This window comes from Coffea arabica, chromosome 7e (genome assembly GCF_036785885.1).
Source record: "Coffea arabica cultivar ET-39 chromosome 7e, Coffea Arabica ET-39 HiFi, whole genome shotgun sequence".
Classification (NCBI taxonomy): Eukaryota; Viridiplantae; Streptophyta; class Magnoliopsida; order Gentianales; family Rubiaceae; genus Coffea; species Coffea arabica.
The window spans coordinates 12,543,547-12,687,725 of record NC_092323.1 but is presented as its reverse complement, the minus strand read 5'-3'; the positions used below and the strand labels follow the sequence as shown (position 1 = coordinate 12,687,725).

The 144,179-nt window shown below is 34.8% G+C and overlaps 9 protein-coding genes, 2 long non-coding RNA genes and 1 pseudogene across 17 annotated transcripts in view; 6 read left to right on the top strand and 6 right to left on the bottom strand.

Moving 5' to 3' along the window:
• Positions 1 to 2,215, top strand: part of LOC113700489 (uncharacterized) — a 4,909-nt gene extending 2,694 nt beyond the window's left edge. For 2 of the 3 annotated variants that reach the window (XR_011818528.1, XR_011818530.1), the window contains 4 exons: positions 326 to 421; positions 1,498 to 1,619; positions 1,765 to 1,828; positions 1,914 to 2,215. This is a non-coding gene — a long non-coding RNA (uncharacterized lncRNA). Of the gene's footprint in view, positions 1 to 325; positions 453 to 1,497; positions 1,620 to 1,764; positions 1,829 to 1,913 lie in introns of all 3 variants that reach the window. The other variant, XR_011818527.1, reaches the window with a different exon arrangement.
• A 22,660-nt stretch (positions 2,216 to 24,875) lies between these two features.
• LOC113701200 (protein MIZU-KUSSEI 1-like) lies at positions 24,876 to 25,878 on the bottom strand. The gene has a single exon (XM_027221731.2). It carries the CDS (start codon positions 25,859 to 25,861, stop codon positions 25,151 to 25,153), a length of 711 nt encoding a protein of 236 aa, XP_027077532.1. The 5' UTR covers positions 25,862 to 25,878; the 3' UTR covers positions 24,876 to 25,150.
• A 12,741-nt stretch (positions 25,879 to 38,619) lies between these two features.
• LOC113701633 (putative clathrin assembly protein At4g40080) lies at positions 38,620 to 39,990 on the top strand. Its single transcript, XM_027222382.2, has one exon. The coding sequence runs from the start codon at positions 38,716 to 38,718 to the stop codon at positions 39,784 to 39,786; it is 1,071 nt and encodes a 356-aa protein (XP_027078183.1). The 5' UTR covers positions 38,620 to 38,715; the 3' UTR covers positions 39,787 to 39,990.
• Positions 39,991 to 42,438: 2,448 nt separating this feature from the next.
• LOC113701438 (protein DETOXIFICATION 27) lies at positions 42,439 to 49,785 on the bottom strand. 2 transcript variants are annotated; one of them, XM_027222094.2, is made up of 8 exons: positions 48,503 to 49,785; positions 47,829 to 48,370; positions 47,354 to 47,440; positions 45,271 to 45,327; positions 43,858 to 44,096; positions 43,406 to 43,524; positions 43,036 to 43,125; positions 42,439 to 42,865 (listed from the first exon to the last, which is right to left on the bottom strand). In XM_027222094.2, exons 1-8 carry the CDS (start codon positions 48,806 to 48,808, stop codon positions 42,818 to 42,820), a joined length of 1,488 nt encoding a protein of 495 aa, XP_027077895.1. In that variant the 5' UTR covers positions 48,809 to 49,785; the 3' UTR covers positions 42,439 to 42,817. The 2 variants fall into 2 exon arrangements, with proteins under 2 accessions (XP_027077895.1, XP_027077896.1); XM_027222095.2 differs by lacking the exon at positions 47,354 to 47,440.
• Positions 49,786 to 55,231: 5,446 nt separating this feature from the next.
• Positions 55,232 to 59,254, bottom strand: LOC113701436 (protein DETOXIFICATION 27-like). The gene is made up of 8 exons (XM_027222092.2): positions 58,819 to 59,254; positions 57,841 to 58,382; positions 57,547 to 57,633; positions 57,035 to 57,091; positions 56,120 to 56,358; positions 55,886 to 56,004; positions 55,696 to 55,785; positions 55,232 to 55,587 (listed from the first exon to the last, which is right to left on the bottom strand). Exons 1-8 carry the CDS (start codon positions 59,125 to 59,127, stop codon positions 55,534 to 55,536), a joined length of 1,497 nt encoding a protein of 498 aa, XP_027077893.1. The 5' UTR covers positions 59,128 to 59,254; the 3' UTR covers positions 55,232 to 55,533.
• A 4,848-nt stretch (positions 59,255 to 64,102) lies between these two features.
• On the bottom strand, positions 64,103 to 68,285 carry LOC113701584 (protein DETOXIFICATION 27-like). Its single transcript, XM_027222314.2, has 8 exons — positions 67,917 to 68,285; positions 66,987 to 67,528; positions 66,612 to 66,698; positions 65,777 to 65,833; positions 64,981 to 65,219; positions 64,709 to 64,827; positions 64,438 to 64,527; positions 64,103 to 64,342 (listed from the first exon to the last, which is right to left on the bottom strand). Exons 1-8 carry the CDS (start codon positions 68,211 to 68,213, stop codon positions 64,289 to 64,291), a joined length of 1,485 nt encoding a protein of 494 aa, XP_027078115.1. The 5' UTR covers positions 68,214 to 68,285; the 3' UTR covers positions 64,103 to 64,288.
• An 8,824-nt stretch (positions 68,286 to 77,109) lies between these two features.
• On the bottom strand, positions 77,110 to 80,207 carry LOC113700531 (protein DETOXIFICATION 27-like; annotated as a pseudogene).
• Positions 80,208 to 93,379: 13,172 nt separating this feature from the next.
• LOC113702370 (uncharacterized) lies at positions 93,380 to 95,028 on the top strand. The gene is made up of 5 exons (XM_027223548.2): positions 93,380 to 93,700; positions 93,793 to 93,891; positions 94,044 to 94,233; positions 94,321 to 94,422; positions 94,721 to 95,028. The coding sequence occupies exons 1-5, from the start codon at positions 93,449 to 93,451 to the stop codon at positions 94,777 to 94,779; spliced, it is 702 nt and encodes a 233-aa protein (XP_027079349.1). The 5' UTR covers positions 93,380 to 93,448; the 3' UTR covers positions 94,780 to 95,028.
• A 7,927-nt stretch (positions 95,029 to 102,955) lies between these two features.
• LOC113700477 (GLABRA2 expression modulator) lies at positions 102,956 to 107,940 on the top strand. The gene is made up of 4 exons (XM_027220954.2): positions 102,956 to 103,496; positions 103,764 to 103,865; positions 105,275 to 105,546; positions 107,523 to 107,940. Exons 1-4 carry the CDS (start codon positions 103,043 to 103,045, stop codon positions 107,709 to 107,711), a joined length of 1,017 nt encoding a protein of 338 aa, XP_027076755.1. The 5' UTR covers positions 102,956 to 103,042; the 3' UTR covers positions 107,712 to 107,940.
• Positions 107,941 to 118,392: 10,452 nt separating this feature from the next.
• Positions 118,393 to 119,677, top strand: LOC113701623 (zinc-finger homeodomain protein 2-like). The gene has a single exon (XM_027222371.2). It carries the CDS (start codon positions 118,618 to 118,620, stop codon positions 119,374 to 119,376), a length of 759 nt encoding a protein of 252 aa, XP_027078172.1. The 5' UTR covers positions 118,393 to 118,617; the 3' UTR covers positions 119,377 to 119,677.
• Positions 119,678 to 122,756: 3,079 nt separating this feature from the next.
• LOC140010997 (uncharacterized) lies at positions 122,757 to 127,018 on the bottom strand. Of its 3 annotated transcripts, none has more exons than XR_011818200.1 (5): positions 126,667 to 127,018; positions 126,369 to 126,426; positions 125,760 to 126,214; positions 125,373 to 125,568; positions 122,757 to 123,147 (listed from the first exon to the last, which is right to left on the bottom strand). It is a non-coding gene; the product is annotated as an uncharacterized lncRNA (long non-coding RNA). The 3 variants fall into 3 exon arrangements; XR_011818199.1 differs by having other exon boundaries at positions 126,369 to 126,406; XR_011818201.1 differs by having other exon boundaries at positions 125,373 to 125,563; positions 126,369 to 126,406.
• A 7,111-nt stretch (positions 127,019 to 134,129) lies between these two features.
• Positions 134,130 to 142,966, top strand: LOC113701232 (ATP-dependent 6-phosphofructokinase 5, chloroplastic). 2 transcript variants are annotated; one of them, XM_027221783.2, is made up of 13 exons: positions 134,130 to 134,581; positions 135,228 to 135,318; positions 136,473 to 136,546; positions 137,739 to 137,850; positions 138,228 to 138,323; positions 139,016 to 139,117; positions 139,228 to 139,302; positions 140,228 to 140,368; positions 140,533 to 140,649; positions 140,728 to 140,832; positions 141,237 to 141,317; positions 141,764 to 141,892; positions 142,447 to 142,966. In XM_027221783.2, the coding sequence occupies exons 1-13, from the start codon at positions 134,268 to 134,270 to the stop codon at positions 142,612 to 142,614; spliced, it is 1,605 nt and encodes a 534-aa protein (XP_027077584.1). In that variant the 5' UTR covers positions 134,130 to 134,267; the 3' UTR covers positions 142,615 to 142,966. The 2 variants fall into 2 exon arrangements, with proteins under 2 accessions (XP_027077584.1, XP_071915967.1); XM_072059866.1 differs by lacking the exon at positions 140,728 to 140,832.
• The last annotated feature ends 1,213 nt before the right edge of the window (positions 142,967 to 144,179 follow it).

Here is a 144,179-nt window from a genome sequence, read left to right as displayed (position 1 = left end):
CAACATTTTTAAAGTGTGATCGCTTGCTATTCTATTTATTAATTTCTAATATTTTGTGAAGATTGACAACAGCCAACTGTAACCATTTGCACCTTTTTTTCCCTGCGTACTTTAACATTTTAAATTGAACATGTTAATAGTATCAAACATAATTTTTCCCTCATTCATTTTAGATCTTAGCCTCTCAACTCAGTCATTATTAGTGATTCTTATAATTCCATGTTTTCGAGAAGTTGTGAATCTATATGATTGTTATAAATTTTTAAATTGTCCTATGCACTGATCTTATGATCATTATTTATTATTATTTTTTATTTCAAATCAGGTTTCAAAAGAGTGGAAACCAATTACTGCAAATGGATAATGAAAGCAGCTATGCTAATCGGCAAGTACTCCTTCCACCGGTCAGTAATAGCCAATTGTAAGGCTCTTTAATCCTTTCATCATTAAAGGTATGCAGATTACACATAGCTACTGCATTACAGTTTGTAAGACTCATTAATCCTTTCATCATTAAAGCTACTTTCTCTATGTATACTCTGCATATGTTTTCATTCTGCTTCTTTCTTTTTTCTGTTTAATGAAAAACTGGCACAGCATGGATCACAACTTGTGTTGGAATGAGTTTTAAGGATGACGAGATTTCTATTTGGCTTGTCCAAACTATGAACGCCCAAATAACTTTCAATACACATGGAAAGTTTTATTCTGATATTGTCACTCTGTTGTTCACCATTTACCTAGGTACATATGCAGATATTGACATTTCATCTATTTTCATAGACCTTTTCTTACCTTTTTTTTTAATTATTGTATAAATTTTAAATCATGGTTCTTTACTGAATATTTTCAACAACTTGCAAATAATTGTCGTTTGCTTGTGTTGCTCTGTTATTTGTATGCATGTTCAGTTACATTCAACTTAAAAAAGGAATCAGACAGAACCACTATATGCCTTATATTTTGATCCATGTTTAGTTCTCATAACCTCCTCTTCTTATTATTATCATTTTTGAGCTCTTTGGCCAAAAAAATTTCCTAATCATCGACCACCTGTGCCTTCCATGCATGAGTAACTACTTGCACTATTTGTTTATGGTTGTTCAATGGCACTTTTCATACTAGAATATAGATGTTTGTTATCCAGAAAAGTAATGATGTTATTAAGAGTTTTTTTTCTTTTTTTTTTTATAATACTGCATGTTATAATAATCTTCTCTGTAGTCTGAAGGAATTATGTCATTGCATGTGTTAGAGTTTGCTAGGTTTTTACAAGCAGAAGACTCAAAATTTTACATAAATTTAATTGTAGTACTTGTTACTCACATAGAATGGTAATTTTTGCCATACTATAAAAAGTACTGTTCTAAGAGTGTGTGACCTTTTTAGAAAGTTGGAAAGAGAGAACTGCAATTGGAGTTTTGGTGTTTAAATTCGATTTAAATATGAATTGCAAACTACTTTCACTGCTAAAAACTAACTCTTGTTTGTGTGCAGCTTCTCTCTCTAGGACCGATAGTCCATCACAGAAGAGTGAAAAGCTTTACCTTCTAGCTGTTGGTTGTTATTGAAGTGGTAAGTATTTAAGGAGCCTGCAGCTTGTATAGACATGTTTGGAGGTTAGTTCTCTGCTCCCATTAATGAAATTGCTCATAGTTTAACATGCTTACCAATATTACTTGTCAAAAGAAAGAAACTATAGAACATTTTGGTTGTATTCAAGAGTGGTGCTTTTATCCCATTGGTTTTGCTTTTGTTTGCTAGATTAAACCTGATTGGAGGCGGGCTTCGTACCTTGAGAAGACAATAAAAGAACAAATTACAGAAGGTGATAACCATATTGCTTTGAATCCTCGGGATTTTTTTGTTTGGGTATGGCAATGCATGAAATAAATGTTTAACTTATGGTGCAGATGGCGTCATTGGAATTGGCATTTCAGTTACTACTGTGGTACTTATAGCTGGTGGAATTATAACTGCATTAGCTAGAAGAAAATCATGATGACGGATTGTTATTTTAAGAGTAATTTCCCTGATTTGCGGTTTCCAATCTTGGAAGATGATGCATTTTAACCCTATTAACTATGAACTGATGTCCTTTCTGTTACTTTTAGTTCAAGTCAAGACTGTAAATATATATTTCAATGGATTTCATATAGCACCTCCGGAAACAAAGCATATTATCTCAATTAAGATGTGTGGGCATTCTGGGCAAGCTGTAGAGTCGCACCGCGCATCGCGCGGTGTTCACCTCCTAGTTTGTTATGAAGCACCATCGAGACTTCTATTGGGAAACCAACTGTTGGAGATTTTAATAAAATAGTTATATTCTCGATTAAATGTGTAAGTTATAAGGAGAATAAATTGGTAAATGTTTTTGAAATGTATTGGTCTTTGAATGTTTTTGACGAAAGACTTATTATATGAAATTATGGCTTTTCAATTACAATAAGTTTTTGTAATTGAAAACACATTATAATGTTTTTGTAAACTTACAATACAAATTTCAATGTGTTTTGACTGGCTAATAATTTCAGCATTTACTTAGTGTCTTATTAGTAGTATAGGTTATGTTTGTCTAATTTTTCTTCATCTATAAATATGTATAGTTAAGATGGAAAAATACTACTACTACAACTTATATCTTGTGAGTTTAAATTCACTATTTTCTATCTCATAGTTAGGTAAGAAAAAAAGTGTTTGTAGAGCTATACTCTCTTAGTTGTGCAGTCTAGAGAAAATGTCAACAAGTGTGACTGGGCTGTTATATCCTGGGGGTGACAAGTTGGAGATTCTACTGCACCGGAATTGATTCTTCCGCAGAGGTTTGAATCACCTTAAAGAAAGCGAGATATCCGTGTCTCAACCCTCCACATTTGTGCATTATTATATTATTATTTTAACTATTTTATTATAGTTAATTTTATTATTGTTATAATAATAATTATTATTATTGTTGTTAATATTTCTATTTAACATTTGTATTTTTATTCTAGCGGAACAACGCCAACTAATTTTTCAACAATTCTTTTTTATCTTTTATATCCATTAAATATTGTTTACTTTTCACCTTCCATTCGAAGAGAAGTAACAAATTCAAGCAAAGACCAACCAATACAATTGGAATTGAGTTCAAATACAACTCCCCAAATACGATTATCATTAGTCAACTTAGTGTAATCACCATCTCAATAGGGGAAAGGACTTAGTGCAGTCAAGGTTACCTCTGCAATTCGACCCGATTGTTATACTTTTTGTATTACTTAATGTACAATTACATTGCATTGTTGTATTCAGAGTAAAGGTGATGTACAAGAATAAAATGCTTGACATAAATTCAATACAACATTTTCATGTATTTATATATCAAAAAATTTGAATATGTATAATAATTAGACGGCATCACACAAAATATAACTGTACTGAATCCTTGTCCATCTCAAAGCACAAGAATTGCAACCATCATACCACATATCATACCTCATAGACAGACTGGTGATTGATCATAATTTCTAAAATAGAGTTTGACAACTTAGACAAAGGGGCAAACAAACTGCTTCCAATCCTCAGCCCCTGTGGAGACCCTATCAAGTCTCATTTTAAAAACTTGGCGTAGGTAACAACGGATCATGTGAAGTCACTTACTAACTCGAGACGTATTCCTACTCAATACAACTTGTCTAGGCTATTTTGACTTCCCAACCAATCATACGATCACTACACATCAATTAAAAAAAATATAAAACTAAAAACTTCACCTGGCAGCCTAAAACCTGGTTCCAAACTTCTAATAACCCTAAATCTTTTCTTTTCCATTAACCTATTATAATACAATTGGCATTTAGTAGTTTGTTTAGAGGGCAAAATACAATTGACTTCGTGTGATTTGTTACATGTGTCATTTTTTTGGGGTGGAACTTAGTGAGGGATTCCGTAAGGGACTTAAGGATCGGAAACACAAACAAACACATCGAAATACTGATAAATAAACAACAATTCATGCCACATAAAAACTTGTGGGGCGGCTTTTCCTGTTATTTAACAATCCCTCCAACTTTGTGTGTGGGATATTTTGGATAGGTGAGGGTGGGTGTTTCTGTGAAAGATTGAGAGGGAGGATTTTAGCTGATTATGGGGGCAGAGTGCGGAGAAGGTTAGTCACTTGGCAACCGTGAGACTCATTTGGCATTGAAATTCCCAACCAACCCTAGCAAACAAGGACTATTTTGGATCAGCCTGAATTTGACCTGTTTGATCCTAAGAAAAAGAGACCTAGCTTCATATAATGTTAGGTTGGGTTGAGCTTGAACTTTAATATGAAGTACAATTTTATTGCGTATTGAGTTTGGGCGTCTGTAGTTCATAGAATAAAGCTCCGATGTAATTATAATTATACATAAGGCAGATATTTCTATGTACCGAGAATGGATTGAATTCGGGCTGTAAGATGATTTCTGTATGAGTTGAGTATGGACTTATTAAAATTCGACTCACAAAATGAGTGTATAAACACTCACATTAATTTTAAGGGAAAAATATTACTTAAAAGCCAATTTTGGCACATTAAACAAAATTTCCTTGTCAATCAAACGAAACAATACCCGACAGAAAGACAATTCTGTCCCAAGAAGCTCAGAAAATCATGTGTCTATGTCCCCTAGGAAATGCTTAACCATGAATTGTCATGGTCGTGGGCTTTATAATTTTGTTGCCGTGGATTTGTTAATATCGATAAAAGATGATCTGGGATTGGAGATGACATCTGGGCTCTTTTGGATGGTGCTAACTGCAATGGTATCCGTAATAGAGAACTTTCTTGTTGGATAGTTGTCAATTTGAAATAGACGTGTACAAAATGATAGATGTTCGCTGAAGTGGAAACTTTCCACATCAATGAGTGATTGCTGCATAGTACTTAACTGGCAAGTTTTACTATATATTCATTGAACAATGTATGGATTATCACGTACAGGTTGCTCAATAATTAATAAAAGCTTATCAACTAGATGATTAATTGATTAGTGGGCAAAGTGATGCAAAGGCAAAGTTTGATTTTTATGCACCACCCTTCTTATCCAACAAAAAGAAAAATGAATAATACGCCCCTTATTCTACTCTATCCTTCCACTTTTGGGAACTTGATATCATGATAGTTGCATTGTTTGGGCTTACAAGACTAATCTTTTTCTTTCAGTATGACATGTTCTTAATGGGCAAAAAGCTTTCACAAGTGAGGTGGATACCCATACAATCTGTCAAAGAAACAGAAATTATGAACTCGACTCAAACATAAGCAGCAATATTGACAATGCATGTCAAATCATGGAATTAGAAAAATCCAATTCTGTACAAAGATTTAGAGCTTTGTGTTGCTTAAGTCCCTTCTTGCCCAACCAGCCACAATATCCAGAATCCCAGATATCTTTCACTATCTGTTTCATCAGTGTACTCCACAAACATTTCTCCACGCGTGATAAACTATTGCTGCAAAGGCAAGTCTTCTAATAGCACATTAGCACCAACAAAGGAGTGCTGAGAACCAATGCATGTTGAACCATCCATTGCAGCTTAGAATCCCAATGTCCAACTACACGATAGATCAATCACAACTTCCGCACTGATTACCATACGTAAGCAAGAAAAGGCCAACCAAAAACTACAAAAAAAAGAAAGAAAAGAAAAAGAACGTGTGATATAGATTCAGAAGCTAGCTGCTGCACGCATGAAGGATCCACACTCGAACCCCAAGCTAACAACCTATCTTTAGTTGCTAGCCTCCCACCACACGCCAGCCACGGGTTTAATGCATCCCTCAACACATGTACTTTGAACCATGCAACATTGGCCTGGTCTGGAACATGATGGCCATTGCAGGCTTAGCAGCGAAAACGCCTGTTTTGCTTGGAACCTAATGTAAATTGTCTTCCTCATTCAGCCTAGGCAAGATACACGGCCTTTAATATTGTTCCTTGGATCAATTGTTACAGGGCCTTTAATCTGATATATCTCTGTCAGATGTCATTTATAGAAACAGTCCATAGTCAATTTCTACAGATAACTATCTGATTGGTTAAAGTTCTTCCATCTTGACACGTCTTTGTCATGGTCAAACTTTTGAACTTGTTAATGTTGTCATAGCCAAGGACGGATCCGGGAGCAGCCGCCCCAAAATTTTTTAAAAATCTTTAATTTGTACCTATGTTTTGAAAGTCATACCCAGTGGTGGCTCAGCTGAACTCAAGAATCAAAAGTTAATGGATTCAATCAGGATCGGATTGGCCTAAGAACCGGGTGCTATCATAGTATTGTCATAAATATATTAATTAAAAATTAAATAGATCATACACACAAATATGTGTAAGTGTATTATTAATATGAATAAAAATGTTCCTTTATCTCTCTATTTGTATTTTGATACATCCTAAATTTTAACATCCTCGAATCCTAACTCTAATTGAATGTTTTTAAGCTTTACATGTAAATTGAGGTGCCTAAGACTCATTTATGAGACTTATTTGAACAAAAAAAGAAATTTATGGAAGCATTTACGGTTTTGCAAAACTTTAGAGGTCAAAGCAGAATAATAGAAAAGTTGCAGACCAATGTCTAATTCTTTGCTTCTTTCTTATAACTAGTTTGGGAGTTTAGAGTAGAAAATAAAAGAAGAGAAAGGAGAAGTTAGAAAAGAAAATAAGGATGGGAAAGGATCCAAGTTTCTATCTAAATTATTTGGGAGTTTTAAGAAACAAAAGAAGGTAAGTGATTTTCTTTTGTTTGGGAGTTAAAAACAAATGAAATTACTTTACAAGTTTGTCTTTTCTGTAAACAAATATGAATTAAGTAAGGGGGGTTTTATAAAAATGTGAATAATTAAACAAATCAAATAAAAAGGCCTAACTGATAATTTAACTAAAAATGAAACAATAATAAATAAACTCTAGCCAAAAAATAACTTTGGGAATGATTCACTCAATTGATCATGGATGGAATAATAATTTCATTCACTCGCTGATAAACAAATTATAACTACCAAACACGTGATGATAATCAACTTCTCCTTACTGTATGTATCGGTGATCAAGATACGACCGTTAATTACTTTCCTAATCAAGAAATAATCTTAGATATGATCTTAGAGTTTGATTTTTCAATTGCCTGAAGAATTTGAGAAACCCTGTTCTAACCAAATAACACGTTACGAGAGTTATTATAAGTTAACACATATGTTCCCCTGACACAAATTCAATCATGCCAGCCACTACTAATTTAAAGTAATTAAACTAATTTAAAGTAATTAAACAATTACAGATTTAACTATTTTAACTGGTTTAGATTATTAGATTAAATTAAATATCGGGCGCTCTTGATAGTTAAATAAAATAATAACCATAAGAATTTAAATCAAAGAACATACAAATACCAGCAAAATAAAGGAAATAACTATAATCAATTCGATCTCACAATTTTGGATGAATCAAATTCTCCGTTGTTCCTTGACTAAATTAAAAGCTTAGCTCATCTCCATGAAATAAGCCACGCACAAAATATTGAAATTTATTGCTGTGGCCATTCTCCAAGTGAGATGAATTCCCCAAGAAAAGAAAAATGAATTCGGTTCTCTTGTTTCTTCGTAAAAAGAGACGAGACCTCCCTACTGACTAGTCCCCCCTTGGAGAAAAGAAAGGATAAAGAAACCGTAGTCCTCCCCATCTTCGTTCCTAGCACTAATCAACTACTACTACTTAGTGGAATCAAATTGTAACAAATCAAACCTTATCCCAACAAAACGAAACGTCTTAGTAGACAAAATAGACTAGCATCCTAGCAGGAATAAAACACTATCCATCTAGTGAGACGTCTGACCCTTGTGACTTCAATTCAAATTTTGGAGATCACGTGCCAAATTTCGAACTTTTCAAACATGCGTGCAGGATTAGACTTTGATGCGCCCACGCCAAATTGCATAGAAATTAGTTAAAATTCATGTACTTAACTCTTTTTCACTCTAAATCCCTACAATAAACACAATTATCAAATATAAATAGAATACACCAATTAACGCAATATTTGGTAAAGTAAAAGGAAAAACAATCATGAATTTTATGACAAAAATACAACCTATTAATTTTTCCTACACCTAAACTGTGCTTGTCCTCAAGTACTAGAGTAGCTAATCAAGCACTACTAAATAATTAAATTCAAACAATGGTTATTACTCAAATTATCTATTGTTAAGTTACACTTAAAACACATGTCAAGTATTAGTGGTTAATTTCTAAGAAATATCTCTCTAATTAGCTTTTAAAATCAGAGACTTTTGCAATTTCTGACTAATTAATCTAAAAACATAAAATATTCAACCAATATTTTTCAGCAAATTATTCAACTATTAAGCAAAATCTCAACATTAAAACTCATGGATCAGCAAACTAATATAACCATCCACATTCTCGTATATTTTTTCATTTTTTCACTCTTAGCACAACTTTTCTTCTTTTTTTTTCTTTTTTGAGGAAAATATTTAGATTTTAACCATTCAAATCTTTTGACGCGAACTTCGACATCTACCAAATGAAGGAGTCCGGTTACTCAACTCTTGTCGCTTAAGAACCACATACTTATAGCTATAGTCACTTTTTGACACAAAAATCGATACTTTCGATGAAAATTCCCGGTTACTAGGTAACGATAACTAGCAGAGTATAGCCAAATACTATTCATAAATAAGCACCAAATTAAAATTAAAAATCATACAAACCTGCTTTATTTTTTAAACATGGAGAACTAAAATTAATAATTGAACCAATTTGTACAAAAAATATTAGACAAATATTTACAATACACAGAAATTAATCAAAAAGTGCAAAAGTCACAAAATTTCAAATTTCACTAAATAGACATCATTAAATTTAACCATGTCATACTTAACACCTTAAAATATAAAATATTAACAATAGAAAATTTTGAGAATCTAAGATAACCATTAATATGCACAAAGATAGGTAAAAAGTAGATAAAATTTTAAAAATTGAATAAAAAATTTCAACAAAAAATGCATACACTTGCACTTTTCTAATATACTACTCCCCCCACACCTAAATCTTACATTGTCCCCAATGTAAGCAATAAAGTATTAAAAGAGAAGGAAAAAGGGACAACAAAACTTCTCTGATTAACGAGGGGTCACGGATGACTACAGGTCAGGAGCAAAATGTGGGTTGAATCCTACGTGATGAAAGAAGGTGACCAAGTTCTGCGTCATCTTGAAAATATAAAGTTCGAGGCGAGTAAGACGTCCGGTCATCCGCTTCATCTCTACTTGAAGAGTCTAAAACTGCTCATCTTGAGAAGATGGTGGAGGCAGGATGGAAGCAGAAACCCTAAGGGTTTGATCATACGACTGGGAGAGAAAAAAGAAAGAATGAAGAAAAAAAGAGAAAGAAAGAAAGAGAAAAAAAAAAGAAAGGGAAAAAATGTTTTGATTTTTTTTCAACCCCACTTACTGGAACAAGATGTGGGCACGTCATAAAGTGGAAGAGTTTTCTGATCATGATTTTAAGAAATTTATTCCTAACATGTAATCTGAAGGCACGGGCACATCATAAAAATTGAAAGTCTTTTGACGTTGCATCGTGAAAATTTTTTTCCTAGCGTGCGATTAGAAGGCGCGGCCATGCCAAATTCATAAAGAGTCTTCTGAAAAATTATGATGGATATAGAAATATTCAACATTCAATTCTGACTTGAGCATGTCTTCTAGCGAACTACTTTCTGACACAAAAAATAAAATAAAATCACTTAAATTGCACCTAAAAATTAAACAATAAATATGAAATGACTAAAATTAAAATTAAAAATCATTGGATTGCCTCCCAAGCAGTGCTTTTCTTTAAAGTTTTTGGCTGGACATTATCATGTTTGTTCAAGGAGAATAAAATCGTGTTGTTCGTTTCTATGTTTTATCCTCTATATAACCTTGGTAACCTTCATCAGTAGAGTGATCTTTAAGTACATGAGTTACGTTTTTTCATTGACTAGTAGATGGTGTCAAACAATTAAACAATATCCTAAATTCTTCACTTACTCCTCCATCACAAACAATTATCAATTCAAGATATTTGGCCATCACAACTTTTAATTTATTCCTGCAATGAGATTCAAAAACTTTTGATATAATAAAATCAATCTCACTAACAGAAATCACAGAATAAGAGTTAGAAAAATATTGGTTAGAGAATGAAAGAAATGTCACCACATTTGAGAATTGCTCACTAGATTCATTCACTTGAATGATTTAAGATTGAGGTTTTATTTCTTTATTCTTAATTTCTTTTTCAATTGCATCTTTTAATCCTTCTCCTTGAGACTGTTGCAGTTTCTTATCACTTGTCAGGATAATTACACTCTTATTTTTCTTAAGGTCGATAATGGTCTGTAAGGCAATTCTTCACAAATTAGAGAAAGCAATTGGTTCATTGTAGATGCAAATAGATGCCTTTGATCCTCCATCCTTCTAATTCTCATTTGTATCTCCTGTTGAAAATAATTAATCATTTATTCAAGAGACATACTTGACGTGGATAATGATTGTTGACGCATTCTATCCTTCATCCTTCTAATTTTCATTTATGTCTCTAGTTGAAATAGATACGTATTAGCAATTAGTATTTCATTATTTTTTCAAGAGACATACTTGACATGGATAATAGTTGTTGATACATTCTATCCTCTGTCTGTAAGGATCGAAGACAATCTAAGAAGGGGGTGAATTAGGTTGATTATAAAACTAATCAAATTATGGGTACTTTTTGCTCAATATGAAATTTACCCTCTTTTCTTAAATGATCACACAATGAAGGAACAATATCACTTGAGAGAAGTAGAAAATATAAGCAATTTAAAGATCACACGGTAACAATAAGTAACTAAGAAGGGAAGAATTACAAACCAATTGACTACCAAACTCCTCTTGAGCTTGTAGGTCAATTCAAATAAGGTTCTTCAAATTGATGAAATACAACCAATCTTGTGTACAAAGGAAGACCCACTTCCTCCTTACCCCAAATCTCACTCGATCAAGTTAGAAAGTTTTACTATCTCTCAGGACAACCTTCTCAGAGCTACACTATTGAAGTATTCACTCACAAATGAAAAGTTTACAATGAACTTCACACCACCAAAACTACAAATCTTCTTTGGTGAGTGTTTTTTCGCTAAAACTACTCTAGATCTTTTGTATTTTCATTGTGCAAAAGTTGTTTGAAGTTTCTGATCATGCACTATTTATACAAGATCAAGAAAGTGTTTCATTAATGTTTCTAACGGATAGAAAGTAGCTGAACAGTCAACTAGCTGTTGGGGTATCGGACGTTCGGTAGTCTGGTTTGTTGCATCCGACAGCAGACAGTGAGTTTAAGAGATTTTCTATAATTTTATTGAACGTCCGATACTTGCGTCCGAAAGCAGACAATGAGTTAGAAAGAATATTTCAATTCTTTCAGACGTCCGGTATTGTCTTTGTGAGCGTCTGACAGCTTTCGTCGAGTTCGAAAGATTCTATCGGACGTTCGATGCTTGTATTTGATCGAGATCAGTGAGTTAGGAAAAATGTCTTATTTCCTTCGGACGTCCGGTGATGGAGTTCTCCATGCATCCGAAGTTGCGCAACGATTATCGGACGTCCGATCCTATCTTTACAAGCGTCCGATAGCTTTCAGCAACCTTTGTTTCTTTCAATTGCGTTAGATTTTTGAATCTGATTTGTTTCATAATTGAAAGTATATCTTGAAGAGATATTAGTATCATTCATATATTTTATAAATATCAAAAGATAGGGACTATGATTTATAATCTCCCCCTTTTTGATGATGACAAAATAATAGATGGAAGAAAAAAAGATTGAGCATAAACTCCCCCTTACTCATTGCATCCAAAATTTCAAATTTATAATAACTTTTCCTTACACATAGCATCTATTTCTCCCCCTTTTTGTCATCATAAGATAAGGGTAAAAATTAGCAATCATAATCCATCAGCAATAACAGAGAATCCAATATTTCAAACAAAAACAGAAAAATGATACCAGAATTCAGCAATCATCAACATACCAACATTCAGTAATCATCAGCCAAAAAACAGAAAATTGATACCAAACAGAAAAATAACAGTCAAAGTAATTATCAAAGTAAACCATCATTAGATCAGCATTATTCTTTTCTCCCCTTTTTTTGTCATCGTAAAAATTCAATAATATTCAAAAACATCAAGAAAAACTCAGTTCAAATCATTAGAAACATCAAAAGAAAATTACAAAAGAATATTATGAACAAGAATCTCACCAATCTTACCAATATCTCCTATTCCAATTATTTTACTTTTCACGTTATCTCCAAATATCACTTGCCACAAGACTTTGGTTTGAGTTTTAATGAATTGTGATGGATCACCGGTCATGTGTCTTGATCATTCACTGTCTACAACCACTTTATTTCCTTAATAATGTTCACCAAATTCACCTACTCAAGAGATCAAGAACTAATATATGGTACCCAAAAATTTTTGGGTCCTTGAGAATTAACTTCATGTCTAACTATCCACATGCATTTCATGTCATTTCTCATATTTTTCCTTACATAGCAATTATTTTTCATGTGACCAACTTGACAACAGAAACTACACATAGTCAGGTAATTGCTTACATAAACAGGTTTAACAAATCTGACTTGTCTTCTTTTATAAATGATAAATTCATTTGCATTAGAATTCAACCTTTCTTATGAATGTCAAAGTGAGGTTTTGGTTCATTCTTTTGAAAACGGACTTGTTTCTTGTGTTTAAGCAATTCATTTAGATCATCCATTCTTCTTTTCAAACTACTTTGTTTCTTTTTGAACAATTCACAAACCTTTATTTTTCTATGAAGTTCAACATGTAGATCAGTCTCAACTTTTCTTAAGTTATCATTTTCAGCTTTCAGATTCTTGTTCAGTCGAAAAAGATTTGCATTATCTTGAATAAGAAAATTAATTTTCTGTTTTAATTCCTTGTTCCTAGCACAAGAGTCTTTCAAGCTGCTATGCAATCTTTCAATAAAAGAATTAACATCATCATCAGATTCCTCATCACTGTCAAATTGAGAGTTGCAAGTAGTTACCTCAGTATCACCAATGATCATGAAAGTCATTTGAGCAGATTCTTCTCCTTCTTCAACATCACCATCCGAGTTGCAATTGATAGGATGTTAATTGTCAGTTATTTTATTATCAATTTTCCCCATGTCCCTGCCAAATACTGTTTTAATTGTGGACATTTACTTATATTTGGTATTTGGATCCAATTTCAGGGAGTGGACTAGAAAAGTACAAAAAGGAGGGACTCTCTGAAATAAAATGGAAGACTTCTAAACACTTCACAAGCCTAGCCCACGTTACTGAGAAGAAACGGATTCCCATCTCCCTTTTGGCTGACTTGAAGTCCTGCTACCAATAGAAAAAAGAAATACAAGGAATCTGGCAAAGTTTTCTCTTTGTACCTGGACTCCCAATTCGTGGGGGACCACGGGAGCATTAGACTTTGTTTTGGCTTTAAAAGTAGAAAAAAACGGACAGAGGCTGGAGAGTTAGTTTTTTAGCATAGTTTAGTTTTTCTTTCTTTTCGCTTCCTGGCCGTCTCTTCTAGGGGGATGAAGACATTGCTTGTTTTCAATAATTACTTCTGCACTTTTGCATGAGATTTCCTCGATGAAGATGAACTAATTCATTTTTTTCTAATCAAGAACAACGGAGAATTTGGTTTGACTTAAATTGTGAGATCTAATCGATTTTAGCTTTTCAATTATTTTCTGGTATTCGTCTATCTTCTGCTTTATGTTCATATGATTGTTTTATTATTCGATTATTCAGGGTCCGGATTCTACATTAATTCAATAACCTGAAACCAATTAGGGTAGTTAAATCCGTAATTGTTTAATTGTTCTAAATTGATGGCAACTGGCATGATTGGGTTTGTGTCAGGGAGATAGACAAGCTAACTTAAAGAGACCTTCGTAGCGTGTTGATTGGTTAGAATTAGGCTCTTCTAATTATTCATGCAATTAGGGAATTGAGCTTCTATGGTCGTACCTAGGGTTGTTTCCTGATTAGAGAAATAGTCAACGGTCGTATCTTGACTATCGACAAATTGAGGAAGAGTTGGTTGTTTATCGCGTGTATTACAACTATAACTAATTTATCAGATAGTAACTGGAATAATCCTTGCATCTGTGATCGAATTAAGTGAACCATCTCCGAAATTGTCTCTTGGCTAGAGTTCGTCCATTATTATTTTTATTGTGATAATTAGTTATTTAAGTTGTAGTTATTTTATTTTATTTTAATTTATTCCAAGTAATTTTGTTACTCTCATTTTCAAAAATCCCCCATACTTCGAACTCTAAAAGAAATAAATTATCCCCAATCCCTGTGGATTCGACCCTACTTATCACTATCTACATAAATTATATTTTATTTAAGCAGGTATTTATTATTGCACAGGTTTGATACCCTGTCAGCAATCATCCCATGTGATTTGAAAGTTGTTAAACTTTGGTTTTCGTTCAACTTTTTCTTTTTTCCTTTTCTTCATTGGGCACTCATTCATGTAGTGTCCCAGCTGACCGCACTCAAAACATTTTCCAGATTGCTTTTTGTTGGCCTCTTGCTGTCCTTTGTTTCTTGTATTGTTGAATTAATTTGGAAATGTATTGATGGATTCTCCTCTTTTAAATTTTCTATTGTTGAGAATTCTTTTGAAACTCATTGTGATGAGAGCAAGGTTATTGTCATCAACTTCAACATCTTTCCCATCTAAAGAAGCCGAATCATCTTCATCTTGAGAAACTTTTAGAGTTATGCTTCTCCTCACCTTAGCATCCTTTTTCTCTTGCACTTTAGACTTAAGTTTCAACTCATAAGATGTTAGAGAATTTATAAAAGATTCAATAGACATAGAATTCAGATCTCTTGCCTCTTGAATAGCAGTCACTTTACTTTCTCAATCTTTAGACAGAGTATTCAAGATTTTTCTATTTTTCTCTCCTAAGGTATATTTCTTTTCCAGAACCTCTAGATCTTTAATAAAATCATTGAATCTACAATACATTTGATCAATATTTTCATGAGATTCCATATTAAACGACTCATATTTAGTAATCAAGATAGATTTTTTCTGTTATCTAACATTCTCACTACCTTAATGAATTTTTTGTAGTTTGTCCCAAATTTCTTTAGTTGACTTACATCTCTTGACTCTAATAGATTCATTCGAGTCGAAAGTACAATATAACACATTTATACCTTTTGCATTTAAGGTGAGATGAGCTCTATCAACTGCAGTTAATTCATTTCTAGTTTTTGATCTTGATCTATGAGTAATATCATCTACTATAGAAGTATCATATGGACATTCATTAACAATAAACTACAATTCAATATCAATCGATTGCAAGAAAATAATCATTCTTTCTTTCCAACTCACATAATTCGATCTATTAAACATAGGTGGTCTAATCACAGATTGTGTTTCAAAAAATATGGCATTGTTGTTTGTCATCTTTACTCCAAAACTGCTTGAGGTTAATCTCTAAAAGACCAAACTCTGATACCAATTGTAAGGATCGAAAACAACCTAAGAGGGGGGTGAATTAGATTGATTATAAAACAAATCAAGTTATGGGCACTTTTTGCTCAATATGAAATTTATTCTCTTTTCTTAAGTGATCACACAATGAATCAATAAATGAAGAAACAATATTACCTGAGAGAAGTAGAAGATATAAGTAATTCAAAGATCACACGATAACAATAAGTAACTAAGAAGGGAAGAATTACAAACCAATTGACTATCAAGCTTCTCTTGAGCTTGTAGGTCAATTTAAACAAGTTTTTTCAAATTGATGAAATACAACCAATCTTATGTACAAAGAAAGACTCACTTCCTCCTTACCCCAAGTTTTACTCGGTCAAACTAGAAAGTTTTACTATCCCTCAGGACAACCCTCTCAGAGTTACACTATTGAAGTATTCACTCACAAATGAAAAATTTACAATGAACTTCACACCATCAAGACTACAAATCTTCTTTGGTGAGTGTTTTCTCACTAGAACTACTCTAGATCTTTTGCATTTTCAGTGTACAAAAGTTGTTTGAAGTTTCTGATCATGCACTATTTATACAAGACAAAGAAAGTGTTTCATTAATACTTCCAACAGATAGAAAGTAGCTGAACAGTCAACTAGTCGTTGGGGTATCGGATGTCCGGTAGTCTGGTTTCTTGCGTCCGACTGCAGGCAGTGAGTTTAAGAGATTTTCTTCAATTTTATCAAACGTCCGATGCTTGCGTCCAAAAGCAGACAATGAGTTAGAAAGAATATCTCAATTCTATCGGATGTCCAGTATTGTCTTTGTGAGCGTCCGACAGCTTTCGTCGAGTTCGAAAGATCCTATCAGACGTCTGATACTTGCGTTCGATCGAGGTCAATGAGTTAGGGAGAATGTCTTATTTCCTTCGGACGTCCGGTGATGGAGTTCTTCATGCGTCTGAAGTTGCGTAATGATTATCGGACGTCCGATCTTGTTTTCACAAGCGTCCGATAGCTTTCAGCAACTTTTGTTTCTTTCAATTGCGTTTGATCTTTGAATCTGATTTACTTCATAACTGAAAGTATATCTTGAAGAGATATTAGTATCATCCATTTGATTTGTAAATATCAAAAGATAGGGACTAAGATCAACACAGTCCTTTTAATTTTTAGATCAACACTGTCCCTTTAATTTTTATTTGTGTCTCCTGTTGAAATCGATATGTATTAACAGTTAATAATTTCAACATTTTTTCAAGAGACATACCTGACATAAATGATGATTCTTGAAACTCTGTTGATATTGATGTTGAAAATCGATTTGCTCTGTTGCATAATTAAAGTTAAAATTATCCCACCATTCTTGATCATACCTGTTTGAATAAGGGTCATACTACCTTCGAAATTAGAATGAAAAATCTCCAAAAGTATTGAGTGAGGTATTCAGGTTATTTTGAAATACGGGGCATATGTCGATTAAATGATATGAGACATAACAAATTTCACAAGTTGCAACGGTCAAATTTTCTACATGAAAGGTTAATGTATCTAAATATTGATTATTAGAAAAAACACAAGTTTCATTATCCTCTTAGGAATAAAATCCGGTCGATCACTAAAATAAAGAATGTTAGCAGGCATAAACTAGCAAAATAGAAATAAGAGAAAAATATAAATAAAAATAAGATGAACTCAAAAAAAGAGACAAATTAATTAGATACCAGTCCCTGACAACGGTATTAAAAATTGACAGGTGTCAAGTCTGTACACTCAATTAAAATACAAATTTTGTATATAGTAGTGAATAGGATCGAATCCACAAGGAATGAAAAATAATTATTTCTTTTCGAGTCCAGAATAAGGGGGGTTTTGTAAAAATATGAATAATTAAACAAATCAAATAAAAAGGCCTAACTGATAATTTAACTAAAAATAAAATAATAATAAATAAACTCTAGTCAAGAAATAACTTTGAAAATTGTTCACTCAATTGGTCATGGATGCAATAATAATTTCATTCACTCACTGATAAAGAAACATGCGATTACAATCAATTTCTCCTTACTGTATTGATGATCAAAATACGACCGTTAATCACTTTTCTAATCAAAAAATAACCCAAGGTATGACCTTAGAGTTTAATTTTTCAATTGTTTTAAAAATTAGAGAAACCCTGTTCTAACCAAATAATATGCTACGAAGGTTATTTTAAGTTAGGTTATATATTCCCCTAACATAAATCCAATCATACCAGTCACTACTAATTTAAAATAATCAAACAATTACGGATTTAACTGCTTTAACTGGTTTTAGATTATTGATTAAATTAAATATCGGACGCCCTTGATATTCAAATAAAATAATAACCATAAGAAATTAAATCAAAGAACATACGAATACCAGTAAATTAAAGAAATAAATATAATCAATTCGATCTAACAATTTTAGATGAACCAAATCCTCCGTTGTTCCTTGACTAGAATGAAAAGTTTAGTTCATTTCCATAGAAAAAGCCAAGCACGAAATATTGAAATTTATTGCTGCAGCCATTCTTCAATTGAGATGAATTCCCCAGGAAAAGAAAAATGAATTCAGTTCTCTTATTTCTTCCTAGAAGAAATGAGACCTCCCTGCAGGATTAGACTTTGATGTACTCATGCCAAATTGCACAGAAATTAGTTAATATTCACGTGCTTAACTCTTTTTCGCTTTGAATCCCTACAATCAACACAATTACCAAATATAAATAGAATCCACTAATTAATACAATATTTAGTAAAGTAAAAGGGAAAACAATCATGAATTTTATGACAAAAATACAATCTATCATACATGTTGTGTGTGGAGTCATCTAAAAACGGGTAGAAAGTGTAAATAGCTAATGTTTTTATCTCCAAAGCAGATTGCTGTAGAATTTGAATAAATTCAAAGGAAACAGATGCTAATGTTTGCAATCCATCGGGACAAGGGGAACATAGAAGCGAATAAATATATAGTAATTGCTTCAGTTTCAAGTGTTCAAACCTGTCAACAGGTATCTTGGGAGGAAAACATCTAGTCACCGTATTATGAGTGACCAACTAGTATTTATAGGAGTACAAACCTAACCGACTATTTACAAGAATACCCTTACTAATATATTATCTACAAGAATACTAATATTCTCCTAACACTCCCCCTCAAGTTGGAGCATATATATCATAAGCACCCAACTTGTTACAAAGGTATTTCACCCTAGAGCCCCCTAAACTCTTGGTAAACAAATCAGCCAATTGATCTGCAGACGGTACATGAGATGTCTTGATGACTCCATCAAGTAATTTCTCTCGAATGAAATGACAATCAACTTCAATATGTTTTGTCCTTTCATGAAACACTGGATTAGACGCAATATGGACAGCCGCCTGATTATCACACACTAAATTCATAGGCTGTTTATACTCAAACCCAATTTCAAGTAACATGCTTTTCAACCAAACCAACTCACACACAGTGTGAGCCATAGCACAGTATTCAGATTCTGCACTTGATCGGGAGACAACTATTTGCTTCTTACTCTTCCACGACACTAAATTACCATCAACAAATACACAATATCCTGTGGTCGATCTTCGATCTGAGGCAGAACCGACCCAATCTGCATCACTATATCCTTCAATATCAGTGTGTCCATGATTTTGATACAGCAACCCTTTTCCAGGAGCACCCTTAAGATACCTGAGAATCCGTATAACAGCATCCCAATGACTAGTACGAGGGGTATCAAGAAATTGACTCACAACACTCACTGCAAACGAAATGTCAGGTCTCGTTACAGTGAGATAATTTAACTTACCCACAAGTCTTCGATATTGCTTAGGATCATCAAGTAATGTTCCTTGATCTCTTGCTAATTTCACATTGGGATCCATAGGAGTATCCACAGGTCGGCAACCTAACATCCCAACTTCACTCAACATATCAAGTACATATTTCCTTTGACATAAATAAATTTCATATTTAGACCGAACTACCTCAATACCCAGAAAATACTGTAAATGACCTAAATCCTTTGTCTGAAAGTTTGCCTGCAGATTGGATTTAAGTTTCTGGATCCCCACAACATCATCACCTGTAATCACAATATCATCCACATAAACAACTAATAAAATTTTACCAGCATTAGAATGCCCATAAAATACAGAGTGATCTACTCCACATCTCGTCAGACCGAACTCCATGACCACACTACTAAACCGGCCAAACCAAGCCCTTGGAGACTGTTTCAATCTATATAAGGATTTTTTCAAACAACAAACCAACTGCGAATTCTCCCCCTGAACAACAAATCTAGGATGCTGTTCCATATATACCTCTTCTTCCAAATCTCCATGCAGAAATGCATTTTTCACATCCAACTGATGCAATGGCCAATTGTAAGTTGCTGCCAAAGAGATAAGAAGGCGAACCGAGGTAGTCTTTGCAACAGGAGAAAATGTTTCTAAGTAATCTACTCCATACACCTGAGTAAATCCTCGAGCTACCAGACGAGCCTTCAATCTATCAGACGAGATAATCGAGTTATGGAATCTGGTGGACTAGATAACTCAGGTAATAAAGGGGAAGGGACTGGTAAAACAGGAGAAGAAAAAGAGGGACACTGGTCTAACTCACAAGGCATACTGTGTTTGATAAAATATGGAGTAGATTCAAAGAAAGTAACATCAGCACAAGTAAAAAATCGATTTAAAACTGGACTGTAACATCTATACCCTTTTTGCGCTCGTGCGTATCCTAAGAAAATACACTTAATAGCACGAGAATCTAATTTATCCACCCCGGGAGTAAGCTGATGAACAAAGCACACACATTCAAAAATACGAGGAGGTAATTTAAACACAGGTTCATGAGGAAAAAGAATGGAGTGAGGTAATTGACCTCCAAGAATATTAGATGGCATGCGATTAATTAAATAACATGCAGTTAGAACTGCATCACTCCAAAATTGTTTGGACACATTCATGTGCAACAACAGTGTTCGAGCAATTTCGATTAAATGTCCAATTTTTCTTTCAGCAACTCCATTCTGTTGTGGAGTGTGAGGACAAGAGAACTGATGAATAATATTAGACTTACTCATAAAGGTATTAAAAGGAGTGAAAAAATATTCTTTCGCATTATCACTGCGAAGTATACGTACCGGCACACCAAATTGATTCTTTATTTCTGCAACAAATGCACAAAAAATGGAATATAGTTCTGAACGATCTTTCATTAAATAAAGCCAGGTAACTCTTGAAAAATCATCAACAAAGATTACAAAATATTTAAAACCTAACTTTGAAGTGACTCGACTAGGACCCCAAACATCAGAATGAACTAACAAAAACGGTTCAGAAACCCGTTTATTGACTCTAGGAGCAAAAGAAACACGATGATGCTTTCCTAACTGACAAGACTCACATTCTAACGAAGATAATTGACTCAAAGTAGGAACCAACTTTTTCAAATTTTGTAAAGATGGATGACCTAAACGACAGTGAATTTCAAGAGGAGAAACAGTAGCAGGACATGCTATCGGACCATTGAAGTTGAGAAAGTAAAGACTATTATGCTCATGCCCTCCACCAATCGTCCTCTTTGTCTTCAAATCCTGAATGATAACAGAATCAGGAGAGAAAGTAACTGTACACTGTAGAAATTTAGTGAGCTTACTAACAGACATTAGATTAAAGGGTAAATTGGATACGTAAAGAACAGAAGACAGCGGAAGTGATTGATTAATTTCTACAGTGCCTAGTCCTTTAACTTTAGTGGTAGATCCATCAGCTAAAGTAACATGAGGAAAGGGAGTAGATTCTTGAAAATTAGAAAAAATTTTAGAGGTACCTGACATATGATCAGTAGCCCCGGAGTCAATAATCCATGTGTCATTACCTTTTTGTGCTAAAGAAGCAGAGGGAAGAGATGCGTGATTTGCAGCTTGGTACTGTAGGAATTTAACATAATCTTCCTCAGATATAGTAACAGTCTTCTGGGACCCATGTGCTGAAAAACTCGATTCAATGTGGTCATTGGTAACCGCATTAACAAACCTTTCAACCATGGCGAATGGCACGTCAAACCAAAGAAAAGGTCAAAACTCGAGATGAACAGCGCGTGAACAGTGAACAGCGCCGCGTGAACAGTGCCGTGAACAGTGAACAGTGTCGCATGAACAGTATGCAATGAACAGTGAATAGTCGCGATGAACAGTATCGCGTGAACAGTCGCGATGACCAAAACTTTGCTAGATGTTTAACCCTAACCCTAGGACTTTTGCTCTGATACCATATCAACAGGTATCTTGGGAGGAAAACATCTAGTCACCGTATTATGAGTGACCAACTAGTATTTATAGGAGTACAAACCTAACCGACTATTTACAAGAATACCCTTACTAATATATTATCTACAAGAATACTAATATTCTCCTAACAAAACCTTTTCATATTTTCCAATGTGTTGTTGTTTGTCCTGGACGGTTTGTTGTTTTGAAATAGTTTCCTATCATCAAAATAGCTTAAACTGATCCTTTATTTCTTCCCGCAAATTAATACTCATTATTAATACTTTAAAAAATCATACTTCCTCTGTCCCATATATTTAATCATGTTTGGGGATATATGCTTTTTGTACACAGTACACTCCACCAAAAAATGTTTCCTTTTATTTAATTTTTGCTCTTAATTATATGTTGGTCAAAGTAAGAAGTAGAAAACAATCCTACCACATTTGAAATGATATAAAATAGTTAAAAATATCAAACATGACAAATATTTTGGAACAGCCAAAAAATAAAGTATGACATCTTGAATGGAATGGGGGAGTAATACGACAAAAAACAAGTAATGCCTTTTCCAAGGTTGAATTAGTAAGGAGATGCTTTATAATATTGTGAATCCACGTGGTGTTCTGTACAGCTCAAAGTGGCACTTGATAGGCAAATTCCGTTTCTCAAAGAAAATACTCCTACTATCGTTATAGTTTGTTTGCTTTCTACTGTTTCTTATCTAATTCATTCCTGTGCAGCAACAGCATCAAAAAAAAAATGATGAAGTTCTTTCCCATTACCAAAAATCCGTAAAGTATGTATTTATACATACCGAAAGAATAAATAAAATAAGAAGCACGTAAAGGATCGATGCAAGCATAGACTTTATATGCAACTATTATGATTTCCTTGGTTCTCTTTGCTTTCCCTTATACCTTATGTCTCGATATTTCTCTAATTTTTATGATTTGCAGATGCTCTGATCAAGTTATATCTATTAGAGCTAACATCCCTTGTTCTTTAATTATCATGTGTACTTATAATTAGTGGTGAAGTCAGAAATAATTGTTAGTGGGGCAAAAATAATATCAAATTTTCTTCTTTGTCTTTCCTAAAAATAATACATAACAACAATATTCACATAAAATGTATTGCATTTATTTATCGAGACCCTTGTATATTCATGTGAAACTTTTTCATTGGTCTTGGAGCAACTACTAGGCCTACCAAGTAGTTGCTCGAACCAACATAAAACTTTTTATTTAATGGGTAATATAACACAAAATCATATAATAACACAATAATTTTCTTTAAAAAGTTTTAAAAAATCTTTTAAAGTAACCATAGACCTGTAGATTTGTAAGGCACAAGGATATAAAATTTCTTATTCTATTAAAAAAGTCACCTACACTGTATTGGAAAAAATTAAATTTACTTTATTTTAACTAAGGAACATGTACAATTACTCTATATCTTTACTTTTGTTTTAAAAAATTCATAAAATTTATTTTATTGATGTAAAAGGGCCATTGTTTTGAATTTTGTAACATTTCAATTCCATTAAGTTACAAACTAATTATATTTACATTTACTGCTAAACAACATAATGGGGCATAATTAAAAATTTCTCAAAATTGCATGGGTCATAATAGGGGCACAACTGAAAAATTCTCAAAATTACTTAGATCACAGTAGAATTATTTGGGGGCAGTGAGGGCATGTGCCTCCAGTGCCCCCATTGTAGATCCGCCTCTGCTTATGATCATGGTTTGATATTATATCTGTTATTCATTCTATAAGTAGATTTAAAATTAATATATTTTTTTGGGGAACTTCTAATCAGTTAGTTGCTTGATTTGTTTGTGCTAGCCATAAATTGTATTTAAGAAGAAGTTCCTCAAATCTGACAAATCATTTCAGTGCTTATGGCCGGCTTAGGAGCACAGAATCAAGTAGTCAGCAGGCAACTATTATTGCGCCAAAAAGAAAAAGCTCAATAAAGAAAAAGGCAACTCCCAATAATTTCATATATTGATTTCTTGTATAAGCTCTAGATATATGTTTATAATTTCATTTATTCGAGTTTTGTCTACCTCTAACAATCCGTACACTAGTTATATTTTGTATCTGTGGCGGATTTACACTGGGGCACTGGGCCCTTAAATTCCTATGATACCTATAAAAATTTGATGTAATTTCAACTGTACTCCCTGGAGTTTTGTGTATCTATTGGTTTATAGGCCTCCACTGTCCCCTTAAATTTCTATAATACCTATAAAAATTTGATGTAATTTGAAGTGTGCCCATTGGAGTTGTGTATCTATTGGTTTATATGCTTTTAAAGTTGTCTTTGATTTTACTTGTTGTTACAACTACTGTAGAAAGGATTTTTTCAATGATGAATATAGTGAAGAATCGGTTACAAAATAAAATGGAAGACACTTGGATGAATAATTGTTTAGTTACTTATATTAAGAAAAATATACTTCGTGAAGTTCAAAATGAAAAGGTTGTAAACCGTTATCAAAATATGAAAACTCGTCATAAGCAATTATAAATAGTTTAGTTTGCTTTTGAAATAAAATTATTATTACACTAATAATTTTGAGTTTGTTTTTTGATATTTTTTATGAAATATATGCATCATTTGTACTTGTTGGTGAATATTGTTTTCCTTAAAAAACTAAACAAAGAGTAGGTAAAAAATTTTAGAGTTGCTTTTACTCCCACTGAAAATTTTTTCTGACTCCGCCCCTATTTTGTATGTTGTCTTGGTTGAGAGAGAGAGAGAGGGAGAGAGACAAAAGGAAGAGCAAGAGGAAAAGACAAAAGAAGCATTGAAGGAGTTTCGGTTTAAATTACCAATATCCAAATTTTGGCAATACTATAATACAGAAATCATAAGATGCTAACATTAACTACAAAAACAGGATCAATAAAAATACAAATAAAAAGGAAAATCTAACTGCACAAAAGGCCTCACATAATTATATTATAACATTTTCTACAAGCGGATCACCAGGATTTGGGTTGCTTGGACACCCAAAACTAATAGTACAGACAAGAAAGTAATGCCAACAAGAAGGCACAACTCGAAAGAAAGCGCCTGGGGGGTGGCAAGACAAGTAAAAGGAAAAAATGAATATAAAGAAAGCAAAAAAGTGATACAAAGTTGTTGACCACTACCAAGTACGCTACTAAATTAAGAAGCAATATGCATGGATGAATTGGATTTCCATCTTTAGTGAGACCTAAGGAAGAAAAAGCTGAATTCCTGTCCAACATTACCATCTGGATCAATCAAATGAAATGATTCTGAATTTGATGACGCTTGAACTCTTTGGAATTTTCCTCTAAGGTACATAATATCATCTTCACTCTTGAGTTCTCCTCTACGTAGAGTACCAGCACCTACAACAACTGATTCCATAAGCTGCAAAACCTCCATATCGACTTTTGAGGGATTTTTTTTGACAGCAAACCCTACTTCCCTTCCGTTGCAAAACATACTCCAAACGGGCATTGAAAGAAGATCAGAGGAGCCTGTGCCATTTCCACACGTATTGCATTCGAGGGCAATTCTGACGAACCCTCCTCTCATTTTCCTAGCAAGTGTGCTTGTGGATATAGCAAGTTCAAGAAGAAGCATCGGGATGGTGGATTTAGGGTTTTCCTGGATACAAAAGCTAACTTTTCCACGTCGATGACCAAATATGGTGCCACTGATGGTGGTGTTAGAGAAGAAACTAGGTTGTCGATAATAGCAATAGCTGTAGTCACAGCATTTTTTGTCTTGCAACTCATTTTCTTTAACAAAGACGCAATTGCAACTAGGAATAAGTAGCTCTAAGATAGAACGGAGAAGCCGCCACGATCGGACTTGTTTCTGGCAGTCGACTGTGGTGACACTGCTTGTAAGAGTGGTGGTAGAGCTTATTTTTGTGTATGGCATGATCACTGTGCGGCTATAAAGTCTGAGGTTGATACTGGTTTGCAGCATTCTTGGGAGTTTATATAGAAACTATGTGGACTAAAGTTTAGGATTTTTTTAGGAGTGGTAGAGAAAAAGTATAGGATATATGCATTTACAATGTGTAAGGGCTATGCTTGTTTGTTTGTTTGTTATTGTTCTTGTCCGTTCCACTTTGCATAAAGTTGCAAATCATCAAGTAGATCTTGTCGTGGCAGTTTTTACGAAGCAATTTTTTTTTTTTCTTTTCGAAATATTTCTAAGTGATCAGACCGTGAAAGGAAGAATATTCTATGAGCAAATCGTGCAAAATATCACTGAACTATACACTTGTTCTAGTTTTTTTTTTTTTTTTTGACGAAAGTTAGATTAATAAACCTAATCCCAGAAGAAATCTCAAAAGTCGGTAACTTTTGAGGTCCTCCCAGTGACTTATAAACCCAACCCCAAACCCCCCCAAGAACCGATGTGGGATGGCAACCCCACAAGGGCAAGCTAGTAGGCCCGCTGCTACTAAGAAGTGACGACCCCCTACGAAACCCAGTATAACTATCCTATGCAGGACACTTGTTCTAGTTCATGTCACTAAAATATTTTCTTCGCCAAAAATATCATTAAACTAATTAAAATGCATGTTTTGTATCATTTCGTCTAATTTAATTATCAAGGCAAATGGAATTGCTGTCAGGTGAGTTGCAAACTTGATTTTTTAGGGGTAAATTCGTTAGTTCAATTTTTTGATTGAAGTTTGTCTTCATAAACGACCCCTAAACAATATAGGCAGCTCCTTCTCCCTTTCAAACCATAGATCTGATATGGGTTTACCAACCATTTAGGAATCTCTGATTTGGTGGATAGGTTGAAATTTCATGATTTCAAGACATAAGGAAGTATCTCCGATTTGTCTTTGTGGAACAAAAACCATTAGAAACCCAGCAAGGCGATACTTTGCATGTGCTTGTGATGAGGTGGGTTTGGAGATGCTAAAATATTGATTAGTTGTAGTAGAAGGCAATCGAGTTAAAGTTTAAAAAGGTGGAAAATTAAGGCCCCATCAGAACAGCCTTTTTTTGCCCAAAAATTACGTCGTTTTCTGTGATCACATTTTCCTATTATCTTTTTTTCCTTACATGCATCAAATCAAATCGGTACAGTAATTTTTCTACAAAAAAATCCAAGAAAATGCGATCCAAACAAGGCTAGCTCAAATCAAACTGCATTCGAACTATACCATTGAAATGGATCCATAAATTCTTCATAAAAAATCAACAACACAGCAACCAACAAATCAAACAGCAATATAATACCTTAAACGACCTGTTCAATTTTGAATCGCTCAACTACTCAAGCCCCAAATTCTGACTCGAGGTCTAATAAGCAGCCCTGAACACATCATCGCCATAAACCCTACGCGAAATTGCAAGATCCCACGAATTGTTGGCAAAATCGAACCTGGGTTTGAAGATGGTCAGAGGCCGCCATGGACATAATTGTACTTCAATTTACAATTCCCCGACCCCAACACGTGACTAGCCGATACCTTATTGGCAGAATCAAACACCAAAGTCCCATCCAAACTTGTCCGATTATCACCCCTGCTGTGAATGTACGTCAAGCTCAATGGCTTCTCCGATACCCCAATTGTGTTCATAAATTGAGCTTCTGAATTGAAGGGTCGGCTATTGTGGCTTCTTTAGCGTGTTTAAAATTTTTAAACCATTTTGCCCTTCAAGCCCTACATGTGATGTTCATTCCATTTGTCTTGACAGTCAACATTTACTGAATGATATAAAACATGCATTTTGGTTAGGTCGGTGACATTTTTTATTAAAAAAATAGTTTAGTGACCTGAACTAGTACAAGTATATAGTTTAATGACATTTTTCCCGATTTGCTCATATTCTATAGTTAGCCAGTAGATACAGAAGCCCGATGATCTTTTAGTTTGAAGTTTTATGTTTCATGGAAATTCCACCAAATCAAACGCCATAAGTAAGAAATATATATAGGTTGTGGTCAAATTCAATGAAATATAATTATTTGGTTTCATACATGAAGTGGTAATTCAAGGTCATATCCCACCACAAGGGCCACTTTTGTATAATTAAAAAAATTGAGCAGAATTAAGCATTATCTTTGTCCATCCTTCAATGGTCGGTAATATAATAATTTCTTTTCATCGAAGGCTATATTCGATTAAGAAGCAATACATATATTTGAGAAAGAACACAATATGATGTCACATATAACCTTAATTAATCACTAGTAAACGGCATTGCCACTACACAATAATCACTAGATCGTCTTGATATGCCAATTGGAGACTTCCACTGATCTAAAAAATATACGACAAAAGTATTTTCACCTGATGCAATCTAATGTGAAACCTTTTATACGTCTAATCAGTTGAAGTAGAGCTTTTTTGGGTTCCACTTTTTTGGTGTGATCGATCATAAAAACGTAGGACGACCAGCATTCTGGGCTAATCAATCAAGATCCGCCATGTTATTATCAGCAATTTTCACTGAAATTTTCAGTGAAATAGATTGGACGTGTTAACATGAGGTTTATTCCAAGACACACTACGTGGCATGATTGGGACGATATAGTTTCCGTGTAACATCAGGTTTCATTGTTTAATTTGGACCGACGCTGAGAAAAGATTTCTAAACCGCGAACAGACAAAAGTTAAACAGTAAGACAAAACCATATGCATCGTTTTCTAGCCTGGTTTCTCCACTCATCCATGTCCTTTAGTTTTTTTTTTTTTTTTTTTGCCCTTTTTTCTGGATGTTTACTTTTGAAGTACAGGACAAGAGGAAAAGCTTTTTGGCAGATGTAATATAATGAAAATTTCGTGCAAAGTAATATAAGCTTTTCAAAAGTCATTACAGGTTTAAAAGGTTAACAATTCAGAGTTGCTTGGAAAATCATCTCATAAACTTGCTCAAAGAAAAATCCGTCTCATCAAATTTGCTTCAAATGTTTAACTCCAAATGACTACGTACCAATCTTTTTAGTCGCAGGAATGGTACAAATGATGGAGACAGATTCATAGAATTTTTTAACAAACACACACACATATATGTGTATATATATATATATATGTATATATGGCTTTGACATGTAAAGGTTTTCTTTATTTTACGAATGAACATTCAAACATGAACCTTGAAGGTTGAAGCATGCAACGCCCCTTTATAGTGTCGGACAGCAATATCTGGCACATGCTTGGTTGGCAGAAAGACGTAGATAAAAATGACTTGCCTGTAGATAAAAATGATACGTGGAAATTTGGCACTTTTTCCTCCTTTGGTCTTTTTACAGGTTAGAGCCTCAGATCTGGAGACAAGACATAGTGTGGCATCTCAATGTTTGGGTCCTCAAGTGAAACAATGCCAAGTATCACGAAGGGGTTTGTTTGCTCAATTTGGGCCGTTCAAGTGCTTGAGGAAATGTACTTTTCAAAAAAAAGTACTTGAGGAAAAGGTATTGGTGATGCGTGTTCATTGAGACCGCAAAGTTCAAGGAGGGTTTGTTTGCTCAATTTGGGCCGTTCAAGTACTTGAGGAAATGGCCCCCCGTGACGGCATCTTTCTTAAGAGCCTATATCCAGTCTCCCGTGAGGGTTCGAGTCCTATGATTAACGTGTTCGGGGGATGGGGCCTCTCCTCTCGGACTGGTGGGGGATTAGTCGGATCTGATTTATCCGATGGCCCGGATACCCCCTCCGTCAGGAAAAAAAAAAAAAAAAAGTACTTGAGGAAATGTACTTTTAAAAAAAAAGTACTTGAGGAAAAGCGCTTGGTGATGCGTGTTCATTTAGACCGCAAAGTTCAAGGAAGATTCAGGATGCCAATTTGTTATTCCAGCACCATCAAGATTTATTAAGGTTCCTTTTGGATCGCTACATTTAAAAATTTTCGTAGAAAAATATATTGTAATAAATTTATATATATATATATATATATATATATATATATATATATATATATATATGAGTTTAAAAAATAATTAAAAATATGCTCATAAAAGAACGTAAAAAGTTTTCTGTAGAATACTGCAATTCAAACATGGTCTAAGCTATTGAAAACCAACTAATTCTTTATCGTTTTGAACACTTCACAAGCTTTAAGTTTTTCAGTTCTTCATCTTGCATTTGAAGAGAACTGAAAATTTCAGGCAAAGGCCAATGAGTACGAATGGTGAGATTTCTATATTAAATCCGAATATGAGTTTGATTCTCATCTATCTCTTGCCTCCCGAACAATCTCAGCATATTTGGCGCAGGACCGAATTTTAAAGGAAAATGCATAAGCATTCAATTGTAGAATGTAGATTGGAGGTTCATATCAATCAGTTTTGTTTGTTGTTTGTGTCTACAGTTATGCTTAAATATATATGAGGAAACTCGTGTATAAGCTCCTTTGATGATCTTAATTAAATTTTACATTTGCTCAAAAGAAAATTTGAGTTTGTATGTTCGCATCGTAAACATGTTTTCTAAGTATTTTTTTATTACATTTATATCACGTCAGAAAAAATATTATGGCACTGCTCCAAATATTTTACCAAACATTCTTTACATCGAAATGCAAGCAAATTTGTCGTGCTGTTTGGGCTTCCGTGGCTTGTATTGATGTCGTCCCTTGGGTCAAATTGATACGGGCCTTTCCTTTGAAACATCCACATCAAAGATGTAGTTTAATTACAAGCCCATAGTAAGGTCTTCCATTTTAGCCCGTCTTTTTCATGGCCAACCTTTGAAATGAGGTTTGGGACTCAAGGGAGTATCTAGGGCACAAAAAGTTAGTAATATATTTCTGCAAGTGAAAAAGATTGGATACGAACTATTGATGTCGGCATTACCATTAGTTAAAAACTTTTGATAGGTTTCTTTGGATACTTTCAAGATCAGTTAGTGATTTTCTATATTTATTATTTTTGTCAGAAAAGAAGTGTAATGAGTTGTTGCTGCATAATAATTTAAGAGTGTTTGTAACGGATGCACAATGGACGCTTGTTAGTTCATTTAAATCACACCTAATCTATTATGCGAATGCATATACTACTAATTATTACTCTTTCTTGTATGTATACATTTTTTCTAATTAACTTTACTTTTAAAAAATTTAATACCTAAACTACATTTTAACGAGTACCAATGAGAGCTCATACATTTTTTCTAATTGACTTTATTTTTTCGAAAAAAATTTAATAACTAAACTACATCTTAGCCAGTACCAGTTGGGGGTCGTTAGGCAGACCCAGTTGGAGGTAGTTAGGCATATGGGTTGGGCTTCCATGGCTAATCTAATATCATTCGTTGGGTTGGGTCAATTGATATAGGGCCTTTTAATTTGATATACCTATGTCAAATATGCCGTTTACAAGCCCATGATCAGCGTGTACAGTGACATCCTAGATTAGTTTAAATTATTCCATCTTATCATGGTCAATTTTCCAAACCTTTGAAACCAGACCACTATGTCTGCAAGTCAACAAAATTTGATCCTAACTCAGCTAATGTTGCAGTTAAAGATTTTGGTTAAAGATTTTGGTAGCTCATGTATCTTTGTAGAGAAAAATTAATTTCTTTTGTGACTATTGGTATAATAGATTTATAGCAAATCAGTATTAGACACATTCTCATAGGAATCTGCAGAAAAATAAGAACAAAATAAGGTTCTGCATCTTTTGGATTTGCACTACAAATAATTTCCCTGGACTTGGAGGAAATTACAAAGAGATTACTGGACCAAAAAAATGAAGGGCATTAGCTGCAAAAGCATTCTCTGATTTCTATTTCTTCCAATAACCATAAGTAGTAGCATTTATTTTTACCATATGTTATACTACCATTTTTATCCAAGAATATATGCAAGTCTAAAAGGCCTCCGATGACCCTTGGCGGCATTTTCGTAAAGATGAGGAAAAGAGCAACACCAAATTCCATTTTCTCTATCCCAAAAAAAATTAAAAGAATCTTTAATCTTTAAGATGATGAAAAGAAAAATCCTTGAAGATGGACAAATGCCTTGTGGCTATGATTTCTTTCTTAGTTTTCTCGTCATCCGATTTGTTGATAAATCGGCTCATTTGTTGGCTTGGAGGAAACTAAAGTATTGTATACACAATTATTTGTTTGTTACAAAACCTTTGCTGTATGAACCATACAAAAGTTGGAGATCCAGCAAAATACATGTTTATGTGCATGTCAGCAAGAAAATTAGAGAAAGTCAACAAGTCTATACAATATACATCCAGTGCTTTATCTTTAATTGTTGAACACGAGTTTCTGTTTTCGTGTTGTTTTCTGCCTTACTATAGCATATGTAGGAAAAACCCATGGCTGACTGCTTCCTAAGATCCTTTGTAAAACAGTAAACACAATTATAATTTAGAATAAATTTTGTATACACTGTCACCCTTATATTCATGACACATGTGCAAAAGTAGAACTTCAAATTCAGATTTTGCATAGTTGTCATTCATTCAAAGTCAGTGTAGGAAAAATTAATTCTATAATTTAACCCCATCTTTTATATTGAAACTGTTATAGAGTAGCTATTTATGTTTACAGTATCTCTAGCTACTAAATAACTTTTTCTCTTAAGATTTTGGCCACTAAATAACTTTCTTTATTTGACTCTCTAATAGTTGTAGGATGGGAAAATTGTTCAAAACGTCCATCACATTTTGTAAAATAACTTTTTTCGTCCCTCACTTTTAAAAATGTAATTTTACGTTTCTTACAAATTCACATTGATCAAATTTGGTTCCTACTTAGGTTTCCGACTAGTTTTTGGTCGGAATTCACCACGTGCCTTGCACGTGATCATATTTTAAGGGCAAAATTGTCAAATCAAATTTTATATAATTCGATTCATAATCCCTCACATTTCATAAAATAAATTTTTTCGTCCCTTACATTTCACAAAATGAATATTTTCATTCTTCACATTTTTCAAAATGAATTTTTTTATCTTTTATTGATCATGTGTGTGATTAATTTTTTTTTAAATCCATGTATATATCTATTTAATTTCACTTGAACAGTACGAATAGCATGTGAAATCAAATAAAGATATATTACATACTATTCGTACTGCTCAAATGAAATCAAATAGATATATACATGGGTTTAAAAAAATTGTTAACTTTTCACTTATATTCATTTTTTTTACTTGAAATTTGAAAGTAAAAATGACATTTAATCCTAAATATTATCGAGTGTTTATATTGAATTAAATTTGGATAGAAAAAGTAAACAAAAGAAAAGTATGACAAAAAGAAATAAGTGATTGGCACTTTCAAATTTTAAGACAATCACAAGGCAAGTAATTCAACTGTTGGTCTTAAAAGTGTCGAGTAGAAATTTCAGATTTAAACTAAAATTTATTAGCACAATTATAGAATTCAAGTTAGGACCAATTAATTAGATGACCTTATTATACAACTCAATAAATAAATTATTATCAAAAGAGAAAGGTCACAACTATTGAATAGGTTCAAATGATGAAATCATATAAATATATACATAGGTTTCAAACAAAATTATTAGTTTTAAACCCTTATATATATCTATTGAATAGCATGTGTATAACTACGATTAGCATGTTTAGATGAAATCCAATAGAGATAAATTACATGTTATTCACACTATTCAGGTAAAATCAAATAAACATTTACATGGGTTTGTAGAAAAAAAGCTATTCGTACACATGATCAATGAGAGATGAAAAAATTCATTTTGAAAAATGTGAGGGATGAAAAAATTCATTTTTTGAAATGTGAGAAACGAAACAATTTATTTTGTAAATTGTTAGGGATGAAAAAATTTGTTTTATGAAATGTGAGGGACTATGAATCAAATTATGTAAGAATTTTATTTGACAATTTTGCCCTTAAAAAATGATCACATGCAAGTCACGTGATAGATTCCGACCAAAAACTAGTCGGAAACCTAAGTAGGGACCAAATTTGGTCAATGTGAATTTGTAAGGAATGTAAAATTACACTTTTAAAAGTGAGGGACGAAAAAAGTCATTTTGTAAAATATGAGGGATATTTTGAACGATTTTCCCTTGTAGAATTGGGTAGTATTTGTACATATGGTAGAACTGTTCTTTTGGAAATGATTTTTTTTTAAAACGTAATTGCAGCATAATTAGTACCAAGTTCCTGTGGATGTCTTTGACTTGGAATTAGGCAAGAAACAAATTCCTTCGCCATTTTCGCATGTTGATGCAATATGGCCCAAGATGCGGAAATCATCATGACAAACAAATAACGTGCATTTGATCTTTTCATTCTACTTTTCGTGTTTCTATGTCCCTTTCATACGAGGATAGCTTAGGACAAATCTCCAAGGAAGCTATAGCATAGCAGGGTTAACCCTAAAGCATTTGTTCTTTTCGAAACAGTGATTTCTGCGATTTTTGTCCATAATTGCTCAGTTATTTCAACTATAAGCACCTGGACCTCTTTCAGAGAAACTCCCCGCCCTACACTTAAACCCCCCCCCCCCCCCGGGGGCGCCTCTCTCTCTCTCTCCCCAGAAAAAGGGAAAGTAAGATTATAATGGACTATCCAAAGATTTTTTTTGGCATGTGCATGTATGCCAAATAATCCAGGATTCCGTCAAAAATATGAATATATTATATATGAAAATTTTCATGAAGAGTAGTTTTTTTTGCTTTGAGCATCCAGTATCCCCAACCTAAGTAAGACTAATTCGGATTCGATTAGGGAGTGCCTGCAGAATCCGACTCTTATTCAGGGGTAAAGGTTTGGTCCATAACTTTTCAGGTGTCATATGTAGGAGTCGAACTTGTAACCTCCCGTTAGCATTAGCAACCCGCTTATCAACTGCTCCAATCTCATGGGTTTATAAAGAGTAGTTTATTGCTAGTACACAATCATATAGACTCGATTGCTTTCCCCCCCCTTCTTTTAAAGCACTAACGTCCCACTTTTATCCTAAATTCGTGAAGGAAAAGAAAATGTCAAGGAAAATAATCTGTTTTCATATATTCTTCCATACATTATTGAAAAATCAAATGAGGACTTGTTTTGCAATTATAGTATTTGAAAGTCATGAATAGCTAAAATGCATTGTTCACAATCTATTCTTTTCAAATAATTCATCCATTGTTTTCTCACCAACAAAGACAATGAAGAATTTTCCAAGTATTGACAAATCATGATTAATTAAGGTTGGACTCATTAAAATAAGTTTATATTACCCTTTTCTGTTTTTGGTTTGCACGTGTTTTTGTTTCATATGGAACATGTCTTCTGTTGTTTATCTTATACTGGAGTATGGAAGACTCTTCAAAGTTCCAGATTAGTTATATTGTTCAGTAAGATTGACTAGTTTACATGTGAAGTTGCACAACATTGCTTCTGGAAAACGGTCTATTTCTTCAAACGAACAAACACTTTTTCTGTTCTATAGCTTATTTGCTTCCTTTTTACTCCGTACTACTTTTCTCCCTTCAATTTCTTTATGTTGTATTAGTCTTTCAAAAATTTGAAGACACGCGGAGGGCTTGCTTGTATGTCAATTTGGAATTCACTATAATTTAGTTTTTCTTAATTAGACGCTTAGGCAATGAAATTAAAGATGGATTACAGGCGTCTGTCCTCTATACAGTAACCCTATCCATGCACATATTCCAGCATCTTCAAGCTCTTAGACTAGAAAATAGTTGTTTGTCCGCATGCTGTAAGTTTTTTATGGCTTTGATCGGTTTTCTGAATCTTGAACCCTGATTCGTTAACAATACGTCCAAAAAGAATCCATAAACTTGAAGATAATGATTGCATGGGGTCTATAAATCAACTTTTGGCTTGTTCTTCATGGCCTGGTCATTGGCTTGAAGGAGTCTTTATTACACAAACTCATTTGTCCACTACACAAATTTGGTACAAAGGTTAGTGCTCCACCACCAAGGTTTATGTTCAAAGAAAGCAATCAAGTAGCTTCGCATTATAGTAAAAGGAAGTAATTGAGACGGTAACATCACTTATTTGAACGTTGAAATTAATCCAAGAAACTTTTGGCTTTCCGGTTATCTTTATCCACCCCCCTTTGGGCATAGTCTATAGAGCGTCTAAATACTGCAACTTGCTTCTATTTGCCAAAAATCACCACTCTATTGTTTTACTATTCGGATGTTCGTTCGGGTTGTATTGATTTATTTCCATAAGCATAACGATGAAAAATTATTAGAGAAGTTAACAAGTTTATCCAATGCTTTATATCTAAATAATTTCGTATACATTATTGTTTTCTGTTTTGATGCTGTTTTCGGCTTTATTAACGTAGGTTGTGTAGCAAAATCCCCATGGCTGAGTACTGATGACTGCTTTCTACATAAAACAAATGTGTAAACACAAACTTTTAATCCCTCCTTTGTCTTGAAACCTTTGCTGAATAGCAAATTGTATTCGCAATATCAGTAGCCGCTAATTAACTTTTTATCTTGTGATCACTTTGCCCGCTGATGAACTACTCTTTTTCTGTTTTGTGATAGTTGCAGAATTAGGCCCTTTTTAAGACGTTTTTCTCTTATTCAAATAATTCATTGTTTTCTTCCCCTTCCTCCCCCCCCCCCCCCCCCCCCCACTCCACACCAAACCCAAAAGAATTGACATTTAAAAAACCCAATGGAGCTGGCACAGTCTATCGGTTGCAAACTTGTTGCAGGTGTGCACAGGATCCTCTTTCTAAGGGGCAATGCTTTGTTCGGGTCCGTATTACAATTCTTGATACTCTACACTACACATCTACACGCCCTTTCCTCGGAGAGGTGGGCCAAAACAAAATGATAGTCTACAATTTAATTAATGACAAACAACAAGAGTTAACATCAATTAAGGCTGAAAGGTCTAAAAGGAGACAACAAATCATAATTTTGTGGGTCGTAGAGAAGTTGTAGAAAAAGAAATGTCAGTCAATGCAGCAGCGTTCACAACTCATTGAGCAACGGGTGGTTGCGAATTTTATTCCCACTTGCTTGTTTGGATAAACACACCCGTTTTTTTTTTTTTTTTTATTAACACGCCTGTCTGTGTAAGATGATTTCTGCATGTCAATTGCCTTTGCTCAAGTCATCTCTTAGTATTTGCAATTTGAATTAGAGCATTTCTTCATGAGAAAATATTTGTATGGAGGATGAGTCATGGCTGTGAAAATATAATTGAAAGTAAATGTCAACAATAAAGTCTCCGTTATTATTGATTTTTTAAGGAAAGAAAAAGACAATCATCCATGTTCTATGACGTATGCAGGAGTTTTTTTTTTTTTATGTAAAAAGCAAATTTCATAATCAATTATTGGAGATCGTCCAACTCGATTTGATTTATATTGCTACCCTAATGATATGTTAAACATGCATTAGAAATAACATATCATATTTGCAATTCAACAGATACAATATATCTAAAAAATTTTGAATATAACTGAAATATACAAGAAATTTTTAAATTGTCTTTTAATTAATGAAATAAATCGCTATCACTCCCTTTTGTGCATAGTGCAAACGTCAGTCAGTCAGATCGGTTGATCAACGACTTGTAGGTCACAAACATCGATGGCTAACCTAAAAATAAATTGAATAATTCTCCACGCACTGTTCTAACTTTTGCAAAATTTAGTTTCATCTCTCACTGGGTTTAGATTGGTTTCAACACGCCGTCCTCCATTTTCCGTACTTTCCTTTTCAACTTTTCTAGGATAGTTGTTATTTAAGGAACATCTTACTAAGTCCAAGATAGAGCAAATCGATGAAATATTAGGAGATCATAATTTAAGCAATCTTGATTATAGCTTTCTATAGACATCGTTGAATTAATCATTAGGGGCTGATGATTTTTTTTTAAAAAAAAAAAAAGGTGAGGGCACATTTTTCACATATTTTGTTGGATCATTAGAATTTTGGCCAGTAGCCAAATTGTGTATTTCTGTTCTGAAAACCTCATTGTACCATATGTTCATCCAGTTCTAAAAGGGCAAAAAAGAAATAAAAAAAGAAGGTATCCATCCCATTTAAGTTCGGGTATGTTATTGCAGAAGTACTAAAACGTAGTTGACAAAAGGGGGCCAAAAAAAAAAAAAAAAAAGCTTTTTGAACTTTACCAAACAACTAATAAACTCTTGCATAGCTTGGTTGAGAAATCCCAAATTTTTTTTGAATCAATTGGGTCTTCATTTATTTAACCATTCGGTGAGCTCGGCAATTCATACACCCTGTCTTAGCGTCTTCATTCTTCAATAATGGAAGGTCGGTTGTTGCTGCCATTTCACTCTCACCTGCTTATCCTCATCTCCTCAGCTCCAATTACTTATTTTCATCATTTAAAAGCTAAAAAATAAAAACAAGTTCCAACTTGATTACTTTGTTTTTGTACTTTGGAACCTAAAAAAAAAAAAAATCAACCTAACCTACAACAAAAGGGAAAGTCCCAATTTCCCTGGCCAAAAGAAGATACCTTCAATTCCTTCCCTAAGGACCCTATCCAAAAAAAAAAAACAAGAGATATCCCCTACCATATCTGCCCATTACTACTACAATAAAATATCTTGCTTTTAGACTTTTACCATCGGTCAAATCACGCCTATAATCAGAGATCCAAGACCCTTTCAACCCCAAAATTAGCCAGCAAAAAGTCTCCCCTACTTCCCTGGTTAACGTCTTAAAATTGTTAAACCCCCCCCCCCCCCCCACCACCATAAAACCCCACATTCCTTAACTCACTCCTTACTTCTCTTTTCTTTTCTTTTCTGTCTCTCCAAACTCCTTTCACTTTCTAGTTTCTAACCGCTATCCATGGGGAGAATAACGACGTTGAGAGATCTCATAGGAGTTATCAAAGACAAGGCTTCAGCATCCAAAGCCGCTTTTGTTTCCACCCCTGAAACAATCTCCCTCCGCCTCGCCGTCCTCCGTGTCACCGCCCACATGCCCTCCACGCCACCAAACGACAACCACATCTCCGCCCTACTCGCCCTTGGAGACAGCTCACGCACCACTGCCTCCGCCCTCATCTCCTCCCTCATGGACCGCCTCCACCGCACCAGCAACTCCACTGTAGCGCTGAAGTGCCTCCTAACCCTCCACCACATCATTAAGCGTGGACCCTTTATTCTTCAAGACCAGCTTTCTATTTTTCCTGCCGCCGGTGGATACAACTACCTCAAACTCTCCTCCTTCCGCGACGGTGCGACCGCTTTCACGTGGGTTTTGTCTGCATGGGTGAGATGGTACGCGCGTTACATTGAATCCCTGCTCTCAACTTCTAGGGTTTTGGGTTACTTCTTGGGATCAACTTCATGCAGCATGGAAAGAGATAAGCAAGAAGAAAGAATTTCATCTTTCTTGAGTCAAGATTTAGTCAGAGACATTGATTCATTGGTTGGAATGATTGAAGAAATATGCAAAGGACCTGATCCCAGCTTTGTCGAAGGGAACAAGTTATTGTACGAGGTGATCAATTTATTGAGCAATGATTATTTGTCGGCGGTTAACGAAATTCTGTCACGGCTCAGTGAGTTCAATCTGCGACTCAGCGGTCTGAGTTTCGCTGAGTCGGTCGAGTTAGTATGTGCCCTAAAGAGATTAGAAGACTGTAAGGAGAAATTATCATTGCTATTTCCAGTCAAGAAGCCTTCCACGGAGAATTTATGGGTCTTGGTTAGTGAATTGAGAGAAAAGACTGATAAATTGAAGGTGTACAAGGAGGAAAAGAAGTTGTTAACATGGGGAAAATGTGACAAGGGGAGTGAGTCAGCTCGGTTTGTGATGAAGCGGGATGACTCGGTTCAATTTTCTTCGGGGAGACTCGGTGGAAATAAATTGGCTTTGTTCGTGGTGGAATCCGGTGAGGCCACCACTTTATGATCCGTATTTGTTGATTGAGATTGAAAGATGTTGTAATTTTGGAGTTAGATACCTCCACGTTTTGTCCATATTAAACCAGTCAACTAGGTTTGTGATGACTGATGTGTACATATACATGTAGCCAAATCATATGGAACTCGTCTTCTTCATTATAGGGTGAGATTGAATTTTGATGTATACATGCAACCTAGATTCACGATTTTAGCAGAAGTTTTGGTTAAATAGGCTCTCAAATGAAGCTTCTTGAATTCCACAAAGAACATTTGAGTATTACAGTTTAATGAAGCATAACTTTTGAAGGTCTTGAAACCTTGAATGATGAACTAATTTTGGTAAATATGCTTTATTTTCTTTATTCGATTGAATACTTTGTTTTCCTGTGTTGTGTCAAAGAACTCTCTTTAATTTTCATCAAGGACAATGAATTGTTTTTTTTTTTTCCTAGTAGAAACTTTAGTATAAAGCTAAATCGAAACGTTGAAGATTCAAATAAAAGGCAGGAATAGTTACTAGAGGGAAAAAGGGTATCCAACAAAGAAATATCTACATATCTTGCCTTCGAAACAGAATCCAACTGGGACGTGAGTTCAGGACCTTTCTGATCAATTGGGGCATTAAATTCATTCACTACAAATGTTGAAATCGAGCAGAAAATTAGGTGCATGTAACACTGCTGTCATGTTGGCATCTAAGTTATCTATCTGGACCATGTCAAGATGAGCTATTTATATTTCTCGATGACTTGGTTCTCTGCACACTATTGTGTGCACGTTTTCCACACTGTCTATGTCCATTCTTATTAGTATTTTCTAGATCCAAAAAGGCAATTCCTGATATTACTATTTGTGCATATTATAAAAATTTAAAATAATAATAATAGATAGTAATTAAATATCTAGGGGACACCATTTTTTATGCATTAAGATTCAATTTAGTTGGTATAGAGATTAGTATAGTAATCACGAGATTTTTTTTTTTGACTTTCAAACCCTTCCCTTTCCCCTACCACTTATAAGATTTGAAATCTCTTTTGAAGAAAATGTTACATGTTGATTCTTAATTCTGTCAGTAGTTATACTTCCTATCTAATATAAGGGACAAGGTAAGGTAGTTATAGTGATCTATCTTTCTCTTATAAGAAATAATAATATCCTATTAAAAAAAGGATTAAGTAATCTTGATTTTGATTTTATTATATTATTGCTGTATTGTTGTAGTTTTTTTAGAATTGAATTGTCGTAGTTTGTCAATTTCTGCCTCAACTTGCTATGAATTTTCAATATTGCTTTTGTTTCCAAGTGACAACGATTGTTAGAATAAATATGCCCCGCCCCACTAGTAATGATGACCTTTCGTGAAGAAAACTCATTCTCTAAGAAGTATTTAATTTCTAGTTGCTCGAACAACTACATAGATAGCATAGTACTTAAATAATTTTAGGAATCATGTTGGATGTTTACAATTAACTCAAACAATTAATATATTCATTTGCTAATCATGTATTTCAGCAATTAGTTGAAGGAACTTAATTCAGCGCTAATAGCATATAATAAGATCATAAATAGGAAAAGTAGGTAACATGTCGTCCCCAATCTACCTGTATTACATTCTTGAAAATTGGACTGCCATAAAAAAAAAAAAGGAAAGGATAACCTTCTTTTCCCTGCTATAAAATTGGACCACCATGAATAAATTGATGTGCCTTAATTTTTTTCACTTGCTCTCTCTTCTTTTTTGTTTTTTTTTTTTCAATTAGTCGTCGTTAGATGTGAATTTGACATTTATATGTAGAATTATGGATGACCCATTGTCGGCAGCAAGCAGTATTCTTCAAGTTAAAAAAAAAAAAAAACCAGAAAGAATGTAGGTTGATCACTTCTCATCCGGTAGCTTAGGTCAATATTCAATATCAAAATTGAAACAAGGGACCAAGGGCAGGTTAGGAGAATTCTCAAACTGTCAGATGTCAGAATTGGCTCAAGAAAATTTGGAGCAAAACATGCTTTCAAACAACTTGAGTTGCAACTTTGTACCCTCTCTTGCATAAGCATGTAAGCCTTTGTTACACTGTGCACCTAAAATAACACTTTTTCTTTTCTTTTTAGAAAAAGGAAAGAGATTAAGGTTTTTCACACTAACATTGTATGAATTTTATTATACTAGCATGTCTGGAAGTGTGCCACTTGATCTTTATTTACATTTGAAGTTTAAGCTTGCAAATTTGGCATGTATCTGCACCCGCTAATTTAAAAACTGTTAACGTAAGAAAAGCTTGTTTTAGTTTTATTTTTATTTTTATTTTTTTTTTTTAAAAAAAAGAGCCACAAGATCGTTAGTCTGGGGCTGTTGCGCGGAACTTAAGGTCCAAAACTAGTAATTGTTAGGAACTTAAGGTCCAAAACTTAAGGTCCAAAACTAGCACTCCTCAGAGTGATGGATGATTTGTTTTCTATTACAAAATAGTAGTAATATTTTGGCTTGTATTTTCAGCTTTTCTTGTTACAAAGATCCATGTTTTTCCCCTTTCTTTCCAATGATTGAGTGGAAGTAATTCTTTCACTTGTGACTCCAACAGTTGGCCAATGCTCATTATACATCGATATAATCTTCAAAGGCTGGATTGCCCCAAAAAGGGCAAAAAAAAAAAATTCATAAATTCAACTTATAAGTCATTATCACTCACTTGTTACAAGTAATGCACAAATTTTCTTTTCAAAGGACTTGGTTATGATACATTCACCAAAAGATACAAGTAAACTTTTTGACCACTCCCTACCAAAATCGGATATCAAAGGAACAAACAAATCCACTGGTCATGTTTCTAAAATCTCTCTTCCCTCTCTCCGCTTCTTAAATCCCGCCCCTCCTCTACTGGAAAAAATTAAAAAGAAAAATCATTCCTCACCTTCATGAAGGATGAGCTTCCCTATACAGTGGTTTTGCGCCTTTGATCCTAAACTAGTTTGAAGTTTCGGCTTCATTACACAGTGAGATAGCCCCTTGAATTCATATTAGGATGCATAAGAGCTTATTAAGCCAAGACAGTCCACTTCTTTATGTGATTGCTTGCTTTCTGGGCCTGCAAATCCAAAAAGGAATGAAATTAGAATGCATGGTTATGGTAGCCTAGCAGGCAATTTTGGTATACACTTTGCAGAATTGAGAAGGAAAAAAGCTCTAGCATTTAACCAAATATTTAGTGGCAGAAACAAATGGCAACAGAAAATTTGGGCAATTGCTTTAATTTACCTCTTTTTCCCAGTCACATCGAGCAGTAATGATGACTAATATTAGTGTCTGAAGTACCGTTCCTCCGAATATCATTCCAGCCCAGATGCCCTGTTCATGTTATCATTAATCACAGCTAACTCAAAAGTGATTAAGGTAAAAATTGGTTTGTCTTGGTTTGAGATTAATTACTTAAATATTTAATGACTTCTCAAGTTAGTTTCTTTAGCACAGGTTCAGAGGATAGGTTTCAACATTTATTGGATCCATCAATTATTGTAGGGCCAAACATAGTTAGTATTAAGTGCAAGAGAAATTTATTGTCAAGAATTTGGCAACTGCAAAAATTTGGTGGCCATCATGATTGTTCAGTTCCATCATGGCTACGTACCATAACTCCTTGGTGAAAAACCCATTCCATTGTGAGTCCAAGTGGAAATCCAACCAAGTAGTAGCAGGCAACATTTACACAAGCCACTTGTGATTGCCATCCGGATCCAACTGCTACCCCTGCAATAGAAAACAAAATCAGACGGTATCCAATCAGAATAAATTCTAAAACTGTTGAAAAACAAATTATTATTAGCAATAAAGAAGGATTCATTTTTTTGTGTGCTAACAATATAAAGATTTTTTTATTGTTAGCTACCAGGTGTAAATGCACGTCACATATGTAAGGAGTAAATTTCAAATTTAAATAGAGATTACGAGATATTCAACTAAACCTGATAGTATAATGAAATTCAACACTGACAATATATAAAAAAGTTAATCAAACAAAACATTTAGTATATAAATAGCAACTAATATAAATAAAAATTAACTTCCAATTAATTGACATACCAGATAGAACTGGTTGAATACTGTTGAGGAGAATAGTGACGGCTAAGAGGACAGTGAGTTGATTCACTGCATCCAGCACGGGTTTGCTTGAGGAGAAAATTAAACCAATTTCATTGTGGAAAATAATTATTATGAGGCAGAAGAAAAGCCCAATTATGGTAGAAGTCGCCACAGAAACAATAGTAGCAAATCTTGCTCCTTTCCCATTTCCTGCTCCCAACTCGTTAGCTACTCTTACTCTGCACCATAAGCATTCACAATACGGTTACGACTGAAATTCATAAGAGTGTGCAAAATTAAAAAATTCCGATTTACTAATTAAATTCAAATTGAATTCGAAATTTTTGAAATTGGTAATTCAAAATTCATAACTGAAATCAGGTTTTCCAATTTCGAATTATGCGAACTTGGTTCGAATTTGATAATGGGGTTTTTCAAATCGAAAATTCCGATTTCGAATTCACAATTCGAAATTGAAATCGAAATCGGAATTCGGAATTCCTATTTCGATTTCAAATTCATTTTTCATATATATATAAAATTTTTATATATATGTGTAATATAACATTTATATTATAATAATAATTTTTATATTCTTGAATTTGGTGATTCGGAATTCCTATTTCGATTTCAAATTCATTTTCATATATATATATATAATATTTTTTTTATATACATGTAGTATAACATTTATATAATAATAATAATTTTTATATTCCTAAATTTGGTGAAATTGAAATTTCCGAATTGAATTCGAAACGAATTCAAATTTGGACTTGGTGAATTTGAAATCGAATTCGGTCGGAAATTTTGATACCAAAATTCCGAAAAATTTCGATTTCAAAGTTCCGAATTACCGATTTCGATTCTGATTCACACCCCTAGAAATTCATGCAAAACAGTTTTTTTTTTTAAACAAATTCCTTTGCATGTGTTCAACAAAATTAATATCCCACACCAATAGCTATGGTGCCCCATTGTTGTAATTGCAAGCTTGTACGTTTGCAGGGAGTAGACGTGAAAACTTTGTTTGTCGACCAATGAATAATTCTGGTCTGCTTTTACCAAGAAAAGTTCTGATATCCTTCTCATAGGTAAAAGATGAACAGCCCATATTAACAGTTTTAATGTACCATTGCTGTTGTAATTTATTTGTGATCACAAGCATGTGCATTTGTTAGAGTGGAACGTGATAAAATTTTTCAGTCCACGAATGAGTGATTGTCAAGTGCAAAATAAGGCCAATTCAGATAGAATGAAGAGAAATTTTGCCTACTGGATTCTTTTCTTTTCTATGGCACAGAAATGAATTCGTCATGGAATGAAATGTAATCAGAAATCTCAAAACACAAACAGGAGTTAAGACTAATTTGCAATGAAACGAGAAAGAACGTATGATATGATGGATCTTACCCAGTTGCTGCAAAGAAGCCTAATGGAATCATCATCTCCCATCCATTTATTGTCATGCTGCAAAGGAAAATAAATTCACATTTATTAGAAAAAAGAAAAAAGACAAAGAGCTCGTCATAGATAGAGAGATTGTAGTCAAAAGATGTTCTGCTTTGACAAACCTTGTAGGCCAGTTTAATTCATTTCTTCTAGATGTGTTATTATATCACATTTGCTGGATTACGTTTCCCAAATTAATTGATTGATTGTACTAATGGTGAAATTAATTGATTGATTGTACTAATGGTGAAATTAATTGAATCACTATCCTTTTCGAGTGAGTGATTGTACTGAAAGGCCTGCGATTGTTTACACAGGTGAATTATGGAATAATCAAAAAAAAAAAAATTTTTTGAGATAGATTGGAATAATCAATTGAAGGATGATCATCAATATTTTCGCTCTATCTTAAAGGTATATAACACTATAAAGCCGAAGTAATTCTTGCTGAAAGAACAATTTTTAAGAGCTCAAGATCCTATTTTTGGAGACTAATATGATGAGATATATATTACTGATGAAAATTTTCCAAATCCCACAGTTTTAAGTTTAAATTTGGAAGATGCTTTCTTTTTACTCTGCTTATACTTCAAGTCAAGTTTCTTAGTTTTTTTTTTAATTTTTAATCAAAACAATAGGCTCGAAAGCATAGTTATTAAACCCGGCCCGGAGGGGAACCCGGCGAAAGAGGTGGGTGAACGGGTTACTGGTTCAACCAGTGGGTGAGTGGTTCAACCGGTGGGTCACGAAATATATTTAAATATTATGTTTCATAATTTTTGATATGGTTAAAACTATAATAAATTATGTCATAGTAAATGCTCAATTAGTCTAATTTATTATAGAATCATTAATTCTTATAAGAATTAACAAAACCTAAATGCAATTAGTAATCCATCAAATTTCAAGAATAAAATTTTATCTAAGTATAATTATCTAGTTTATTTATGAATTTTAAATGCAAAGAATTATTAGGAACGATATTTGCCTTTAGAATGAATTATGTGATATGTTATTTTTTAAATTCATTTCATAATTTATAGAGTCTGGGGAGTAATAAAATTTATTAAAAGATTCCAAATAAATTATGTTTTGGAAAATTAAAATAAGAATAAGTCTAATATATAATATAAAAAAAGACTAAATATTAAACAAGTGAGCTGTTGGTGCAGCGTTTGTTGCATTTCCTTCAATACAAGAGGTCGTTGGTTCGAAGCTTCACTCTAGCATCTTCCAAACATTTTTAACATGCAAACCCGGTTTCCTATAAAACCGAAGCTTCACTCTAGCATCTTCCAAACATTTTTAACATGCAAACCCGGTTTCCTATAAAACCGGACTGTTCTCTGGGTTTGACCGGTTGAACCGCCGGTCCGTTGAAAAGTCAACGGTTTAGTTGTCAAAACGATCCAATTAGCTAACCGGCCCGGCTCAATGGCCGGTTCACCGGGTTGACCGGTCGAACCGCCGGACCGGGCCGAGTTTAATAACTATGCTCGAAAGGATGACTCCCACTATGTCAAGATGACACTTTGCTAGTTTGCTATTGAATTATATCATTTTCTTGCCCGCATCAAGAAACAGAGTAGACTAATTTGACTAATCTTAAATCAAAGAGTCGGAGGTGGATGGGTTGGGTGATTTGAAAAAAACAGTGTAAATAAGAGATTTCGAACTCAAATTTCTCATTCATATTATATAAAAAATTGTTTTAAAAAAAATCAAAGGGTCGAAAAAGTCAACGGACAGTTCAAACTTCGAGGGGACCTAAGTTTGACTAATAATATAAACGTGCACATGCTCTGTGCTTGTCAATTTTGAAAAATTCCAGCCAATCTTGAGTACTACAATGGATCTACTGCGTCCCAACTCTAATTTACAAAGTACCGAGAAACAATGAGAGTATAGTTTAGGGAGCTAATGTACATTAATTTCCTAAGCAACCAAGAAAGTATCAAATCACATGTTTTTGATAGTTTTCAAGGCGAGATATTTAAATATTTGTAATTGTTGACAAGAATCAAAGACGTGGAGAATCACTTACCATACAGATAAAGCATCCACTGCAATTTCTGCATTCTTGAGATTTCCGGTCATCAATATGAGTATTCTATAATACCAGTTCTCCAAACTATTGACAGGGTTGTGTTTGGATTGCATTTTCCGTCATTTTTCATGGAAAAATTACTGTAGCGATTTGATATATGTGAGGGAAAAAGGTGATAGGGAAATGTGATCACGGAAAACGATAATATTTTCCGACGAAAACCTTCAATCCAAGCAAGGCAAGGTTTTGTTTAACACACACACACATATACATACATATATATATATACATATATATATATATATATATATTACTCGTTAACAGAGCTGAAAGTGATTTTGTTGTGGTGAAGAGAAAAAAGGTTAAACTGAGAAAGTAACAAAAAGTAAAGAAGTCACTCAAGATGGCAAAACATTCATATTAATATGAGAGCAGTTAGGGAATAGAAAACCATTGGCAAGAAAAAGCCTACCAAAGCATGACTCCAGATGATGCAGAGAGCTTTAGGAACTCCCAAAGACCCGAAAACGCTTCCATCGAGAAACCAGGCCAAGTATGGGGACAGCCACCGCAAGCGGTGTAGATAAACAAACCAAACACCAAAACCCACCACGCAAAGTTCAAGGTCACGACGGTTCCCACCACTCCAAGCTGGAATCCATAAACAAACAGCCAACTGGTGCAAATATGTACAAGCAGGGCTACCAATGAAACCCAAGCAATCACTGAATTCTTCAGCTGACTTTGCAGAAACCTCTGCAATGGGAATTGGAAGGCAAAGCTGAAATGCAAAGGAATCATCCACAAGGCAACACTACCCGAGAGCTCAGCCACGTTTGCGGGCTGACCTAATAGTTTCAAGATTGGTGTAGCGAAGATGTAAATTGACAGAAGTAGTATACAGCAAGCAAATAGCACAATCCACGAACGTTGCATGTATATCCCTAGCATGTGGTATTTCTTGGCTCCAAATGCTTGTCCACATAGCGTCTCCAAAGCACTTGCCATGCCCAACTAATTTCCATAACCCCAAAAAAAAAAAAAAACAGAGAGAGAGAGAGAGAGAGCCTGTCAGAGAAATAAATTTAAAAAAATCTGCGAATATAATAAGTAAAAGTTAGAATTCTTCAGAGAAATAAAATGTACCAAGAGGCCGAAATCGAACCCAACGACGACGTTATTGATGATTGAAATTGCTGCAAGCTCAGTATCGCCAAGATGGCCAGCAAAAGCTTGGGTAATCACGTTCATGGAGTAGGAGGTAATTCGACTGAAGATGGCTGGGCCAACAATATGCCATAGCTTCTTCGATTCAACAAAGACCCTTCGCCTGAGATTTTGGTCGTCATCATCAATTTCATATTTGGATGACTCTGAATGCAGCAGTAGAGGAACTTGATTTTCTTCAACGTTGACCAAATTCTCGAATTTTTCCTTGTTATTACTAGCCATTTCCCCCCCTTTTCTTCCTTTGCTGAAAATTTCTCGTGGATCTTCAACAAGAAGAGAAAGATTTGAACTTGGCAATTGATGACATTCCGCCCTTGCGGTGGCTTACATATATATGTGTGTATATATAATGCCCATTTGGATTGGTAGGCAAATCAATTGGATATCAGTGTACACGTCACAAGAAAATTGTGGAGGCAGTCTAAAGTTTTACACTAGTACTGAAATCAATTGGCTGGTCTATCAGCGTTACGTCGGCAAGTCCACGATGGTCTCCCGCCTGGAAACTCGTGTCCAAACGAGTAAAAGAAGTGAACAGGGAAGCAGGCACATTTTGTCAGCCAATTCATACGCGCTTAATTGCACTAATTAATTAATTCAGGTGTGTATCTATTAGGGACTTAAGTGCCAACTGCTAAAATCCACCTTCGTTGGGAGTTGTGGACAGGAACTTAAGGACTGTAATCTACTCTTTGAAAGTTTATCTTTTGAGTAAAGGCTCTTGGTCTGAGATGGACAAATATGCCAGCATCGTCACATGTAGGTGTGGTTAAATAAACTATTGTGACTTTTAGGAAGAAATAGCTCCATTTCTTGCCAAATATTCAGTCATTTTTAGGGTCTTGTATCTTCTTCTTTTTCTTCTCCTCCTCCTGTTTTTCTCCTTCTCCTTCTCTTGCTGCTTCTTCTTTATACCTCATTTTTGGTATGGAATCTTTTTCTCGTACCGTATTCCTTGCCAAATATTTTGTCATTTTTTGAGATGTTTTTTTTATGACATGATAGCAATCCATTCATAGGATCAAATTTATAACTTAACAATATTGCAAACTGACCAACAATTCACCATACGATGCTAACATATAGTTGGACTAACTCACTCTTATGTCGCAACGGATCTTCTGTCCCACACCCTGTGACACTCTCTGTCCCATTTTTATTATATTATTATTTCTCTTTCATAAATATCATGTTTTAATTTTTTTTGTTTCCTTAAGATTCAATAACTATTAATTGAGTAAAAAATAAATACAACAGTTTCAAAAAAGCAATATATGATAGAAAATTAAAAAATAAAGCAGAAAATTCATAAAAAATCTCATTTTTTTTGTGCATTTTGATTTTTTGAGGTTGTTAAATTTTGTGTATTACTCAATTAATAGTTATTGGATCTTAAGGAAACAAAAAAGAATTAAAACATAATATTTATGATTGAGAAATAATAATATAATAAAAAGTGGAATAGAGAGTGTCACAGGGTGTGGGACAGAAGATCCGTTGTGTATTAAATATAGAAAAAAAATTTCCCAAATAATTTTCAATCCAATAGATCTTTCTATCGAATGCATGGATTGTGCAACTTCATGAAGGCCCTAGTTATAAAGATTCTAATTACTGTAATAACTAATAAATAGAAAAGCTTTAATAGGGTTGCACAATCATTCAGATTGAAAAAGTCAATTTAATTAACCCAATAAAATTTTTTATTCTTTTGCAGAAAACCTTTTGCAGAAAGTTTCATAGATGATTCTGCTCCAGCTACCCTCCGCCCACGATGATCTGTATAAGGGTCTATGAGTCTTATGATCTTACCAAACAAATATTTAAAGAAATAAAATAAATAATAAAGGTATGAAATTGCACTAAAAAATAAGATAATATTTCCTCATAAATCTTACTAAATCTTGTTCTCAAACTAAAGTTCACCTCTTCACTTGGATCGAGTTCTATCCAGAAGTGTTACTCCTTTCTGCCAACTTCTCTACATGCATATTTGCCTTCTTTGCCTGTTTTCCACAAGTAGCCAGTTTAGGTATCAAGTGGAATTGTTTATTCCAGCAGAAATAAAATTAAAGGTGGAAGAAAAAAACAAAGATTAAATGATTAATCTGGGAAATTCATGTCATATGATATTTTCAACCACCTCTTTCTCCCAATCATACCTAGCCAATATCGTCGTTTGAATTGCAGTTCCAACAAAAATCATTCCAGCCCACATACCCAAAATTGTCAAAAATCAATATATTAGTTTAATTAGTGTACCCATTGCATCATGTCAACTTTTCCATTGTTTAAGTTTGGTTTTTAAAGTTTCATGTTTCTAGAAAAGCTTGCCCAAAAGAATACACAAAAACATTTGGAGGTCCCATACCATTACTCAGAAATGAAAAAACAATCCCAGAAAAATAGTATAACAGCTCAAATTTATGTGTGCAGCATATGCTAGCCATCCAGATCCAATAGCAACACCTAATTGAATCAAAAGAGTAAATTCAAAAAATAAAAAAGTATGAAATTATGTACAACGAACGCTGAATAGTTACCAGATAGAATGGGTTGCACGCTATTGAGGAGAATGGTGAAAGCTAAAAGAATTGAGAGTCTGTTTATTGCTTCTAAGATAACCTTACTTGATGTGAATATGAAGGCAATTTGATTGTGGAAAAATATAATCAGCACCCGAAATAATAGACCAAATGCTATAGATTGTGTTACTGATACCATGGTTGCAAGCTTGGCTGCTTTCCCATTTGCAGCTCTCAATTCATTCGCAAGCCTTACTCTGTATCATATCATTAAAAAAAAAAAAAAAAAAAAGAAGAGAGAACCATATTAATTACCTTGTGAAGGCATCTATTTTCCTAGAAAATACATAATAAATGAACCAGGAAACACATCCATTTGGATAGGAGATCAGTTGGGAAAATTGTCTGAAATAATATTGCAGCACTTTTTATAATATGATATATATGAGATGAAAAGAAGGTTGGAATTTGAATTATAGCATCTAAAATAATTGTGATTGAATTATAATTAGAATACAGTTGTTCTTTTCAAACTCTGACTGGGTATTCAAATGTTAGGCATATATATATATATATATATATATATCCCTAATTTTTTAAATCTCATATGGTATGTGGTGATTCAATTACTAATGCATGGGAGTCACAATTGGAGTCTTTGCAATCCACTGAATTTTACAATTCTTATAATTAGCGTACATGTTGAGATATAATTAGCATTAATCTAATTTGACCAGCAACCTTGGTCATACTTTCTATGTGTGTATAATGATCAAATACAGATCATGTCGAGCGTAAAATGACTGACATATATGTCAAAACACAACAAAGAGTACATAAGAATTTATTTTGGAGCATTTTATCAAATTTAAAATTTTATCACGACAATATACAATGTGAACAAGAAATAAAGTCTCATGAGGAGGAGTAGTATTTAAAAGAAAAGCTGACCCTATTCCGCGGCTAAGAAGGCCAGAGAAGTCATCGATCATCTCCCACCCATTGATGTTCATGCTGTCAAGATCCAGTCGTGTGAAATATGAGTAAATGGAAGGCATTTTGATTTATTAAACCAAGCGATGAAATAGATGAAGTTTGACTTTGGTGGAGTTTATAATTAAAAAGTGAATTGAACAACAAATAATATCAAAACACAATAGATAATACTAAAATTATGTGTAAAAAAGCAATAGACAATAGCAACCACAAATAGCATATAAAAAGCAGAATAAGCCCCCAAGACATATTCATTATTATTTCAATTCCAACCAATCCAAGCTGAAGCTTAGACACCAGTTTAAGAGTATACGTGTGTATGTACCCAAGCAGCTATATAGTTCTTCAATTGGCTTTGCAGTAAAGGAAGCAGTAATGCATAGGTGAAATGAATTGGTATGCAAGGTGGAGCCATTGTCCCAGCAAGCTCAGCAACATCTGACTATTGTCCGACCAGCTTCAAAAATGGAGTATAGCAAATATGTAAAAATGGACACGTTCAAATGTAGTAAATGAAGAGAAGAAACCACAAACGCGGCATATATACACCCAACCAGTGGTGTTTTCTCGCCTCGAATGCTTGCACACATAGAGTTTCTAATGCACTTGCCATGCCTGGCTGGAGACGATCCACCAAATTTATTTACATGAGATCTTAAAGAGAATTTTTGGAAGCAAAATTTAAGGGAAAGTTTTCAGTGGGTGGCGGAAGTTTGTAATTCATACAGAGGGTAGCACTTTTTGTTCCACAAGTTTAACTAGCATCCACCCCAATTGTGTTGCATACCAAAGGTCAATGGGAATTGGTGACAAAATTGGCAAATAATTTCTAAGTTGCCTACTAAAACATAATTCAAATAGTGGGATCTGATCAATTTAAGATGTAGTTTCCTTAAAAATTTAATTTTGATTATGGAATAGTCTATTTGCAATTTATGAGCGATCTATGTTTTAGTATTAGAAGAAAGAAAGTAGTTACAGGAGAAAATTTAAGAGGTGGGAGGGCTTGTGGGTCATGATTGATGATACAAGACGTAAGAGGGCTTCATGGTCAAAGAGTTTAATCTCCTAAAACTACCCCATGAATGTATGAAGCTAGCATTTTAAATTTTCTTTTTAACAGAAAAAGGGTGAGATTTAAGTAGCAGAGAAAAATTAAAAAAAAAAAATTGAAGTCAAAACCTCTAATTCTTGTGACTTTAATGGGATTGGCCTTTCGTTTAGCATGGTAGATTGATAAGGAAACTTATGCAGGTGTTCTTCTCGAATGTAAATCATTTTCTATTTACAAGCACCGTAGAAATGTATAGAATTGCATTATACTAAACAAAAGTATCACGCTCTTGTATGACTTCTGAAACTTCCGCCACCCTAATGAAAGATTTTCCAAAATTTAACGAGCACCGGACATCCCATCTAGTGGCAGAATGGCTGGACTTTTGGTCCAAGTGATGAAAATAAATATGTGGCTTCAACATAAAAAAAAATTTGATAATGACAAATTCAAATGATGAACGAACGCTTGGAAGTTTGATACCATGAGGCCGAGGTCGAATTCAACGATGACATTAACAGCAATGGACAGAGCAGCAAGCTGAAGATCACCAAGATGGCCAGCGAAGGCTTGGGAAACAATGAACACGGTGCATGAAGCGATGCGGCTGAAGATTGCTGGACCAACCATTCGCCACATCTTCTTGGTCTCCGTCCAAATTCTACGTGCTAGACTTTGCTTCTCAGTTATGATCATCTTGCATTGGATAAATGGTCGAGTAATGGAAGATTTCCATCCTCCAATATGCTTTCGCTTGACATTTTCCTTGGTAGTGACCTCTCTTAAATAGGTGGTAAAGGGAGACGTTTCTTTATTAGATGAGTTAAAATTGGACTTTGCGGCTTTCAAGTATTTAATTGACCCAATTGATAGTACTATGAAGGCGCAGTGTTAGTAACAACTAATGAGAGGAGTTTTCCAATACCCAGTTTAGCTGGTAAGGAGCCGTAATCTTCAGGACTTGACTTCCAAACCCTCCTTCAATTTCTCTCTAAGCTTATAAAGACTGAAATTCATATTTAACAAAAAAATGAGATGAGGGTAGAGGTTTATAACCCCTAATCAAGTCTGAACATCTTTATGGATTTTGAGCATAAGGGGCCATGAGTCACAAGCTTCTTGAGTCTCATTTTTTTTTTATATAAAAAATTTGGATAGATTTAACACTGATCACTGTCACGGATCAGAACATGACCCCAAAATCATAAATTGCTTATAGTGATATTACAGATCGCTCATCAAAAGCTTATTAAATCTTGACATATTGGGAGGATTGTTAGATTCGATGGTAAGATGTAAGGGATTGTAGGTAGGAGATTCTAAATTCAAAACCTCCCACTTAAAAAAAAAAAGGGAAAAAAAGAGAGGGTCTTGACATACTGAATCAGTGTACAACCATAAAAGAGAATGACATGATAAAATATGATCGGTTTGGTCGATTACCAATGAAGAAAACACCAAACATGTTGCGTGACATGATAGAAATTAAGTTTAATTAATTGCAAGTTTACATCTGAGCTCATATCGACTTCAAATCGAGTGTATCTTCAAGAAGAAAAAAACAAAAACAAAACAAAACAAAACAAAAAAACTTCTAATTAAATTGAGTGTTATTAGTAAAACACAAGTGGCAATGAGAATCACTGTAATAGCACAATTTTTTTTTTGGGAGGAATGTAATAGGACGATCATAACCCATGTTTCTAACGCATGATACCAAGAAATGGCTTCTACATATCTCCACCAAAAAATAAAAACACGTAACGGAGCGCCTATTGCGTCTAAGTCACGTCTTTTTTAAAAAAAAAATTTTCCACACAAACTTGGGCAAGATTAGTTGATTGTTCTAAGGCTTGAAGGCCGGAATTTCGCAATCACAAGAACTACTGTTACAATCAGGTCCAGCTTTACCGAGGAAAGTAACATGTTCTACATCTTGACTTATGGAGAGAGAGAGAGAGAGATAATTACGGCCTTTTAATTTTGGTCCCAATGTTTTTTATTCTGATCGGACAAAATGTTTAACTTAGGTCTAAAATGATCAGAAATTCTTAAACTATGCACTTGTAATTGTTTAGGGGATGCGTCGGAGACAAAATTCAGATTAAATGGCAAAACTTGACAATGGTGATAGTGTTGGGACTTCCTAAGTTTTTCACTCTTCACAAATACATATATTGCAAGCTAATTAACCCAAAGCGTAGAGTTAACTGTCAACCATGACTCACCTTAACAAAGCTTTCTGATATTTTCATACTAAAATTGGAAGCCTTTTCCACAATAGCTAGAATTGTGCAGAGATGGTGAAGCAGATTAAAACAATTTTGCAGCCAAAATCAAGACTGTTACTCCACATGCACATCAATGTGAGTTCAGATACGAGTCCTTTTCGACCACTTGTCTACATGCATGCCTGCCTTCTCTGCCTGCATTTTCAGATGTAATTGACTCGCAACAATTTCAGAAAAGCATATTACTTTGATTAAAAAAAAAAAAAAGAAAAGCAATGAGATTCTGTTTCTACTTTCTATTACCTCTTTATCCCAATCACACCGAGCTGTGATGACGGCCAATACCACAGTTTGTACTGCAGTTCCACCAACAATCATTCCAGCCCACAAACCCTGTCATGCCAAACAAGTTATGAAATATCAATATCAATATTTTCCCTTCAATTTTGATGGATCAGCCTTGAGATTTTGCAACCGTGAGGGGTTTACGTACCAGTACTCCGAAATGAAAAACCCATCCCATTACAATTCCCATTGGGACTCCAAGTAGATAGTAACAACCCAAGTTTATGTATGCTACGTATGATTGCCAACCAGAACCAACAGCAACCCCTTACACAAGATTTGTGAAAAAAAAAAATCATAAGTCCACCCAAAAATAAAAAAAAAAAAAAAAAAAAATTAGTAGAAAGAGAAACTATGTGTTGATTAATTTATGGTGAAATACCAGAAAGAATGGGTTGCACGCTATTGAGGAGAATGGTGAAAGCTAAGAGAATTGAGAGGTGGTGTACAGCTTCTAGCACAGGTTGGCTGGTTGTGAATATATAGGATATTTCATTGTGGAAGAACAGAATAAGCAGCCAGAAGAATAGACCAATCACTGTTGAATGTATTACTGACACAATTGTTGCAAATTTGGCTCCTTTCCCATTACCAGCTCCCAATTCATTTGCAACCCTTACTCTGTTGTCAAACATGAGAAAAAAAAGAAATATTAGCAATTTTTTCTTGAACTATGAAAAATGAAAAAACAAAAAAAAAAAATGCACGGTGAGTCTACTTTCTTTGTTCCGTAATGAACTTAGTATTTGAAATTTTTCTTTCCTGCAACAATTGTGGTGATTGAAAGGCAAAAATATGCATCAATATCCATGTCCGATCCTTCTTGCAATAAATTTTTTTTTTTTTTTTTTTTTTCGGTGTAACAACCACAATAATGAGATTAGACACAAGTATATTAGGTACAGGCAGATGGGTTATACTGGGCCCAAGACGTATGGTTTTGGTCCAAGCTCTTCACAAACAAGTAGATATCAGAAAGAGACAACAACAATCGAAAGAATCTCAAGAAAAGGGGACAATGCTAAACATCAAAGTCAGCAGGACCATTTCTTTCACATCCAATCTTTTTTTTTTTTTTTTTTGAAGGACTTTTACATTCAATATTTAGACGCATTTGCCCAAACACACCGTGAAGTTATTTTCATGAGCGTTTACTATATAGACAAATTAAACAAAGCTTGCAACTCAAATGACCTACGTCTCTTCTACAATATCAATGAACAAACAAACTGCACCAATCAAGTCATGTGTGTGTGTGTGTGTTGGGGGGGGTTTAATAAAAAAGAGAGAAGATTACCCTGTTCCTGCAAAGAAGGCTAGAGGAATCATCAACTCCCATGCATTGATGTTCATGCTGCAAACCAGGGACAGATGGACAAAATTCATCACAATAGCTTGTGATGGAAATAAATTCTTTTTTTTTTCTCTTGGTGACTATTGAGTATTCGTTTTTAAGTACTACAATAAATACAATTTTGGTAAAACAAAATTATCAATTTTTTTTTTTTGTGAAAACAATGGTACGCTTTAATTGTGAATGATCATGACCCAATAAAGAGTAATTACTTGTGATTTGTCAAACTGCTGTATAAATTTAATTGCAGATGCAAATAATTCACAGTATATTGTATTAGACGTGGCAACAATAGACGAGGAGTTTTTGATCTAATAGCTTAAGGCGAGATCCCAAAAATTAGAAGTTCAGGGTTCAAATCTCCGTGCTCCTTCTTTGCTTCTTAAGTCTCACCTTTTCCTTACAGAAAAACAATTTTTAAAATGTGGCAACTATAGAAATATGAAGCAGCTCACCAGATGGACAATGCATCCACCGCTATTTTGGCATTGGGCAAATTTCCAGTCATCACTACCAATATCTTGTAGTACCAATTCTCCAAGCTGTTCCATTTTAGAAGAAACAAAGATTAGGGAAAACTGAAATTAAACACTGTAAAGTAATAGTACTAATCAAGGAAACAAATTTTAAACCTCTAAGATCTTCTAGCTCCATGAATAAGTACTTTTAGTACACATGATGCAAGTTACATGCCCCTTGACGAAAAATAAATTTGCCACACATATTTGCTGTGAGTGGAGATTGATTACCATAACATGACGCCAGAAGACATGGAGAGTTTCAGAAATTCCCAAAGACCAGAAAATGCTTCAAAGGTAAAACCAGTCCATGTTTCAGGACAACCACCAAACAAAGTATAAGCAAGCAAGCCAAAAACAATAAGCCACCAAGATATATTTAGTGTGACAGAAATGGCAATCAATCCCATCTGAAGCTTCGACACAAAGAGCCAGGTCAATGTCATGTGTATCACGAAAGCACCCAAATTCACCCAAGCATTCACATTATTTTTCAGCTGGCTCTGCAAGAATCTCTGCAGAGGAAACTGAAAAACAAAGCTGAAGTGAACTGGTATAAGTGATATGGCCAAATCTCCAGCTAGCTCAGCAATATCGGCTGGTTGTCCTAGCAATTTCAATACTGGTGTGGCCAAAATGTATACAGGTAAGGTCAGGATACAGAAGAGAAAAAGAACAATCCAGGATCTTTGCAAGTATACTCCCAACATGTTATATTTCTTTGCCCCGTAAGCCTGCCCACATAGAGTTTCCAATGCACTAGCCATTCCCAGCTGAAAAAAAAAAATCACCAGAAAATTATAGCTCACTAAAATCACGCTCATCGAATAAAAACACAAATTTTCTAGGCACAAAATCGCCCGCTAAAAATTTAACCATGTGGCCGGCAAGGGACAGACAGAACCAGAAAATCTACTTTGATAGGGCAAATTTTAAGATATCTAAATTTAAGTATATAACATAATATATTTTCAAGATTTTAAGGGGCAAGAGTTCAAACGGATTAAAAAACCTTGTTCAAATTTTCAATTTGTGAAGGAGAAAAATTAATTTTCTAAGACTCGGAATCGTTTAATTTACTACCAGGAAATCCCAAGTGGTAATTACTAAAGGAAACATGAAGGGTGGAAGCACTGAACAGAACCTACGTTTTAACATCAGGGGTAGAAGAACTGAACAGAACATAAGTTCGTCGACAAGAAAAAGTACCATGAGGCCAAAAACGAAGCCGTTAATGACAGTGCCAGCAATGGATAAAGCAGCGAGCTCAAGATCACCAAGGTGGCCGGCAAAAGCTTGGGAAAAAAAGAACATGGAGAAGTTTGCTATGCGGGTTAAGATGGCCGGACCAACAATTCGCCATAGTTTCTTGGATTCAATCCAAGTCCTTCGTGCAAGACTTTGATCTTGATGTACTTCTTCTTCTACTCTGCTTCTTGTTTGGATAATGGAAGATGAACGGTCTAGTATTAATGGGACTTTTGTTTCATCATCTGCTGTGGTTTTAATAATTGACATTTCTCTGGTGTTTACGGTGGCTGCTTACTGCCTAGGCATTTCTAGGCATTCCATAAAAGACCAAATGAAAAGAGGGATGTTAACTTGTTAACAGCCAATTAGACGGAGTTGGGGCCTTAGTGCCTTACAAGTTCAGTTCAACCTGATTTTGTAGTGTCAGATGCAAATTCGTACGATATCATTGCAGTGGTCCCAAGTTTACACAAAAGGCGTACAAATTTACACGAAATGCTGTAAGAAATAAACGACCTATTTAAACCAGGCAACAAGTAAATTTGTGAGGCCTCAGATCCCAATTAGACATATTCTATTCGTAGAAAGGGTGAATATTCAATTCTAAAATGTTAATGTACATAATTCACTTTCTTAGACATTTTGAATGATATTAATTATTTGTTTAAATTTCCTAGGATTTTTCTAATGGGGTCTAGTGGGCACTTTAAACTATATCTAATGAACCATCTAAATGCTCAAATCCACGTTTATTATATCCCTTGTATTTAGATGCCTCCTCATTGATATTTAATGTTTTAGAAGTTGACACCTCCTCAATCGGATCACGGCCTCTCAGGTTGAGTTCCATACAATTCAATTGAATTGATATACTTACAATTTTTTTACATAAACTTGTATTGATGTAATAGTGATTTTCACATTGTACGAGTTGACGAATTTACATTTACTTCAAAACTGTACCTGTTGCCGATGCTAATATTTAACCTTTTCCCTTTTTTCATCATAATGTCCATCTGAGAAGTATGGATTAGAAGCACAGGTACAGTACTTCGACACACATTTGGACATGGATCGGAAGTTGATGGATTTGCATAATTAAGATTAACTGTTTGAATTAGGAAACATCATAAATTTTGAGGACAAAATGTTTTGTAGTAACTAGGGCTGCAAACGAGCCGAGCCGAGTCGAGCTTTGAGTTAATCGAGCCGAGTCTCGACTAAATTTTACTAAGCTCGAGCTCAACGAGCCGGCAAATTTCGAGCTCGAGCTCGAAAAAAAATAAAAAATAATTATTTTATTTTAAAAAAAATAAATAAAATAATATTTTTTTCTTAATAAATAATAAAATATTAAGGATATATACGTAATTTTACTATAAAAATAAAAAATAAAAAAAATATATATATAATATACATAATTTTATTATTAAATAAAAATAAAAATAAAAAATATATATATATATATACCCAAGCTCGCGAGCCGGCTCGCGAGCTAACGAGCTTAATATTCTGAGCTCGAACTCGAGCTCGAGTTTGACTCGAGCCGGCTCGAGCTCGACTCGAGCTCGATTAATAACGAGCTCGACTCGAGCTTGACTCGAGCCGCTCGCGAGCGGATCGCGAGCAGCTCGATTCGTTTGCAGCCCTAGTAGTAACATACGGAGTTTTAAATTATAGGGCAAATTACATTTTACCTCTCTATGGTTTAGTATTTTTTACGTAACCCCTTATAGTTTCAAAAGCTATACATAACCCCCTCATGATTTGAATTAAAGTGTCAAAGTGACGGAAATAGTCACTCATAACGGAACTTCTAAAAATGTCGAAATTATCCTTATAAATACATGACACATTAACCCCGTATGATTTTTATATTTTACCATATAACCCCCTTATGGTTTAATACTTTACCATATAACCCTCTTATAGTTTTCAAAATATACACATAACCCCCCTTGATTAATAAATAATTTTCAACTTTACATAAGGGTATTTTTGACATATTAGATTACTCCGTTACGAATGATCATTCCCGTCACTTTGACACTTTAATCCAAACCATAATGGAGTTATGTATAGTTTTTGAAACTATAGGGAGTTATGTAAAAAATACTAAACTACAGGGGGTAAAGTGAAATTTGCCCTAAATTATAACCCTTGTTCGCCTTTATGCCCGAAACAAATTTCAACTATGGGCATGAGAAGAACGGAGCTCGTCGGCATCTCGTTGATGGCTTTTCTCCAGTCTGCAGTACGTAGTTTTATTATGAGGATAGTTATATAAGACAATGATGGCCATCTCTTTGACCCGTCACAGCAACTTGCCTGCACAATTAATTGGTGGTCCAGGTCAACTCGTCCAATTCTTCTTCTTCATTTTGAGGCGAATTTCTCTACATGTAGTCCATACAAGAAAACATCATAAAACTAGTGGTGTTTGTTGACATGAGTTGCTAATATAAGGGTCGTCTCAATTGACAATTGAGGCGTCATCCAAAAATTGAATTAAATTTCTTTTTGTTCTAGTTGTTGGAGGAACTAAAAATAATGATTTTTTTTTAGGCTTCACCGCATGCCAAATAACATGCAGCGAAGCTTTTGAAAAAAATGTCATTGCCACATCCGAGCTAGATGTGGCGACCTTTTTTTATTTTAAATATAAATTTTTAATTTTTGTATCCCTAATCTCTAAACCATAACCCTAAATCCTAAACTTAAACTATAAATCCTAAACCCTAAACACTAAAATATGATATTACGTAAAACAAAAATTATGTAAAAAATTGTGCTATTTTTCTTTCATAACCGGTGATTAATTATTGATGAATGGCAAGAAGCAAGCTTTAGGTTCCATTTAAAATATAAAATTAAATTAAATTGAAATATGCCCAAATCATTCTTTTTTGAATTTTTTGGTTTTAAGATTAATTTAAACTATGATAAATAATGCAGCATCTAACTATAAATGTGTAAAATAACAAAATAAAAAGTTTTGTGATAATTAAACAAGAGCTTTGATAAGAAAAAATCTTGAAGTTTGAATATCACCTATCAACGTATCTCTTACCCTTATCGCGCGAAATGGTAGAACAACCACATTTCTAATATATCCTCCTGTGTGGTAGATCTTGCTGCACCTGTAGCCGTTCAGACCTTCGAGGTAGTGCCTGCACTCCTTCAAGCATTTGGTCCTCCTCATTACAATAACTGTTACTATTTACCATTACGATTAACTATTACTATTTTCTATTTACTATTCACTCTTACTATTTACTATTTAGCAGTCAAGGTTTTGAAACCCAAACCGTTCATTGACTCGAAAAAAATGATTGGGTCATGGACGAACCGTTATTAAATTGTGACGTCATAAATATATCATAAATATTATTAACAAATATTAAATATATAAAAATATGCAAATATTTGTAGAAACTTCAATAATAATGTTAAAAATAATCATTTCAATCCTTATTCTAATCTTGTATGTATTACATGTTTGAAATTCAAGAATAACTTTTATAAGTAAAAGGTAAAAGAAATATAGAATAGCATTTTATTATTTACATCTTTAATTATTTACATTTTTAATTTTCCTAAATTATATGATAAGTAGTTTATAAGATAGGAATAAAAATAAATAGAAGGCAATGACAAACAATTGAAATGCACTAAAGAGTTAATGTAATTAATATACTATATGCAATAAATTTTAGACAAAAGTTGAGATATCATTATGAGAGAGAAAGAGAGAGAGAGAGAGAGAATGAGGAGTAGAAAAATAAGGTAATAATTGTTATTGCCTAACTAATTAGAGACAATTACTTATGGGTAATTGGTAAGGTTTATCTTTGGAATGTTGAATTGGATTAGTTACCAAATTAAATTTTTTTTGGGTTAATTAAAGTTAGTCAAGGAACCAGCCGATTTAATGAAAATCGTTTCAATTCAATGGTCCGGCGGTCAAACCATCCAGGTCAACTGATTTTCACAAAAAAAGGCGGTATCTTAACCCCTCTGGGTTTAAGGCATAACCCGATTCACCCAACAGCCCGATCGACAGTTCAATCGGTCCAACCAGACAATCCGATTTAGGTTTCAAAACCTTGTTAGTAATAATTACACAGTAATTCACATAAAAATATTAATTAAATGCTATTAATTACTCAACTTCAACCACCAACGTACAGCATGCAATTCATTATATAAAACAATTACTAACTGAAAGTACCTTAATTGGACAATACATGTTTGCTTTCTCCAGTTGCGCACTTCTTCAAGGCTTCAAAATGTTGACAATAGGATTGCAACCCATTTCTTCAAAGTTTGGAAGACAGGCGAGGTGAAGCCATTGCTTTGACTGCTTGAAATTTTGGACAACAGGTGAGAGTAATTAAGCCACTAATTTAGTCTGCCTCTACTTTAGTAAGACAATGTTAGCAACACTCTATTTTCTCAAAAACACTGGAGGAGAAAGGTTTTGGGAAGACACTACTTCTGACTCTGCTTTCAGGAAGAAACTTGCGGAACTACTCATTTTGGAAGATATTGGAGGAGAAGTGGGGATTTAGGGATGGAAAACAGAGAAAACTAGGGCTGGTGTGAGAGAAAGTGATTAACTTGGGGTATTTTTATAGCAAAACTTCCTTTTTTGTATTGATGCTAAGCTTATATCATGTGTATTGAAAAAACTAGACCGTTGATCTCATTACATTCAACGGTTAAATTTTATCATTTAAATAATTTTTTTGTACGCCAATTTTGTTATTTATGATGACATAGTTTATAAAGAATATTCGCAAATTTAAAACCTGATCGTTGATCACATTTGATCAACGGTCAATTATGTTTGCAATGCCTGATAGAAAAAAGTTTTATTATGCTAATTTTGATATTTGTGGCGACATAATTAAAAAAAAATAATTTCCGCAAGTTTAAAACCTGACTGTTGATCAAATGTGATCAACGGTCAATCATGTTTCATCGCATCCATTTTTGGATACGGCAATCTCTAACACAAGAATTTTTTGTATGCTGCATTTTTAATTTGCAGCTACACAATTTAAAAACATTCCGCTACTTTAAACTAGACCGTGATCCCATTTGATCAACAATCAACGAGGTTTTGCCGCATCCTTTTTATTTTTTTTTTTTTTTTGAGGAATAGTCATTTGATCTTCATAAATTTGAAGTCAGTTGGCAGTATTAAAAGAAAAGATTAGCAAAGAGACAAAGGAACAAGTTGAGAGCTAGTTATATTTACGCATCAATTTTATTCCTAAAAGAATTAACAAAGTATTTATTTTCAGGATATATAGTTCAAATTCATAATAAACTATACTCTTTTTCTGCGTTAATTGGAAAATAATATTACAAATATAAGAATCAAAACGTCAAAATTTCGTCATCATCGCCCAAGTTCACAGCTTCAAGTGTGACTTGGTTTGGACCACTTGTCTACACGATTATTTGCCTTTTCTGCCTGCAATTTCAACATTTAATTGATTAGATATGAAATTACACGTTGAAAATAAAATTTCACACGAATAATTGCAGAAGTTTTTATGCAGTTAATACCTCTTTCTCCCAGTCACACCGAGCTGTTATGATGGCCAAAATCGCAGTTTGAATTGCAGTTCCACCAAAAATCATTCCAGCCCATATACCCTAAAATGCACATCAAATTTTATATGAAATGTTTCCCTTTCATTTCGGATCTTTTTTTTTTTTTTACTTTCTTGGATCATTCTTGAGATTTAGTAAAAAAAAAAAAAAAAAAAAAAACTTGAAAATACAGAATTAGCCATCAATGAGTTGACACAACACAAGCATTAAGAGGTGTACGTACCATTACTCCAAAATGGAAAACCCATCCCATCACAGATCCCATCGGCACGCCAATTAAATAGTAGCAACCCAAGTTTATGTATGCCACGTATGATTGCCATCCGGAGCCCACAGCAACCCCTAAAACAGGAATTAACCAAAAAGAAAAAAGAAAAATCATAATTCCTTTAAAAAAAGTAGTCATAATTTATTAAAAAAGAAAGGATAAAAATAGCCAAAAAATAATAGAAGAAGAAAAAAAAAAAAGAAGCTATGTTGATTAAAAGTGGATACCTGAAAGAATGGGCTGCACGCTATTGAGGAGAACAGTGAAAGCTAAGAGAATTGAGAGCTGGTGTACTGCTTCTAACACAGGCGGGCTGGTAGTGAATACATAGGCGATTTCACTGTGGAAGAATATAAGCAGTAGCCAGAAGAATAGACCAATCACTATTGATTGTGTTACTGCTACAATTGTTGCAAACTTGGCTCCTTTCCCATTACCAGCTCCCAATTCATTTGCAACCCTTACTCTGTTAGCAAACATCACAAAAAAACCCATATTAGCTTAGTTATAAAGATGAATTTATTTGGTCTCAGACTAATGTTTGCAACATTTGCTTCTTGCACAATCAAGAATAAGTATCGCCAATGCAAAGCTTTCGTTTGTTCTCTCACATTATCCAGTTTTCTTGCCCTTTTCCCCCCTTCCTACAAATTGTGCTGATTGGGTACCATCTTTCTGGTCACAAGTTATTTTTGTTCCTACCAGATAAACCTAGCTTAATGTGATTGATATTGAAGTCCAATAATCGAAGGCACCAGAGAGGACCATGTAAAACATGACCTAATAAGCAGGACCAGAAGAGACTGTAATTGATGGTGAAGTCCAATAATCGAAGGGACCAGAAAAGACCGTAAAATATGAACTAATAAGCAGGACCACCCTCCAGATATCAGCACCAATCACCAGTATAAAATGAAGTCATGAATATTACAAAATTTTGTCGTATCTATTATAATTTATGCACAAACAAAATGCATAAATGAAGTCATGTATTTTTGTGGTTTATGGGAAAAATATGGTTACCCTGTTCCTGCAAAGAATCCCAGAGGAATCATCATCTCCCATCCATTGACGTTCATGCTGCCAGCAGGAGACAAAGGGACAAAAATAATCAGGACCAGAAAAAAAAAGAAGACAAATGTGATGAAAAATGCACGGAGCTTGGCTTGGATAAAACTTTTTCGTTATATTAGTTCTTTTATCCTCATCTGGAAATTACTGGAATGGGGTTAGATGATAGACAAAAATACAATGCTGATTAGCTAGGTTGTTAATCCACAAGAAGTATCGAATGCCCTAATATTATTCATGGACTTATTGTCTAAGTACGTATGAATTATTTATGTTGACTACAATAAACTTTTAAAACAACTGAGATTGGCTTGATTGCATAGAGATTTTTTTTTTTTTTTTTTGGTCAAAGATTCCTATCAAGGTAGGTTTGCTTTGGTTTAATTGTTTGTGAATTTTCTTTCAAGTCTATTTTGGAGGTATCCCTCAAATCCTCCAAGACCTTTTGACTGGCAACACAAATGCTGAAGCTTGTCACATTCTAGTACAGACAGGAAACCAGGGCAAGAAAATGATTGATGACCAATTCAATTATTAAAAAAACAAGAAAGTTGAAACCACGGGAATCATCAGTTCACCAAGAATTGGTATATCAATAGAAGACGGAACCAGGGATGCTTTTTCTTTTTCTTTTTTTTTAATAATTCAAAAGTGATAATGAAGCTTTGGCAATTGGATGGAAGATATGAGCAGATTCTGGTAATCATAAAAACTACAATTACCTAATATAATAATGCAACTAGTCCTACTCGTGGGGACAAAGTGCATATAAAATTAAAAGGGTTACCAAATAGACAGTGCATCAACTGCAATCTCTGCGTTCTGCAAATTTCCAGTCATCACGATGAGTATCCTGTAGTACCAATTCTCCAAACTGTTCCAATTGAGAAGAGGCAACAATTAACCAAAATTGAAATTTACCAAAAAGCAACTCTGATGACCCTTAATTACATATGAAAACAGCTGGTTGTAGGCCTTAATTAACAATTGTAAAAGCATATGTTTTTGAAACAAATATGCAGCAATTGGAACAGGCTTCTTGGCTGAAAACAGTTATACTTTTTAATCAGAAATTAGAATAGAATCAAAAGGGTTTTAATTAATGGTTAAAAATTTGAAATCAACATGCTTAATTGGAGGAGAAGAAGGACTGGAGACTCACCATAGCATGACCCCAGAAGAAGCAGAGAGTTTTAGAAATTCCCAAAGACCAGAAAATGCTTCAAAGGAAAAGCCAGACCATGTTTGAGGACAACCACCACAGAAAACGTAAGCAAGCAAACCAATTACAATAAGCCACCAAGAAAGATTCAAAATAACGCAAGCCCCCATCAATCCGAAATGGAGCTTGTAAACAAACAGCCAGCTCAAGACCACATGAATACAAAAGGCGCCTAAATTCACCCAGGCAATCACATTATTCTTCAGCTGACTCTGCAAGAATCTCTGCAGAGGGAACTGAAGAGTAAAGCTGAAGTGGAGTGGTATAAAAGCTAAAGCCACAGTCCCAGAAAGCTCAGCAACATCATCAGGTTGTCCCAGCAGCTTCAAAACTGGAGTTGCAAATATGTACAAAGGTAACGTGAAAACTCCACATAAGAGAAGAACTATCCACGATCGTTGTAAATATACGCCCAACATGTAGTATTTCTTTGCTCCAAAAGCTTGCCCACATAGAGTTTCCAATGCACTTGCCATCCCTAGCTGAAAAAAAAATTCACCAAATCTTTATACAAAGGGCTGAATATTTAGAAAGAAAAAGTATAAAAAACGTATACTAGTACATAAAAAATTTTAGTAGTAACATGTTAGTTTATTAAACTAATTTCTAGGGAGGATTCAAACCTAGTATGAATCTCCAATACCAACAAGAATTTGAGCAACAGTTTATACAACTTTTCATCGCCCTGCTTGAACTGAATACGATGTGAGCAAACTTATGGTTAAAGGCGAAATGGAAGAGAGTAGTAATAGCAAGTATATATTTGATGTCCCTGCGATTGTAAATAGGGATCATTTAGCTATTCGTTTATTCAGCTTTCAAGCAACGCAAGGCTTAGAAGGGAGCTCAAGATGGTCACAGAAAAAGTACCAAGAGGCCAAAATCGAAGCCACAAATGACACTGCTAGCAATGGATAAGCCAGCGAGCTCAAGATCACCAAGGTGGCCGGCGAAGGCTTGGGAAATAACGAACATGGAGTAGGAAGCGATGCGGCTGAAGATGGCGGGACCAACAATTCGCCATAGTTTCTTGGATTCAATCCAAGTTCTGCGTGCAAGACTTTGATCTTCATTTGCTTCTTCTCCTACTATACTTTTTGATGAATAGTCCAGTAATGGGACTTTTGTTTCATTCTCTGCTTCTGCTGTAGTTTTGTTGTTTGACATTTTCTTTGGTATGAACGCCGCTGCCCAGGTCTCTTTAGGCAGTCCAAAGACAAGAAGAGCAAGAGACAAGGGCCAGCCTTAGATATGCTATTAATAGAGTCTATGAACTATTGCAATTAGCCATAAACTAACCTTCTTAGAAATTTCCCATTATTTCAAACATGTTTGACCACCTCCCTTGGCATTTTTTTTGTGTTATTTTGTTAGCTTTTTTCTCCTTTCTTTTACTTTACATTTTTTTTTCCCCACAATGATAGACCCTACATGTATTCTATTCTATTCTATACTATGAAAGAGGGGAAACCTAAAGGGGTCCAGAAAGAAATCGGAGAGGACTAAATTACCTACCGATCCAAACGAGTGTACTGCACAGTTGTCCGATAGCCACTTGAAGTGGCCTGCCACATTTAGTGACAAACGATGTGAAGCAAGATTTAAACCTGAGCTCCCACCTCACTGAGCCCTAAGGCTTTGGTGATGGATTAGCTCAATGGTTCTTTTTTATTTTCCATTGACCTCTCTATTTTTTCATTTTTTTCATTCAAATTATTTTTTAAAAATGACAGAAAATCTTTCACACTAGGAGAAATTTGAGTAACTAAACTTAAAAGAAAAAAAAGATTAGAAAATGAAAACCTAGAAATCAGGCGCTCAAACTCATGGTTGAAAAAACTTTAGGAGGTCATCCTTCGTTTTGTTTAGAGTTTAGACACGCCTCTATTCCCGACAAATAAGGGGACCTTTTAATTTTGGAATCAAGGAAAAATGTTCGCCAATCTTACCGGGTTGTATTCCAATTTTTCCTAACAAATTGATGAAATTTCTAAAGTTGGATTAGCTTACGTAGGATTAATTTGTTTGGGTGGCCATAAATTTTTTTTTTTTTTGGGAGGAATGCCACAATAAAATTTTAAGAGTAAAGAATTGTTTGAGTGACACGTGGGTTTAAAATCATACCAGCATCTATGTGAGAAATAATAATTATGACCATAAGAAGACGAAAGCTTCTTGGCAACTGGCAAATTTCTGCAACTAGCAATAAATTAGTAACACAATAAATTAGTAACACAATAAATTGCCACTCTTTTGACCAAAATCACCAGGAATGCTTCATCCTAAACAGAAGAAATTTCTGTCAGTCAAAGTAGTACTTCTATTTCTTTGGAAGGCTTGGCCTAGCTTTTTCCACGAAACCAAATTCTATTATGAAATTGTGGCCCATATGTAATACGTTGCATGCGCCTAACAAGAACCCTCCGTCTTATTAGTTGAATTAAATCTGAAAGCACGCGAATGGAATTGATTTTATCAGAGATCGCAAAGCATTGGCTACTTGTTCCAATTTTTGGGTTGAAAGAATACAGCCGGGAATGACTACTAGTATTAGATTTTCCAATTACATCTTGAATGTTGAATCCATACTCATAATGGAGTTAATAAGCATCCAATTCTCTCAATTTCAATTTCGAGACAATCCAAACAGCTGTCGTAGGATCTGCCATCCATTTATTTCCAATGACAACACAAGTTTGTAAGCATTTAGTGGCATTAATGAGTCATGGAGACGGGTGGAAATGGAAAGATGAAATGTACACGTGATTTCCTCGAGTTGTAGCGCCCACCTCAATCCAGCTTTCCTTGTTCTACAAGAAGTAAATACCTCTCTTTTTTTTTTTTTCCTTTCTGTATCCATCAGGAGAAAAACAACCACTACCAACTTTTGCTTGGTCTGCACGAAGTCAATTATGCCGTGCCATTTGTCTTCTGTTTCTCAGTCCAATTACGTTGGCTGATTTTATCTTCTCTATACAATCTATTATCAAAAAAAAAAAAAAAAGGAGTAAAATGAATCATCGCATAAATCAAGAAAAATAGGAATGGCAACGCGGTGGACGTAGGGCCGGGACCCTTCCCTCGCCTCGTTGTCCAAACATTTTCCCCACTCCCACTTCACCGCTCGTCACGCACACCCCTTCCTCAGTCACTCGCGGGGGCTAATAGAAATTTTGTTAATATGAATAATATCCACAGCAAGTGCAGTTAGAATAAAATTTGGAAGAAAATCCCTTCACATACAATCATCAGAAATAGAACAAGCATGTTTAGCAAAATAATGAGCAACATTGTTCAATTTTCTAGACATTCATGATGCTTCTCAGGTTGCAAAGTTTTGTATACCTATGAGAATATCATCCATAAGCATTCCATAATCTGATGCATCCGAGTCCATACTTTGAATCATTTTAATAACTTTCTAACAATAGAAATTTATCAAATGTAAAAGACTAAAAGTGTAATTAGTATAAGTATGTTAACATAACTAATCAGTAATTTGTAGTATTAGTATAAATGTATAATTAGTAGTATAACTAATAATATTAATTACATTACTTATACATAATTTGATATTAATAAATATATATATATATATATATATATAAGGCAGGTGATGGGTATACGCGGTTGTTGCCATCTCTAAAGGGGAAAAGTAAACCAATTTTTTGGATGCTTCCAAAAACTTCCTTAAATTAAATGCCTTATAGTCTTCTTTTTTTTTTTTTTTTTGTTTTGTTTTTAAACCTTGGGTTACACTTACACATGTGTAGTTTACAATAAGAAGTCATACTGAAACGTGCCCGCAGTTGGATTGACTAAATTCAATGTATAAAAAGAAACTTGATGCAAGTACTAAAAGAAAATTGGAATACGATATCTTTTTTCTTAATTTCGTATTGTGCAGGAAAAACTTACTAATTAGTTTATGAAAAAGAAGATGCGAGCTTGTTCTTTTTACACGACAAGTATTTGAAGAAGTAAAAGAAACACCTCTATTTGAAATTTAAAAGAAAAAAAAATTGTGTGGAGTAAGATGTTCTTCAATCTGATAACCAAAAAGAGATTGAACATCTGGTACCATTATGAACATGGCATCTAATGAAAAAAAAAAAAAGCATTCTATGGTTAATTAAATGGTTTTTTTTTTGTTATCGATACCGGATCAATTCTTGCGAGACCGACTATAAGCTGCCGTTCTTTCTCCCTGTCCCCTTTTCAATTGGACTCAAAAGGTTAAATGAATCAATCATTGGGGCCACGAATTTAAAGATTTGTCATTTGTTCATTTTACGTAAGCGATTACGAAAGCAATTCCGTCAAAGCGTCGCAGTCCTACTGTACCAGCCGGAACTGCATGCATGAGCCAAAAACACAGCAACGTACGGGGTACAATTTCCTCCGTCAAACTTTGAGTTGCAAGATGAGAAGATTATGATGGAAATTTGCCACGTCAGATTGTGGAAAAGTAGTATAGCAGTAAATTGCTGCCAAGACGGCATAATAAATCATCAGAAAGTGCATGTCAACCTCTTGTCATTGTGCTTTCAAGTCCAGATTTTTATTTCCAAGTCCATCATTCTTAAAGGTTAATCCCAAACAGTCCCCTAGTAGCTTGGACCCCTAGCTAAATACAAGACGATGATCATGATTAGAATTATTCAATCGCTCACGGGCTCATTTATGTTTGTCAAAATTTGGTCGATTTGTGTGGTGGTCCTCGTGTTTGTGGTTTTCAAATTATTTGATTGCTCATGAAGAAAAAATGAAGAAGAAAGGACATGATCATTAAATATTGCATGCCCATTTTTAATAAATGCTCTCAAAGTCCCACTTTCTAAATTTTTTAATACACTTATTTATTAGAAAAAGAAAAAAAAAACAATCTCTATGAAAGGAAGATGAGGGAAAGAGGGATCAACACAAACTTTTGAGCAGTTGAGTGTTTGTATAAACAAAGAGTTGCTTCTGTTCCTAGTGTTAGTGATAGAGATGATGATAGTTGATAAACTGATTCAGTTGCGCTCGTATGAGTTGAGCAGATTGCTTCTGCTGGTGACTGTTTTTTCTGCCATATTATATTAATAAAAGTTGCGGTTTACCCCCAAAAAGGAGAGATGGAATTGAAATGATACGGGAATAATTGAACACTCATTACAAAACTAATAAAGAGGACTCTTCATCTCCACCTCATAATTCCACTCAAAAAGTTTATATCATCAAAAAAAGGAGAGTACTTCCATAATCTACCTAATGTGTATAGTGTGTGTGTGTGCAACCAAAAGAAGACAATTAGACAAAGGTAGTTGCTAGCATCATATCACTTGGATTGATTGACTGATTAGGGAATTTGAGTGGCTAAATGGCTTCAATTAGTGGAGGAAATATGAGGCGTTTATTTATGTTATGGTGTTGAAATTGCTATTTATCCAGATATTCAATTACAAACTGCAAATTGTTGGAATAAAAAATCCCATATCTTCCTTATGCTGCCTTCTAAACATTCAAAAAGGATCTTGACTCTGCTAAAAACTGGCTGTGTTTCTTCCACGGTTTCAATTTTTTTGTTCATACTACTCTGTATATATATTTTTTAAAAATTGACTAACCATTTATTGATCAAATTCGTACCAAACTGGTAGGAAAACAGGTCAAACCGTGAGAAAGTGCTTCATGTGGCATGAAATTGCATCAGGTGCATTCTTTAGGGTATGAATTCTTTAATCCCAAAAATTAAAAAAAATGAGGAATTATTTATTTATTTATTTTTTTTATTAACATCAAAATAAATAAACAAATGGAGGGGGACCAAACCAAAACCTCTAATACATTAAAAAAAATCCATATACAAGTAGTACTTACTCCCTTGCAGAAATTGATCTAAAGTTTAAAAATCCATGAGCACAAGTTTGTTTGGATAGTGGGTTATTTTCTCAAATATATTTATTTACATCATCATTATAATTTTCAATACAGTTTTTTATTTTCTTAATTATCTTTTTATCTCACATACATCACATCATAAAAAATATTTCAGTAAAAATATTTTAAATAATTTATAATGCAAACAATTTTTAGCCAGTGACATAAAAAACTGCTGAGAAGCCATGCCCAAAAAAGTCAGCTAGTCAGTTGCAACATTTGCCTTCCTAAACACGTGCACTGTCACAGTTGACATGACATGTAAGACATATTGCAGAATCAAACATAAAGGCTACGTAGTTGAAAAGCATCGCTCAAAGATTCGGCCGAATCCTAGACTACTCAGTCCAGTTGTCGTTGGAGAGATGATCTCGAAATAACTGATCATCAAAAACTCGACCGAATCATAAAAAATTTGGCCGAGACAGCTTCGAGACCAATAATAACGATCGAATCATCTCTAGTCAACTCGAATTTTTATTATTTTTTATTATTATATTTTTTATATTACCGGAACGGAACTCTTCGAAACGATATCGGGACGAGATGATTTCGAAATAATGGATCATCAAGAACTCGGCCGAATCACCAAAAAACTTGACCGAGACAGCTCCGAGACGGATAGAAACGATTGAATCATCTCGAGTCAACTCGAATTATTATTAATTTTTTTTTTAATTTTTATTTATTATATTTATTATATTATTTATAATTTTTAAAATATTAAATGTTTTAAAATTTGCGTATTGACAAAACTGCGATCAATATGTCGAGATCGATGTGGAACAGCTCAAAATACGACCGCGACTTTGAACCATACAAAAAAGATGAATTGCTGAGATGGACCAAAGTTTGTGAATCCACCTCAACTGATTAAATGGAGAAGTCTCGAACAGAGCATTGAATCAAGCCAAACAATGGGGCCTTTGCTTTTGCTGATAACATATCTATGTCCCCTGAATTTTTTGTAGAATGCAAAAATAAACTCTTAATACAGTCCCCGCACTAAACCAGCACCCGTTGTCATTCTATCTTTGACACTTGCATCCGTGTTCAATTTGAACCCATTGGATGGCGGAATCCAACGAACAGGAAGAACCTGTGTAGGAGCGACAGAACGAACTGTAAACCAGCATGCTATTGCTGAATTTTGATCACCTTTTAACTGAACAGCACTGATGGTAGAAGCCAACCCCAATAAACATAGGATGCGATCAATTTTGAAGGTGATCTTATCCGGAGAAAAGGCAATAATAGCAATACAAAACAAAAACAGTTAAAAGCGACAGTCATTTTCAACTTTTTAAGCACAGACAGCACAGAAATTTTGTTGAGTAAGGAGAAGTTGCACTCAATGAGGCCAAAGAGGGGGCTGCAACTGGGAGATCCTCTTTTTCCATATCTTGTCATACTGTGAAAGGAAAAACCGAGTCAGTTGATAACTGAGACAAGGAGTTATCGGAGAATCAAAGAGAACAAAAAGAGCAGGACCCCAAAAAAAAAAAAAAGAAAATTATTTATGCAATGTTTCTGAATTCGAGGCAAAAGGTACAAACTGAGTAATAGAGAGAACGTTTTGCTTGCAAATGTTAATGGGCTCTCTGTTTTTCTCCTTTTTTTGTTTTTTCATTTTTTTTGTGCGTGTCTTGAATGTAAAGAAGTAGGAATGGAAGTAATCAGAATCGACCTAAAAATAAAAAGATATTCACATTTCAAGAACATAATAATATCTCTTAATTTTGTACCAAAAGTCCAAAACCAATTGCATAATGGTCGATGCTGTTTATTTTGACTGTTTGTATGTGTTTATGTGTTTGAGGGAGTTTCTCTCCAGTTGGGGGTGAAAATGGCGTTCTGTTAATTTTTTTTTCCCCATCTTTTTGCCCGCTTAGAAACATTCTTTCTTCTGCGGCTTTCGATTTACCAAATGGCAAAGAGATCATTTTTCAATTCATCTGCAGTTCCAATTCATTTGCAGTAGCTGATTAGCAATGTGTTGAGTCAACAGAAATGAGAAAGAACGTCAACCAAACAGAAATAGAAGTTTTGTTTACGAGTTTCTTGAAAAATGCTCCAAGCCTCGAAGTATCCATGAAAGATATAGAAATGCATACACCAACAGATTCTGCCCTTTTTTTTTCCTTGTACAATTAAATTTTGATACATTAATATGGCCAACCAATTGTTAAATGAACAGCTTCTACAGATTGTTTTGTCTATGTGCTAGTTTAATTCGATTAACAGTGTTTCAAAGTATCATTTGCATGGTGCGAGTACTAGTGCTTGTATTCTATTGAAGAATATTTTTTCTACAATTCAATCATTTGAGATATTTTGCCTCCTTTTTTTTTCGGATAAAGAAGTTATTTTTATTATTTAATATACTGAAAATCATTCAGTACAATTTGCTTGACAAATGTGACAGGGAAGTTAAAAGTTTGAGTGAATGGCCCAAAAGGTCACTAAACTATTAAAAATGGCACCTTCTAGTCACCAAACTTTTTTTGTGATCGAAAAGGTCACTAAACTCGCAAAAACTCTCCAGCGGAGTCATTTTACCGAATTTCAACGGTTCCTCATCCGGTGGCATGGGCAATGTGGAGCGGAGGAATATAGTAAAGGGGCAAAAATGGCCGAAAGGTACTATCCTGAGAATTGCAAAACCCAAAAAAGCACATTGAACGAATTCAAAAGTTTTGGAATTGAGAGGCTTGGGATAGAATCATAGAAGAGATCAACAGTGAAAGATTGCATAGCCAAACCGAAACTTTCTTGACTGGCCTAATATTTGTTAAAGGAACATCTATATCATCCAACTGAAGCTGCTCATTGATATTGAACAATACTTCAACAATGGCCTCTGCAAATGGTATGCTATTGATTACTGTTTCTTGGGCTCTCCGCACTTTTGCAGTTGCAACTAGCTTCATTGCTTCTGTCACTTTTTGGGTGTTTTTTACTGTTTCCATCCGCTCCCTGAGCTCACGGTGGCCATTTGAAAAAGGGGCACTCTCGAAATATGATAAACATCAAACCTTTTTGTATCTGTAATTGTTTGATAATTTGATATGCGATGGGGGTTGAGCTGAGATGAGGAAGAAATTGAAGAGGGGTCACAAATTGAAGGTTTTAAGGAGACCGTTGTCGATATATTGGAGCAAGACATCATAGTTTGCACATTACAGGTTTCAAACAACAAGATGCAGCAAAAGAAATCGAGGGTTTAAGGTTAGAAAGATCGAGCTTTTGGCGATTCTGGAGAAAGGGTTTTTGGAATTTGAAGTTGGATTTCGACCTGTTTTGCTTGGGAGAGGGAATGGTAAAAGAAGATCCAAATAATGAAATAGTTGAACGCCCGCAGGAGATGAAATTCCGGCCGGCGGCTATCAAATTGGTTTTAGATCTTCTTTTAACAGTTCAGGTGAAACCGTCTAGATTCTCAGGATAGTACCTTCTAGATTCCAACTCATCCCTGGTCGCTTTACCCAGTCCATTGAAATCACCAGCTTCACAATTTCCTCGGCTGCTCTTATTTTTGAGATGGGTTTAGGCTGTAAATACTCGTTATTTGCTGTTTTGATTTGGTTTACAGGCGGACAAAGTCACTATTTTTTACCGCAGAGAAGACTATTTCAATCTATGGGTTCAAACTTGGTTTGTGAATGAGACAATCCATGGCTTCACCTATTCCAATAACCTTTCAGACATTTTTGCCCCTTGACTATATTTCTCCAATCCACATTGCCCATTCCACCGGACGAGGAACCGCTGAAATTCGGTAAAATAACTCTGATGGAGAGTTTTTGCGAGTTTAGTCACCTTTTTGGCCACAAAAAAGGTTTGATGATCAGATGATGCCATTTTTAATATTTTAGTGACCTTTTGGACCATTCACTCTAAAAGTTTCAAAGAGATTCAACAGAGTCTGAGATTTTGGCGTAATGCCACTATACTTCTTCGCTTCCCAAGGCATTGTCTTATTGTATATTATTATTTTCCCAAGGCATTGCCTTATTGTTAAGGGCCTTCTGTCAAGAAACCAAGACTGCCATTTCTGCTATTGCCCTCGTGCCCTGGGATCACTCTCTCCGATGATATCTTTCTTTTCCCATAAATTTCTGCCCTAATTTAACCTATATGCTTAGGGACCAATATGTGCCCATTTCTCCACATGCAAACTTGCCCTGATCGCCTGCGTTTGAATCAACAGAAAAGCTAATGAAATTGTTCATTTCTACTATTAGGATTTTAGGGGAAAAGAATTACACAAAAATATAGCAGCATTTGTACCTCTTTCTCCCAGTTGCATCTAATGGTAATGATGGCCAATATGAATGTTTGAACTGCAGTTCCACCAAAAATCATTCCAGCCCAGATTCCCTTCATATATCAGTGTGGCAAAAACTAGTTATTCGCCTAAAACGAATCCAATCAAATCAATTTCAAAGAAAAAACAAAGAAATGTTATAAATTATGATTTAAAAAAATGGATATCTGAAATTAGATTTTAGGTAGTAAGGTTTTAAGCTAAATTACACTGAGTGAGCATAAGTAATTCTTTCTAATTTCCTTTTATCTCACCATCTCTCTGATGGACACGTGCATTAGTACACAATGAATCCCTTTCTTATTTTTCTTTACTAAAATAGATAGAAAACGATAATATTGTTACGAATAAACCTTATATACGCTGAACTGTTAGTATAACAATATTATACTGCAAAAGGAAAAGAACTTTGGGAAATTAAGTAGCACAATTTCTTTAAAGAAAGGTATGCAAATTGGAGACTAACCATTACTCCTTGCTTGAAAACCCAACCCATCAATACTCCAAGTGGTACTCCAATCAGATAATAGCAGCCCAAATTTATGCATGCCACATATGACTGCCATCCAGATCCAACAGCAACCCCTGCATGTTAAAAGAAAAATAAAAATGAAGAGAGTGATGAAATGTTGCAATTAATTAGTGCTAATTAATTACCTGAAAGAATTGGTTGAACACTATTGAGGAGAACAGTGAAGGCCAAAAGTATTGAGAGTGTGCTGACTTCTTCCAGCACTGGTTTGCTGGTTGTGAATACAAGTGCAATTTCATTGTGGAAAAACACCCAAAAGAATAGGCCTAGCAATTTTGATTCTGTCACTGCTACTATGGTTGCTAACTGGGCTTTTCTTCCATTTCCTGCTCCCAACTCATTTGCAACCCTAACTCTGTAACACCCCTTTGAAAAAACAATTTGTCACTTTTAATTGGCAGACACTATTATGATTGACAGAAATTCAATTCAGGTGAATCCAAAAAAACCCCCAAAAAAAAGTAACAGAATTTACCCTATTCCAAAGAAGAATCCAATAGGAATCATATTTTCCCAGCCGTTGATGCTCATGCTAAGGAATCCAACAACCAAACTGATGAAAAAAAACTGAGCGTGGTGAATAGTAAAAGTAAGATTGAGGTAGAAGCTTAGCACAACTTGCTTACCATATGGATAAAGCATCAAAAGCAAATTCTGAATTGGCAAGATTTCCAGTAATCACTACCAGGATCTGGTAGTACCAGTTCTCCAAGCTGTTCCAAGAAAATTGGAGTCAACGGAGTAATTACTTAACAAGCAAAACGTTGTCCTGTTTACTTCCTTTCACAAATTTGGGCTCATATCAAATGGGAACAGAATCGGGCAACAACTGTCCTAGTTATGCGTCATTTGATCGTGACAAACATTTGTTCAAGAAAAAGTCATGCATTTTTGTTTCAAAAATGAAACATAAATAGAAAATACTAAAATGTAGATCGTCAGGAACGTTCCCAAACCCAAAGAAACAAGAAAAATTAGAGAAATAAAGTTCTTACCATATCATGACACCAGAAGATACAGATAGTTGAAGAAATTGCCTTAGACCAGAAAATGCTTCAAATGAGAATCCAGTCCACGACTGAGGACATGCAGCACATAGTGTATAACCAAGCAAACCAAACACCACAATCCACCAAGAAAAGCCCAAGACAAGGGAAACGGCGGCCAATCCAAGCCTTAGCTTAAACACCACCAACCAACTCAATGCCAAATGCAAAATCAGAGCCACGAAATTCACCCAAGCGATCACATTATTCTTCAGCTGACTCTGCAGAAACCTCTGAAGGGGAAATTGAAATGCAAAGCCGAAATGAAGTGGAATGAAACTCAAGCATACAATCCCAGAAAGCTCAGCTACTTGTTGGGGCTGCCCCAAAAGCTTCAAGATTGGCGTAGCGAAAATGTATACGGGCAACATTAGAACGGAGCACAAGAAGAGAACAATCCAAGAACGCTGCAGGTATACGCCTAAAATAGGATAGTTCTTTGCCCCGAATGCTTGTCCGCATAGAGTTTCCAAAGCACTTGCCATTCCCAACTGAAAATCCATAATTACATGGACGAATTCAAAAAATTTCAGGGATACAAAAGATAATCCTCATAGAGTTCAAGAATTTGTCTATATTTAACACGTTTATTAAGGTACATGTGACATGCTAAACTGGCTCAATTTTGTCAGACAGGCGTGTATCAAGAACCCTTATGAAACAACATTTCCATAAAATTTTGTGTTCTAGTTAATTGCACCTTGTATTTATTACAATTATGATGTCAAATTATCCTAAAAGAGAGAAATTTAGTGGAGGGAAGCAGTTTTTATGTACCATGAAGCTGAAGTTAAATCCAAGAATGACATTACTGGCAAGAGACATAGCAGCCAGCTCAAGTTCACCTAGGTGGCCTGCAGATGCTTGGGTGATGACGACTGACGAGCATGGAGTATGAAGCAAGAAGACTGAAGACTGCAGGGCCAACTATTCGCCAAAGCTTCTTTGTTTCATGCCAAACTTTATCTGGAAAGTTTTCATCTCCACCATTTTCTTGACTCTTTGACTTAATAAGGGAGCATGAATTTTCTAACAATGGTGTTGTTGTATCCTCCATTACTATGACTAAGTACTTCTACAGCAATATGAATAAGCTGGAGACAAGATAGCACTTGTGCGGCGATAATATGGTAAGAGTACTTCATTACCTTCTGCCACTGGCCATTTGGTCCGGTGGTCATCACCATTAAAGGTGATGCTGGAGGTCAGGGGTTCAATCCCTGCCTGCCACAATTTGTGGCGGTCTTAATTGACCTTTATCGATGGAGTTTGTACTCATATCGAACCCCCTCCCCTTCCCCTTAGACTAGACTAGATTAGGTTATAGGACATCTATCGTTTCGACAAAAAAAAAAAAGTACTTCATTACCTTCTGATTCGATAGGCTTATATACACATAAATCTATCAAGACTAAAATGGAAAAAAAATTAAAAATTTCTTGATATTGGATGCTTGCACTTTGCCTCGTCTCTTTGAGTCAATTGATTCCAGTCATATCATTTGAGTTAGCAAAAAGGTCAGTGCCATCCACCACATCCATATATCTTTCTTTAGGAGTCAAGGAGCTTGCGGTCCACTTGTAACAAATTGTAGGCCATGATTTTGTTGATCAGCACGTACTCGAAGTTTGATCATATTTCTTTGATGTATGATATTGATTTAATGTTTAGTGCGGAGAATTGGTATTTGCCATATTAGACAGTTGAATAATTAAGACTTTTTTTCCTGTTTTTCTCTTTATTTATTTAGATTTTTAGATGCCATGTGAGGTTAAGAATCATAAAATATTTGTAGTACATCACTAGAATGCCATAAGAGCTTATTAGGTGATCATGAAACTTGCTGGATTTTTTTAAGTGGCAAGTTTTGATTCAGGTATCTTATTTATAATTTCTCTCAACTTATCACAAAATTCAACCCTCCCCCAACTTGCTCGACATAAATTTGGGCAAGTTAATTCTTTTCATTATCAAAAAATAACATAATAATGAAAAACCGTGGTACAAAATCAATTATGGGATAGAATAATAAAATGATAAAATCAGGTCAGAGTGGACGATTTAATTTAGAGACCACCTTCGAAAGTCCAATTTTGTCAATCTCTTAAGCCTTGAATCAGCTACACGAGGGTTTCTTTGTCCCCGAGCATCGATCAAGCATCAAATCTCTGCCAAGCACAATTCTTATTTTTGTCGACTTGATTGACTGGTCATCATCCACTGTTCTCTCCATTATACATTATTATTATTATTATTATTATTATTATTATTATTATTATTATTATTATTATTATTATTATTATTATTATTATTATTATTATTATTATTATTATTATTATTATTATTATTATTATTATTATTATTATTATTATTATTATTATTATTATTATTATTATTATTATTATTATTATTATTATTATTATTATTATTATTATTATTATTATTATTATTGTAATATCCACCTCTTCAACATGACAAAGACATGCTTTATTCGATATTTCTCTTGAATGTTGATTAATAATTAAAGTATTCTGATACGCATTTCTCTGCTATAGATCATTTTTATTGATTTCTTTGCTTTGTATTTTATAGACAAAACAAAAGATTGGTTAAATTATGTCTTTGAATTGGTAGTTTTTGCAGTTTTGGTTGGAGTTGCTAGTTGTATGACCTTTGTAAGCTCTTTCCTGCTTATCAATAAAAGTTACAGTCAAAATTAAAAAAAAAAAAAAAACAATAGAAGTTTTTGTTGGAAGTCTTTGATAGTGCCCAAACACTACCTTCATGAGTTTTGCCGCAATCAAATTAACTAAGCCCCATGTCCATTTCGTCCGCCCAAAAGATTTGGAGTCACTAGTCAGTATTACAAACATCCAAAATGGACAAACATCAGCCAACCCAAAGAGAAGCTCAGAGTCGCACAAGTGCCTCAAGCCCCTTACCATCCAATACTTCAAAAGCTATCCATAACACACCTAACTCAGCAGTAGAAAAATTAATAATTTATTTTCTATAAACTAACATTGTACATAGTATTATTGTTAAATGCACGATAACTGATTTAAATTTAGGTTAAAATCTAAATTTTGTATATATGTATGTCATACATTTAACTATGATAATGTATATATACCGTCAATGTAAATAAAATTAATCGTAAGATTTTCTAACTTGTTGCTAAAACCCTTATCTTTTCCTTTTCCATTTGTAAAGGTTGGAATTTCCTTTCAAAAAAAAAAAAGGTACAATACTTCAAGAATTAAACGTTATTTCAATGAAATAATACAATTTATTTCCTCTTTTCTTTTTCTATGCTATCATTGTCCATCTGCACTTTTTTTTTTTTTTTGTCAAACTTCAACTGCATTATATATTGTTCATCTGCACTTGGTTTGCCTCTTTCATTTAAAGGAATATAATCAAAACGTTATTCACTCATCAGATAAATTAATGGCAATGCATCTAACTGAACTTATCATATCCTGAAATTCTATGCTAGACAACTCGCATTTGAAAAGGTGCTAATGACAAACTAGATCCAGTGTCTTACCTTCAATTTGATGACCTAAATGAAGATAGTAAGAAACACGGCACATATGCTGTGAAGGTTGTACATGATATTGAATGGGAAAATGATTTCCCAATATGGCTGACTGAATTAGCTAGGACAAGAGATGAGGGTAGTATCCCCTTTTTGTAACTAATCCTTGTAAGGTCAAGTGTTAATATCTATAACATGATATCGTTTGTTGGAAAAAAAAAAAAAAGAAACACGGCACATAAGACTCCACACCAAGAGCAAAGAAAAAGAAAAAGAAAAAGAAAGAAAGCAAGATAGAGTCAAAGAATTTTAATGAAAGAACACTATCAAGAAGTTGATCAATTTGCATTTAAGGAAGTTTTTTTTTTTGTTAGGCAAGGATAGTTTTTTTTTTATAATAATCTTTTGTGATCAAGAGATTGAATTCAAAATTTCTTATTTATCATTTCTTTCATTTTACTATTCAACCCGACCCTCTTCAGAAAGGGGGTGGGGTGGGGTGGTTTGAAAGTTTGATTTCTATGAGAGGTTTTTCAACCACCATATTTTGGAGTGTCGAGCCAGTAGGCCAGATATCGTTCTAGAATGCAATCAATTACTATCCCTCAAAAGAGAATTCTTTTTGCTAGGTTACTGAATTCAAGGCAAGAGAAATGCTTGCTGAAATTAAATGTTCCTCGGTAAAGAGTGTAGGAAGTAGGGATGCAATCACTAATTACAGTCGTCCTCCATGAGTAAAAAGATTTCTTTTCACTGTTTTAAGAAACATTTATATCAAAACAAGAAGCATTAAAATATCTTTAATTTTGGACCAAAAACCAATCGCACATGTGATGCTATTGGAAAAAAAATATTTTTTTGTGTGTGTTTGTGTATATATGTGTGTGTGAGAGAGAGAGAGAGCCTTTGTGGGGAAGAAAGGGTTTTTTTTTTTTTTAATCTTTTGGGCAGCTGGTAAATGTTATCATATCACCCTTACATGTTAATTTTAATCCAAGGCAAGTGTCATTATAAAGAGATCATTTTTCGCTTGAAATAGAAAAGGGACAAGAGAGAAAATTCATACACAATGCCTTCACAAGATCAGTCAGCTGACTAGCGCTTGATTTGATCTTTTTGACCCATTAATCGCAATTTAAAAAAAAAAAAAACTGAACTATAAATTCCATTGAAAGATGGAAAAAACATTGAATATGCTCAGAGCAATTTTTTTTTTAATACCCTACCACACCCAATTGTCACAGCGAAAAAGACCCTAAGAGTTTTCACCTGATCTGACCACTGAACTGACCTAGTGATTTACACTTGAAAGATTATAGTTTGTCTAAACGTGGTGAAAATGTAACTACCAAAAGATTGTAAAGACTTAAATTTTGATAAAGATTATATCACAACCATCCAAAAAAAAAATCACAAAAACTAATATTAGTTGGTTTTTGTCTTCAACATTGACACTTTTTCTGATATTATGAAGTAGCTTAAGCTAAATGCACCAAAAAATGGACAAGTTTTTGACCCACCTGCTTTGATCAATTGGAACATTTTTTTTTTTTTTGGGTTAAAAACACTGATAAAATACACCCAAGGAGAAGATGTGCGATTGAATTAAACCTGCAGCTTGGCAGAAAATTTAAAGCTCTAATAATTCACCAGGTTCATATTGTCAGCATTGCACCTTTCTTCTAAAGATTTAATGGCCAATATTCTAATCCACTACTCCTTTTCAAAATCTTTTGCATTCTGGAGAAAGTTTAGATGTCCAAATCGACCAGAAAGCTATGCCCAATATTTTAAGGTACCACTTGCCACTAAAAGCACCAAAAACCATTATTCATTTCTGAAAAAATAAACCCAGCCTTCAAAAATTTCCACCTTTTCCAGCAAAGGCACCGTCGGTGGGTCATGTGGCCGCAGGCCTCAATCGCTGGCAACTAACTACTACTATACGTTAAATAACAAAGCACAATATTCACTTAAATTTTAGTATGAAAATGAAAGAATAAAATTGAGCACTCGATTTTAAGCAAGGAGATTTGGTATTAGTATGGACTACAATATACTGCAAACTAATAAATTAGAAACCCTTATTCCTTTAACCAAAGTAATTGCCAAGTTCAATTTAAGACAATACTGACATTTTTGCAACACTTACAATGTCAAAGGTACTGCATTTCCAAAACCATATGTTTGACGTTTAAAAAGGTTAACCATATCATATATTGCAAACAGTAAATAATTAGCATCTAACTTAGGATTCCTTCTGCTCTTCCTTTTTGCTATATTCTTTCTTGCAAATAACTTTGGCCCTTTTCTATCAAGTGGGCATCTTTGCATTGTGCACCAGCCGAAGATGCCCATCTCTGGCTAGGCAAAGTTAGCAATATGATAAAGAATCCTCAACACCCTGCTAGTGAATAATAATAATGATCCTACACTCCCATTATTTTGGTCCGGCCAATATGCTAGAACCAGCACATATTCAACAATTTGGTCACATTCTACAGCCATTCTTTTTTTTTTTTTTTTTTTCAACACAGGGGTGTCCGGGTCAATTCTTACGGAGCCCGACTAATTTTCTGCGCCTGAAGTACCCGCCCCCAAGAGCACCCAGGCGGTATGTGAGGCCAGACTCGAACCTGTGCCACCATGAGGATTACCCCATGGCCTCACCGGCTGAGCTGACCCCGAGGGGCTTCTACAGCCATTCATTTCCCTTGAAAATGGTAGCATTACAACCAATAGGGCACTGCATTACTTAATTATGTCTTCCTTTGAATACAGAAAATTAGAAGCTTTTACATGGCATTGATTGACTAGTAAACGACTTTTTGGTTTAGCATTTCAGTTTTTCCAGTCGAGTGGGATAAAAGGTAGGATGTGGAAAAAGAGACCAAAACCGATGAATTATTGAAAAGAATAGGAACTCCATTGAATAAAAATTATTTCATGTACACGGGACTCATCTAGAAATATGAAAGTATCAACACAAGAGTCATGTATCACCCGAATAATCAACACAAATGATCGGGCCTAATAAGTCAAATCCCCGAATGTGAGAACAAATGGAAAAAAATAATAATAACAAGACAAATATATCCCAAAATAACAAAAAAAAAAGGAAAAGAAAAATACTACTCAATGCAACAAAGGTGAAAATAAATAAATCTCAACCGTCCATAAGAATCGAAGTGCAGATCTAAACGTCAATGAGCCTCCACGTGTCCCCCCAGTGGCTCTTACATCAAAGCCACGGCGATGAGTGTTCCAATGACCGCAGTTCCACCAATAACGGCCCTGCTGGCCCAACCCTGAAGGGAGGAGCCACTTGGTGAAGGTGGTGCCTCAGCCGAGGGCCCGGCTGCCCCAGGAGTGCTGGCTTCCGGAGAAGTGCCGGCTTCTGGGGTAGGTGCTGGGGGTGAAACCACAGAGGGTGCAGGGGAGGGGGTTTTAGTGGTAGAAGGGGCAGGTGCTGGGGTTGGTGTGGTGATGGGAGTTGGAGCCGGAGCCGGAGCATGAGGCGCCGGAGCTGGTACAGGAGTTTTGGAGGGTGCTGGAGTAGGTGTAGCTGTGGGTGAGACTTTTGGGGTGGCTGCAGGGGCTTGTGCCATGCATGAGGTGGTGAAAAGAGCCAAGAGCAAGAAAAGCTTAAACCCTGATGGAGTATTCATTGTTGGTGCCTAATTATGCTTTGAGAGAACAAAGCAAGCTTCTTTTTTGTGCTGAAAAAGAGAGAGCGAGAGAGAGAAGGTAATAAGAGTCTAAGCTTGAATAGAGAGGACTGTGAAGAGTATATATATACAAAAAGATGCTGGATTGGTGGGGTTTTGGTGTTTTTTTTGTGGGGAGAGGGGGGAGTGGTGGTTCGAAGAGACTTGAGCGAGGCTCTTTATCAATAATGCTAAGATTCCTTTTAACTTCTTTTAATTATTTACAGTCAAAATCCAAAATCCTTTACCATATGGGATAAATTTTTTAGAGCGGTGAAAACAATTGATGATATTATAATTTTTGTAATATCAATTGACATTCATATTTGTGTTAGACTATGTATTGGGATGACACATGTTCCCTAGTAAGTATAATATTCATTGATAGTTGGTAAATCACATCTTATTTTTATCAAAGTTGTACCGGATAGTGCAACATTAATTCGTGTAACAAGAAATTAAAAGCATAGTTTTGGATATGCATACACCTTCAAATGTACATTTAAATTTTGTTATTAACAGTTTGTTAAGTTGTTGGACCTTAAGTATAAATATTTTCTTCGATGAGAGGATGAATATTTGAATAAGGTAAAATTATACGCAATGTATTTTCTTGGTACGTATAACCCGATGAACTTGCACAACTTTTTTGTATTTTGTCATACAAAAATACTTAATTATTATACTCCATAAATAACAAAAATTAAGCTTTAATAGAAAATGATGTGTTTGTTCCTCTGTAGCATTCTCTTTTAATATTGCATAGTCATAGGTGGAGAGGTCATTATTCATGAAATGGACAAGCTTTTAAAAGGGTTTAAGGAAAGGATAAATCTCAAACACTACTTCTTGAAGCTTCATGGAAATGGAGATTAGATTGAGTACAAAATCGTCATTAGACAGCTGTTTCATAGAGCGTGTTTAGATGCTATGATTGGCTTTTGGTAGACTCAGTCAAGTAATCTTTTTTGTCTTGTTCCAATTTCATACGCAGCATGCAATTGTGCACCAGCTCTTAAGCCCTGACCAACTTCAAGAAATTGTGATGTGGATCTGGTCATTTTCTCATGGTAAGTAAAATGTCATTATCTGCTCATGGACAAATGCTAAAATAATTGATGTTCGCATTCTATTTTCCGTAGTGTACAGGGCATTTACTAAGAGAATCGGCTCACGGTCAAATTACTGTATTTATCCAGAATGCTTAATTTCCATATCAATAGAGGCTATCAGTTCCAACTAAACGCTGAGAATTACAGCCAAGATTTCAACTGAATTGAGAAGTATATACACAACCAAGGTTTCAATGATTAGTGCCATTTTAATCTGCAGACAAGTGGCATGGACGTATTTGATCATTTTGAGCCAAAATGATTATTAGGTGTTAATTCGAATAGGGGTCCCATTACACGTGAAGAGATATTGGGATTGGAGGCATGATGAAGCCATGAAGAGAAATACTAATTAACAAAGATTGATCACTATTGTTTATGGTTCTGGTCAGGATTAGCTGTATTGTAGCCGTTTAAGAGATGGATTATTGGGGGGGTAGAGAAATTATTAAACAACCCCATGTGAATCAGAAACAACCAACACGTTCCATCTCAGAAAGTTGTCCAAAATCCTTACCTCTTTGTACTTCATGCATCGTGCTTTGTACATGATGATTTAAAAAAATTGAAAGCCTTAAACTCACCAACTACTGTGAACTTCCCAGTAACATACACCCTTAAACAATCATAAGAAAATTGTCAAGAAGGGTTTTTGTCGGACTATTTGTGTGGTAGGCAACCAGGTATCATGGACCTTATAAATCCAGTCAGTCAAGGGGACTTAACTGGCTAGGCCAATCATAGGTTATCTTGATTTCAGTTTATTATTACTGGTGATCCAAAATAGTAGTATGATTTAAGCTAGAAGCTGGCAAAAGCTGTCAGGCACCTAGTAATTATAATACTATCTGATAACAGCAACTCAAACCTTGCTTTATGAGCATCCTAATATATCAAGAAGTGCACTGCCTGATGAGAAGTGTGTTAGGTTCACAGGTACCATTTGATTCCTTACAGCCAGAAATACTGTAATGTGTTGCAAAGGGCATGTATCTCACCAAGAAGATACATCAGACTATAGCATATAATTAAGATGTTTGCTAACTAGGCAAGTGCTCAGCCAAATGTTGTTATATACCCCCATAGGAATTTCAAATAATGTAGCTGGAAATTCTTGATTGCAACTAGAGAATGTTACTAAAAATTGGAGATGCATTTGGGCCATTAGTTGCAGTTTTTGTAATGTGATTTGATTTTGGTAATTCCTCTTTGGAGAATTACGTTTTAGGGGAAAAAGAAAACTAAAAATAAGCTTCTTGTAATAAACCTTGGTTTCGGGTGCAAGAAGTTAAGGTAACCTTAAAGCCTTTCGTTACCCCTTCTGATAAATCAAACTTCTATATGATTAGGGCTTGTGCCCATTCAAAAAGACAAAAAAGCTTTCTTGATCTGGATACAGAAAAGGATGTATTGCAAATTTTGGAAAGTTAAACGATCGAGTATTTTTGTACTTCAGTTTTATTTCATCAACCAACTGGATCCGTGGTGAGTTCCAGTCGACATCAAAGCTCGACCAGATCAATTGAAACTTTAACTCAACCAAGAATTCGGCTCATGATCGCTTCCAATTTACCAATTGAAATACAAAATGGCCCGTGATGCCACCGCAAAGAAGTAGCAATACAGGATTCCTTACCAACCAATTGGAAAAGTGACCAACTTTTGACTACAATTATATATGTGCTTTGCCTGTACTATGAACTTCCGGAATTCTTTTCCCCTTCATTGAAAATTATGGTACCAACACATCAAGTTAGCAAAAATGGAAGTTCAGCACTGATTCAATGTATATGCATCTTTGTCATCTTTCTTGCCGTAAAGGCTGGTAACCGTATTTGGAAAAGAAACTTGTATATTGTTACTCTTTTGCTCTTGCACATAACAAGTAAAATTAAAATTTTTTTTTCTTGCTAAACACGATTTTGGCTTTGTTCTCGGTTGTTTTAAATTTTACAAAATTTGATTATAAAAAATAAATAGAATCGACAAAATCTACTTTTTAGTTAATTATGGATTTTTAACTTTTTTAGTGATTAAAAAAATATATAATCAGCAATCGAAAACATCACAAAAACGAATTATCTAAAATCAAAATTTATAATCAATTAAAATAATCAACTGAAAATAAGCCCTTTGAGTTATATAGCTTAATCTTTACTAAAGTTTAAACCAACATCATTATTTCAATTGTGGTGATTGTTGTGTTGACCTCTACCACTTAATGCAAAATTTTTCAATGAAAATGTTTACATCATATATTAAGTTAACATGGGAGGGTCAGCAATGACATCATGAAAGAAGCTTACAATTTTTTGCTTTCAGTACCGTTAGGATCTCGAGACCAGTACTACTGAGCGCTGATGGCACCCTTCCTAGATTTCTGTGGAAGAAGGTCTTAAAGTAAAGGCACATGTAGCCACGTAAATTGGACAAATATTGTACAATCAGTCAGTCTTCTATTGTCTCACCAGTGAATCTTGAGGTCACAAGTTCGAGTCTCCGCTCCGCTGGATTCCTCCGCACACTTAACGCGTTCAGGCCGGGTTGGGGCGCCGGATCCAGGCCGCAGGGGATTAGTCGGGCCCCGTAAGGATTGACCCGGACACCCCTGTGTCGAAAAAAAAAAAGAAAAGAAAACAAAAGTCAGTCCTCTATTGCCTAGTTTACCTGGTCCTCCCCAAAAAAAAAAAAAAAAAAAAAAAATCTGCGATTTCACTTCAGCCATGATGACTCAGGATATCCAGACCAACCTTAGAATTCCAGAAACACGTATTACAAAGTCTTTAGATTCAGACTGTCAATTTCTAAAGCTGACGAGTGTAGAACACCTTGACTCAATTTAGTTTAAAACTAGAATTTAAAGTGACAAAGTAGCTAGAAATGAGAACTGTTATAAAAATTGTGCATTTTGAATATGTGAACGTGCGAGAAGTGGGATAAAAGATCCCTTGCGAAACACGACACTATCGTAAAAGTGAATGAGAAAAAAAGTACGAAGCCTCGTATGTAAGGAATCAAATTGCATTATTTTAAAAATAAAGAGCTCAAAAATTTGCAAAAATCAAATTGAAACTTTTTACATCATGTATGAAGTTAACATGCAAGAATCAGCAATGACATCATAAATGAAGCATCCTTTTTTTTTTTGTTACTTTCAGTTGGCCGTTAGGATCTCAACACAGTACTACGATTCAGTACTGATAGAACCCTTCCTAGAATTCTGTGGAAGACGATCACAAAGATAAAGGCACACGTAGCAACGTAAATTGGACAATCAATCTTCAAGTTATTGCCTATGTATTTTTACCTGGTCCTCCCCAGTCCCCAAAAACAAGTCCTCAGTTAAAATCCCAGAAACACTTTATTTTCATTGGACAAAGTCTTTAGATTTAGAAGGTCGATTTGCTAAAGCTGACGAGTGAAAAACACCTTACCATAATAACGTCCACCCCACAGGCCTACTCAGCTTGCAGATTTACCTACCCCGGAAAGAATTGGCAAGACTTTCTCAAACACAGAATTAGGGTACGCCTGCATTAAGGTCTACGCAAGAAAACAAGATGGACGGCTTATCTTTTACTATTTTTATCTTTGGATCTCGATTTAATAACCAGAAAAAGAGGATAAGACCAATAATCTGTGGCTAATTAATGGAGTTTTAAAACCAAACATGCTTTGCTTAGTTGCTTCAAATCCAGCTGGGACACCGTGTTTTCCTTTTCCTAACTACACGTCACATGATTACGAGATTAAAATCCCAGTCAACCAAACAGATTTTAACACCCCAGATCCTCACCTCCCATAATAATACCTGAAAAAAGAATGTTTTTGTGCATATTTCCTAAACAACTGCAGTTATGCGTTGAGGAAGTCTTGGTCTAGTGATTAAAATTAAGACCTCTCATATCCTCACGTCCCATAATAATACCTGGAAAAAGAATGTTTTTGAACATATTTCCTAAACAACTGCAGTTATGCGCTGAGGAAGTCTTGGTCTAATGATTAAAATTAAGACCTCATCTAAATTTTAATTCTTCTATATCTCTCTCCACTTTTTAAATCTTACCCTTCTCCTACTCGAAAAAATTTAACAAAAAATCAGATATGATTTTTTTTTTTTGAACAAATGCAGGTATATATGTTTGGAAGGTCAAGTTCTCATGTATTCTATTGAAACTCCCTCCTCCTCCCAACCACCGCAGCCCTTCAGAAAAGGGAAAAAAAAACTTTTTTTTCTAGGTTTTTCAGAAAAGTAAACTATTCCCTTGGTTGTAAGCCTTATCATTAAAGAGATTTTCTAAGTTTTATCTGAGATCAAACGTCACTACTCATCCTAATTAGTGGCTTGGTCATGGACGTGACAACCTGTTGGAATCAGCCGCACTAATCATCAATGTACATCCATCCATTGCAATTATGAGAGGAAGGAAGCAAGTTAGACTATGTCAATGATATTCCTGTTTTTGACTGAATCGCCTGATATTGCAAACAAAAAGTAGAGAATGCTGTAAATAAAGCATTTATTGAGAGATGAAATAAATGCTTAATCCTGTAAATTTCAACAGAGTGTTAACAAATATTGTAATTTAAGACGGTTTTCTTAGGAAAAAGATAGATTTGTTGTCGCATCTTTTATAGCACTGTTTAAAAGTAACTTAAATAGGCAAGAGATAATACGTAAAACTCTCCAAAATGAATAAAAAGGCTTCCTATGGCAACTTAGAAATAATTTTTTACACATTAATAATGTATATACTATCATCAATAATAGATGCATAACAACTAATTTAAATTATATATATATGTATTATAAATAATATATACAATATCAATATATACAAGATTAATTCAAATTCTTATTATTGCTTTCGGAGTGTCAAATATGGGTTAAGTGGAGGACCCCGGCTGAAAGCTTTCCTCTCTTTTGGGTCAAGAAGTCCAAAAGAAATTCAGAATTAGATGGCCTAATGATGTAGACGGGCAAGAAGCAATGATTTAAATAGTCAGATGTTGGGCCATTTTGTTATCTATTACTTATGGGCCTTTTGCCCTGTCATCTATTAACGGAAATAGGAAGAAATTTATTAAAGTCCCCAAAAAGGTTCGAAACATAAGCTTCTTTTTTTTTTTTTAAATATGATTACAAGAGTCCAAAACAGTGGAATCAATACACCAAAAATGGTGTAATTCAATAACGTTACGACTATTAACCCACATATTGTAGGATGAAGATTAATATCTATAAAAATAATTCCACCTGTAGTCATATTTGAACCTAAAACCTCTAATTGATCATACATGATCAAAATTCATCAGCTAAAACATACTTGGATAGTGGGATTGAAGCAAATAGACAAAATTGACTCTTTTCTTTAGAAAGAAGGCCAATGTTAATCTTGAAATCAATTTCTACATCCTAACAAAAACGGAAAACCTGATTTACTAGTTCAAAGTATGTGCCAAAGAAAAAATAAGTACACATGTGGGGGTTGTTTGGGAAATTAGAAAAAATAAGTACACATGTGGGGGTTGTTTGGGAAATGATTATGAGGAGCAAAAATGGGCATCACCCTATTATTCGGCATACCACTATCATGAGAGTAATTGTAAGGGAATGGAAGTGCTAGTTTTTATCCATCATCATTCTCTACTTATAATTTAGGATTCAAATTGATTAACTCTTTAATAGAATGAATCTCATCCCGCTTTCAAATCGAATGCGCAAGGGAAAATGATCAATACCCATATGCATGATGGGATTTACGATTCTAATTCCGATTGCAGGATACAAACCAAACACCTACTTAATTTGAGTAGCTCGTTAATTTGCTCTCAAGTCTTAATACTACAATGACAACAAATTATTATTATTTTTTGGTTATTGCACTATTTTCTGTTACAGTCAACGAAAAGTTATTTGCAAGTTGCTTTTCAACCAAAAACTGCTTTAACTCGTATTCATACGTTTGTTTTCAAAGGCTGGAAACTTTTTTACTGTTGGTCCAACCCTAATATCCTATCATCTTCCATTGTTTTGGTCCCACTGTTACAAGTACGGTCAATCTTAAAATAATGTTCCATTTACTGCGAAATATAAGTAGTAGCAGAACAATTACGTTTCTGCTAAGAAAGCAATCTGGGGCGGGGTGCTGTAAATTGCCACATCTTCACTCAGTACTTCGCCGGCCACATTGGAACAAGTCAACGAACTTGTCATGGCCAACATCGAAGACCATGTTGTAGCTGAAGTGAAAAATGATCAAATCCAAAGAAAACCAAGAATTCTCTGCCTTCATGGATTCAGAACAAGTGCTGCAATTCTCAAGAAACTGATCCTGCGATGGCCAGAAAATGTTCTTGATAAACTAGATGTCGACTTCCTCGATGCACCTTATCCAGCTCAAGACAAGTCCGCCGTTGAAGGCATCTTTGATCCTCCATTCTTCGAGTGGTTCCAAAGTGACAAGGTCAAATTTATGTACTTGGAAATATTATTTCTGCATAGTGAAAATATCTATTCATTCGTGCAGTTAAAATTCGTTGTTTTCTTTTATGGTAGAGTTACACAGAATGCTATAACTTTGAAGAATGTCTAGAGTACTTGGAGGATTATATGATTAAACATGGACCTTTTGATGGGGTACTTGGTTTCTCTCAGGTAGGCGATTATGGACTTTTACGAGCTTTTGATTTTCTTTATGGATTTTCGTGGGATTTTATTCAAATAATAAAAAAAAAAACTGCAATTGATTCTTTATTGGTTGGAGTGCAATTTTTAAGTACGTTGATAATTATATGTTTTTTAAATAGGGGGGTGTTTTGGCAGCTGCTTTTCCGGGGATACAAAGGGATGGAGTAGCACTTACCAAAGTTCCCAAGATCAAATTTGTCATAATATTATCAGGTGCAAAATTTGGAGGTGGCATATTAATTGGGATCCCCAAATTGGCTGAGAAGGCATTCTCGATTCCTCTCGAGTGCCCTTCTCTCCATTTCATAGGTACTAATATGATCTTCAGAAAAGAAATATCATCATTTGTATAAGCATTTTGATACTAATCTTAGCACACAATTGATTTGCTTGTAGGAGAGGCGGATTTCTTGAAGGAGGAAGGCATAGCATTGTTGTCTTCCTTCGTTGATCCCATGGTTATTTACTACCCTGAGGGTCACACGGTACCAAAATTAGGTGAGCAACATTTTCTAATCGTTTTTATTGCATTGTTTCTAATTTTATGCATATGTTCCCATCTCCGTGGAAACTGTTATTTTCTCCTTTTTCTTGCCCAAAATTCCCACAAAAACAAAAAAAAAAAACAAACCTTCTACGCATCCCTGTAAACTTTGCCGGTAATAAATTATCTGCAGTTTATATTACTTTTGCTCTTCTGCTGTAGTTTTTTAACCACTGCAGTTCAGCTACATCATCACTTTGGCTTCTTCTAATACAAACACAAAATTGACTCGAGTGTTTCTAATACTTCCAGAAAAAGAGGGTGAGGAAACGATGCTTAGTTTCATTGACAAGATTCAAGAGCTATTATAGGGCGGAGTTAGAGAAGATAAAGGGTTTCCATGACAACAATACACTGGAGTGTACCAGCTTCGTTGCAGTTTGAACTTGTCCTTTTTCTAATGGTTTCGAGCCTAAATATGTAATGTAACAAGAAGGTGTTTTTACAGTGTTTCAGTTTCATCTAAAGCTGCTATATATTGTTGTTTCATTTGTTTAAGATGGTTTTCAGTTTCATCTTAACACTTATGTTAATCTTAAAATTGTTGGTTTTTTTTTTAATTTTACGTACCCCAGAAATAATATTTAATTACTTTGCTCAACATTAATCTGTTTGTCAAGGAGTGTAATTCATACCATACAAGCATGATTCCATCAACTGATGATGAACGATCTTCGATCGAATTAGGCCACCTTTTGATGATGGCAAATTAAATCACAGGGATTAGAATTTAAGAAAATGAGAGTAAAATGCTTTAGGATGAATTAAGTTATAAATTGTGCTCTAGAGACAAGGAAAACTTTTAACTGGCTAAACCTGGCTCATTAGGTGTAGGAAAAATGAGAATATATAGGACTTCTCATTTATCTTGAGTTGTTTTTTCCGTCTCTATGCCATCTTTCTTTCTTGTTTTTTTTTTTTTTTTGGTTACTTCACTTCACCATGCCCTTTCCTATTTTAAAAATTCTGTGAACTATCTCCATATTATATATTGCTCTCATTTCCCTACAAAATGTTGCTTTCCTTCTTTAATTTTCCTGCCTAAATTTCGAACAATTGCTTCTATACATCCATATCTGATTAATTTTACTTCTGCGAATATTTGATTATATGCATTTTATACTAGCCACTTTTGTGCTCCTGCATCATCACTTGGTTTCTTCTAAAAAAAAAAAAAAGACCAAAATTGATTTGGTTATTTGATTTCTTATCCTTCCAGACAAGGAGGGTGAGGAGAAGATGCTTAATTTCATCGACAAGATTCAAGAGCTACTGTTGAGTGCATTAATAAGAAATGATTAGGGAATTCCATGAAAATACACTAGCACAGGAGTGTACGTACCAGCTTGCTTATTTGGACTTGAACTTGTCTTCTTTTTTTTTTTTCTTAATTGTTTCGAGTTTAATTAGCTAATAAAAAAAAAACTTTGACTGCAGCCTTTCAATTTCATCTAAAGCTGCTGCAACAGTTGTTTCATTTCTTTAAGATGGTTTCCTAGGTACTCCGAACTTCCCATTGTTCGTGATGGAAGATGTTGCATAAACTCCCTCCGTCATGTTTGCTTCTGCAGATTTACATGATTGTGATTAGTTACTTCTCTTCGAAAAGGGTGTGAAAAAAATAATAAAAAAAGCTTCGCTTTGGTTTCTATATTGAGAGTTCTAGGTAGTAAATTCGACTAGGAACAAAGTGTGATGATAATTCAAGAACTGCTTTATCTGCAAGAAATTTGCATCATTTTCTGAGTTCCTTCTTAGCACTCATGCTTCTTTCTCCACTTCCATGTTTTTTTGAATGGAGTCACCTTTTCTTTGGATGCATGTTAAATTTAGAAAAATAATTTTAAATTTTGAGTAAAGAATAAGAATTTTTAGACCGACAGAGTAGGAAGGATTAAACCTGTGGTTAATGGTTTTGAAAAGTGAAAATCATTGGGTGTTTGGGGGATTGGAAGGATCCGCCGAACGGCCCCTAAGCAAGAGAAGAGAAATGGAAAACGATCAAAGAGATTCCGTTTGCTGCCGTTAAACCGAGCGGTTCTTTAACTTGACTCGGTTTCCCGCGTCAATAAAAGGGGTGTCAGGAATTCAAGTAGAATTCCTGAGACTGAGATGTCGTAGGCGCAGGGAAGAGAGGAAGGAATTTAGGAAGAATAAGAAATGAGGAAGAAGAGTAAAGTGAGAAGAAATTGGGGGAGAAATAAGAATCAATTTGTTATTCTGCTAATAATGCTCATCTCGTGTACTGAGCTCCTTATAAGGAGATTAGCTAGCTAACCGTCTACTAACTAACTGAGCTGCTGACATCATTAGTTCTAACCACCTGAGTAACCAACCTAACAGAAACAGATATAGGTATTTAATTTTCACTAATTACACTTAAGTCCTTCCATTCCTGACAATTCCCTCTCCTTATGATCAGCCTTGTCCTCAAGGCTGGAAAAGTGGAAACTGATGGCTAATGACAGAGGCATCCTCCCACGAAGCTTCATCACTATCCATATTAGTCCATTTGATCAGATATTGTATCACAGGTTGATCATTTCTGAGAATAACCCTTCTTTTAAGGATTGCTTCAGGTTCCAATATGCACTGATCTTGCATGTCAAACTCTGGCATGGTGGGAGTGGTATGCTGATCTGGCCCAATCTTTTTCTTAAGTAGGGACACATGAAATATTGGATGTATCCTGGCTCCTTCCGGTAACTTGAGTCTGTAGGAAACCTGCCCCACCTTTTCCAGAATTTCAAAGGGGCCATAATACTTGGCTGCTAGTTTGAGACTTTTCCTGATAGCTAAGGACTGTTGTCTGTAGGGTTGCAGCTTAAGGAACACATAGTCTCCAACTGCTAAAGTCCTTTCAGTTCTGTGCTGGTTGGCAAAATAAGTCATCCTTTGCTGTGCCTTGTCCAGTTGTTCCCGGATAGACTGAGAGATTCTAATTCTTTCCTGTACCAAATCCTTTGCTCCTGGTATGATAGTGTCCTGGTAAGGCCCCAGTGGTACGTGTGTTGGCTTGTAACCATAGAGGGCTTCAAAAGGTGTGGCTTGTAACCCTGAATGGAACGTAGTGTTGTACCATAGCTCTGCCAATGACAACCATTTATGCCAGTGAGTGGGATGTTCACTAGTCATACACCTCAAAAAATTCTCCAGGCATTGATTAAGCCTCTCAGATTGCCCGTCTGTCTGGGGGTGGTAGGAAGAGCTCAGATGTAATTCCACCCCCATTAGCCTAAAGAGTTCTTGCCAAAACTTGCTAGTGAAGACTTTATCTCTATCACTTACAATGGACACTGGTAATCCATGCAACTTGTATATATTGTCTAGAAAAAGCTGTGCAACCTGTGTGGCTGAGAAAGGATGCCTGAGTGCCAAGAAATGAGCATATTTAGTGAACCGGTCGATAACCACAAGGACAGTGTCAAACCCCTGAGAAATAGGCAACTTCTCGATGAAGTCTATAGTAAGATGAGACCATGCTTTATCAGGAATAGACAAGGCCTGCAACAGGCCTGGATACGGCACATTCTCATGTTTGCATCTCTGGCATACCTCACAAGAGCTGACAAACTTGGCCACATCTTGCTTCATCCCTTCCCAATAAAATGAGCTCTTTAGCTTCTGATAAGTCCCTCTCTGACCAGAGTGCCCTCCCAAAGCAGTGTCATGTACTGCCTTGAGCAAGGAGTTCCTGATATGGTTGGCTGATCCCACAACCAGCTTCCCTTTATACTTAATTATCCCATCTATAACCTGATAGTCACTCTCAGCTTGTGAGTCCAGCAAGCACTGAGCTATAACAGATTGCCATTTGTCATCCCCTGCATAGCTACTACATAGATCCTTCATCCACTTGGGTCTAACTGCAGAGAGTGCCAGTATAGAGTGTTCTTGTTGATTTTCCTGGGCATAGCAGACCTTCCTGGATAGAGCATCTGCAGCATTGTTATCACTTCCTTTCTTGTATTGTATCTCATAGTCCATACCCAGCAATTTAGTCAACCACTTGTGTTGCAAGGGAGTGGTCAGTCGTTGTTCCAATAAGTACTTCAGTGACTGGTGATCAGTCTTAACAATGAAGTGATGTCCAACCAAATAGTGTCGCCACTTGGTCACAGCTAACACTAGAGCCATTAATTCTTTCTCATAGACGGATAAACCCAAATTTCTAGGTGAGAGTGCTCTACTGAGATAAGCTATTGGGTGAGAATCCTGCTGTAGAACTGCCCCGATACCTCCATTGCTAGCATCTGTTTCGATTACAAATGGTTTCTCAAAGTCTGGTAGCCTTAGGACTGGGGAAGAGCACATGATTTGCTTCAGTTCTCGAAAGGCAGCGTCTGCTTGCTCATTCCAGCAGAAGCTATCTTTCTTGAGTAAGTTTGTCAACGGTCTGCATATGATGCCATACTGCTTGATGAATCGCCTGTAGTAACCAGTAAGGCCTAGAAATCCTCTCAAGGCCTTAACTGAGTTGGGTGTAGGCCAATTTAGTACATCCTTTATCTTCTCATCTTCCATACTCACTCCTTCTGATGAGATTATGTGCCCCAAGTATTCAATCCTTTGCTGGGCAAAAGAACATTTAGATAGCTTCGCATAGAGCTGGTTTGCCTTCAGTACTTTTAACACCACCTCCAAATGCTGTACATGCTGGTCCCAGTCCTTGCTATAAACCAATATGTCGTCAAAAAATATTAATACAAACTTGCGTAGGTAAGGCTGAAAAACCTGATTCATCAAAGCCTGAAAGGTGGCTGGTGCGTTGGTTAACCCGAAGGGCATCACCAGAAATTCATAATGTCCTTCATGGGTCTGAAAGGCAGTCTTGTGCACGTCCTGGACTTTGACTCGCACCTGATGATAACCAGCTCGCAGGTCTATCTTGGAGTGGTACTTAGATCCTCCCAACTCAGCTATCAGCTCCTCAATGTTAGGGATAGGGTATTTGTCCTTAATAGTTAGTTTGTTCAGGTGCCTGTAATCAACACAAAAACGCCAGGTTCCATCCTTTTTTTTAACAAGCAGCACAGGTGAGGCATAGGGACTATTGCTGTGTTTAATGATCCCACTGTCTAGCATTTCCATGACTTGTCTCTCTATCTCAGCCTTTTGTGAGTGTGGATACCTATAGGGCTTGATTTTGAAGGCATGAGCATCAGCCTTAAGAGGTATGGAATGATCCAGATTCCTCTCAGGTGGTAACCCTGTAGGAGCAGCAAAGACCTCTCTGTACTTATCCAATAGTTCCTTTACCTCTGCTGGTGTGTCGGTATCTGGGCTCCCTTGCTGGAGCTCAGATGTTAGGTTGTAACAACTGTGCTTGTAGTTGATGTAGTCTCGTAGGTCCTTATTCCTCAATAGATTAAGTTCAGCCTCCACTACACATCCCTGCAGGATCACTTCTTCTGCTTCACTGTGAATAGCTATATGTAGTTTGTGGAAATCAAAGGTGATGGGGCTATAATGGGTCATCCAATCCACTCCTAAGATCATGTCCCACCCTCCTAGCTCCATAATCCTCATGTCAAAACAGAATTTGTGACTGTTGGTGGACCATAGCACTTTTGGACACTTGGTGCACCCTGTCACACTCGAACCATCTCCAATGACCACCGTGAAAGGATTAGTGACTTCATATGGTAATTCTAGAGTTCTGACCAGATGTTGGCTAATATAGGTTTCTGAACTACCTGTGTCTACTAAAATGTACACAGGAAAGCCTTTGATTTCTCCTCGGAGAGTGATTGTCTTCCTCTTCAACGCTTCCGAGAGTGTATGTAAGGATACATCCATCAATTCCCCTGGGTTGCCCGTTTTTTCATCTTGCTCCCCTACCGCATCTAGGAATTCCCCTTCGTCTTCTTCCTCGACTACCATCATATTCAGCTGTCTATTCCTACACTGATGTCCGGCACCATAACGCTCCCCACATTTAAAACACAGTCCATTGTTCCTCCGAAACTGAATCTCCTGTGGAGATATCCTCCTAGTTGGCGTGGCTTCATTATTTTCATTTTTTAGCATACTAGATGGTGGAACCTTATAGGCATTGGAAACAGCCGCAGTGTTCTTAAACAGGCCAAACTTGGGATCAACAGGTGATTTTGTTATTAGCTTAGCAGACTTTTGCTGCAGTTTCCAAGCTTCCTCCTGCAATCGAGCTAATTCCATCGCATCCGACACTTTGTTTGGTTTCAACATTTTTACCATGGTTTTAATTTCCTCTCGCAATCCACTAATAAAACTTGAAACAAAGTATGATTCAGAAAGGTGAGGATTCTTTACCAGCATTAGTGATTTCAATTCTTCAAACTTTTCTTGGTAATCCTCCACAGTTCCGGATTGTTGCAACTTATTGAAATCCTCCACCACATCGCGCGTGCCTTTTTCTGCAAATCTCTCGCTGAGCATGTTGGCAAATTGCTGCCATGACAAATCTGGAAATTCTACCTTGATGCCTTGGTACCATACATCTGCCTTATTGTCAAGGAACATTTCGACTACCTCCATCTGCTGCTCTGGTGGAATTTGGTAAGTTATGAAGTACTTCTGACACTTGCGAAGCCAGATGCGTGGATTCTCTCCGGCGAACAAAGGCAATTCGATCCTTGGTGGATTGGGTAAAAATACCTTGGGAGGTTTGACTCTTGAGCATTGACTGGTGCCAAACTCCGGTTGGAGCTTCGTGTGTGGTGGCGGCGTGGGTAGAATGGGGGTTTTCTCTAGTTGAGTTGCTTCCTCCCTTTCTCCATTCCTTTCTCTGGCCATGATCTGAACCAAGGCATTGAGTTTCTGGTCCATGCCGCCGATCATTGTTCTCATTTCCTTGTTGGAGTTCTCCATTTCCCCTCGCAGCTGCTGTTGAACTTCCTGCTGGTTTTGCTGAAGAGAGAGGATTGATTGCAGAGCTTCCTGCAATCGAACTTCTTGTTTCCGTAGTTGATCTTCCATATTCTTGAAGCGGGTGCCTTCTGCCATTGTGATGAGCTGCAATAATCCGAGGATTCGCAGCTCTGATACCACTTGTCAGGAATTCAAGTAGAATTCCTGAGACTGAGATGTCGTAGGCGCAGGGAAGAGAGGAAGGAATTTAGGAAGAATAAGAAATGAGGAAGAAGAGTAAAGTGAGAAGAAATTGGGGGAGAAATAAGAATCAATTTGTTATTCTGCTAATAATGCTCATCTCGTGTACTGAGCTCCTTATAAGGAGATTAGCTAGCTAACCGTCTACTAACTAACTGAGCTGCTGACATCATTAGTTCTAACCACCTGAGTAACCAACCTAACAGAAACAGATATAGGTATTTAATTTTCACTAATTACACTTAAGTCCTTCCATTCCTGACAAGGGGGTCCACTCAGTTTCCAACCCCAATGCAGGTCACCGTTTTTGCCGGTAATTAAATCCCTCCAATTACGTGCCTGTGTAAGAGCGGGCTAAATGGAAGTTAGCACCTCAATCTATGATCTTATATCAATTTGCTCCCTTGTATTATCAATTGGTTAAATAACCTTTAGACTATCGAACTAATTCATTTAAGATCCTGTCCTTGATTGTTTTTAATCAGTAATATATAGCTTTATCTTTGAGGCTCTGAAAGATTTATGGGATAGGGTTGCGTACCTCTTATCCTCTATTCTTTGAAATTCTTCCCTTGTGCCAATAAAATCTTAATAAGTTATTATATATTTTCATTTGCTTTTGACATCATCTTAAGGTCTACACTAAAAATTTTTCATTCTAAAATGTTGACTTGTTGAGGTGCCATTAGAGACAAATTTAGACTTTTTTCAACACTTTTAATTTTTAAACATAAATTAAGAAAAATTAAGCTTTTAGTTATTTTTAATTTTTTTTAAATCATTGCAATCAACTCAAAAAAGCTTAAACAATCATGTAGAATTGCTATGAAGATTATACCCAAAGTCAGGTAATGCATTCAATACCTTTTTATTACCATTGTAAACTTTTTTTTTTCAAAAGAAAAATTATATTTCAAACCCATATATATTCATGTTAGGTGCTTTTTTATTTCTTCATTAACTTTTGTAAAAGATTTGTATGTAGACTTATTTGATACTCATTTCAAATATTTTTTTTAACCTATTGAGTTACAAAACTTAATATTGTATTCTATAACATTATTTTCTTTTCTTTTTTGAATCTACAAATGTCCGCCTACCACGTACTATTGTAGGAACAATCTTAACTTTCATCTGATTGTTTTTTCAAAAATATACCAAATAAACATTTACGACCATTTGAATGCAAAATAAATCATTAAAATGAATTTTAATGAAGATGGTGAAACCAACGGGAGGGAGCACGATATTGTGGGGAGGTGAGTGACAAAACTAATAGTTTCGTGGGTCAATACGAAAGAATGTAATAAACTATGGGGGGACAAAGTTAAATACCCAAAAGTTAAATGATAACGTTGATTATTAGTGCTGTTAAATAATCTTATTTCAGCATCCAAATCGTTAGCGAATACGAGGTAACCCAAAAAAGAGATCCAAATACGAGCGAATTATTGCACGCGCCACCGTCATTGAAGTTGACAGACGATGGAGCAGCCGAGCAAGGACGGAGTAGGAAAGAAAGAGATAGCGGAGGCAGAGGAGAGGAAGGGTTCGGGTCAGGGAACGGATCCGAGTTCGAATCCGGATGCAAAATCAAGCGAATCGAATGAAGAAGACAGAAATGAAAAACAAAATTTGGAAAATAATGCTAGTAGTAAGAGTAATGGTATAGTAAATGAGAATATTAATAGCAATAAATTCGATAATAATGACAGCGAGAATAATGAGAGTGGTGGCGGAAGTGGAAGCGATAAATCGCCGAGTCCGTTAAATAGCAAGTTGAAGAAATCGGTGCGGTGGAGCGAGGATTTGGTGTCGGAATCGCCGAGGCCGAGGTCCAGTACGCCGTCGTATTCTGAAGAACGTAGCGGATCCAATCCCTACGTCGCTTATTCCGCCGCTCCTTCCGATAGTAATTTGTCCTCCATAGATATCAAAAGTAAGATCTGTTATCTTTATCTTTTTCCTTTTTAATATAATGTATATTACCTTTTATCATTTTTAGCAATTTGGATAGGAATATTTGTATTTATGTTAAATTGATGTACTTGAATATGCATTTCAGGAACCTGATCCTGGAAATGCAATAACTAGGGTTAATTAGGATGGAGAAGTTATTTTTTTAATGAATTTTTGGTTAAATTAATTGCTCAACAAGCAATTAATTGATTACGTATGGTGTTGATTTTGTTGAATTTGTGTACAGGTAAAATGGAGAGTGCAAAAGATGTGTTGGGGAGATGGGCGAGGAATGTCAAGGAAGCAACAAAGAAGGCGGAAGACCTGGCGGGAAACACTTGGCAACATTGTAAGTAGATTGTCAGCTTTGTTGATCTTGTTCTAGGTTTTATTTTTGTATTGTACCACTAATTGTGTAGTTTAATTATATCTTTTTGTATGGGTTCATGTTGGTTTTTCTCTGGTAAATAAAAATTCATTTTCTATACGACTTATCAAATAGCCCTAGAGCCAGAGGTATTGAGGTTTATGCTAACGCATGTGCCCATGCAAATGCATGATGGATGCTAATGCAAACATGTTTAAATCTGTGAAGTATGTTAAAAAAGAAAAAAAAAACTCTGGAAAATTAAAAAGATGGTGAACTTTTTTGAGAGAGAAAATAATGCACACAAGGCAACCTGAATGGTGAGACGTGATTCTTGTGCAGGAAAAACATGTTACAATAATTAAAGAAAATGAAAAGAGAGGAGAAAAAATATCTAAGCGTTTTTTTTAGATAATTTACTAAAGTTTTATTAAAATATTAGTTAACGGTTAATTACTTGAGAGATTTATCTACTTTTGTTATGTACTATTATGCTCTCTGCCTTGATTGACATGGCTTTTCATTGGAACTAAGATGCCAAGCTTATCTCATATGGTGAATGTTTTGTTGATTTATTTCTTTTCCACCGATCATAGGAAAGAAGGTAACTTCAGAAAATGGAAAAGATATTCAATTCCATTTTATTGGTCAGATAGTATCTCAATGAAATTATGCATGTTTATCACATTACCTTACTTATTATGTTTCAAATTTTAATGGTCTCTAGGACCATTTTGGGCCAACTATAAGGGTTCTGAGTTGATTTTCTACTGTCTCTGTTTATTTTCTCATACAAGCAAAATTGAAATAACAGGATAGAAGTGCTTCCTCTCATTTCTATGGTATGACTTTTCTTGATTTTTTCACCTTGAAGTGGGTTTCTGGAAAGAAAAGGTAACTAAAAGCACTGCCTTGGAAAAAAATCCAAGTTGCAAAAATGTTAATAAGACGTTCAAGTAGTCCATTAGATAAATCATTGTTTACGGTCATAAAATATTAACAGTGAAACTATTCTAGTTTCAAGCATGTACCCTGAAGTTGTTTTTGACATGGAAGATGATTCTATATATAAGACATTCAACCAGTCCATTAATAAATCATTGTTTATGCTCATAAAATATTAATAGTGAAACTATTCTAGTTTCAAGTATGTGCCCTGAAGTTAGGTTTTTGACATGGAAGATGATTATATATATAAGACATTCAACTAGTCCATTAATAAATCATTGTTTATGCTCATAAAATATTAATAGTGAAACTATTCTACTTTCAATTACATACCCTGAAGTTGTTAGGTTTTTGACATGGAAGATGATTATATATATACAAGGACAAAGGCCTCTAGGTTTTACCACTGAAACTGCTAAAGTATGTTTTTCTTTTTTAATTAGTGAAAACTGGCCCCAGTCTTGCTGATGCTGCCCTGGGAAGAATTGCACAGGGAACTAAGGTTCTGGCTGAAGGTGGCTATGAGAAGATATTTCGTCAAACTTTTGAGACAGTTCCTGAAGAGCAACTTCAGAATTCATTTGCTTGTTATTTGTCCACATCAGCGGGGCCAGTGATGGGTATTTTATATGTGTCTACTGCAAAGCTTGCATTTTGTAGTGACAATCCTCTATCTTATAAGTCTGATGATAAGACTGAGTGGAGCTATTACAAGGTACAATAAAACCAGTTTTTTAGCAGAAAACAGTTTCTCTATGTAATTCTATATGTAAAATCCGAATGAACCTCATTTAATATGATTTATTAGATCATCTCTGCTTTGCCTTAGTGGATATTCTCCTGCAATCTGACTGTGTTTTACCATGAAGATCAAGTTTATCACCCACTATCTTGGTCAGTTGGTATTTGTAACAGACTAGTATTTCAGATTCTTTTGCATGGTCATAGAAAATATTGGTCATAAAGAGTTTAAATCACAAACTCAACCTAGGATATCCAATATGAGGGGAGAATCTATTAATTTCTGCTGCGCTTCCTGTGTTCCTGTATGGGTAAAAATGCTTAGTAGCATCTTTCAACAGGTGATAAAAGACTTGATGAATAGTAGTATTTTCCTAAAACACTGAGTTTGTTTGGATGATTTATTTGAGATAATTACTGTAGCACTTTTTATGATATGATGTATGTGAGATAAAAAGATGATTGGAAAGATAAAAAGGTGATTGGGATTTGTAAATTATTTTTTTTCAAATCATTTCAATCCAAACACACTCACTATCTCAATGATATATTTTGGTTTAGCCGCTAAAACACCCCAAAAAATTAAAAAAAAAATGTTGAGTATGGTTTATCTCAAGAGTAAGTCAAGCTTTAGATAAAAGTCAAAAGGTATAATGATGTGTTCAGAGTGTATTCGTTGTTACTTTCAGCACCTTTGATATTTATTGAGTTTCACAGTGCATGTCATTGGATCATTTTATAGTTGTTTTCTGTCTTCCTGGCATAGTAATGCATTATGGAGCACAAAGTGGTCACTATTTATCTTAGCCAGTAGAACTTCAGGATAACTCTGAGGCTTGGTACATTACTTTTGGTCTGTGTATGACAGCATCCAATTTGAGATTATTATTGTTATTCGAGGTTTTCTGATCTTGGCAGAACTGTTCGTGTACCATGGATTCTTCGTGTAGCAAAGGGTTTTTCATTAAAAAGCATGACATAGTTGCTGATGTAAATTTTGGCAAGTTATTTGAATTCCGGATATTTTTCAATAGCCTTGCCTTCTCATGACTTTACATAAATTCACTATAAATTAAGATGCTGTTGGATATATTAGATATGATCTCTCAAGTATCAAGTAAATAACACTTGTATTATAGATTCCCAGATAAAGCAGGCTAATTGAAATTGAAAAATGACTATCTAGGGTGATGTTATAGTTGTTAAGTGGAAATTGGGATTTTGAGTTGCATGTTGTTTTAGATGCGAGTGGAAATGGGAAATGGATATATCAACTCAACAAAAGCTATCTCCTATACCATAAATGGTTGTCTTCTGATTATGCTCATATAGTTCTGTCTAACATGCTGATCATTAGTCACTTGACTATGCTCCATATCACTTGCTCATTAACCTTTGGTCATCCTCTTCCATATTTTGACCACTGATAGCTATCAATTCGATCATGTCATGTCTGCACCAATCTTCAATCCATCTTCCTTTGAAGTCTCCAGTCCATTGCAGCATTGTTGATCTTTAGCCAAAATATTAATGTTCCAAAACATTTTTGCCTATCATTGCCTAGGTAAAGCATATTTTAAGACTCTGAGGGTGCTTCGATGTTCATTTTTGAATTGGTTTTGTATCAGAGTACTTCATGGTGCATGTATTGGATTTTGCATTGACTCATTCGCTTACGTCTTATGCTTTGTCATATGGAAAATTATGAAGATACTGGTCTTCATTGGTTTTTGACCTGAACACAGTTCTTTTTGGAAACATTTTTTTTAGGAATCCTAATATTATGGGAATTCTATTTAAGTGCATAAATCTTTTAAGGTGCCTACTGTTAGTAGGTAGTGCTTCTTTATTAGGTATGGTGTTGTTCTACAAAATCTCAGGTGCTTAATCTATTAGATTAGTAAAGAATATTTGCTAATCGTTTCCTGTCTCTTTGATCTTCATGTCTAGGTGGTGATACCATTACATCAACTTAAAGCAGTTAACCCTTCATCAAGCAGAAATAATCCTTCAGAGAAGTATATCCAGATTATATCTGTTGACAACCACGAATTCTGGTTCATGGGCTTTCTAAACTATGATAGAGCTGTGAAGTGTTTGCAGGAGGTATTACAAACGCACCAGTTACAAGTTGTATGATACAAGCTGTATGAATTCTGCTAATTCTGTCAATTTTGAACTACCTTAAAGGATGTAGTCCATATATTCGGTTTCATTCTCAACTTGAAGTGGCTTTAAGAGACAAAAAGCTTAGTGTCTTTCAGAGGATGGACTCGTCTGGTAAATTAGAAGTGAAAAGCAGTAGCTACAGAACTTTTTTCATGGAATATTTTGTGAGGAATGAAACATCTGGGGTACATGAACCATATATTGTTTGCTTCTGGTCTGCATGACTCCAGCTGCATGGAACTACTCGTTTGGCAATCACTTTAATAGTATCAGGAAGAAACAGATATCAACCTCACAATCATTTAAAGGACTTGTAAGTTTTCAGAACTTCGATTTTGCAATTCTTGATGCGGTTTTGAAGCTCGACTGTTTTTTCTTTTCTAAGTTGTTAGATGTCACATGTACCAAAGCGACGTTGTCATCACACAAGAGGTTGGTGCATATATGTGACTGAGAAGTAATGCAGAGCATTGCATCCCATCAATGTTCAGCTGTTGCCATCTCTAAACCCAAACTCGGTGGTGCCTCTTTCGAAGGTAAACGATAATCAAGGATTCGCGGGGTACTTCCATTGCAGTGCAATTGTAGCTTTAGATTGTATTTCAGATGAAATTGTTCCTACTGTGTGAGGCATATAGGATTATCAATTCTGACATCTCGCAGACGGCCCACCAGCGTGTTATCCGTCCTCTGTTCTTTATCACGAGTTTTCACTTGAAGAGATAGCCCACCTAAATTCTGTGCCTCCAGAAATCTGGGATAGGTCCCGTTGGGATTGCTCGGCAAAAAAAAAAAACACAATTCTCTCGGGAAAAAAATAAATGACATGTTGAGTTCTGTCAGGGTTTTGGTGACTCATTTTATCAGTTCTTCATTATTTGTCTCTTTACACTAGTCTTTCTTACCCCCAATAATTAATCTGCAGAATCCTGGCGTGTGGATTCTCAAGTGTTCGTGGTCCATAAATTTAAAGCGTTTTTATCTCATGAACGTTGCACATCTAACTCTTAGCTATCCGTGATAATATATTATATCATTTAGGGAATACATGAAACCAGGGACAGTGGACATTTTAGTCGTTATTTCTTCTGTCCACTAAACTCCATTCCTCATTTCTTCATCTTTCCATAGAAACCTCCAGACCCAATACTCAATTGAGATGGTTCGCAAGTTGTCTAATCCTAAAGGATTTAGAATTGAATTTGTTTGCTCTAAAGCATGGTTTGACGTTTTGGATTGTTTATAGGGGCATGAAGTCATGGAGTCCTAAGTAGAACACAAAGCGTGCTTTAGGTGATTTGCCCTTATCTTTTATTTGCACGCCTGATTGTCCATCAAAGCTCTGTGTCTACCTTTGTCTCTACCTACTTTTTAACGTTTCTAAGCGTATCTTTTTTTTTTTCTTTTTTTTGTGGGGAGGGTGCTTGAACTTACATGTGAAAAATAGTCTCCTATATATGCCCTTTTGGTGTATGAAGTGACGTCATCCCACTTCCTCCATTTTTTTTGTACTCCACATTAACAAGAAAATTGTAAAGAGGTTAAGACAGAGAAGAAACACTGGAAAAAATTCCACAAAAAAGAAAAAAGAAAAAAAGGGTTTTGGTGTATTTCAGAATTTCTTGTCTTTACAAAATCATTTTCTTATCCTTGGATTGTTAAAAGTTCGTGGTCAAAAATTCAAAACTGATGACCACAGCAAATCAGGTAGTATATTTCTAGACGAATCAATATTTATTTTGTTTTTTGGTAAAAAAATAAAAGGAGACAGGCTGGTATTATAAATATCTAGGTCAAAGTTATGCTAATGAACTACAATAATGATAAAAAGGTGGGATGGGCAAATTATCGTGCGAATTGCAAGCAAAGATTTGTTGTATGTATATGGTCTGTTCGGATGACAAAGACTAGTTTCTGTTCGAGTGAAAGGTGGATGGTAGTGGAGGAAGCATTTGAGACTGTCAGCCCAAACATAGAAGTGTTTGATTCCTTGGCTTTGTGTGTAGCTTCCTCAAAACCCATACACATCACAAAATAATGATGGGGCCATACTATGCTAGACCACTGCAACTAACAAAATCTGATCTGACTGAAGCCTTCCTTGCTGCTATCCCTGCAACACTCACATGCACCAATTATTTAGACTTGCATCAAGTCAAATGTCACCCTCACCTTTGAAAAAGTTCTATTTTTTAGGAGCAAGATTATTGTGATATTGATGCATTATTTTCATTTGTCTAATACTACTAATTGTTTCAGAAATTGCAGGTGCACATAGAGAAGTTATTAACAATTTTGATGTTAACGACCAAGGAATTGGTTCAGTGATCTAAAAGGGCCAAAAAATGAAAAAAGAAAAAAGAAGGGTTTTGTTCAATGGCTAAGAAGAGCTAGGGCTCAAGCTGCTCAGTACGTATGGGCCAAACCTACTGATTCCTATTGCTACTAAAGTCAATTGCTACTAAGGTCATTTCCTTTGGACTACTGATTCCAATTGCTACTAAGGTCAATTCCAGAAGTACTCTTTGCCAGGGGCAAACATTTCCTGCACATGTTTTGTAACCTATCTTGTACCCAGCTACCTAATAATAGGCTAATATTCACTATTTTGGCATTCTTTAAACAACTAGTAGGTGAATTAGTGTAATTTGGACGAACATCTTTTGCTTTGCTCTCGTTAACAAGTTGAAAACCTAGCAGGTTCTCAAAGGCAGTGTTGAATGTCACTATGCCAAGTCTCTTGAGATTGTACCCTCCATTCCATAATCCTCCAGAAAAAATATTTGCCATAGCAGGAGAAACGTTTATATGGAGGGGATGCACTTGTTTGTATTGACGTAGTATCTCAAATGTGCTTAGAGATAAAATAGATAAAGTGCATTCGTCGAACGAGTTCGGCTTGATTGTAACTCAGCTTTCGTGAGATATAAAGTAAATTAATGCTACTTGTTTGTTAGCTTGCTTTGATTCAAACAATCAGAATTACTCTGTTTTTCTAGCTAGCTACCTTAGATATGGAGACCTGAGATCTAAAAATAAAAAGAAAAGAACATACAACACGAGCAATGATGAATAGAAGCTTTCTGGAATAAAGCAATGCAGCTTTGTCCTCGTTACATGCATCGTCAACCAAACCACTGTTATTGGTGGGCCATTAAATCTCTCTCATTTTCCCTGTTATCTCCACCATATGGGATTGCATGCCAAATGCCCCCTGATCTGGTATGAAAAATCAACCATGTAGGGTTATTTATGTTAACATCCATCCCGTTTGAGATTTGTCATGATTGCGGTTATAATCTTTATCACCCTTTGCTGTTTCTATTTGTGCTGTCAATTTTCCCCGTAACACTACTATTGTTACACTGCACCCAAAATTTTATTTCAGACACGTTACATGTTAAAATTGTATTCCAATCTATTAGTATTTTAGATGTTGGCCAGAAAGATCTTTTTAAAGTCCTTATTGTGTACCGGTTTGAGGGTTCAAGCCTCCCCTGATGCATGCATATATGAGAAGGTTTGTTTGGATTGAAATTTTTCAAGAGTTTTTGAAAAGAAATCATTTTAATACTTTTTAGGATGTGATGGTATAAGAGACAAATATGTGATTTAGAAACGTATAAAAAAAAAATATTCATTCAGAATGTAGAATATTTCTGCAGAAAATAGCAATCGAATCAGGATCTTTTCGTTCTCTTAAAAACTCTCTTTTTAAATAATTTAGAGAGAGTTGGATTGGGTTCCCCTTTTCCCATAGTTTGAGAGTAGGTAAAATAATATATTGATGTTTGAAGAAAAATCTATTATTTTAAAATCACTCATCTTTTAGTTACTAACCGTTTGGAATTGCCTAGAGATACAAACAATAATATGTGCACTTTCAATGCAGGCGTACAATTCTCATCTAATTTTATTGACAGTGTATGCTTATCATTGTAGTAACTTGAGACCTTTTGATAATCCTTGGGCACATAACACGGAAGAAAGAGAGAATATCAGGGCGCAAAACTGACAAAAGATATAAAGGTAAAAATAGTAAACTAATTAGGGTGCCTGGAATTTCATATGAGTCGTTTAACAGTTGTTACAAGTCATTTTTGTGGTAATAGTGATCAATAAAAAAAAGTTACATGTAGAAACAAGCAAATGGAGACAAGGACAAGAGCATATGATGGAGATGATGGTGAAAGAGGAGAGAATTGTGGGGACGGAGGCTGTGCCTGGGAATGGAAGAAGGATTGGAAATGGAAATCAGGGTCGCCCCCACTGATTTCTCGTCTTGTCACAATCATATATTGCCCTTTTTCCCCCTTATTCTCTCACTTTCTATCCTTTATCAACTGAGAGAAGGAAAAAAACACAGCACACACTGCTCCGATCTTTGTCTTTCAATTTACTGACTTATACCTGATGAACAACGAAACCCTGAAATCATCAAGAGTATAATTGCCCCAAACAAAAGATTTAAGCCCCTGAAGTATCGAATAAGATGGTTTTTGTGTCATCTTTCTTGTAAGCAAGTATGCATGCATGGAATTTGGTCAAGAACGATAAAGGAAACAAAAGTAACAGAAATGGGAATTGGGTCCTTGCGTGGTGTCCTTTAATATTTATTTTTGTCTCTGTGGACGATATGATGAACAGAATTGTATGCTGCTACATTGGTTTCCCTCCAGCTGACAGAGTAGTGTGTGTCCGTCTGTTGGGGTAGTGTGTGCTGTGATTGCGTGTGTGTGTGTGTGTCTGTGTGTTTGGTTGAGGGGCTGTGTATGTATGTCAGCATGTCTAGTCATATGTCTTTCATCCATCTCTCTGGTTGGCAGTCCAAGGAAACACATGAACCCCATTCTTTCTGTCTGAAAACAGGATAAAATTAGCTTCACTTTTAGGACCAAAAAAGATCTGTTTCATTGCTGAATATAATTACCTCTTTTCGATCAGTTTTAACTCCACATTTTTTTTGGATGGCCATTTTTAAGAGTTTTTGTAGAAAAAACGTATTATAGCGATTTGATACATGTGAAATAAAATAATTATTGATAAATATATTCACGAAAAATATAAAAATTTTTGAAAAAAAATTGGCTTTCCAAATAAGGTTACGAAAATGAACAATCAAAATTGGCTTTCCAAATAAGTATTTTTGTTAAAAACATACTATTGGATGATAGAGGTGCTTTTGAGATATTTGATGAACATCATTCCATAAATTTATCAGTAAAAATTAAAATACTGAAAGTGCTTTTAACAAAAACTCATATTTGGAACTTTTAATTAGAAGTACTTGTTCAAAAGTTTTGGGTCATTTTATCATAAATTACGAACTGGATAAGGACATAAATGCATCTCAAAAATTAAAAATTACACATTCTCTAAGAATATGAGCACTTGCCTGAGTGGGCATCCAAATAACATACTCAAGTACTTAATTAGTACCACCATTGAAAGTTCTATGACGTTAGTATTTTTCCATATAAGTCACTGCAACCTCATATTGAGTAAATATTTTGATTGGTCTAAAAGTATTTTTAGTTATAAGGTGCAACAAACTTATATATGTCTGATTTAATGTGCTTGTACTCGAAAGATCAGAGGGTTTTGGATTTCTATACTTTTTTGTTTTTAATGTTTGAGAAGTTTTGGGTATAGGTTATTACATAGGTCAGAAGTTGTAGTAACTACAAGAAGTCCATCTTTTCTCCTTTTCCCCCCTTTGAAGGAGACCTCAAGCATTAATATTCACATAATTTGCTATAATCAACCCATGGCATAATTTGCTGTAAACCCTAGTGGGTACCCCTCTCAGCATATTATTGTCATATTGCAAAACACATAAAACAAAACATGCTGGATGATTGAGCATTGGACAACCATTTAATACATAAAGCATATTATTGTACATTCACGATAACAAATCATCAGTGTAATATGTTCAACTTAGGCAATGGAAGTGACAACTTAGCAAATTGTTACTTCCTTTAGACAACGGGTGTCTGGATAAGAGATTATTTGAAATAATTTTTCAAAATAATTAATACTACTGTGATACTTTTTTTTGATGTAATATATATGAAAAAAAATTGTTAAAAATACTTTTATGATTTAAGTAGTAAATAAATTTGTGTGAGAAAATGAAAATTTATTTTCGCACAATTCATCAGGAAACTACGATACAATAATGAGTAGTAATCGATTCTATGCCATTAAACGCTTGTTCCTTGCTTCCTCGTACTAAATTCTCTTTCCAATAATCTGATAAAATCCTTAGCGCGTGAAAAACACCCTGACCAACACAGCGCGTGAAATTTATCAACCAAACCTTGTATCGTACAGTATGTTTGCACCGAACAACCCATTAAATACACATTTTTCAGCAAAAACGCAGCTGTTTCTGTTGACGTCTTCTACTCGTCTTCCTCTCATTTTTTTACAGTGCAGAAAATTCCCACTTTTCAACCTTTAGACGCAACCTCCGAACACAAATTCCAGCCACCCATTTTCACCCCATTACTCACAATCACAAAATTGTAGGCTTCATTTTAATTAACATGGGTGATATTAAATATGGTTGGTGACGTTATTGTCACAGTCTGGATTTTAATTTCTCAGTGATTTTTAAATAAATAAAAATAGTTTAAAATGTTATTTATATTTTATCATTTACTTTTAAAATGTTAATGTTACGTTTCTTATAAATTCAAATTAGCAAAATTTCATTTTAATCAAAATTTTCGACCACCTTTAAACTTTAAATCAACTTGTGACCTACATGCAATTATTTTTATGCACAAAAAGTTGTATCCCATTATTTTAGTTGCAAAAATAAATATGGATTGGATTTGATTTGATCCCACATTTTTAAGAGAAAAATATGGATATGGTTCGAGTCGGACGTTACCTTTTTAGAGATAAAAATAAATATAGATTGGGTCATTTATTTAATTATAAATGGAATCTAACTTTTTTGCCTTTAAATACAGATGATCATGTGTACGACACGTAATGGATTCAAGGCAAAAAGTGACAAAAAAAATTTACGTTTGAACCAATTTTTTTTGACTTAATTTTGTAAGATAAGTAAAGTTACCATTTTTTATGTGAATGATGAAATAATTTATTTGGCAAAATATGAGAAACGTTTTGAACTATTTTTCCTTTAAATAAAATGAAAATTTGCCTTTCTTTAGTTCAAATGCAAGCTAGACTTAGGTCCCGTTTGATAACACAGTTCAATACTTAAATGTAATTGATTCAGATCTTAATATATTTAGACATGTTTGATACCAAAAATAAAACATCTGAATTAATTAGGTGGCATTGAATTGTTTATGCAAAATTTATCTCCAAAATTAAGTGATAAACTATTCACTTATTATTGAATGTGATATACACTCAAATGTATCAAATTTAGTATTTAACAATTCAATAATTTAATAGATTCATACTTTAGATTTCAGTTTTCAAGCTTCAGTTTTATCAAACGCATCCTTAGACCTGTTGCACAATTGATTTTGCTTTTTACAACAGTTGATTTTTGAAAATTCAAAATTAATTAAATTTTGAAAAACAAATGTCTTGTGACTTCTAATTTTGATTTTTTTTGAACTTAAAACAAGTCAAAGTTGAAAGGAAAAGCACATCATATAACAAATTTTTTAACATCACATGAAAATTTTGTTGAGAACATGTCCTTAAAAGGAATAATTTTGCCATTTTATCACAAATTGCTGTGCAAAATAGAATGTGGGCAAATACATATTCATTTGCCAATAAATGCATATAAAAACAACTCTTGATTTCTTTACATTATTGTTCTAATTTTTAAATCTATTGTTCCTATGGTTCTAATATTCAAATTTAGTATTATAGTATTTATGCATGACTTAATAGTGCATTTTTTTTGGGTAGTAAATAATGCGTATATTCTCTCGTCTAATTATCTTAGGTAAAAAACAAAAAAAACTCCCTGTGGTAAACCCAATACACAGAAAAGCCCCATATGATTTCAAAATATACAATACGACACCTCATGCTTTGAACTAAATTGTAAAGGTGACGGAATTCGATAAATTTAACGAAAATGACTTTTTGGAATCTAAAAAAAAAAATTATACCTAATTTTTATCAAATATATCTATTCTACCCCTTAACCCTCAATTCTCTTTATTTAGATAATAAAACAAATGATTTGTTTGAGCTGTCTTTTGCTTAATTATATCAGGGCATTTTGGTCATTTCGTCTATTTCCGTTAAGTTTAACGGATTCCGTTACCTTTACAATTTAGTTCAAAACATGAGGGGTCGTGTTGTATATTTTGAAACCATGGGGGGCTTTTCTGTGTATTAGATTTACCACAGGGGATTTTTTTTGTTTTTTACCCAATTATCTTACATCTAAGAATTTATGATACCCATAGTTTAAAAAATAGGAGCAATAAAATTTGACATTTTTATTATTATTGAGAGGTTAATTTAAAACTTAAAATAAATAAAGAATTAAAAGGTAATGATTATATTTTATACTTTCAGAAATTTCTTGGGTAATTTACCCTAACTTTTTTTATAATACAACACCACTCCCTTAAATTCCAACAAAGTTTTACTGGGTAAATCCTGAGTTGGCTTCCTTGGTAACCCACCATGACTAGAGACATAAACTAGGGTGTAAATGATCATAACGAATTTTATTATTTTAACGAAGTTAAAATTTTGTTCAATTTTAATTTTTTTTGGGCTTCCTTGGTAACCCACCACGATGAGAGACACTATCACTAGAGGTGTAAATGACCATAATCAATTTTATTATTTTAACAAAATTGAAATTTTGTTCAATTTTAATTTTTTTGTTGAATCAAATCTAAATGAATTTTTTTATCGAATTTGAATGTTATCGACCATAAAATATTATTGTTCATCTTTGATTTGAGTAATTAACAAACCAAACTCAAAACAAATTCTTATCAAATTCAACTCGACTTAAGTATTAAGTAATTTGTTTCGTCTTTCAACCCTACTTACCACCCTCTTCTTCCACGGCTTACTATGTATTGTTTTTAACGCGCCGCTATCCACGCGCCTCCTTCTCCTGACTCCTGATTGTAGCAGTGTGGGCCCATGCAGACGTCACTTCAATCGTTTGGTACGGAAATGCGTGCGCATCAGTTATGAACTTTGTGATGAATGATGATGCGAGAATGAGGAAAAGCGCGTGGCTTAAATTTCTTTTGTGAAATTTCTTTTTTTTTTTGGGCTGCTTTTCTCTGCAAAACTGATAGTACTGTACTGCACCACATACTCTGTGTCTGCACTAGGTAGTATTTTACACTTCGCTGGAAAGTGAGAAAAACAAAATGACTGAGATTAAAACAGTGTGGCAATTTTACTCCCTAATTCCTTACCGGCAGTAGCCGGTGACCATGGAATTCTTTCTGGAAGGAAAGACAGAAAGAATTTTAATTTCTAAGTGCTGGTTTGTGAAACAACCAAAAAAAAAAAAAAAGAAGGAAGATTGAAGTAAGCTTATCTATGATCTATTCTCATCTATGATCTATCATAAGGAAATATTAGATATTCCATTTGCATCACTTGATATGAGTAGATGGTACTTCGTAATGTTTAAACGGTTAGATACGCTAAACAATCAAACGGTTATATTGATATGTCAATATGATCTTCCGTAACGGTTGTATATATTAAACCAAAAAATAGTGACCTCATACTAATATTATTGATAATCTTTGTTCAAGTAAAGGTGAGAGCCTATCAGGTGAAAGATGACTTTATCATTTTTATTTGATAATCAATGACTGGTACTGGTACATCGGAGTACTATGTAGTGCACATATGGTATGCACTAATGTCTACTTATGGGTATGTAGCCAAAATTTAGTGTGTTTTCATGCACTAATAGTAGTAGATTTTGTAATTTTTTTGGGTGAAAGTAGAATCTGTAGTTCAATTTTCAATCTTCGATCTCGAATAGCATATTGGTCCGAACTCCTAAGCAAATGTTGAATTAGAGACATTATGGTCAGAAGGCCCATGATTTTGATTGGCCGAATTTTGAAATTTAAAAATGTGATGTACATTATTTTCAACGTCAAATATGAAACTCGCAAATAAGTGTTTATGCTTAAACTATGGCCCCGTTTGGCAAGTGAATTTTTTGGGTGTTTGTCTAAAAATTTACTGTAGAAGTTTTTAAAAAAATTTTTAAATGTGTGTTTTTTTTAAAAAATATTTTGAAGTGTATAGTTCAAAAATTTTGAGAAGTTTTTAAAGATTACTGTAGTTAAAGTTTTTAAAAAATTTATAGCAGACAAACTTGGTAAAAAACTTATCTGCCAAATAAGGCCCATGTTTAAGATAATTTATACTATTAATGAAATAGAGTTACAATTTGTTCAAATGAATATAATCGCGCTGTATAGAACGTTTAAAACTGCAAAATATGCTTTTCATCTTACAGTAAATACACTTGAAATAGTAAAAAAAAAAAAAAGAATACTGAATACTTGCATTACTTTTCATTTAAAACTAACTAGTATTATTATATTACAGATCCCAATACATATGTGTGCTTTTCTTTTATATTATATAAAAGGATAAATACAAAGGCATTTAATTTAAAATACATTTAATGTAGGATAAACAGATTAGATAAGTTGAGCCCATGATGAAGAAGATTTTTGTCCACAATTTCTCATTTGTCTTATCATCCTAATTCCATGAGTTAAAAGATAAGGCATTTTCAGGTAGACGGTAACTCTCTCTCCTAGGGTTTAAGTTAGAGTAAGTACTGTCAACTATTTATACAGATACAAAAAAGTAGTGACTTGGGAGATAATTAGGTAGTCAATTTAGCTAAGAAAACATGGAGTTTGAGGATCAAGAAGAGAATGAAGGAGTTGAGATGGAGCTGGGTCCGAGTTACGACTCACTGGGCAACTCGAACTCCACTCGGGTCTCCAACAAAGTACCAAGCCCAGTGGAAATGTCAGCTGAGCCAACCTCCCAGAGAAAGCCCAGGTACCGAGAATGCTTAAAGAACCATGCCGTCGGCATTGGCGGCCACGCCGTCGATGGCTGCGGCGAGTTCTTAGCTGCTGGAGCTGAAGGAACACTCGACGCACTCAAATGCGCCGCCTGCAACTGCCACCGTAACTTCCACCGCAAAGAAGCCCTCCCCGGCCTGCCCCCCCACGACCCTTTTCATTTATACCACCACCACTACCACCAGCAACCACCGCCGCATCCGCCGCAACTTTTAACTTACCGTACCCCATCGGGGTACCTCCACGTGTCACCTCCCCAGCAGAATAGGCCGCTAGCCCTGCCTTCGATTTCCGGTGGAGGGGAGCACGAGGACATGTCAAACATGAACACCAGCGGCGGCGGCGGGAGTGGCGGTGGTGGTGGAGGGTTTGTGGGGTCGTCGAAAAAGCGGTTTCGGACCAAATTTAGCCAGGAGCAGAAGGAGAAGATGTCAGATTTAGCTGAAAAGTTGGGGTGGAAGATTCAAAAGCAAGACGAAGAAGCGGTGCAGCAATTATGCAATGAGCTTGGAATCAAAAGGCAGGTGCTTAAAGTTTGGATGCATAATAACAAGCATACCCTTGGTAAGAAACCCTAGTTAAAGAAAAGGAAAAAAAATGGTAGCTGAAGAGGGGAAGAATCATTATGGTTATCTATTTCTAGTTGGCCACTATATTGGAGGGTTTATTTTGTTACTCATATGTTATATATTACATATTGCTTGTAAGTAGAAGGAGAAGGTTTAAGAAAAGTTGAGATGGGGTTGTGAGGGAAATTTCAGTTCTAGTTTTAGTCTTTAATTAGTTTAACTAAGTCAGGACTTTCTTTAGATTTCATGTTATATTCTAAGACTTGGTATCGTTTTAATTTGCTATTTCAGTTTTTTCTTTTTTGTTGGATTCTTTTTTTTTTTTTTGGTGTGTCTGGATACATATATTACTAGCTATTATTGAGTTAAATGTTGGTGCAATCCTAATGAATCTAGTTGAAGTATTGAGCATTGGAAGACAAGTTTGCTTGTTCCGCCACTGGCAAAATGTGCTTTGATTGAAGCATGGAATGAATATAGTTGAAGTGTTGAGTATTGGAAAAGAAGTTTGCTTGTGCCACCACTGGCACAGTGTGCTTTGATTGTGCCATGGAAGGTGGTTCGGAAGCTTTAAGGTTAGGGAGGACGAGTCCTGAATTCCAAACTGGCAAACTCATGAGATGTTGGCCTGGGGTTTTATGGAATTCAATGTATGCACTTTTTTCTTCCCATCTTCAGACGCCGATCGTATGCTTGCATTCATTGTCGTGCTTCCTCGTTCTCCACTCTCAATCCCTTTCTTTTCTGTGATAATATAATGATTCATGAGAATGGCGTTGGAGCATTGCTTTGCTTGACTAAGTACAATGCCCATAAGGACCAGTAGGAGGTGGTACATCATCTCTAGCTAGTTCAATTCAGTGCACCATTAAATATCAAACCTGCCTTTCTTGACTGTTTCACTTGCAATGCTAGAGTTCTTGTAACATTTTGTCTTTCTTTCTTTTTTCAGTTGAATTGAATTTCCTAGTGCAAGAATGCAAGTACTTATTTTTTCCTTAGTACACATTTTGTCCTAGCTAGCATAATATTAGTTCCGTTTGACAAATAAGTTGTTCTGGGTGTTTGTCTAAAACTTTACTGCAGTTTATTGTAGAAGTTGTAAAATAGTTTTTTTAAAGTGTGTAAATTTTTGAATATTTTGAAGTGTATACTTTTAAAAATTTTGATAAGTTTTTTAAAGTTACTGTGACTAAAGTTGTTAAAAAACTTGTAGTAATAGACAAATTTGGTCAAAAATTTACTTGTCAAATAGGCCCATTATTTTTTCCTTAGTAAGCATTCTTTCCTTGCTAGTATAATATATTTTTTTTCCTTAGTACACGTTTTTTCAACTTATTTCTTTATCTTTATAAATAAATGTGCAAGTCAGAAAAAGTCGTTAATGTTTTTGAGGATGAAAATGGTGGTAGCACATGTAATCCGATCCGAAGGATAAAGATATCATGATGATAATTGACTAATATGAAATGGCATTACATGTCTTTCGAGTGTATTTTAAACTGGTATTTTCTTTTGTTTTTGTCGACACAATAATTTTTATTCCACTTCTACTCTTATTTTATACCTAAGAGAAGGGGTGGATCAAAAGAATTAACGGAGAATTCAAGGAAAATTGAACTCTTATTTTATACCTAAGAGAAGGGGTGGATCAAAAGAATTAACGGAGAATTCAAGGAAAATTGAACTATCATCGTATCAGACGACGGGTGCTGTACACTTGTTGGTTAAATTTTCAAAAAGTCTAAAAAAAATATAGGTCAAAGTATTTGATCCCTAACTTACTTACGTCAAGGAGAGTTTTTAAATCTGCTCCGTGGTGCCCAACTAGGTTCTTATGATTGAGTAACCTTCGATTCTGAGGAAGAAAGTAGAATCAATTAATTCTACTAGAAAACGTCTGGTGTTGGATCATGGATGGACGTGCATCTCGGGAAGGAAAGAGCTGAACCAGATTTTTTGTACTATTAATTAGTTAGGAGAGCAATTAAAATAATGTTGTTGTCTTCATCTCTGAGATTACCTGTTTTGTTGCATCACTTGATTCTTTTCATTGGGAAAGAGAATAGCGTTGTCTAGTGTCGTGACCAGTGCATGGATATGTAATGTAACAGTAGTGTTTGTGTGTTCTTACAGAAAAATCCAGACTTTTTTTTTTGGGGGTAAATAATCCAGACATTATTATTATAGGATAAGCTTCGTGTTCGAGAGAGTCGATAGATCCAAAGCTTGGATCGAAATTCCAATATTTCTTCTTCCTCCTTTGTTTCTTTTCGATGTTCCAAAGGAAACATGCGGGCATTGCTGTGAAGTTATTTTCCTATTACCTATGCATATTAAAATGGCAAGGATTTGTCTTCACAAGAATTGTTTAAACTCTGGGTCCTAGATTTTTAACATATAATCAGATTTTAAAATAAATTTTCATATAGTTCTTGTGAGATTGAATAAGGCTGTCGGATTGTGCCCCGTGACAATGACAGTATCATAAATTGTTCAGAAAAGAATTGGCATTGAATCCTACTACTTCTTGAGTTTAAGGGGAAGAAATGAACCGTGAAGCCATGCAAAAGCCTTTTAAAAAACCATTCTAACAGAAAAGCCTGCATTGTGAGATTTATGTTGATTTCTGCTCTTGCCAAAAAAAAAAAAAAATCTGATGGATATGAATTAGATGAACTTGCTAAACAAACACTTGAAGTTTATTATTATTATTTTTTGGTCAAAACACTTGAAGTTTATTAATTGACCCGGAATTGTGCACTTGAAATTTATCTTCCTTCTTCTTGAACGACCCAAGTGTCAAAATCTAAGAAATGCAACTTAAATTTAGATGGAGAGCAAGAACATGACCACCATTAGGCTGGACCAAGTGTCAGAGCTTCAGGGCTGTTAGAGGTGGGGAAAAAGGTTTTATTTATTGTGCCTTCAAAGCTATTCTGGGCCCTGTGTTCAGTAGTATCTGTATGGGCTATTGTAGATTAACAGTAAAATACACTTGTATTTACACACTCTTAGCTAGCTATCCACATTGACTCGGGCAATTTTACAATGCAATTTCAGAGAATTTGGGGTGAAGTAATTTGGGCTTCATTCCGCAAAGCATTGAACGATGTCCATTTAAAGCCCATATCTGAATCAAGAAATTTCTTTGGTAGTCATCATGCTTGAAATGTTTGTATTCTGCAAACATTTCGTGCTTGAAGTTCATTCATTTATTTATAACTAGGAGGCATGGACCGCGCGTTGCGCGGTGACAATTTATCATGAATGCCCATGAAGCATTTGTAATATGTATATAATTTGAAAAATAAAAAGGAAATTGTTGAAAAATAAAAAGGAAATTGTTGAAAAATAAAAAGGAAATTGACTTCATTAGATACCACAAGCCAATTACTAATGCACATCAACAACATGACAAGCATTTCAAAAACTAATATACGGCCTCAAATCATCACAAACTTGTCAAAGAAAGCTAGATACATATAGTAGGAGAAAACTTGCACCCTTTTCACATAGGCAGCATATACAGTTTGCCTTAGTAGCCGAAAAGAAGACTATTATGTTACATTTCTCTATTTTGACACTTGGTATAACAATTACATGCAACAAAAATTCACTTCATTAAGCATAAACAACTATGAGTTCACTCACCAGTGGCCATCAGCAACACAAACTGTGCCAAATTGCACTTGAGCCTAGGTTTTGAATGCCTTAGAAGTCCCATGATAAAGCTACACCATGAGCTTTCTCCTTTTTAGATGCAAGTATCAGCCCATCCTATTAAAATTACAATAGGGAACAGTTAGTTATCATCCTATTTATACCAGTGAAGAACCAAAAACACAACAAATGAAATCAAGGTTTTAAGAAGGTAAAAGTTAGCTTGGAATCTATGAAGCCTGACCATGTAATGCTCAATATAAATACCTTCAATATCATAGTTGAAGCCCCAATCAAGTTTTTTCCTTATTGAGAGTGTAATTTGAGTTACAACCATGAACACCCAGTGCAATGTGGATGGATGGCTTCAAAACTGAGAACTATATCGGCCAGTTCATTAATGCTTACCATTTCATCCCTACCACTAATAATATTGAAGAATATTAAGTTAAGATTAACTTTTAAGTTAATAGAGAGAAATATAGTGTGGCGTGTGTATACTCAACCAAGCATAACTACATAGATACATAATCAGTATTCTTAAATAGAATTTCACTTTCAATTAAATAATATAGAGTGTATGCTCAACCAAACATAACTATACAGATATGATTTTAATATGATATGCATTTAAAGAAATAGATAGCTTAATCTCCTTAAAGCATTAACAATCCTATAAGCCAATTCTCAAACTCATCTGTTAAAGTCAACAAAATGCAATTGAAGCCTCTCCCATTTGACCTATAAATATTGCAAGCAAAGTAAAAAGATCAATATATCATACTTTCAAATGACATAATAACTGTAGTTTATTTGCTACCATTTAAGAATATACGTTTCCATATTCTAAAAGTATCATATATAAAACCTGCCTGTACAACACCCAATGGCAAAATCTTTGTTGCAGTGCTTGCACAACTATTCTGTTGCAAGTTTCTCTGCCACATATGTCTTGAGACTACTAACCAAGCACACAACAGTATATTTTTACATCTTCGAAATGTATTAGAAACAACTCAAATCTTAATATTCCTATACTTCTGAAGCTAGCAAGATTGATAAACCATAGCAGGCCTTGCATCATAATCCTCCAGGCTTATTCAGTTTCTATTACTTAATTTAAGATAAAATAGACATAAAGAATTAGTTTATATGCAAACATGTTAACATGCCAGCTAAAACTCTTATTTGCAAATTTGTTCTACAACAAGCAAACATGCAAACTGATTTGCTGGGAAACAAGTTTGAAATATTGAATCAAAATATTCGTTGCATATTAACTTTCTAAATGGTATTAAATAAATGGTTTTTCAGAAATTATAAGCACATTTTGAGCTTCTGACAAGCTTTGTCACTATGGTCAGCTTGGGAAGATCTAATAAAATTGAAGAATATTAAATTAAGCTTAACTTATAAGTTAATAGGGAGCAATAGCGAGTGTATGCTCAACCAAACATAACTACACGAAACATAATCATGCTTATAATTTCAAATGTAAAGTTTTAATGTTTGAATTTCTAATGTGTTCTGTAGATTCCAAATGACATCAAATGCTACTGTTTTAAGTCCCAAAAAACAAAAACAAAAACATATCTCGAGGGATTTCCATTAAACTAAACAATGAGAAAGCCAAAATAGATAGTCCTTCATCTACAAGAATATAGGTTTCATGTTTTGTATTTCAGCACCTCCATGGCATATGTCAGAGGCTTACAGGAGATTTCAATTACACCCTATGATTCCAATGGTTTTGGAGATAGATAAGTAATCACAATCCATTATAGTACTGCATAGAAACTGGACGCGTATTGAGTTGCCAAACCAAATGGAAGGACACTTAATTGGCCCTCTTGAAGACCACAGTATGCCCAACAAAAAGGGAAGCAAGAATTACTACAAGCAATTTTCTGAAAAGAACAAGTTCCAAAATATGCATTGACTTATTTATAGAAACACATACAAAAATTAAATGCAGAAAAAGAATCTGCATTGCAGTCCTATCAAAGGGAAACACAAAAATAATTAGAAAGTGTTTCTTGTAAAATTTGTTGGCCTTTTTAATTAGACCAATCACAGGAATTAGAACTGGGGCAAATGTTAACGTGTAAATAGAAACCAGTACCAATTTTGAAGAGAAAAGCGGAATTGGGACAATTTTTAATCAAATGAAACACAATAAGGTTATGTCTCGCTGGATTACTTAAAAAAATTAATACTACTACAATGATAAAACATTAGCTACTAAGCCAAAAAAAATGCTCCTAACAACAAGCAACCCGGAAAAGAAAAGGATCACAAAACACAAACTTGAATACAGAACCTGAACAAAGAGATGATCATACCTAAAACAGCCTTAAGCTGCTCAACTTTATCGGGTGAAGGTACAACACCAGGGCCACAATCGGCAAATACTTCCTTGCAAGTTTCATAAAGCTTCTGAACTCTGCTTTCACCTATTCCTCTTAGACTCGTCGTACACTTTACCTTTTGGTTTGCTTGCATTTCTCTCGATCCCCATTTGTATGTCAATCAACTAATCTTCAACCCAATTCATGAAAAAAGTTCAACTTTTAGGGCTAAGGTAAATTAAAAAAACTCTGACCTAGTATTCAAGAGAAAGTATAAATAAATAATCTTGAAATAAGTTTCAGGGCCTAAAACCGGGGATATAAACACATATAGGAATTTTAAAAAAAACCAACAACAACGACAACGAAGAAAAACAGAACCTTTTTTAGGTTTCGGGATCCTTCTGTATGGGCTGATAATAGTGTAGCGTTGTTTTTGCTGTTTCCTGTGTCCAAAGAGAAACCTTTGAGGCGATGAAAGAAGACAAAGATGTGAAATATTGGATCTTTGTGATTTATTGCTATTAGTTTTGGATTGTTGATGATGATGATGGACAAGATAGGGAGAAAGAAGGGCTGATACAGATGAGGTGGATCTTTGAATGGAAGGGGTGGATACCATGGAAACAGTTGGTTTCAAGATAAGGGAAGGGAAAACCACAAGCCATCCCTTGTATTCCAAAGCTTAACTGCCTGTGGAAAATGAGAATTGCTGTCATCACCAAAAATCCAGCGGATAAAAGAAAGAATATCACGCGGTGCATTAAAAGGCTCAGATGGAATGGCACCAAGCTCGGGCTCAAAACTAACAACGGAAGCAGCAGCAGTAGCCATTCCTGCCAAACAAAAAGGCACAGATTGAACTGCTAGGGAAGAACAGCCACGACGACCTTTGAGGAAAAAAAGGCATAAACAGACCGGTGCAAAGTAGAAGGAAAAGACAGCTCAAACGAAAAGACGATTCCAAAAGAAGGGGAAAAAAAATAGTACCTCCACACAGATTTGGAAGACGAATGCACAAGGTTAGCCTGAAAACCAACAAAATAACCTAAAACATAAAAGGGCAAGAACAGCATCGGTATAATTCAACATGCAAGCGAACATATAACAAAGGAAAAGAAAAAGAAAAAAAGGCACAGAAGAAAATTCCGACCAAAATCAAGCTCTGCAAGAATGCAAACAGCTGGGAGAGGAACCCCAGAAAAATATCACAATCATAAAGAGGAAGAGCAAAAAACTTAATAGGAAGGAGAAAAATCAGCCTAGGCCATATACGAAGGAATCGTACCTCCAATTGTTGGGTAGAAAAGAAGAAATCTTAGGTAAAGGATGGAGGCCATAAATCCAAAGGATAAAATCCACTGTGTAATACGCCTTATTCCAATTAAGAAAGATTCTCCCCACACCCCTTCATAACCAGAGCAGACGAAGAAGGAAAAAATGGAAAAGCATGTGCGTGCATTGATGAGATGAGATGAAAAGAGCTGAGAGGGAAGATAAGGAAATTTCCCATGTGAGATGAGATGAGATGATGAGAAGAGTTGAGAGGGAAGAGCAACAGAAAGCTGGAATACGAAATAGGATGACGAGCACGTGAGGACGATCAAAAACTTGTGAATAGTACCTTCCTTTGACACGTGAGGACGACCAAAAGCTTGTGAACAGTAACCCTCCTTCGGCTGTTAGTCTTATATGTTGATAACTATAATTCGCATACTAGATCCACCCGAAATTCTCCAAGTCAAGGTAGTTTATAAGCTTTTTCTTTTTGTATGTGGGGAGAGAACCCGAAGGGGCAAAGTTTTACCAGACAATAAGAAAACAGGAGCAATTTTCCGCCCTTGTTCTCTTACAATTGTTGATTGTTACCCTAAAATTAAGAGCTTAAAAATTGAGAGCTTGAAGGAGAAAAGAAATGGCACCGGCCAATATATTCTTGCAATCAAAATCTTTACATAAAGGGCAACGACAAAATCACACTCTTAAGCAAAATATGTCAAGTTTCGACTCTCATTCCTTCCTGAAAATGTAGCACTCCATTCTCCCAGCTGTTTGGATAGTGAAATGATTTTCTTAATACTATATCACGCACACGCACACACACACAAAGTTCCTCCAAACAATTACGTTATTTTCAAGTCAAGAAACTCTCAGAAAAACCAAAATCAGCTCAAAAGACGTCTCATTTTTTCAAATTTTGCTCCAGCATTTTTGTCCTGACACCCATATTCAGCTTACGCTGCTGCTGAGAAGCACTTGTTTTAGCTTTATTACCAAGTACTCTAGATTGATTAGAACAATCAACTCTAGAACCCGGACCAGCTGATCGAAGACTCTTGGCCCAGTCAAATTTCTTGGCAGAATCGGTAGCCGGCCTGATTCCTCCTCGCACAGTACTCTCACTTTTCAGAGTGCTCATGCGATTTCCGCCAGGTTGTTTCTTGATTTCTTTTATCTCAATCTTTGTTCCACCTTCCATTCTGATATTGATGTTAACCTCAGACAGAATCTTGCTACTCGCATTACCTTGTTGATGACCTTTAATACCAAGCTTAGATAATTCTTTGGCATTCCTTTCTTTTTGCTGCTGATATAGCCTCTGCAGCCTAAAAGCAAGATGGCATATTCCTTCTTTGATTTCTTCTTCTAGCTCTCTTTCGACATCCATCTCCAGCTCGCCACGAATCTTGAGCTCCTCAGCAGACATTATCCCCGTCAAGCTTTAATGGTGCAGTTCTATGATCTCTGCAAAAACACTGATCAAAATCTTAAGAAATTTATAGGAAGAGATTGAATTATCTATAATGGACTAACTTTTTGATGCTACCTTTTGGAGATTATTCTGGGATTTGTTTGCATCATATGTCACTGAGCAGCTCCTTTTATATCTCGAAGGATGATGGAGACTTACTGGGGATTTTGGACCCCTCAAATGTTGTCTACTAGGATTGAAGATGACATAAATGGGAATGTTTAAGAAACAACATGACCGTTAGGTCGTTATTTCAGTTGTCTGATTTAAACTTAGGCGCCAAATGTATGTGTCCAGAAAGTGAAATTAAATTGGGAACTGAATAGGGATTAATTGAAGAAAATTAGAGTTGTGTTTATCCGTGCTTTACGTGGAAGGCAGAAAATTTTTGGGTTGCCCTTAAAGCACAATCCACATAAGGCCTATTGGAAAGCATTTTCACATGCTGACGTGATTGTCCATGGCAAATGGACTTTTGAACGAGACTGTAGTGTATATATGATATATCTTGAACAAGACTGTGTTCGGATCATAAATGATCATTTTTGGTATCAAAACCAATAAACTTTGAATCCAAAAAGGATATTCCGTTTCTTTTCTCATCAACAAAATGGATTCCCATTTATCCATTATATAACTCGATTATCAAAGATATAAGATTCTTGATAACCAATTGTTCGAGACTTCACTGTCATTTTTACGATGACTAGAGCGTTTGGATTGCATTTTGTATGATTTTTTATGAAAAATTTACTGTAGCGATTTGATGTATGTGAGGGAAAAAGGTAATAGGGAAATGTGATCACGGAAAATAACGCAATTTTCCGGCAAAAAATGACAATCCAAACAGGGCTACCAGAGGAAAGTTTTAAGTGTTTAGACATCAAATTCCTAACCTGTTGAAAAGATGCTCATTACTAGTATGATCGTACTTTCAAGGGTATGACTCTTTTCATCAAAAGTAAGCAGTAATCACTAATCAACGAATTAGTGGGATTAATTTCTTCCACCAACCCTTGCCCGCTTTTCCTTCCGGCTGTGACCGTTTTCTGGAGGCTAAAACCATGTGTCAATTACAATTCAATTGGTTAAGTAAATTTCTTCTAAGATTTTGCAATTCGAAATTTATACTTTTATACTTGCAAATAATTTGCTTAACATCGTTTTTTTAACCATTTCTTCAATTACCTTTTCTTCTAAATGTTTTCAACAAAAGTCTCATGGGTTTTGAAAAATCTTCAGCTTATAAGATGTGTAATGTGTATTTTTAATTTGTTTTTCTTCTTTTTTATTTTTATTTTTTGTTTTTTTAGAATATAACAATCAAAATTATCATAGTATTCATGTTCCTTGCAAGAATTGCTAATATTTCGGCATTTATATGTAACCCCATTGGAGGTTTTGGCTCTTAATTAAACAGTATACCAAATTTATGCATCATCGGCTGTTCTTTTGGCAGTTTTTCAGTTTCTTTTATAGGATGCATATCTATTATGTTGAAATGATGAAATTATTTATGTAGTAACACCCTTGAAGTACATAGGATCTCTAACTGTATTACCTAACTTGATTGGTTTCATGAATTTATTATTGTTTAAAGATCTTGATGCAGTACAAATTATTAAAAACAACATGCAATGAATTTTTTAAAAATTAGGAAAATAATTGAAAGAATAGTGTTATGGCAAATTGTTTTCATTGTATGAAATAATAATTTTGAAGTGTTAAAAGTTATAAGTGAAAGTCATTAAGTGACAGGGACTTAATTGTCATATTGATTGTTAGGGTGTGGATTTAGGATATAAGGATGTGGATTTAGCCCCTCCCAATCTAGTTATATAACTCATCCAAATTTGCTTATTAATAAGTGAATTTGGCTACGCAATGAATTTTCAATGGGTTTAAATAGATGACTCAACTAAACCTATTTAATTGGTGAGTAATGGGTTGACTTGCATTATCAATTTATATCCATGTAAAATAAATTGCACATTTGGATGTTAAGCTGATAAATTTCAATTTCTTACCAATCCAATAACAATAAAATGCTATTATTTTTTGTCAAATAACATTTGGAAAAACAAAAAAAAAGCAAATAAAATTTCAGGTTGGTCATAAATAGGTAGTTGAGTATATTCATATTGACTCATTTTGATATATTTATTAAATATGTATAAATGGATTGATAAATTTGAATTTCTCATCAGCCCAATAAGAGTAAAATAATATTATTATTCTTTGTCAAATAACATTCGAAAAACAAAAAAATGCAAATAGAATTTCAAATGGATCATAAATGGATAATTGGATATTCCCATATTCATTTATGTATACATGGGTTGACTCATTTTAATTCATTTATTAAATGGATATAAATAGATTAATTTAATTATACCTATGACGCATTTTATGACCCGCCGAAACCGCGCAACTTACTCTTTGTTTTTTTTTTTTTTGGCCGCAACAATAACATTCATATAACATAATCTATCTTATTCTACAAAATGGGGTTAGCAAGTATTCAGATTTGACTAGACCAAATGGGTGTTCTGGCACTTCTTTTGAATTTTTTTTATTACAGGTAAGGTTCGAAATCCCGACCAACAATCCAAAGAGGGATTTGATCCCCTTTTTGGTTTTGGATTTGATCCCCTTTTTGGTGGTCACTGAGCTTTGGCTCAATGTTTGCGCGAATTACTGATTTTGACACCTCTAGTTGTAGCAATAATCAGCTAGGAGCTTCGTATGGTCAACAGTACTTTTTCGACATGAACCCAAAGTTACAAAAAACCAAAAAAAGCTCGTGAACACTAATGAAACTAGCAAACCATATTCGTTACTAGATTACTATTTACTAACGATCATCACAAAAAGAATAAGATGGGTCATTCCATAATTGGTTTCTTGGCGCTGAATGGTGGGTTGCCTAGTTAATTAGAGAAGAGCATGCACGTGCCTGTTTGTCAACTTAATTAACAGCTCTACTTGTAAAGCTTTGGTTGACAGTCGACTGAATCTAAACGGCTATATGTATGGTCCACTGTGCATGAAATAAATATATTGTTAGAATGCTTTTAAATCAGAAGAAGTATTTCATTTAATATTTTTATCTTTATTTTATTTGCTATAGTGACATTCATAATTTGTGTGACATGACATGATGCTTTCGTGTGATCAACGGCAGGCAACAGTTCTTTGTAGAAAAATATGAAGAGAATTAGTCAGTTTCAGCCAGTACAGGGAAAGGGGTCCTATTTTAATGATGCTATTTGGTCATCTGTTTTTACGTTTAAAGTTCCAATAGACAAAAGCCAGATTGATTATAAATTATACTTTTTCGTGTATTCATCAGCTTTATATTTTATTAAGAAACCATAAGAATTGTATATATATATATATAGTCTCTGAAGTCTGAAACACAAACCCTTTGACAAATAAGTGTAAAAATTTTTTAAGAAAAGAAGTTTACAAACTTTTGAGGTGTCATAATCAAAATTCATCCTAGTAATAGTAATTAATTCATTTTTGCGAATGCCGTGTAACTCGATAGACGCAATTGAAGAAGATGCGAATCTTTAGTTTTGTGGTTCCAAATTGTGCTTTTGTAGACATCGCCTTTCAATGCTATGAACAAGTCGGCCACGGCTTTACTTTGTGAGAAAATTTGGAAACTTCAATCCGCTAAATGTTAAAAGAAGTATCAAACAAAAGGTCAACAACTCTTTTTGAAGGGAAACAAAATGTTGAATGGGGAGAAATCAAATTTGATGATGGCTCGTATCTTGATTTTAAAAGGCTAGAGTAATAATAGCATGGCCCTCCCAATTTGATACGAGAAATTTTTGCATTGTCATAAAAATTGGATTATGTATCAAAACGGTGGTACGAGAGAAAGGGTATTTTCTAATTTTCTCTTATTTATCGGGAGTGCTCTTCAACTTCATAAACCTTTTTGTTAATTCCATTTTCACTCTCAATGTCTCTAACAATTCTCACTTTGTACTATAATTTTTTTTGAAACATTTTTCAATGTAAATTTATCAAATATCAGTTCTGATAAATACTTTTTTTTTAAAACACTTTGCGTACCAAAGTTACCAATTCCTCCCACAATACCATAATCTCATACGTAATTATTGAAAGAGTACGAGCACTATTTACCTATACAACTATGATAGAAATTAGCATCAACACTTAATTTTGGGCAAATTTGTATAGCGTCGAGTCGAGTATTTCCATTCACAATATCAGTGGTTGGACATATAATTTCGAATTTTTTAAAAAACTTTAAGATTTAAATGGAAGATTAATTAATCAGTGAAAGAAAATCCAAATTCTCTTGGGATGTTCCTCTAACACAAATTAATCTTACTTTCCCACCATAAAGATTTTATCCTCTCACTAAATTACTTTTCTTGAATTCTTTATTTTAAATTGGCCGGTATTGTTAATAAATTTTATGATAAACTTGCTCTTGTAATTAAGCATGCAGAGTGTAAGATCATCTGATCATTGTGGCATGTATAGTATGACCAACTTCGAGTTATAAAGACGTTTACCTACCAAAGTACCAATTTACCAGATCATGTAGTCAAAATAGTTTAATATGGCCTAATTTAGAATTTGATGTCTTACTTGGGGTACATATTAGATTTCAAGACACAAGTAATCCTTGACCATATGGCAAAAGAAAAAGAAAAGAAAAGGTTTGATAGATGAAAATTGTTAGGCAAAATGAATAAATGGGGTTGCTGAAAAAAGGAGTTCTTGTTATTTTCTAAAATTTTTTGTAAAAAAATATAATATAACGATTTAATATATGTGAAATAAAAAGATAATTTAAAAAATATATATTAAAAATATAAAAAAAAATTTTTGGAAAAAAATGGCTTTCTAAACAAGGCTGCCAAAGAATGAAAAAGAACAAGAAGAATTTTATAATGGAAACAAATAAGGAGCCTGCACGAGGGCAGGTGAGCGCTACTTTGGTTTCAAAAATCCGCTTTTAGAACTCTGTTTAAACTCAAAAGGGTACTGAAACCGAGAGAGAGAGAGAGGGAGAGGGACAGGGTGGGGGGGTATTGATTGGAAACGGTTCCTTAAAATAATGTTTTGATTTCTGGTACGCTGCCTACCTATCAATATTATCACTTACGACCATGTACTATCAATTATACAACTTAACACCCTCTAGCCTCCCTATTTCTTATGCGCTCTTCCCCTTGTGCCAACGAGTATTTTTGCTCTCCTTTCAACCAACCAATCTAGAAGTACACACTACGAATTACAAGGGATTACAAAAAGTTTTATGATAGGGTGAAACACTTCGAGGGAGTTCATCAAAGAGTTTAATATGTAAATCAAAAATCAAACTCAGGTCTCGAACCCTTACTTATATATTAACCGCTCTTTCTCTATCTCTTGGACCAATGCAAGATATAATCCTTTACTCATGAACCTAACATTTTAAAGTACTAGTTTCATTGGTATTAGTTAATTTTCATTTTTTTTATAGTAAATATGCATGTGCATGTTCTATAATAATACTAATAGTAACAAAAATTTCAAGATATTGGTTTCATAAAATATATGTAGACTTTTTGAACTTTCGAAACTTACCGAATTCAATAAAAAAAACTTTGATTTCACTGGTCATTTACTATGGCCGTTATTTGTATACTATGAAATTTATATATTTTTCTCTTTTAAATTTTTTTTTGTAACATGGATGCCATCTCAAAAAACTGAAAACCAAATTTAACAATAGAATTCAAATCCAAGCGAAGAGGTGAGTATTAGTTAAGGACTGAAGATTGATCATTTCGATTCCCTTCATTCTGATAGTTTAGGCGCACACATACCATGTGATGATACTTGAAGGATTGTTTTGCAATTAACCTAAAATCAAGTTGAAAATGACAGCTCGGTCAGCTCCCTCTTTTTCCCTCATTTTTCTTTTCTAATTTTTATTTCTTTTCCCTTTTTTTCAATTTGTTTTTTATACACAGTACAAAAATTTCCCCCCTCTCTTTCTCCGTCGCCACTCCGATCTCTCCTCCGACTTCTCTTGTTCCCTTATTATAAGTAACCATTTCGTCTCTTCTGATTATTTTCCCAACGTTAGAGCGCATTTTCCAATGGACTCGCTCTCGCCGGTGATCGGACAGAGGCTGACACTTCCGGCGAGAGCTTCCGCTACTCCTCGTCTCTGTGATCGTTCATTTTTGTTCCGGTCGATCATCATCGGAGGAGCTTCCAGAAAATTCCCAAGAATTCGAGTAAAAGCAGTGACTAATAAATTAAGAAGTTATTCTTCGAGTATTGATTTTAGTGATCCGGATTGGAAGTCAAAGTATCAGAAGGACTTCGAAGCTCGCTTTAACATTCCTCACTTGACCGATGTCTTCCCCAACGCCGTTTCGTATCCTTCAACTTTCTGTCTCAAAATGAGGTGAGCTTTAACAAATTATCATTTAAGAAAATAAATTGGTCTACATTTTTTTGGTGGTTTTGGTATTGAATTTAATCTAAATTTTGTGATCAGTGAAGAATTTTGCTTAGAGAATTCGTTTAGCAGTTTTGTAACTTGTTGCAGTACTATTGACGTTTGATGGAGCAAGTTATTAGAGATTCTATGAAAATCGAAAATAAAGTTGGAATCTTTTGGCATGCTGACATTATTTGTAAAGGGAAGCACATGTGGCCTTGTTTCTGAAGCTTGGGCTGAAAAGACGAACTAAGCAACTCAATGTTGGAATCGAGCTTGGATTCTTTAAGACCTCGTATTAGATTGGTCAATAGTTTAATTATGATTGACTAAGATTCTAAGCTCTACTCAAGCTTAAAAAAAGATGCATACATAAACAAACTTGAAATTTACATGTAATTAAGTTGAGCTACTCGATTCTGAAATTGTATAAAAGCTCAGTATTAATGCATAAATATCAAAGTAGGATTGACTTCTTGGCAGTTGCTCTGACTATGAAGTCAAGCACTTAATTTTATGATAGTGTGCCTCTAACTATGAAGGAGAAAAATGGTCAGAAGGGAAGTTAAGATGGGCTTTTAATCTTTTGAATTTGAATCTTTTGTCACAGGACTCCGGTGACTGAGGAATTTGCAGGAGGTTATCCATCTGATGAGGCATGGCATGGATACATTAATAATAATGATAGGGTGCTTCTTAAGGTATGTGTTGCTATTTCACTGACCTTTCCAAATCAGCTTCCCTCTAATTGTATGGCTTGTGGATGATATTGCATGCAATCAAAGAATAGTTTTTTTTTTTTTAAATTGTTTTCCTCTCATATTAGGGGTAGCGTTCTTAGCAATTAATGATTTTTTCAGACTGGTGTAAGAAGGTGTACAAAACTGCTCAAATAATAAAAGGGTTGTCCTGGAGATCTGGCTTAGCTTGCATTTAGAAGATTAGTTATTTTCATCATTTCTCAGTACTTATTTTGTTAGGTTCTTTACTTAACTAACAGTTATCTGTTGAATATGCTAAAACTGAAAATTGACATATTTGGGTAAGGAACTAATTTTGTCCTGCAATTTCCACACATAGTAGTAAGAATTGGAAAAATGTATCTTTGCAAGACAATGTTTTCCAAACAATTCAATTTCTGCAACATAACTTTGAAAATGCTAGTGCTAGTTTATTACCACCATTAGTTTAGTACTGCTATTGTCATTACATTGCTGCTCGCCAGGGATAAACCTTGAGTCAAATTTAATTAAGAGTATTTCAAAGGTCTTTTTTTTCCCCTTTCTGTTTTCGGGTGCGGATTGTGGTAGAATTGCTGCTAGTGTTATAGACCCATAACAAGTGAGTTGTGTGTTTCAGATAAATTGGTAAGGGATAATGCGCATTAAATGTATTTAATATACTAAGTTGACACAATTTCGTATCAATTAAGTTATTCTTGAGGCCAGATTTCAAAATCTAACATGGTAAATAATGCATATGCAATTGTTTTGTCAGATGCAAACTCATTGTGACAGGAAGCACAAAAAAAAAACATGGAGAGGTTTCTGAACTAGGTGCAAGCTTTCTCACAAGTGCCTTGTTCAGAAGCACGTAGGTGCAACAAGTTTTTTGCTGTGCCTCAGTGCCTATGCATGCACCTTGTTCACCTTTAATAGCTATTGTTGCATACTTTGCCTAATCATGTTAATTTTGATACAAGTGTATTTTTTGGGGGTCTACTTTAATCCTTGGGGGATATAGTAAAATGAAGAAATTAGAATATACATGCATGTACCTGTACTTATACATCTGAGCCAATGGTTTGATTCTGTTAGTAAAAGCACTTAGATATGTTACTGTACAAAATTTTCAGGTGATACATTTTTCCTCTCCCACATCTGCTGGTGCAGAGTGCATTGATCCTGGCTGCACATGGGTGGAGCAATGGTAAATTTCTGGCATTTCCAGATTAAGAGGGCGTATAGTTGTTAAGATCTCTAGATATAAACTTTTACTATCTTTCATCGATGGAGATGTTGTCTACTTATAAATCTTGGTGATTTAAGGATAGATTGCTGACAAACATGAATACTAGGCTCTCAATTTGTATTTCTTGAAACCTGTTTGGTCAGAAGGTGAAGTGGATGGGATTTGTCAGCAAAGATGGTGGTGCTTTTGAGGATAGGAACCCTCCGTTAGCACATCAGCAAGAGGATTCTAATTGTCTTCTTTGTGTGTTCTATGATAGTTGTGTAAAGTCTCAGTCTTGTCAACACAGAACTTCCTTGCATTCCATCTGGTTAGTAGCCATGCATAAAGTGGATGGAATTTGGTACTTCAAGTGAAACCAGTCATTGGTTCTGTCTCACCCAATTCCCAGTGCATTTTTAATTTCTATTTGATGCATGTTAAGTTGAAAATCATCAATGGTCAAAGGGTACAATATTTTTCTGCGCATTAGCAAAAACATTGGTAATGTTCTCCAGTCGAAGAAAGCTAGAAAGAAGCAATAACTTGATTGAAGAATGGATTTATAAAGAAGACACAAGTTTAGTTTTTTCCTTGTTTTTCTTTTTCAGCTTTATATGTATTGGGCTAGTAGTCACAAACAGAAGAAAATTTAAGAGAATTAAGTTTTTTGCATGTAACACTGAAGGTGTTTATCACGTTTATCCATTTTATTAATTTTTCTGGGAAATCAGTTGGGCAGCTTGATTTTCATCCTCTGCTGTCCATCAACCTTAATTTATTCTGGAGCATCATTCAGGATAGATATCTTACACATTTATGATCCTGTTTGACATTTTTTTTTGACATATTTGTGTTTTAAACTGATCTTTATCTCTATATAGTTGTTGGCTCTTGTATACTGGACAGGTGAAATGAGCATTGACCATATTATATGTTATGAATCTGGATTAAGATTCTTTTTGGTTTCTTTTCTCTATATAGTTGTTGGCTCTTGTATACTGGATAGGTGAAATGAGCATTGACCATATTATATGTTATGAATCTGGATTAAGATTCTTTTTGGTTTCTTTTCTTTTTGATCCCAATAAATACCTCTGTCATTTTGATGCAACAGACCATTATTCTACGGTAGAATCTTATCGTGTGGTTGGCACTGACTTATTTTCAGGGTGCACCGTGCTGGTCCTCGAGAGAAAATATACTTTAAGCCAGAAGATGTAAAAGCAGCTATTGTAACTTGTGGGGGACTTTGTCCTGGGCTTAATGATGTCATCCGACAGGTAACAGGATCTTAAGTTCTCATTAAGTTTACTATGTCTGCTGAGATTATAGTGTCTTCATGCACATTAAATTGTACTAGAGCTGTGCAGCTGGCAAGACAACATCAAACCAAGAACATGTCCAATTTTGAAGATCAATTTTTTGGAGAAGTCAAATTCGTTACTTGTGTCCACAGTTAATTTATTCCTTTGAGATGTTTATACAACTTTCCACCTTAATTACGGGACCTTTGAGAAACATTGATTGTAGACAGTTGCCAAAAGCTTTTTGTGAAATCCTTTAAACCGTATAATGCTTCTTTATATGCAGCATAAGAACTTTGGAATTAATGCATGACTTCTTAGCATCTAACCTTTCTTTGCTGTAATGGTCTTAGGTTGTAATCACTCTTGAAATATATGGTGTGAAAAAGATCGTGGGAATCCCTTTTGGTTATCGTGGCTTTTCAGACAAAGATCTAGCTGAAATGCCTGTAAGTTCTTATGTTATTATCTCTCTTTTTTTTGTTGTCTTTATTTTTTTCCCTTCCCAGCAAGTAGCTCTTTCAATATGAGGAGAGATCTCAAAGAATATTTATAAGCAATTATAATTATGCAATGATTTCTTCTTATAACATGGATGTGGTTCATTCTTGTTAATCATTCTATTATTTACAGACATTTGATGTGGCAAGAACCTGGGAAGGGATGTGATGGTTGGGAATAATCCTCAATTTGCATATTTCTGTACCATTCCTAGATTTATTTCACTGGCTACTACATGTTTGCTAGAATGCTAGAAGTTACATGTCAGCCAGAAATGTGATTGCAGTTGTCAGTACAGACTGTGCATGTCCAGATGTGGCCTTGAAGAACCTTAGTACACTGACTCTAGTTTGTAGTCTGTAGAGTATTGTTTTAGGTCCTCAATTAGTGCGTGGTGTCAGATATTGATTGTGCCTGTGCTGTAATTTACTGGGACCTTGAGTTTTTGTTAATATGCTTTTACTGTCTGAGACATTTCTTGGGCTAACAAAATGCTTTTTCAATTGTGATTTAGTCATGTACCCATGCATAATGATGCTTTTATGTTATTATCTCGCTTGCTTTTCTGAATATGCTTCTCTAGTTTGGAATTGTCTTTGATTGTTTATTTACCTGTTTAGATATTTTTGTGAATTGTCAGTTATCCAGGAAAGTCGTTCAAAATGTTCATCTTTCTGGGGGAAGTTTGTTGGGAGTGTCACGTGGTGGACCTACTGTTAGCGAAATTGTGGACAGGATGGAGGTTCTCAATCAGACTTTGTTTTACTCGCATTACTATTTCACTTCATATTGCTTATACCAAATTGAGTTTGTAAGCAACATTTGCTGGTATTATCTCCAAATTAATTTCAGGACAGAGGGATCAACATGCTTTTTGTGCTAGGTGGAAATGGTACTCATGCTGGTGCCAATGCGATACATGACGAGGTTGTTAAACTTGTGACCCTTGTGCTCAGATGGGGTGTCTGCTATTACTTTGGTCTCTGTAAGATAGCAAATACGAGAAAACCTAAAGTTAACTAGCTAATAAGTTTTTGAAAACAAAATTCCAGTATAACTTTTGCTTGCCATTGTATGATAGATTCCCCCTGTTTGGATTCTCCATTTTTTGAAAAGCAAGTTTTCCATGTACAATGCTACAGTAATACATAAATAAAAACAACTCCAAAAACACCACATCCATATAATATATCAAAAAGAACTCCAAATATACAAAAAAATTAAAAAATATACAAAAAATCTACACCATCTTCTTCTTTCATCTATCACCACCGCTGCTGCCACCATCTCCTCCCTTCTCTTTCCTCTCCCTCCCTTTTCCTACTCCCCTCCCCTTCCCCTCCCCTTTCCTGCCACACCCATCGAGGCCATGTACTAGAGGAGGGGAGGGGAGAGAGGGAAGAGGAAGAGGGAGGAGAAAGAAAGAGAGGGAGGGAGGGAGGGGGTGGTGATGGGTGGTAGTGTTAATTTTTAAAAAATATCCTAAAAATTTTTAAACTTTAAAAATATCCCAAAATGTTTTCAAAAACATCACCAAAAATATCTACAGTAAAAGTCTTTCATATACATTGCTACAGTAAAATATTTCAAAAACACCCCCAAAAACAATTAATCCAAACGGATTATATTAAAAACTGAAAGTGAAGTGTCTGCAGATATGCAAACCTATCTCTATTTTACTTTTTCAATCTTCTTAAAACTTGTAACTGTTGAGTAATATAAGTGTAAGCATTGACATATATCCATGTTTACTGTGTTCAGTGTCCTTACTTTTGTTTGGTGGCCTATTTTTTCGGTTACTTTTAGCATGTTAAGATTTAATATTGAGATTTTGTCTTTATCTGTGCTCTAGTGCCGGAGAAGAAAGATGAAGGTGGCTGTAGTTGGTGTGCCTAAAACCATAGACAATGATATCATGCTGATGGATAAAACATTTGGTTTCGATACTGCTGTCGAAGAAGCGCAGCGAGCAATCAATTCTGCTTATATTGAGGTATATATTGTAACTCGTTCTTTATGCATTTTAATTTCTGTTAGATTGCGATTGTGTTAACTTTTACCTTTATTTATTTATGTGGTTCTTAGATGAATTATGTATTTGAACTTGTTTAGTTTACCCTGTCCCAGTTACAATCATCTTCTTGTTCTTCTTGACAGGCTCATAGTGCTTATCGTGGTATTGGAGTTGTGAAGCTGATGGGGCGTAGTAGTGGATTTATAGCTATGCAAGCGTCTCTTGCTAGTGGACAAATTGACATATGTTTGATCCCAGAGGTATTTCTCCCACTGACAGTGCATTAACATATATTTTTGGGCCTTTAAATTGGAACCATATGTTTTTGCATTCGTAAGGTTCCTTTTAATTTGCACGGACCTCATGGTGTCCTGACACATCTGAAGTATCTCCTCGACACCAAAGGATCAGCTGTAGTGTGTGTGGCAGAGGGAGCTGGACAGGTGAGTTTAAGTTCTAGTTTCCTTTTAATACATTGGGACACATATTGCACTAGCATACAATTTTTGTCATAGCCTTTTGGGTATCCTCACTTGATGTTAGTTTAATATCTTGGGGGAATCTCTTCCCAGTAGACTGTCAGGAATTTCTTGCATTTCTGTAGCATCACTGCAGCCTTGGTGTGGCACACAACTAATATACATGACGAAACATATACACTGTTTTCTTCCATTCTATATTTTGGCAAAATAAGGTGTGTTGAGTTGGACCTGACTGATCCAGGAAGCTCATAGTAGCTTTTAGGACGTCAATACCTTTTATTTTGATCTGATACTGACCTTCATATTAATTTTAGACCTTGCTAAAAACAGTTGTATTTATATCCCTGCATCACGAAACATTGCAGAATCATCTGGAGAAAACTAATGCCAAAGATGCATCCGGCAACATTGTTCTTGGTGATATTGGTGTCCATATTCAACAGGAGGTCTGCTGCTTGATTTACTTTTATTTGATTATTGGTTTTTGTATAATGCCTATAGTCCTTATTGACATCAATTAGGTGATTAAATCTAATATTCAAAATTTCCCTTGAATTTTCTCTTCCTGGTATCTGTACGTGGGTATGTCTGTGTTCTCTTATTGCCAATAAAGCAGACGGGAATTAGGTTTAATGCTAACTAGGATATTCAAGAGTAATTAGTACTATGTTAGAATCTTTATTCCATCTGTCTGTACTAATTCCCAGATTAATTCAGTTAATTGTCAGTGGAATATATCCTAAAGGATTCTTATCATGAAATGATATTTGTATATCACAGAAAAGTTTTAAAGATGTGAGGAGCATATTTAAGCCCATGCAAGTTCATTCCTCTTTGGGATGACTGCCTGTTGTCAAATATAGAGTACTTCATCTGGAAGACTTCCTTGCAGATAAAAAAATACTTTAAGGAGATGGGTGCTCCAGCTGACGTGAAGTACATAGATCCTACATATATGATTCGTGCATGTCGTGCAAATGCCTCAGATGGAATCCTCTGCACAGTACTTGGCCAAAATGCTGTAAGCCTATCTTAGCACCTTTTGGATTAGTGAAAGCAACTCCTGGGTAGATAATATTTAGCTTCCTTGTCTACTTTTCGTGCAATGTATTCCTACTAGAACAAGTACAAACAGGAAAATGCCCTTTATGCTGCCACAATGATTTGACAAAAAAGTCTTCCTGAAATGAAAATAATCTAGGGCTCATTTTTGGGCCCTTCCTTTTTCTAACATCTACTTTCCATACGTTACCCAATTAAAAATGTTTATGTCAAATTTGTACACTTGACTCGACCAAAAATGTCAATCATGAAATGTTTACTTGAGCTGTCCTTTCCAAGTGGGCAAATTGTTGTCAAACTTTTGCTCACAAACAAAAGCGAATTTTATTTTTTTCAGCTGTCTCCTGAATAACAGTTTTCCTTTATTTCCTTTCTTGAAGCAAGTACTGTTCTTCCCCTTTTCTGGTTTGTGACTAGTAATGGCTGTCTACCTGCAACTAATAGGAGAATTTATATCAGTCTGATATTTGGGACAATAACCTTATGGTATACACATCCATGGATTACATCCAGGTTCATGGTGCATTTGCTGGATACAGTGGCATCACTGTGGGTATATGCAATACTCACTACGTGTACTTTCCCATTCCTGAAGTCATTTCTCAACCCAGGACTGTCGACCCCAACAGCCGTATGTGGCATCGTTGCTTGACGTCAACAGGCCAACCGGACTTTCTTTGAAAAGAACGAGGCCAATTACATTTTTAGGAGATGTAAGCATTGATTTTTCTCTGTAGCTTAGAGGTACAGAAAGCCAGTTCCAAATTTTCCCTGGCTAAAATCTGTTCACGGCCTTTTATTTATTTAGGTAATAAGAAGAGAAACACTCCAAATTCTTTTTTTAGATATAGAAAATGGCAGTGCCAGTTCTGAAGAGGCATCTCGATATATTACTCCAAATGTACTTAAGCCAAAGCTGATAAACTTTGTTACTGTAGAACCTTGTTTATTTACGCTAACACTTCTACTTGACCCAAGTAAGATCCATCCCTAGATTGGGAGCAGTATATCAATAATACTATTTCTTTGGGTATTTTCTTTATCAATATTGCTTGATTTTGGAGTTAGCATTGGTATCTGTTTCACACTGAATTGTATCCCCCACCTCCCGTCCCCCAGCCAATGGGGTATAGAAACTGTTTTAAACTGAATAGCTGCACGAAACTTCCATATCTAGTGCCAAATGTAAAATTTTCAGAGTGAACAAGGTAAATATTGGCCTCCAAGCAGAGGTTTATCCATTGCAGAGTCTATTATAAACTGTTAAGCTTTAAGGTGCAGGAAACTTATGTTTGTTTTATATACATTATGTAGATTGCTGGTGAATTAAAAAAAAAAAAAAGAAGGATTGAACGCCATAACTACTTGTTAGTTCCTAGGTTTGTGCTCTGGTCAAAGGGATGCACCAATCTCCTTGACAAATTATTATTATTTTGTTTTCTCGATTTTATACTAAACGAGAGAGATTAAATAAGCACCTTTCATCCTAAATCTAAACTTCTCATACATTGATGACTTGTACCATTAGCATAGATAATTTATATTGCTAGTGTTAGAACTTTTAACTTGTACAAAGGGTTGATTTAGGATGCACATAACTCTAGTCTGTCCCTTTAGTTTATGTTCTAAGTGTGATGGACCAGGAAGGGAGTATTCCAGGGGACATATATCATAAATGAGAACATTGGCTTCACTGCTGGGGATCTTATTGTAGGGTAGCAAAAGCTGGAAAGTGGAAACAAACTCTGTCAACAGATTTCTCAATAATTGCATGTCACTGACAAGTTATTGAATTTATAACATTCCTTTGCACTCCAAGCAGAAGAAAACTGGTGCATCATTAAGAAAATTCACCAACTCCAATTATGATTATCTAATATCAACTTGTGAAAAGAAACTGGTTTTACTTGGAATTGAAAAGTGATCAAGTTTTCCTTGCATGAGAAACCGAGGGGGAGGGTTAGGATGTGGGAACACTGCCTTATTCCAAATTTCGATATCCCACTTAGTTATGAATTTTCTGTAGCACTAATCAACTTCAAAGGTAATAAAAATGTATGTATGAACGTATATATTACTTCTTGATTATAATTACCTTATCATCCATTGATATGCTCAGTGAAATGCAAACCATATCTACGTAACCTGATAAAAGTAAACTCACATTTTCCATGGCAATTGGATATGTTGTTATCAGTTCAACTTGTGAAAATAATTCGTGTTTCTCGACTTATCAAACCATTTTT

Excerpts from the sequence above, each read along its gene's own strand:
- LOC113701200 (XM_027221731.2), bottom strand. The coding sequence starts at position 25,861 with ATGCCATACACAAAAATAAGCTCTACCACCACTCTTACAAGCAGTGTC.
- LOC113701633 (XM_027222382.2), top strand. The coding sequence starts at position 38,716 with ATGGGGAGAATAACGACGTTGAGAGATCTCATAGGAGTTATCAAAGAC.
- LOC113701438 (XM_027222094.2), bottom strand. The coding sequence starts at position 48,808 with ATGGCTAGTAATAACAAGGAAAAATTCGAGAATTTGGTCAACGTTGAA. Across the intron at positions 47,441-47,828 it reads TCATCTGGAGTCATGCTTTG|TTTGGAGAACTGGTATTATA; the intron begins GTAGGCTTTTTC and ends CCCTGTCAATAG. Across the intron at positions 43,525-43,857 it reads TATTCAACCAGTTCTATCTG|GGGTAGCAGTTGGATCCGGA; the intron begins GTATGTCAATTA and ends TTTCTATTGCAG.
- LOC113701436 (XM_027222092.2), bottom strand. The coding sequence starts at position 59,127 with ATGTCAATTATTAAAACCACAGCAGATGATGAAACAAAAGTCCCATTA. Across the intron at positions 57,092-57,546 it reads GTGGATGCATTGTCCATCTG|CATGAACATCAATGCATGGG; the intron begins GTGAGCTGCTTC and ends CCTGGTTTGCAG. Across the intron at positions 55,786-55,885 it reads TTTTTCATTTCGGAGTACTG|GGTTTGTGGGCTGGAATGAT; the intron begins GTACGTAAACCC and ends TTGGCATGACAG.
- LOC113701584 (XM_027222314.2), bottom strand. The coding sequence starts at position 68,213 with ATGTCAAACAACAAAACTACAGCAGAAGCAGAGAATGAAACAAAAGTC. Across the intron at positions 65,834-66,611 it reads GTTGATGCACTGTCTATTTG|CATGAACGTCAATGGATGGG; the intron begins GTAACCCTTTTA and ends TCCTGCTGGCAG. Across the intron at positions 64,828-64,980 it reads CGTGCAGCCCATTCTTTCAG|GGGTTGCTGTGGGCTCCGGA; the intron begins GTATCCACTTTT and ends TTCCTGTTTTAG.
- LOC113702370 (XM_027223548.2), top strand. The coding sequence starts at position 93,449 with ATGGCCAACATCGAAGACCATGTTGTAGCTGAAGTGAAAAATGATCAA. Across the intron at positions 93,701-93,792 it reads AGTGGTTCCAAAGTGACAAG|AGTTACACAGAATGCTATAA; the intron begins GTCAAATTTATG and ends CTTTTATGGTAG. Across the intron at positions 94,423-94,720 it reads TCACACGGTACCAAAATTAG|AAAAAGAGGGTGAGGAAACG; the intron begins GTGAGCAACATT and ends TAATACTTCCAG.
- LOC113700477 (XM_027220954.2), top strand. The coding sequence starts at position 103,043 with ATGGAGCAGCCGAGCAAGGACGGAGTAGGAAAGAAAGAGATAGCGGAG. Across the intron at positions 103,497-103,763 it reads GTCCTCCATAGATATCAAAA|GTAAAATGGAGAGTGCAAAA; the intron begins GTAAGATCTGTT and ends ATTTGTGTACAG. Across the intron at positions 105,547-107,522 it reads CTGAGTGGAGCTATTACAAG|GTGGTGATACCATTACATCA; the intron begins GTACAATAAAAC and ends CTTCATGTCTAG.
- LOC113701623 (XM_027222371.2), top strand. The coding sequence starts at position 118,618 with ATGGAGTTTGAGGATCAAGAAGAGAATGAAGGAGTTGAGATGGAGCTG.
- LOC113701232 (XM_027221783.2), top strand. The coding sequence starts at position 134,268 with ATGGACTCGCTCTCGCCGGTGATCGGACAGAGGCTGACACTTCCGGCG. Across the intron at positions 140,833-141,236 it reads TGGCAGAGGGAGCTGGACAG|AATCATCTGGAGAAAACTAA; the intron begins GTGAGTTTAAGT and ends GAAACATTGCAG. Across the intron at positions 141,318-141,763 it reads GTGTCCATATTCAACAGGAG|ATAAAAAAATACTTTAAGGA; the intron begins GTCTGCTGCTTG and ends ACTTCCTTGCAG.